Genomic DNA, 144,179 nt, shown 5'->3' on the forward strand with positions numbered 1-144,179 from the left:
TAGGACATTATCCCTCTCCAAAACACATGATGACTAACAGCACAGTGTGCCCTGCTAATGCCCCTTACGCTTTATCTCTGGAGTATTCTGATCTCACAATAGGAGAAGAGATCAGAAAATGGCAGTGTGTGAACATAGAATAAATCAGACCTTTCAAACTCTCATCCCATGGCACTTTAAAAAAGCCAATTGCAGGGCTTGTTGAAGGTGCTGGACTCATTGCGTTGTAGAATTAACCATTCTTTTCACAGAATAATCAGTCTAGCCTTACTTTTTCCTCCTTCAGTACTGAAGAGTATGGTAGTTTATGTGAAATATGACATTCATTTGAGCAGCCCAGGGCACTGGGCTGGTCTGCATTCAGTTTTTGTATCGATACAAGTTTAAACACCAGGCCCGCCGATAGGGAGCGGGGACACCAAAGGGGACAATTACCCCCGGGGCTGGGCAATTCAAAGGGGGCTGGGGCTTCAGCCGCTGCTGCTGTAGTAGTAGTGGCAGTGCCCAGAGTCCCAGGTCCTTGAAATAACTTCTGGAGTGCTGCAGGGCATGCTCTGGGCAGTGCTAAGAACTGGGGGGGAGGGGAGGCATGTTATGCTCTCAGTACTGAGGGCTCAGCCCTGCCACTTCCATCCTTGCTCCCGTTTTTTCAGGAGCATGGAGCTGTCCACCTACACCTTACCCAGGGGCTTATGGAGGCTATTGGCTCCACTTTTAGACACTGATCTAGTTTAGCAGTGCAACTTCTACTGTGGAGTAAATATATTTATTATGGTAAGTATTTATATTTCTAAATAGATAGAGATTGGTACAAAAACTGCGCGAAGACCGGGCTGTTGTCTTAAGTTTAAAATTGCTCACGCTGCTATCACTGCTGCTACCAATTTTGTAGATATCTTTCTTTTTTTTTCTTCCAGCCAATCTGATGTATTAACAATATCAATTATCTATATAATTAAGATAATGTATTAATAAGATGAAAGCCAGAACAATCTACTCAGGTTAAAGCTAAGAAGATTGTGCAAGCTCCATCTTAATTAACATAAACAAATGTTATGAATACTACAGCTAATATAAATTAGCATAGTACTACAATCACAAGTGGTTTGTGTCAAATTTCTTAATCTAAAAGTATTTAATCAAGTACTGAAAACCAGATTACTTCTATCAAGGAAAATAATGATTTCCAAGGTTCTGGAAATAACTCCTTTTCACTGGCAAAACAGCTTGTGAAACTGTTCACGTTTTTGTTGTAGAGATATATATCATACATTTTCTTTGACATGCTGGTGGGATCCGAAATTCTGGTACAAAGGTTCATGGATAGATCACACATGTTGGCTTGAGGAACTGGAAGATACTTAAAGGATACATTTCAAAGAAACCTAGCATTACTGGAACTTCAAAGATCAGAAATCAAACACTCTAAAATTAGGAAATACCAGCAGTTAAGATAGTTTAGCAACTATTAACTTTACGATGCAGTTGCACAACCAATATATTCTATTATAGAGTTTATACTGACAAGAAAATACATTAAGCTTCACATTTCATGAGAAAAGGGGGGATAAATGCTACATGTCTTCAATGTGACTCTGTTAATGATATATACTCAAACTTAATTTTTTGAATTTCCCACACTCCAAGGCTATGTCTACACTAGTGTGATCTTGCACCAGAGCTATGCAAATGATGCTAAGTGTGGAATACCGCCGAGCCTCATTTGCATATCTAATGAGCTGCCATTTTTGCGGAAGGGGGTTTTGTGCAAGAAGGAGCTGTCTATACTGCCCCTTCTTGCACAAGAAAAACCCTCTTGCACAATGCCGTTATTCCTGAAAATAATCAGTGTAACAGCATTGTGCAAGGGGTTTTTCTTTCACAAGAAGGGGCAGTGTAGACAGCTCCTTCTTGCGCAAAACCCCCTTCCGCAAAAATGGTGGCTCATTAGATATGCAAATGAGGTTCAGTGATATTCCAAGCTTAGCCTCACTTGCATAGCTCTGGCACAAGATTGCTCCACTGTAGACATAGCCCAAATGTTTAGATTGCTAAAAGAAACAATGGAATCATAGTTTCATAGAATCCTAAGGCTGGAAGAGACATCAGAAGGTCATTGAGTCCAGGCCCCCGCTCAAAGCAGACCAACCCTAATAAATCAGCCCAGCCAGGACTTTAAAACCTCTAGGGATGGAGATTCCACCACCTACCTAGGTAACCCATTCCAGTGCTTCACCACCCTCCTAATGAAATAGTTTTTCCTAATATCCAACCTAGACCTCCCCCACTGTAACTTTAGACCAATGCTCCTTGTTTTGCCATCCGTCACTACTGAGAAAAGCTTCTCTCCATCCTCTTTGGAACCTCCCTTCAGGAAGTTGAAGGCTGCTATCAAATCCCCCCTCACTCTTCTCTTCTGCAGACTAAATAAGCCCAAATCCCTCAGCCTCTCCTCATAAGTCATGTGCTCCAGCCCCCTAATCATTTTGGTTGCCCTCTGCTGAACCCTTTCCAATGCATCCACATCCTTTCTGTACGTAGTGGGGGCCCCAACCTGGACACAGTATTCCAGATGTAGCCTCACCACTGGTAAATAGAGGAGAATAATCACTTCCCTCAATCTGCTAGCAATGCTCCTACTAAAGCAGCCTAATGTGCCAGCCTTCTTGGCTACAAGGGGCACACTGTTAACTCCTATCTAGCTTCTCATCCACTGTAACCCTCAGGTCCTTTTGTGCAGAACTGCTGCGTAGTCAGTTGGTCACCAGCCTGTAACAGTGCTTGGGATTCTTCCATCCTAAGTGCAGGACTCTGCACTTGTGTTGAACCTACCATAAAATCGCAAGTATAATGGGCACTTTTCCCCCCGTTTTTTTAGGGTCATAGCTGGGGTGCGCATTATACATATGCGGTTATTTTTTCAAGTTTTAAACTCACCCTCACCAGGCACGAGCTGGGCAGAGAGGGGAGTCCCCCAGCAGGCGTAAGCTTGGCACGTGGATAGTTGGGCAGGGGAGGCCATGCGGCAGGTGCGAGCTCGGCGTGCGGACAGCTGGGCTGGGGGAAGGTTTCCTTCCCATTCCTTCCCTCCCGTCCTCCTGTATAATGGGTGCGCATTATACATAGGAGTTCGGTTTTTTCATGATTTTAAGAGTCTAAAGTCAGGGTGCGCGCTATACATAGGTGCGCATTATACTCGCGATTTTACAGTGCTTAGATTTCTTTTGGCCCAATCCGCCAATTTGTCTAGGTTACTCTGAATCCTATCCCTGCCCTCCAATGTATCTACTTCTCCCCCTAGCTTAGTGTCATCCGCAAGCTTGCTGAGGGTGCAATCCATCCCCTCATCCAGATCATTAATAAAGATATTGAATAAAACCAGCCCTAGAACCGATCCTTGGGGCACTCCACTTGAATCCGACTGCCAGCCAGACATCGAGCTGTTAAGTCCAACGATCTAGCCAGCTTTACAGCCACCTTACAGTCCATTTATCCAATCCATACTTCCTTAACTTGCTGGCAAGAATATTGTGGGAGATAGTATCAAAAGCTTTGTTAAAGTCAAGGGTATATCACATTCACCAACTTCCCCATATCCACAGAGCCAGTTACCTCAACATAGAAGCTAATCAGATTGGTCAGGCATGACTTGCCCTTGGTGAATCCATGTTGACGGTTTCTGATCACTTTCCCCTCTTCCAAGTGCTTCAAAATGGATTCTTTGAGGATTCCCTTCATGATTTTTCCAGGGAATGAGGTCTGTCTGAATGGTTTATAGTTCCCTGCATTGCCCTTCTTCCATTTTGCCTTTTTCCAATCATCTGGGACCTCTCCTGATTTCCATGATATTTCAAAGATAATGGTCAAAGACCCTGCAATGACATTTGCCAATACCCCCAGTACCTTTGGATGCATTAAATCCAGACCCATGGATTTGTGTGTGTCTAGCTTTTCTAAATAGTTCTTAACCTGGCTGCCCATCTTCTTCACATACTGTGTTGCCTAGTGGAGTAGTCTGGGAGCTGACCTTGTCTGTGAAGACAGAGGCAAAAAAAAAAAAAAAAAAAGCAGCAGCTTAGAAAGAGGAATATATACACCGCAAAAATCTCTCTGTTCTTTTAATTTACTGTATATTTACTTGCGCAAAAACGTGATTGAGGTGTGGTCGCTCCACAGCGTTTTACACAAAAATGGCTGTTTTGCGCAAAAACTCTGTTGTATAGATGTAGCCAGCTAGAAAAAAGAATCTTGCTAAGCAGGGGCTGGGCTCTCAGAGCTCTCTGAGAGTATGAGGGGTGGACTGGTGAGGAGGGGTCCCCAAACTGATTTAATTTGTTCCTCCCCAATGTTTAAAGAAAGACCTAAATAAGCTTCATTAGGAGCCACTGTTATTTTAAATGTTTACTCAGAGCTGAAATTACTTGAGATGGGGCAGTGTTTTTTGTCCTGCCTTCAAAGAGCTGAAAATTACTGACATTGATGTGTAGAGGTCACAGTGGAGAGGCAGGTGGCAACAGAAGGTGATTGACAGTTAATTGGCAAGTGAGTGACTGGTGAGGGAGTGAACAGAACAAGCCATTGGCATGGCAATGAGGAGCAGCAACTGGTTGGGGCAGCTGGGCAAAGCAAATGCAAGGTGTCTTCTTCCCCGGGTGGGAGGTGAACTCACACAAAATACTCCTCTGAAACCTAGTGTCCTTTCTGACTCAGCTCAATGGATCTCAAAGTCACTGTGTTGTTTCAGGACAATCCCACAAGCCAAATACACAAGGAAGCATTGGAATTTAATTTCATTTACAGGTTTGGGACCCATCACATTGGTATTAATAAAGACATTACCTGGTTAGCACACTACCTTCCACATCCTAATGACTTAAACAAACAATGGGTACTTAAAGAGCAATTTGCACAGTCTCTATCAGCTTCATATAACATGAACACTTTAATTCACTATTTCCCCACCTTCCTTCTCCCTCCCATCCCCTATTTATTTTGGAACGGGACTTTTAAAATTCCATTCATCTGAAGAAGTAAGTTGTACCCAAGAAAGCTCATGATACCATCTACGGCTGTGTCTAGACTGCATCCCTTTTCCGTAAAAGGGATGTAAATTAGACATATTGCAATTGCAAATGAAGTGGGGATTTAAATCTCCCCTGCTTCATTAGCATAAAAATGGCTGCCACTTTTTTCCGGCTCGGAGCTTTGCCGGAAAAAAGCGCCAGTCTAGACCCGGCAGCCATTTTTATGCTAATGAAGCGAGGGAGATTTAAATCGCCGCTTCATTTGCAATTGAGATAAGTCTAATTTGTATCTCTTTTACAAAAAAGGGATGCAGTCTAGACACAGCCTACATGTTTTGTTAGTTTTTAAGGTGCTTCTAGACTATTAGTTGTTTAAGTTTTTCCAGTTACAGACTAACTTGGCTACCCCACTGAAACTGTGAGTGGAGTACGGCAAAAGATCAGAGATGGGCATAGAAACGGGATTTTTGGTTGAAGAACTCAAGAACATGAGGCAGACACTTCCCCACACACTCTGGAGTGGGTGGCCTGCTCACAGTTTTATTACAGCCTCTTCCCGACTTACAAACCGGTTACGGACCAAGCAATTGGTTGTAACTCGGTTTGTTCATAAGTCGGACCCCATAGAGTTACACGCGACCGTGCTGTTCGTAAGTGCGGATCGTGTTTGTAACTCAGGGTCTGCCCTTTACGACAGCTTCGGTCGTACATGTGAACAGTCATAAGTTGACTGTTCGCAACTCGGGGACCGGCTGTATTATAAATCCTGCTTGTGGAATTTTCCCTAATTAATGTTGGGTGACTTCCCTCCTATCATTTAAATTTTCTTTTCTACACTCAGACTTTGTGCTTGTGAGTGGAGAAGCATTGACTCTTAGAGGCGCTCAAGGATAATGTGTAATTTTTCCAGGCTAGCTTGTGGGAGCTTGAGCAGATTCTATGTTGTATCAATGGAAAGGAACCCCTAGATCAGGGGTCGGCAATGTTTTCAAACCAAAGAGCCAAACTACTTCAAAATTCAAAACACGTGGTCAGCAAAGAGCCAATATAAAAGTGCCTGTTTGCATGACTGAAAATATACAACTTAATATTATCGATAGTTGACATGATGATTAATAATAGCATAAATGAAACATTGTAATCACAGACTTTAATATGCAAAAAGATTCAGCAGCAGAAGTCTCATTAAATACTTTGAAGTTTACATCATAAATTGTCAAATCCAGCTTCATGCATGCATTCAGGCTGTCTTCTGTCAGTCTTATGGCAGGGGATGTGCGGGTGCAGGAGTCTGGGTTGAGATGTATGAGGGGCTCAGGGCACAGGGTTGGTGTGTGGGAGATGCAGAAGTGTTATGGCAGGGGGCTCGGGATGTGGGGACACAGGAGTCAGGGTTGCAGTGTATAAGGGGCTCAGTGCAGGAGGCAGGGCAGGGCACTAGGGGTGGAAAATAAGAGTATGTGGGGAGACCCTGGGGCCAGATTACCTTATCTGGCTGGGGGCTGATCTGCTGCACCCAAACAGCAGTGGCTGGACAATGGGCTGGACCAGGATTGCTGAGCTGGATTGTGGCCTCCCCTCCAACCCATGCTGTGACAGGGGTGAGCCCGCCAGCTGTTCGTGCATCCAGATGGGTGCTGGACTATGGAGCCCGCCCCTGGATCAAGGTCAGGGATAGGATGCTGTGGCTAGATTGGGGTTGGGCCCCATCGGGGCCTTGTTGTCCACACTGCTGCAGTCAGACCCCAAGCCAGGCCACCACAGCAGGCTATTGTAGCAGTTACGGGGCCACTGGAGTTGGGCTGTCAGCTTTACCCCAGGAGCACAGGAGCTGGGGACAAACTGTGCCAATCAGATGGGGACTGGAGCCGAGCCACTGTGGCCAGATGGAGGCATCTGCTGCCACTAGCCGCTCTCACTGTGCGCTGGTCCCCTAGAGTGTGCCCTCATCCAGCCCATTATAGGAGCAGAATGCCACAGCCAACTCTTGCCACACTGCAGCTGGTTCTTCACTGGGGTACCCCTTACTTTCACCTCTGGTTAAAGGCGAAAGAGACAAAACAAGACCAACCTGACGAGTAATTACACCTCTAACATTTTGAATACATTTCTCATTTTCATTAAAGTTTCATGTATTTTGGGAAGGACAAGGGAGCCATATTTGGTTCCCTACTAAGCCATATGTGGCTCTCGAGCTATAGGTTGCTGACCCCTGGTGTCCAGAGCTCCAGGCTGCGGGGGAAGCCGGAAGGGCTCGGGGGGGGAGGAGGGAGAGCTTCTCTTGCCGCAAAGAAACCCTGCCTGGCTCTCCCGAGTAACAGCCTCCAGCCACCCTCCGCCTTCTCCCCGCGTCTCTTTGGAGCCTCCTTATCTCACCCCTGCAGGCGCGGCGGGGGAGTCTGTGCAGAGGAGAGCAGGAAAGGGGGCAGCGTCCAGAGACGCGGGGAGAAGCGCTGTCGGCTCACAACACGCCCCCAGGCAGAGGAGCCGCCCTGGCGTCTCCCCGGGCCCAGGCAGCAGCAGGAGCTGGCTCCCGGCCTGGAGAAGGGAGGAAGGGAGGGAGGGAGGGAGGGAGGCGGGGCCGGAGCGGCTCTGTCGCCCTATTAATAGCGGCGGCCGGGCCCCAACGCAGCGGGAACGATGGAGGGAGATGGAAACCTGCTCGGGAAGCGCAGCCACGGCGTGGAGCAGCAGGCGGCTGTGCCCATGATCCCAGCCATGGAGCTGGCCCAGGAGCCGGAGAAAGCAGCGCCCAGAGGCGGCGGCAAGGATACCAACACCTACAAAGTGCTCTCCCTGGTAAGAGGCGAGCGAGGGCAGCAGCGGGTCCCCCTCAGGGACAGGCGCCTCCGGCTCCAGCTGCCCCGCAGAGCGGCCATGCAGAGCCACAGGCGGGACATCGGTTCCCGGCTCACCTGCAGCTTCCCCGGGGGCGCCTTCCTGTGCTCCCCTGCGCGTGGAGCAGCACAGCCAGGTGTAGCGGTTACACGTGCACTGCTGGGGAGAGCTGCTATGCTGCCGGGGAATAAACAGGACTGTTGCTGAGCAGCTTCTGCTCCTCGGGCTTCGGCTCCGCGCTGGTATCTCCTCGAGAGGGCGTGTGGGGAGCTAGACTCGCACGATAACATTATATTAACAAACATAGGGAGGTGGCGCCTTAATGTGCATGGCTGAGATAGCAAGGGCGGAGCAGGTAGATTGACCCAGGCCTCAAAGGTAATTGAACTCGGGATTAGTCCTTGGCACGAAAGCGGCCAGGTGCTGTAACGCCATGGAAAACCACACCCTCTGTCCGCCCGTGAGAGCCTGCTAGGTGGAAAGCAGCAGCGGGAGCCCTGAACTGGAGTTCTGACCCTTCTCCTTGCCTGGCTTCTTCCTTGCCTCTGTAACCACGCAGGAAATTGGCCTTTAGACAGTGGCTGTCTGAGGGTCTTCCTGTTCTGTAAACAGAGCTGCCAGCTCTTCAAGAACACTCTGAATGGTGGTGCTGAAAACAGTGGCATCGTGTCTCAGCAGCTCAGTGTCACACAGTTGTGTCTGAAAATATTTTATCTTCTGGTTTTTTTATAAGTAATATGCTATTTGAAAGAGACGGGGGGGGGAGAGAAGGAATTATTTTTCCTCTATATAATTTATTTTGTGCATTGATTAGCACTCATTTTCACTGTTTCTGCTGTTGGTTTTTCCTGTTGTGGGTAAGTGGCACTGGAACAGGGAAGAGGAAAATAGATGACCATGTGATTGGAAAATTTGTAGTGGTTCAGAAAGACAGGTGAAGTACCAGAAACTACTTTCTATTAATCTTGAGGTTATGGTAATTAGAAATGTATGGTCTTCTTTGAAACCATTTTCAGCCCTGATTCAGGGAGGACCTATTGCTGCTGACTGTAATTGTTGGTCTGATTAGTTTCCTAGTATAGCTGTGCTCTCATGTTCTCTTTTTTGCCAGCTGTGCAATAAAAATAATAACTTTCACATCTCACAAGGAAGATATGAGGTTAAAATAATTCGTGTATAAAAAAGCTGTGTTATCTCTGGAGGAGGACACTATAGAAATACAAAATACTACTTTTTCTTGTATTTCCTAAGCAGTAATTTTAAGGATGCATTGTAATGCCTATGGCTTTGAGGTACCTTTTCAAACATGTATATAGACTTGCATCCTGTTTGATAATTAGTACTGATATACAAACACTACTTACCTTTTTAACTGTGTATCACCTCCCAATTGCCTTTAAATATCTTTAGCTGTTAGTTTTACATTGATCATATTTACACCTGTCTGGCATATGAACTAGGGATGTAAAATTTCATTTAATTGGTTAACTGGTTAAATATGATGTTTAACTGGTTAACCAATTAAAGGAGGGATGTGTGGGGTGGGCAGGCTGGAGCAGTTCCCCATCTCCCTTGCAGGCAGGGGCTGTGGATAGTGGCTGTTTTGCAGTGAGCTGCTCCTGCCTCTATCAGTTAACTGGAATGATAAGCATAACTCATTAAGGGTGATGCTTACCTGTTAACCTTTCACATCCTTAGTGTGAACTGAGCATAATCACTTGAGTCTAACTATATTACGTGCTAAATTCACCCAAATCTGTGGCAGTTTTTTCAGGTGCAGAACTTACTGGCAGCCACACTATGAAAAGTCTTCAGTGTGGCTGTGAGACGAGGTAGGAGGGAGAGAAGGTGTGGTGTTGGAAGGTGGTCAAAGCCATACTGTGGGGTTGGCTATGGAAGGTCAGTACAGCCCCCAAATTGTTTGGTTCTTGCTGGAAGGGCTGGTGGTGAAAACTTGGCTACATTTTAAGGCATGTGATTCAAAGCAGGTGCTACATCCCACATGCATATCCTAACCACCAGCCTGTCACGCATCTTTGGGTATCTGGGTGTCTTCTCATTTCAGATGATGTCTCAGTCAGTGGCTAGCTGAGCTTGGTGCATGGATGAGCAGTGACTAGCTGAGGCTCAATCCTGAGAAGAGGAAGTGGTAATGGTGCTTTGAGGGAAACAGACAGAAGCGAAGGCAGAGATAACATCCTCTTTGATGGCGGAAATTCATCTACCATTAGTGAGCAGGGCTGGAAACTTAGTGGTGATTCTAGACCACTAGCTGTTGTTCAACAATCATACTGCTGCAATAACTCAGCTTTTTTGCCACCTATGCCTTGAAAGGCAGCTGCAGCCTTTCTTTTAGGATGCAGACCTTGCCATTGTTACCTCAAAATTAAATCCTTGCTCTATGCTCTGCATGAACCAATACCTTAAAACCATTTGATGATTGACACTAATACAGACAGACTGCAGTGGCATGCTTACTAAGGGTGTCTTCCTAGGAGCATGACATCAGCTCTCCAAAAGCTTTTCTCCAGTACAGCTGAGATTGATACTGCTGTGATTGATGTACCAGAATGAGATGAGTAAGGAGAGCTAATGGAAGAGTTTGTCCCATTGGCCAGTGCAGTGTGGATCCCCATCATAAATAGATTGTTATATCGATTTGTGAGGTTAATAACGCAACTCAAAGTGTGTCGCTTAGATTGACTTCAACCCATAGTATAGACCTACCCCAAGATATTTTCTAGTTTCCTGTTGGTTTCTGGATTTACGGGGTTGGTTATGAACTATAAAACTCTGAGGGGGTCTAAAACCAGCCACTAGGATTCCCTCTCTTCCTGTAGCAGTACAGTACAGGAAAGCATAGATCTAAAGAAAGGTCCTTTGCCTTCCACAGAGCACCTGAGATTGGGTAGAACTTTGGTTTGATTCTCTTCTAGTTCTGTGAGGAAGCAACACTGACTTTGCTGTTGTGTGAGCATTCTTTCTGGAGTTGCAAAGTCCAAACTCATGGATTTTCCAATATTGCACCTAAAACTGACCCACACAATGTGTCTTGGTTCTTAATAGTTTTGATATAAGAAAAAACATTATTGTGAGTAGTTACAAGTTTGAGTCAAAAGCCCACTGAAATCATTGAGAATACTGCCATTGATTTCAGTGGGCTTTACATGATGCCCATGTGTTATAATTGTCAGTTGTGCTGAAGTGGTTCTGATTAAGATTCAACAAAAGCAACCCAAAGTCTGGGTGATACAATGTCTGCCAATGGCCTCCTGCATGATCTGAGCAATGGAAAACCTACTTTATGTGAAGAGATACAGAACTTGGTTGGTTAGCCTAACCAAAAGAAGGCTGAGGGGAGATAAGACAGACCTATATAAATTCATCAGACTGATAAATGCGAGGTAGGGAGAGGAATTATTGAAGTTAAATACCAATATGGACATAAGAACAAATGGCTATAAACTGATCATCAACAAGTTTAGGCACAATTAGATGAAGGTTTCTAACCAACAGAGGAGTGAAGTGCTGGAAAAGCCTTCCAAGGGGTGCAGTGTGGGGGGCAAAAAGCCAAACTGGCTTCAACACTGAGCTTGGTAAGTTTATAGAGCTGATGGTATGATGGAACTGATGATGATAGGTGGTCCACCAGTAACTGCTAGTAGAAAAACCTCCAACTTCTGAATTTTGGATACTAGATGGGGAGAACTCAGAGTTACCATAGAGAATTCTTTCCCAGATGTCTGGCTTGTGGGTCTTGTCCACATGTTCATGGTCTAGCAGCTCATCACTATATTTGGATTCAGGAAGGAATCTTTCCCCTGTGGCTTTGTCACTTTCCTCTACAGCAGCAGTTCCCAGCCTTTTCCAGATGGGGACCCATTTTGACAATTCAGGAAGACTTGACCCAAGACATTTCAAAAATGGGGGGGAGGGAGGGGAACAGCCACCTGGGGAGACACTTGGTGACCCTTTTGAAACGTAATGGTGACCCATAGGTTGGGAAACCCTGTTCTACAGCATGAATCATAAACTAGTGTTAGTGGTGAATTCTCTGTAACTTGAAGATTTTAAACCATAATTTGAGGACTTTATTAACTCATCCAGAGGTTAGGGGTCTGTTACAGCAGTGAGTGAGGATCTGTGGCCTGAAATTTGTAGGATGTTGAACTAGATCATCATAACTATCCCTTCTGGCTTTAAAGTCTGAGCGAATCCTGTGAATCTTCACTTCCCCTCTGAGAAGCTGTTTCCATTCCTGTTTTTTAACTACGTTTTTTAGGACAGACACTTATACTGTGTGTCTGTACAGTGTCAGGGACAATGGGTCCTTGGTTTCTGGTGGGACCTCCCGGCGCTAGTTCAATACAATGCATAATAATAATAATAGTAATGCAGTTGATCTCCACAAAATTTCTAAAGGATGCCCTGAAAAGTAATAAGTAGGCAAACCAGAGGATTAAAATAGCGAATGTCGGGGTACCAAGGGATATTTAAAGTTGCTATTTCAGACTATTCATTAAACCCCCATGATACGCTGAATTTTGAACTACTATGTTCTCTTATTGCTGAGGGGGTGTATCTTAGTTTAAAATATTACTGATCTTCCTGAAATCATCTTTTATTTTGCAAGTGAGTTGAATAGCAGTATGTGGGAACAAGGACATGTAATACTTTTTTGCCTTTTGTTTTTGCAACTTACAACTTTTCTGCTTCAACAATGATTTCACATTTGAGTTTTAAAGATGTTAATTTTTAATGTAAAAAAAAAAAAAGGACTAGTTTGAAACTGAGTGGGTCCTCAAATTCTTTTTTTTTTTTTTTTTAACTATATTCCCCCAACATATCTACATACAATGTTACCCACTCTTTTAAAGCAAGGAAATCTTAACTTTTAGGAGTTTAAGAACACAGTCATTTTTTACTTGGTTTTTCTGGTAATCTCACTTTCCAATTGTGGCTTTGAATGTAACACAGCCTATAACATTTGTTTTAGCTTCTCTTTATCTCTACTTATAAAAATCACACGTGTGTACAATTTTTGTACTCTTTGATTAGATGTATGAGGTGGGACTGGAGTTGGTGTTGGAGAACAAGTTTTAAAAAAGGAATAATCTTTTCTCCTTCAGAGCAGGGAAAATCTAAAAAAGCTAATTGTTCCTCTGAGTTATGATCCTGTTTCTGCTGCATATTTATTTATTAAGTCTTTACTTGCTCAAATAAAATCGTCCCACATACAGATTATAGACCAAATGATGATAGAGTTGAAAAGTTATTTAAAGTAACACTGATCAGAGCTAACACTTGGTTTATATTCAGTAAGTTGATTGGTTCATTGGATGGGCATTAGTCTGGGTTCAGTTTCCTAGTCTGTCACAGCCTTCATATATGAATGAGAACAAGTTAGTCACTCAGGGCACGTCTACACTATGAAATTAGATCAAATTTATTGATGTTGACATTTAACATCCAATTTTATACAGTTGAAGGTGCATGCCCTCGTGCACTTTTGTAGGTGGAGTACATCCCTGCTACTATGGCTACCATACACAGCAGTGCCCTGAGGGCAGCCATCCCACAGTTCCTGCTGCACATTTGAATTCTGGGTTAGGTGGCTAATGCCTGATCGCACAGAAACATTGTTATAGGTCGTGACTTCTGGAAAATATGCAGGACATAGCAGATGGCTTTGCCGCAGTGGGGTTCCCTAACTGTGGTGGGGCAATAGATGGAACACATGTCCCTATCTTGACACAAGACCACTTTGCCAAAGAGTACATAAACCACAAGGGCTTCTTCTCAGTTGTGCTGCAACCACTGGTGGATCACAAAGGCCATTTCATGGACATCAGTGTAGGATGGTTGGGAAAGGTGCACAATGTGCACAAATTTAGGAACTATGGTCTCTTCAGAAAGCTGAAGGAGGGAACTTTGTTCCTAGGCTGGAAAATTACCATTTTTGACACAAATGCCAAAAGCTGTCTTGGAAGATCCAGTTTACTTCTTGCTCCCATGACTCATGAAGACATACACCGGCAGGTTGGACAATAGTAAGGAGCAGTTCAATGACAGGATGAGCAAGTGCAGAATGGTGATAGAAAGTGCTTTGGGACATTTAAAGGGGATCTACTGCAGATTACTGATTGTTAGGCCTCAAGAAAGCTGTATTCCCATTGTTGTTCCTGCTTGCTATGTGCTGAATAATATCTGTGAAATTACAGAGGAAAAGTTTCTGGCGGGGTGGTGGACTGATGAAGGTCACTTAGTGGCCAGTCATGAGCAGCCAGATGCCAGAGCAATAAGAAGAGCACATTGTAGCATACTGTGCATCAGAGCGCTTTGAAATCCAGTTTCATGAATGACCAGAAACTTGCGTGACAGTTGTGTGTTACTCATTACTATACTTGTTCCCTGCTGCATCTGTATTGCCCTGTAAACCATCCCTCCCCTAGCACAATGAATAAAGATCTTATTGTTCTGATATCACACACATCACTGAATAGAAAAGGAAACCTAGATATAGTAAGGATCTGATGACACACTGGGTGGGGGGAGCCTAAAGCCACATGGTGTATTACAGTTGCTTTGTGTAGCAATGAAAGCTGTGGGAATGACAGCCTCTGCTCCATAAGCCATGTCCTGGAGTCGAATGAAAGGCTTCTCCTCCCCCACTCCTGTAGTCTAGGACATCTGAGTGAGGAGGATATGAAATTTGAGGTGGACAGGTGGTGTATCAGTGGGTGCAGGGTGCTCTGGGCTGCTTTCCCTGCACCTCTTACCAGATGCCACATAAGGTCTGTTTGCTCACCCATGAGCCTTAACATCTCATCCTGCATCTTAAGCTCATGTACGCTGCATGCTTTCCTGTCCTGCTAACTGTATATGACCTCTAACAGGGTGCACCCTCATGAACTGAGTTGTGTGCAGATTTGGGCAGATTGCATCAGGTCTTTAAACACGTCAGTGCATGTACTTTTTTGCCTTCTAATCTGTGAAAGCCTTATTGCTGGAGCAGGGGTAGATACCACAGACAAGTCTCCAGCTGCACTGGGAAAAAATAACAAGGGCAGACTTCACAGAAAATAGATCGTTTAAAACAGATGGTTAACTCTTTTTACAGTGAATGAAATAATTTATAGCACAAAGCACATGTATTTTGTGCTATAATGTTGAATTTTGCATTTAAAATTGAGCACTTACAAGTAAGGTATAACTCGCAGCAGAACTCTGTTGGCAGGCATGGTAAGCTACACGTGAGGAGTGGGTCTCTTGCTTCTGCTTTGAGAATATGTGGGAAAGAGGATTTACCAGCTACTTCTCTCCCTTCCCATGTCAAACCTGCCCACCCCCCTCCCAGGTTGAGGTAGGGTGCCTGGATGTGCACAAGTAGCATGGGCGCACTCCTCTCACATGGCATGGCTCTTCTCTGGGATAATCCCATCAAGCCAGAGCAAACAGGGCAGCAAACCTGGGATCATAATTTATGGGGATCAGCAAGCAGAGGCAGATTGCGTCAGTGCTATCAATTACAAAACTTCCCTCAGGTCAACATGCGTGATATCTGTCTTCTCTGAATCAGAGAAAAGCATCAATGCCAGTGTAGACTCTCTCTTGCTCAAGAAAGCTCCGATGGCCATTTTAGCCATCGGGCTTTCTTGCACAAGAAATTAACTTGGCTGTCTACACTGGCTCTCTTGCGCAAGAATACTTGTGCGAGAGGGCTTATCCCTGAGCAGGAGCGTTGGAGTATTTGTGCAAGAACCACTGATTTTTACAGTACAAAGTCAGGGTCAGTGTTCTTGCAACTGCTTTTGCAAGGGTTTTTTGTGCAAAAAGGAAATGTCCACACTGTTTGTTTTTGCACAAAAACCCCATGGCAAAAATGGATCCACAGAAAATATGCAAATGAGGCTGACCAAACAGGAAATTTCAGAAGTTCCCAGGGCATCCCCTGTGTTATGTTTGTGGGAGAAGCTTTCTTGCTGTCATAGTGCTGCACACACTACCACATAGGTGAGCAAAGTATATGTGCCTCACATGAGTGGATTTTTTTCATACCCCTGAGTGACCCAAGTTTTGCTGACACAAATGATGGTATTGTAGATATGGCCTTACTCAGAGAATTTAAATAGTATTTTCATGTCTGTTTACAACACATCACACCCTTAATTGCTCACTTCACACCTTTTGCATATAGGGTTGTTTCTTCTAACCCCCAATTGCCCACTTCATTTCAAATGATCTCCTCCAATTTGTGTTTTCCCCTTCTGCTCAACTTGTTAGCTCAGACACTCAGATTCTTTCCCTAGACCTGAATAAGAGCTCTGTATCTCAAAAGCTTATACTTTCCATCAATAGAAGCTGGTCCAAGAAAGATATTACCTTACCTATTTTTGCTTCTCTCAAAGAATTTATATGGTTAGCCAATAACTCAAGTGGTACAACAGTGCTCTATGGTAAAACAGTCTTCTCTACATTAGCCATTTTTTCCTCTAAAATTTCCCACTATTTCTAATACCAGTGGAGCTCCACCGACAGTAATAATGATAGAGGTTTTAGGGTGGACAAAACATGGGAGGCTTTATCACTGTCATTTAGGCAACTGGTGTATGAAAACACATTTCTACAGCTAATCACTGCTACAGTTATTTCAAATATTTGCTACACATAGTGAGTTTACTTTTCATGCTGTGTGACGGGTCATCTAATGCTATTGCCTCTGTTTCCTAAATGAGTTATTCAAATAAAACAGCAGTTTCTAAGATTGCTACATGAGTTTCCAGCGGAAAAAGATAAATATATACAGTATTTACATTAGTATTTGTGAAATTTTGTCTGGCAGCTCATCTGAATGTTCAGAGTGAATAAAAGGGATTGGAAATCCCATTGAATTTTTCATGCTTTATTTGAAGTAATGTTCACAAATATTATGTGCCTAGACACTCACTGATGGATCTAAAAGTGATGATACTATTGCAGAGCAATTTGAAAAACCAACTGGAGAGAGAAACTGCAGAAAACTTGGTTTCACTGACAACTTTGACACCTGTAATCAAGGTTTGAACAAAGCTGACCTGGGTGGGCTGCTACATTCCACTTCCTGTTGACAAGAAAAGCTAAGCACTAGGTACTTATAGCCCACTCTCTATTAGCCTCATTTAGCACAGACACTCTAATTGACAATATTTTTTTCCTTCTCTTTCCCTTTCCTTTCCCATCAGTTCTTTTTCTATTTATTTGTGACCTGGATCCCTTACTCGATTCATCTGAAAAGGGTTGTGTGCACAAAAGCTCATAATACCATCTGCATTTTGTGTTCAACACTAAGGTGCTGCAGAACTATTCATTATTTGTTTTTGTTTTTTTCAGTTGCAGACTAACATGGTTACCCCTCTGAAGCTTTCAAAATATTACTTTGTAATGTTCACCCAATCGATTTGTAATCACAAAAATAATGCTTACATGCTCAGAATATTAACTACACTAACTTGGAACTGAGCTGGTAACTTACTTCACAATACATAGTTAGGAAAGCCTCTTTAAAGATATGGAGAAAAATCCTAGCCCCATCAGAGTTAATTCCACAACCCCTATTTACCTCAATAGGTAGTTTCTAGGGGCAAGTCACAGTAAGAAGGTTTGAAAAACCTGGAAAAAACTTTGAGCTTGCTCCCACAACTAGATTGTCATTCTCTAAATAGTAAAGCTTGTTTATAATGGCTGACAATGACTTCAGCTACTTGTAAGGATTCTTGCCTCCCAAATGACTATGGGTAGAAATAGCGTGTAATAAGTCTTGGAATGGTTAGTTTAGATTTGCGGTGTAAAATCCTATTTAATTGGTTAACCAATGGAACACACTGTTTAACTGGCTAACTAATTAAAGGGGATGGGGGTTGCTCCAGCTCAGCTGGAGCAGCCCCTGCCTGCGGCTCACCTGCCGCAGCCAGGGACTGCACTGGCCGGGACATCAGAACAGCCCCTGCCTGTGGTGGGCCAGGGCACCCAGGCTCACCATAGACAGAGGCAGCACTGGAGCACCCCTATCCAGGGGAGCTGCTCTAGCCTCACCAGTTTAATCTTAACTGGTTAAACCTTCACATCAATAGTTTAGATGCCAATACTAGTCTTGGAAATATTCAGTTTAGATTTTAAGACTAGTCCTTCTCCATGTTGCTTTGTGACGCTGAACTAATAGCTAGTTATCTGTTCAAATAAACCCCCTCTTTCAGCTCAAAGGAGGTTGTGGACATGTAAGCTTCTGGCTGTACTAGATGTTTTTGCACATTGCCATCAGGGTAACCCAGCCACCTCAAATGCATTGCTTTAGGGTAATTAGCATCACCAAAAGCACAGCTCTCACACCTCAGATTGGAAGAGCTCTCTTGTGGTCAGAAAGAAACAGTGTGTTGACTTTAACACCTGACCTCTGACCTCACGTTCTCTCCATCCCCAAGATGATATAAGTACACAATTAATATGGGCCAACAGTGTGAAAAACACTTAGAAACCTGAAATACATATAAAATATTGCATTTACATCATTTTGATACATTCTTCTAAAGAAGAGATAGGTAATAAGCAGCCAGTGAGCCAGACACAGTTTGTCAGGGGCTAACCCTGTCTGGCCCATAGGCCAATTATTGCTCACCCTGATCTAAAGACTGAGGCTATGTCTAGACTCCCAGAGGTATCCCAGAAAAACTCCGCCACATCCAGGAAACACATCTGCTTTTCTGTGTGGTGTATGTAGTGTGTGGTTTGGTTGTTTTTTTGGTGGGAGGAGGAAGACAGGGCTTCCAATAAAGCCCCGTAGTTTAGACATAGCCTTAGTGTCTAGTGAACTACCAAACTCCGACACGTAATGGGACTGCCCCTACCTATACATCTCTGTGACTTGGGTGGCTTTTTTTAACCTAACTTCAGTACACTTGGTGGGTATGCTGAAGATGTTGCCAAAGGAGAATACAGAACTATCAAGTATGCCCAGAGAGGCATAAGGATCTTGTGCAAAAGGTTTATTTTGCGCAAAACGGAAGCGGCTGGGCGGCTTCTTTTTGCGCAAAAAGCATCAGCAGAAAATATGCTCATGACATTGTGACTCATGCTAACCATTAGCATACACTCTGCCACAAAAAGCTTGTAGTGTAGACATAGCCTGAATGAATAGGGAAACAAGGGAAGGAATTGTGGCAGGAAGCAAGCAATGGTGAGAAACTTCACTGGAGTTCACCCGGTAGGACGTTGTCTGGAATCAGGACTTGCCGCTGAAACTACAGCCAGCCAGCTGACCTAAATTGACCACTATGATCTATCAGACTCTCTCAAAGGCACCACCAGTTCTGTTCTTAAGTCCAGCAGTAGCCCAGGTTAGTGGGTATTCAACATTTACACCTATACCTGCAATCACTTCTTTGCCTTGTTCCTAGCCATGCTTCTGCCTCACCCCAGTACTCTCCAGCTCTTCTTGTTTTCCAACTTTGGCTCCAACATTCAGCTCTGACTGCTGGTTTCTGACTCCAGCTTTCACCATTAGGCATGACCACCCACAACTTGGCCCATGATAATGGTACTCTGGTTTAGTATGGCTAGGCTCCTGGGAATTCCAGGGTATCAGATCTGCAATATTCACGTTATTCCTATCTTAGTCCTCATTTCTGTTGCTTTTAGGTCAGTTCAGCATGATCAGGTCCATAGGGAGTGACCTAAGAAACTGATGACTAGCCAGGGTGTGGTTATCCTTATTTTGAATTTGATAGATAGTATATTTCCAAATGTCTTCAGGATTACAGCTTTTGCAACTATCCACCCATCCGTTGACAACATCCATCATTGTTTATAGGCCAAGGCTTTTTCCTATGTCCTCCCACATAAAGGAAGCAGTGAGGAGACAGAGATTCATCCTTAGAGGAGGACGTAGTTTTGTTCCAAGACAAACACGCTCAAAGACCTCTTTAAAAACATCCTACTTTTCTTGCTGCCTCTGTTTTGTTTTTGTTTTGACAACTTTCCTTAAATACTGTTTATCCTAGAAATGCAGTCTGACTTTTTGGCTAAATGATATCTGAAAGTTACAGGGAATGACAAGGTCAAGGGACATTTCTGTAGATGTTAAGTTTTTTTTTGTTTGGGGGTTTGTTTTTTAACTTCTACTTCTGGACAAGATTCATATGATGAAATAAAAACTTTATATTTTTGGCATGTTGAGCGCTCATGAGAGGTGCTAATCTGTGAGCTCTGTTCACTGTTTATCCAGAGATCAGGCATAGGGCAGCAGTAGTGTCCTGGCAGTGAGCCTTAATGCTTATCTGGAGGTAGCATCTTGATGAATAAAAGCATTGTTCAGGCCTTGCCTGTTCAGTCCTTGGCGCCTCTGCTCAGATCTCCCTAATGATGGCAGTTTTGTGGATATCATGAGACCTTTTCCTTAGGCCATGCAGTGGGGACTAAAACTCAGCGATATGAGGTGCACAGAATAGCAATTGTAAATGTTGTAGAAATGGGGGCCTGCTCCAAACCCCACTGAAGTCAATGGAAAGGCTCCTATTGACGATAGTGGGTGCTAGGTACCCTTAATTCAGAGCCACATAAGTTGCTAAATATTAGGAGGTAACAATTTTCTTTTGCTGTGTTGGAGTTAACTGTCATTTTGTGGGTGAATTGTCCCATTATGAAGCTACTGAGACATCCAGGCCTCTTCAGCGAGCCTTACTTTTAAGCTAAGGAAAGCAAATGCAATAGTCTTAAGATTCTATAATAGAATTGATTGTTATACAACATCACAGGCCTGAAAAAAGTACTTTTTATGGTAGTGTGACTTAAAAAGATGTCTAATTTAAAAATTTCAGTAAATAAATATCCAAGGAGAATACAAATTTGCAGGTGCTTGGTTAAAAATCAGCGTAGCTCACCAGCTAAGGATCTGGCCTGTTTTTTTCCATGCTGTGTATTAACAGTGATTTTCTGGCTTGTCTTAAACAGTAATGTTTTAGTAATGTGTTTTGTGGTTTGTGGGTGCTGTGAAGCTGCCTAAATGTGGCATGCATGAGGACCTCAGAACATGAATCAGTGCAATTCAACAGTAACATTACTATTTGAGTTAGACTTCCTGACCACAAGGAAGGATTCATTTACTCTGATGACCAGAATCCTATTCTGGGTCATGCATGTTAAGATGAGTTGTGTATATATATTTATTTGGAGTAGAAGACAAGGCAGTTAGCTGCCAAAATCACTGGTGATGTGGTATTTGTGCCTAGTCTAGGTTTTATTTAAACTTCTTCAGATTGTTTTTTGAAAAATGTAATATTACCACTTTAGAGCTGGTAGTACTGTATTTACATTTGATTTTTTTGGTATGGCTTGGGTATCACAGTCATTGATTCTTTCTAAATGTTTCTTTTAAATTAATATGAGCTGGTATTGTCTAAGTGTCAATAGTCAGTGGCTGTGTAAACCTGATGTACTGTACAGCATCCATGTATTTTTTTACATATAATTTCTTAATAGATTGGATATTGAAATTCAGAGGTTTTTTTTTTCAATTTCTGAATTTTTGTAAAGAGAAATCATGCCTCCCCAATCTACTAGAATTCTTTGAGGGGTCAACAAGCATGTGGACAAGGATATAGTGTACACAGATTTTCAGAAAGCCTCTGATAACGTTCCTCACCAAAGGCTCTTACGCAAGCTAAGCTATCATGGGATAAGAGGGAAGGTCCTTTCATGAATCAGAAATTGGTTGAAGGAGAGGAAACAAAGGGTAAGAATTAAGGATCAGTTTTCAGAATGGAGAGGAGGTAAATATTGGTGTCCTCCAAGGGTCATATTGGGCCCAGGACTGTTCAGCATATCTACTATATATTTTACAGAGTGTGTGTGTGTGTGTCCGTCCATCTGCAAGTCCGTTTGTTCAAGAACTCCTCCTACATGGTAAGAGCTAGGACCATCAAATTTGGTATGCAACTTCCTCTTCTCATAACTTAAAGCAAGGTCAGTGTTTGGTTGTGCCAGCACAATAGGATGTGCCTGGAATGTGATTGGCTTTGCATCAAATGTAAAGAGAGGAGTTTGAGAGCAGGGACTGAAGATCAAAGATGAGAAGCACAGCCAAAAATTCATAATATTACCTGTAATGTATTCAGCTTATCTATTCCTATTATAAAGAAATGTAGGCACTTCCTCTATGTATATCAAAAGCGGCGAGGAGTCCTGTGGCACCTTATAGACTAACTGAAGTGTTGGAGCATAAGCTTTCGTGGACAAAGACCCACTTCATCAGATGCAAGTAGTGGGAAATTTCCAGAGGCAGGTATAAATATGCAGGCCAGAATCAGGCTGGAGATGACAAGGTGGATCCAATCAGGGAGGATGAGGCCTACTTCTAGTAGCTGATCTGGAGGTGTGAATTCCAAGAGAGGAGAAGCTGCTTTTGTAGTTAGCTAGCCATTCACAGTCTTTGTTTAATCCAGAGTTGATTGTGTCAAACTTGAAGATTAACTGTAGCTCAGCAGTTTCTCTTTGAAGTCTGGTCCTGAAGTTTTTTTGCTGCAGGATGGCTACCTTTAGATCTGCAATTGTGTGTCCAGGGAGATTGAAGTGTTCCCCTACAGGTTTTTGTATGTTGCCATTCCTAATATCTGATTTGTGTCCATTGATTCTTTTACGTAGGGACTGTCCAGTTTGGCCGATTGTATATAGCAGTGGGGCATTGTTGGCACATGATGGCATATATTACGTTAGTAGATGTACATGAGAATGAACCTGTGGACAGACAACCCGCCAACCTGAAGCGTATTCTCACCAGCAGCTCTACACTGCACCATAATAACTCTAACTCAGGAACCAATCCATGCAACAAACCTCAGTGCCAACTCTGCCCACATATATACACCAGCAACAGCATCACAGGACCTAACTAGATCAGCCATACTGCCACTGGTTCATTCTCCTGCACTGTGTGCTCAAAAAAGAAGGAGCCCCAGTCACAGGTTGTGCTTAAACATGAGAGCCAATTTCATCCAGAAACCTGGATCTCATTTTGCATTTCTAATCTGTTGACTTTAAACAAGGAAATGTTAAAACCTGTGATTAAGGCATTCCAATACGTTATCTGGAATACCCTGGGAAACACATAAAAAGAATCAAATGGACTTTGCATATAAGCTGCCTTTGGATTCTGACCTGCTGCAATGTTTCCAGAAAGACTTATGTGTGGAAGCCAGCAAATTCACTATCTGACACAACTCAGGACTTGTCAATCTCTTGTACTGTATATGATTCTTTGATCTTTCAGTAACTCTTGTCTTTTCTTAATACAGTTTCAGTTAGTTATTAAGGATTTGTGATATTTGGGTAAATCTTAAAACATATTGACTGGGGTAAGTGTCTGATCCTTTTGGGATTGGTAGAACCTCTCATGTGGTGAACTGTGTTTTCAGTAATTCTCATTATAAAATACCAATATTTCCAGATGGGAACTAAGGGGTGGAATGCCTAAGGGGCACTGTATTTTAGCTTCTTGATAACTATGTTTTGTACTAGTATGATGAATTTTATAGAAATCTAATTATAGAATAAACCGCCAGTTTTTGGAGTGCATCTGCCCTATTTCTTGGAATCTGCCCTGGATGTGCCATTGTCACTGTGGTCCATTCTTAGCACCAGTCACAGAAACATTAAAAGCCAACCTTTTCATTTTGGGGAAGGAAAAACATTGTAAGGATTTGACATAGGACAGTGCTAATATTTTTATTAGGAAGATAAAAGAAGGAAGGGGCCAGTCCTCTCATCTTGACTCATGTGAATGGTCTCATTGAAATCAGCAGAATTACTTGCACAAGTAAAGACTATTTGTGTGAGTAATGGCTATGCAATTGGTCCTCTAATTTTCACATTTATTAGCTTCTGCAGGCTAACATGCTTTCATATAGAAGGGGCAACTACATTTTCATTACCTAAAAGAGAGGTTTCAAAACTATCCTACAGTTACACTTAACTCTGTTTTTTATTTTCTTTACTATATTACAGGTACTTTCTGCCTGTGTGCTAACCATAATCCTAGGGTGTATATTTGGACTGAAGCCTAGCTGTTCAAGAGATGGTAATTAATGTGATTTCTTTTTTTAAAATTGATCACGAATTTTTTTATGACTTGCCTTACCTGAAGTAGTTTCAAATGCCAGCCTGTGAGTCAGAGGACTTTCCTGTGGGGATTTTCTATGGAATTCTCCTAATGTATTGGTGTTTTCCCTTCTCCTTCCTCCATTATAAGGTTTGGCTTTGATAGGGACTGGTAGGAGGTAATCTAGGCGCTGAAACAGATGAAACAACTTCACGAATGAAATGAATAAATGCTCCATGAAAGAAATCCAACAGGGAGTGAGTTGTAAAAAGTTGTGTCCAGACTCAGAACACAGAAATACCTTTGAATATAAGGCCTTTGCAGGCTCAGCCAATAATCCCATAATAGTATTTACCCTGATAATACAATTACTGTTAAATCCCCCCCCCCGGAATCTGTTTGGTATTGTTCCACCATTTTCCTTTGGCTTTGCAGAGATGACAGAATTTGTTCCTAACTGATTTAAACTGTGAGAGAGAGTTGAGGTGGACACTTGATTCAGTAGCTGACTTCCATTCTTTTCCTGTTTTCCTTTTTCTTAATAACTGTGAAATACTTATGTCAGACCTTTGTAGATACGAACATAAGAATGGCCATACTGGGTCAGACTAGTGGTCCATTCAGCCCAGTACCCTGTCTGCTGACAGTGGCCAATACCAGATGCCCCAGTGGGAGGGAATACAACAGGTAATCCTGACATGATCCCTCCCCTATCACCCACCTCCAGAGAAACAGAGGCTAGGGACACCATTCCTACCCATGCTGGCTAATAGCCATTGATGGACCTAACCTCCAAGAATCTATCTAGCTCTTTTTTGAACCCTGTTAAAGTCCTAGCCTTCACCACATTCTCTGGCAAGAAGTTCCAGAGATTGACTGAGCACTGAGTGAAGAAAAACTTCCTCTTGTTTGTTTTAAACCTGCTGCCTATTAATTTCATTTGGTGACCCCTAATTCTTATATTGCAGGAATAAGTAAATAACTTTTCTTATTCACTTTTTCCATACCAGTCAGAATTTTATGGATTTCTATTATATCTCCCCTTAGTCTCTTAGACTTTTCAGCTTAGAAAAAAAAAGTCTTTTTAATCTCTCTTCCTAGGGACCCGTTCTAAACTCCTAATCATTTTGTTGCCCTCTTCTGAACCTTTTCCAATGCCAATATATCTTTTCTTAAAAAAAAAAAAAAAAAAAAAAAAAGAGGTGACCACATCTATATGCAGTATTCAAGATGTAGGAGTACCATGGTTTTATATAGAGACAATAAGATATTTTCTGTTTTATTCTCTATCCCCTTTTTTATGATTCCTAACATTCTGTTTGCTTTTTTGATTGCTGCTACACACCGATCTCTCTTGAGAAGTTATAGCTAAATGAGTCCCCATCATATTGTATGTATCGTTGGGATTATTTTTTCCCATGTGCATTACTTTACATTTATCAACATTAAATTTCATTTGTGGGGAAAGAGGGCTTAGTATATGTGATTTTAATTATCAGGAAATAAATCAGCTACACACACCACCACATAACATATAACACATTTAGTAAACCAGTCCCTGTGATACCTAATTTGAGGTAATCCCAATTTACTAGAAAACTAGAATAATACATGTAGCTAAAAGGTGGTATAATATAGCTGTGCCACTCCCGACAATGATCTTCTATGGCACATTCACCAATTTAGTGCAGTATTAATGTTTAGCCATCAACATCTAAATTTCCACCTCCAATTCCCAACCAGCATCCCAAAAGCAACACACTGCTTGTTTGAAAGAAAGAATAGAAAAGACATGAAGGAATGCTAAATGTAATACTTAATCATACCCCTAACTGAAATAGTCATAATTAATACAAAATTTGTATCTTGCACAGGGTCTAGTTTTCTATCCTTAGCAAATATTTACATGTTGTTCCATTGTTTGCGTTCTGCCCTACTTTTTGCTACTAGCTGCCAAGTGCCTAATACTGCGATTACTGAAAGCAATGACTCTGTCCAATATTTCAGTCAAAACCTGCAAAGGCCGTTGCTTCGAGAGGACATTTGGAAGCTGCCGCTGTGATAGAAATTGTGTTGAACTTGGAAACTGCTGCTTAGATTTCCAGGAAGCATGCATACAGCCAGGTAAGGAGGGAAACAGCTCATGTATTTCTAATATCTAATGAGTTAGCATCCCCAGTGAGGCTATATCTATGCTTGCTCCCTAGTTAGAACTAGGGATGCAAATGTAGCCAACCGAAATTGCTAATGAAGAGGGGATTTAAATATCCTGCACTTCATTAGCATAATCTCGCCCACACACTATTCTGCTCGCCAGCTGATTTGAACCAGGAAGTGCTCTCTGGGATGCGTTAGTTCGAATCAAACCCCTTGGTTTGAACCAACGTTACTTCTCAAAAAATGGCAGTTTAAACACCATGTTGCTTAGACTTGCTATGAGAACAAGGCTGAATTAAGCCTGCTTGCTTAACAAATGATATAAATTGCCATACTTCGGAAAATCGGTAAAAGGCTGCCTTTTATTGTCCTCCTAGCTCTTTGGCAGTATAACTAAATGTGATGTTATTAGAAATATCTGTTACTGCTTTCTTGAAAGGTCAGATTCTGCTGTTATGCATGTGTGAACTCCTCAAAACATATCTTTTCATGTGGATCAGGAGGCAGAATTTAATGCTTAATTTTTATGTTACTTATGCATGTAAACAAGAACTAAAAGTGGAAGCTTTTACATTTGATTTCTGATTGTAGCTCATATATGGACCTGCAATAAGTTCCGGTGTGGAGAGAAGAGGCAGAAGGACTATCATTGTTCCTGCTCAGATGATTGTGTGGAAAACAAAGATTGTTGTGTCAATTATTATATAATGTGCCAAGGTAAATTTCCACCTTATCTTCCCAACCACACCCTCCTTGTTTGAAAGGAACAGTAGGAAAAGTTAGGAGACAATGTTAATTGTAACATTTTTAGTCCTTAGTCTTACTCTTAACAGGAATAACAACAGTATAAAGCTTGTGTAGAGCATGCTCTAGTTGTTTCTTCTTTTCACATCTTGTTATCCTTGTTTGATTTCTGGCCAACTTTTTGCTAATGGTCACAAAGTTTTTAGTATTCAGGTGACTAGAAGTAATGATGATGCCACCTAAGAAATGGCCTGGCTTTCTAATGGTGTGAAAACTGAAAGAAAAGATTTTTGCTATTCACCTCCCCTTTCTCCCCCCCCTCCCCTGAAATGTCGAAATGTTGATGATCACTTCACAGATCAGTTTTATTGAATATGAGAACTGTACACTATTTCTTAATGTGATTATACCTATTTTAGGAGAGAAAAGTTGGGTCGAAGAACAATGTGAGGACATTAGTGAGCCCCAGTGTCCAGCAGGGTAAGGATAGTTTATTTTTACCTGGAAGTTTACATTTTTAACAATATTTTTAAGGATAATGATCTCAGTTTACAAACAAGCCAACCAATTCTCCCTTCAGCAGTGTCTGAATAGTAATGACAGGCTGTTATTATCTATAGTGTCTCAGTAATAGTAGGTCTTGTTATCTTGATATAGAGTTCAATGTACAAGAAACATTTTATAAGAATCTCCCATAAATTTCCAGTCCTGCATGTTGTTAGGTGCTCACTGTTGCCACATCAGAATAATGCAGCATTGGGCCTTCTAAGGTAACTAATTTTTTGTTATGGAAGGTATTCCAGGCTTATGAACTAAAAATAACTGTACTCCATTCAACCAGCTAGAGAGGCATAGGAAAGTCAATCCAAGTATTAGTCAGAGCTATCAAATGTCATTAATTTTGCATGCCCTCTCATCCCTGCCTGAATCTTACTCTAGCTGACCTAGGGATGTAAGCAGCTAGTTAACTATCCAATAAGCAAAAGCTTATTGGTTAGTCAATTAGTTCCTTGGTTAGTCGCTTCCCCCCCACTTGCTGCCTCTTTTAGAGGCAGCAAGGGGGAGCAGGAGCCAGTGCTGGAGGTACTGCCCTCTGCTGCACTTCAGCCTTTTAAATGTATTAAGAGCCTGTTGGCTCTTAATACATTTAAAAGGCAGAGCTGCAGAGGGGTTAGCTCCCAGGGCTGGGAGCTAACCCTGCTACAGCTCCCCTGCTTATCGACTAATTGACTGGTTGATGGAAAATCCATCAATTATATGATTAGTTGATTAAACTAGATTTAATGTCCCTAGGCTTACCTGTGAACTGCAGCAGCAGCAGCTAGTTCTTTTGGTTGCTATGAATCATGGAGACAGGCAGTCAGGTGGTTCACATTACTCTCCTGTGGCCGTTTTCACTGTGGGAGCTGAGCAGGGAAGGGGTAAGCAGCAGTGAGAGGAAATTAAGGGGTGGCAGCAGCATCTAACATTTCTACTAGCAGGGCCAGAATGTAAAGGGGTATAGTACTGATATCAACCAGACATAGCTGTCCTCCAAGATAACACAATGCCAGCACTCATTGAACTCCTACTGCTTACCTATGTCAGTGCCTCCTAAGCAGCGCTTAGGCAACTACTCAATTTCCTTACAAACTCCAGCACCCAGCAACCCATGCACCCTAGAATCTACCCACCTAATTTAGCAATTCCAGATGATATCCCAATAGGTGCTAGATTTGGGACAGTTTTATGTCATACACACCACCACTGCTCGGTGGAAGGTGTATGAACCATAAATGGAATTTTACAATCCTATGCGAAATATCCACAATATGCAAATTTCTTCATTAAATATGCATAGAATGTCCTCTATAGAGCTGCCTGTGCATAGGGTTGCCAAATCTCCCTGGCTTTTGTCTATGTAGTGTTTTCCTTTTTCCACTAAGATAGGAGGAGAGCTAGATATGCTGAAGAGTAGGGCTAGGGTCCAGAATGACCTAGACAAATTGGAGGATTGGACCAAAATAAATCGGATGCGATTCAGGTACACAGGCCTGCACTTGGGATGGAAGAATCCCAAGCATTGCTACAGGCTGTGGACCAACTGGTGAAGCAGCAGTTCAGCAGAAAAGGACCTGGAGATTATACTGGATAAGAAGCTGGATATGAGTGAACGGTGTACCCTTGTAGCCAAGAAGGCTAATGGCGTATTGGTTTGCATTAGTAGGAGCATTGCCTGCAGATCTAGGGAAGTGATTATTCCCCTTTGACACTGGTGAGGCCACATCTGGACTATTGTATCCAATTCTGGGGCCCCCATTATGAAGGCATGAGGATGCATTGGAGAAAGTCCAGCAGAGGGCAATTATTAGGGGGGTGGAGCACATGACTTATGAGAGACTGAGGGATTTGGGCTTATTTAGTCTACAGAAGAGAAGAGTGAGGGGGGTGGGGATTTGATAGCAGCCTTCAACTACCTAAAGGGGGGTTCAAAATAGGATGGAGAAAAGCTGTTCTCAGTTGTGACAGATGAAGAACAAGGAACAATGGTCTAAAGTTGCAGTGGGGGAGGAGGGTCTAGGTTGGATATTAGGAAAAGCTGTTTCATTAGGAGTGTGGTGAAGCCCTGGAATGGGTAACCTAAGAAGGTAATGGAATCTCTATCCCCAGCGGTTTTTAAGTCCCAGCTTGACAAAGCCTTGGCTGAGATGATTTAGTCAGGGTTAGTCCTGCTTTTAGCAGGGGGTTGGATTCGATGACCTCCTGAGGTCTTTTCCAACCCTTTGATTCTATAATACTGGTATTACAAAGGTGAAACACACTTAAAGGGCGGGCACATGAAATGTGGTGGGTGCTGATTGCACACAACATTGCGAGAGCTGTTTGCTCCCTCTGCATCTAATCAAAATGCTGCTACTGTTCAGTCAATGCTTCCCCCTCACAAATGCTAACACATAAAAATTGCATGTTTTTTCCATTCCTGGGAATAAACAAGAGTGTAAGTGGATCTTTCCCAGTGCTCACATTGAGCTAATAGAATCATTTTGTGGTCTCTATAGCAACTGTACTTTTAGCATTTTGAGGCTATGTCTACATGTTTCCTAATATAGACATACTTAAACAATAATTTATGTTTCCTTATCATACTTGTGTATATTATAAATCACTCTGAATTCTTTGTTTTGTGTTGCATTGGGTGAGTTCCAGTGATCCAGAGTAGAATAATGCTCTGATCCTATAAATACTCAAGCATGTGCCAAACTTTACTCATCTGAGTAATCCCACAGACTTCTTCAACAGGACAGGTCGAATGCTTAGACTTAAGCATGCACTTAAGTCTTTCTAGTTTCTGGACAACTGAAAATGCATCTTTCAGCAAATAAGCTTTGAAATTTTTTGGCAATTGTGATAATTAATGAACAACTGTATAGCTGTTTTTCACCTAAAAAAACCCCTCCATGCACATATTAAATCTGATGTTTTTCCTTTAATATTCTTATCTCTGTTTGCTCAGGTTTACAAAACCCCCAGTGTTGTTGTTTTCTTTGGATGGCTTCAGAGCAGAGTATTTGCATACATGGGGTGGACTTCTTCCTGTTATTAGCAAATTACGTGAGTAGATTCTCTGTCAAGACTTGTAATTAGGAAAACTTAAGCTGTCCATTTTCTTAGAACTATTTTCAACCCTTTGCCAACCTCTTATAACTTTACAAATTATCACCTATAAGATGGTGATAATTGTAAAGCAAATGGGATATGGGGGCAGGGCTAGTATCCTTTGGGCTCTTTGTGAGAGATTGAAATGGGCTTAATAGCCCTTTCTTTAGTTGAGAAGTAGTAATTTTGCAGTGAGTTTACAGTTTAAATTTTCACTGTTGTGAAAAATAATGGTCATGATGTTTAATTCCATATCATTCAATTATGTTTCAGTCTGCGGAGTGACTTGTATTTAGGTTGGGAAGTGACAAATTAATGCAGCAATAGAAAACCTTTCAATTTTGAAAATGGGGCAGATAAAATGAGAAGTGATTTAATAAAACACAAGCACTGGTGAATAGAATAGGAAAATGATAAAATTTGAGAGAGGAGTTTCACTGTGCTAAGTGTTGAAGCAAAAAAAAACCGCTCCTCTCTGTTTAGGCAGCTAACAAACAGCTTTATTAATTAATAAAGCACAGCATGAGCCAAACGTGGTCCCAGCAGAGCCGGGCCCAGTAAGGCTGGCTAATGCAATCAATCCTAGTATCTTTATACCCTTAGCCAAACAGTCTGACGTCAGGGCATCCAATTACAGAAATCCTCAATTAAACTTGGAAAAACAAAGCCTTATCAACAAGATGGCGGACAGGTACAAGGGAGTGCAACTCCTGTCCTAACCAGCCTAATTAACACATACCAATAGCCCATCCTGTAGGCCTCTTCTCACGGGGTGACGGAAAGTTCACTCTGGTCTATGTGCTTGAGAGAAAAGCTGAAATGGTTTTTGTTATACAAGATGGCTTCTAGCTAAATATGAAATGGTTTCTACAGCTTCTACATAAGTGAACGAGTGACAAGAACAGGCCATAGTCTTACTGCATTTTCCCTCTGGTTTTGTGATGTATTACAGAATATAAACTTCTAGTAGTTTACTTTAAAAAAAAATCTTGTTTTTATCCCTTTATAATTATAGAAAGATAATAAAACAAGGCATCTAACCAAACTTTTGACCACTTATAACAATTCCCTGGTACTTTAATCTTTCTTGAGTAGTAATGTCAGTTTTGCTTTGCTGTCCAAATTACAATCTGGAATGACTACAGTCTATTTACCTAGAAAACAACAGTGAAAACATTGACTATCAAATCCATCACAATTAGGGCTGACTAGAGGGTAACAATTCCATTTCACAGCAACTTTCAAGGTTTTTAAATTTTCTTCATTTTGGACTGGAACTAAATCAAATATTTCAAACATTTTAATTGACTTTTTATCTTTAAAAAGTCCATTTTTGATTAAAAACTGAGCTTTAAGTTCAAAGTAACTCCTGTTGATTAAAAACAAATGTTCACATTCTCTAGTCTGGTAACATGGGTACTGGCCTGAGATGTAGATTAGCCTGCCTGAGTCAGAACAGTCCTTTTCATCCAGATCACTCTGGACCCGATCACTCTGAACCAGACAGAACAGGTTTGAAGGTAGGTCTCCCACATCCCAGGCCAATGGCCATGCTAGAGAATACAAGATTTTTAGTTTTTCTTTGGTAACTTTGGACGAGAGAGTCCTGGATCTAAAAATCTGTACCAATGAAAACTTAGCTGATGACATTTTGGCTTTGAAATTTCATTTAGTTGGAAATGCTGTGACCAGATGAAGTTACATCTTATTATGTAAAATAGTGAGGGAACAGCTACACTGTGGGCAAAAGTCAAATTAAGCTACGCAACTTCAGTTCTATTAATTGAATAGCTGAAGTTGAAATAGCTTAATTTGGCTTTTGGCGCTGTCTGTATAGCAGGAAGTTGAAGAAAAAACACTGTCCATTTGATTTCCCTTACTCCTTGTGAAATGAGGGTTACAGAAGTCAGAGTAAGAAGTCCGTTATTTCAAAATTATTTCAAAATAACGGGCTTGCTGTATAAACACGTACTTTGTTATTTCAAAATAAAGCTGCAGTGCAGACATAGCCTGATTGACCTCTTTTACCTTATTGGTGTCAGCATTTCATTTGTAAGTTAAATGATATATGGTATGTACATGCTGGCATGTGAAGTATAACCCAGTTTTGGCAGTCAATACATGGGGCACAAGAAGGATAGAATATGCCATGAGGAGTCTTAGCCTCTCTTTCATACCCTGTACAAGGCACAGCCACGGTATAGATAAGGAGTGTAAGCCCTGTGCTAGCTTGGAGCCAGCAGTAGCACTATCTTATACAAAGAGGGATGAATTTGGGGTACACTGGTGTCACCTCTGCACCGAGCAGCAGACCTGGGTCAGCATTAGAGAGGAAATGCATGATGGACCGTTTCGAAGTTTGAAGCTCCTACACAAACCTGCTGCACAAACCTGAGCCCTTGGAAGAATTCTGGAAGAGTGTCTTAAGCTACTGCTGTTACAGCAGAATGATTCATCACCTTCCCTATGATTTGGTCAAAGGCTTGAAGCTTGGTGAAAGCCATTGATGTCAATGGAAAGAATCCCATTGATTTAAGTGGCCTTTGATTTTTGGGCTAGGGTTTGTAATGAAACATTCTGGAATGATAGGTGCTGTATTGTCATTTAATATGGTAAATCAACATATTTCCATAGCACACTGAGTAAAATAATAGCACCACATAGCATCTAACTTGGCAAATAGTTACACACTGGTCAGTGATACTGTTGGAACTATTCATGCATCTGTATTTGTAGGATTAGGGCCCATGGATATAAATATTCCTATTCATTCCATTTGAGAATTTAGATTTAACTATTCAAATTAGGATGATTAGAGTCCCCTCTTCTCTCTCTCTTCCCCCCTCCCCCCCCGAACAATGTTTGTTTTCTGTAGCATGTGGACATGGAAAAACCCATATGTTTTGTTTCTAATTTTTTGTAACTAAAATTGTATCAATGTGTAATCACAAGCATATGAACCAACTATCAGTCTTACACTGGGACATAAATAGGATTTCATCATCATCTGGGATCCTGAGAATACTTATGTATCTGCCTAACAAATTTCATAGGATTACTCCTGTCATAAAGTTAAGCATGTGGATAAATATTTGCAAGATGAGGACCTAAATTCCCTGTTGGACAATCAGTAACTTATGATCTACTAGAAGGCTTATGCAGCATTGCTTGGGTCATTCAGGGCAGGAGGCTGGAGCCGTGGAGGGTTTCAGGAGTCAGGGCAGTGACTTCGGGATGTGGGGGGCTCAGGGCAGGAAGCTTGGAGTGTTGACGGATGCGGGAGTCAGGGTTGGTGTGAGGAGGGGTTCAGGGCAGGAGGTGGGGGTGCAGAAGTCGGGTCAGGGGATTGGGAAATGTGGGACTCCCAGGACAGAGGGTGGGGCCTCAAGAGGAGGGCTGGGAGCAGTCATCAGCTTCTCCAGGGGCTGGCCTGGGGCAGTGGGGGCCATGCTGCTGGACAGAGGCTCATCCCTGTGCTGGGATGGTTGCTGCCCTCCTGTGGTCATTCATGAGTATAATTGACCCAGCTATTACACTTCTCCTTTTCTGTTTAATGAGAAACAATCACATTCCACACACATCCCAAGCTCCAACCTTGCTTTAAGTTATGATAAGAGAAAGCGGTATACCAGATTTGGTGGTTTTAGCTGTTACCGTTTAGGAGGAGTTCTTGTATAAATAGACTCACAGATGGATGAACACACAGACTTACAAATTCCCTCCAATATATAGTAGTTTATAGGGAGAAACGATGAAAGATATCGGTTTCTATTTCTGTATCAGAATACTAAACAATGAATAAATTTCTTGACAATTGATGGGAAATGGTCAGACACTTCATTTGCAGGACACATTTACTTATAATGACATGGCCTTGCATGATCTTTTATCAATAAATAGGCAAATACAACTTAGATGGGGCTATTAGAGGGTGGGTGCATAATGGGGTGGATAACCATTCTCAGAGAGTAGTTACTAATGTTTGACAATCATGTTGGAAGGGCATAACAAGTGGGGTTTCACAGAAGTCTGTTTTGGGACCAGTTCTGTTCAATATATTCATCAACGATTTAGATGATGGCACAGAGTACGCTTATTAAATTTGCAGGTGATACTAAGCTGGGAGGGGTTGCAACTGCTTTGGAAGATAAGGTCATAATTCAAAATGATTGGGACAAATTGGAGAAACGGTCTGAGGTAAACAGGATGAAGCTTCTAAGGACAAATGCAAAGTACTCTACTTAGGAAGGAACAATCAGTTTCACACAGAGAATGGGAAGTGACTGTCTAGGAAATAGTACTGCGGAAAGGGATTTAGGGGTCACAGTGAGCCACAAGCTAAATGAGTCAACAGTGTGACACTTGACATAATGATTCTGGGATGCATTAAGAGAAGTATTGCAAGCAGGGCCGGATTAAGGCGGGGGCTAGCCGGGCAGCTGCCTGGGGTGCCAACCTACGAGGGGTGCCTGATGGCAGCTGTAAGGGGCGCTGTACGCCCGGCCACACAGTGCCTCTTAGAGCTGCCATCAGGCGCCATGCACCCAAGATCGGGAGCTGGCTGGGGGCTGCGCGGTGCCCCTTAGAGCTGCAATCAGGCACCTGTGCACCCGATTCCAGCGTGCTGCTCACCTTACAGCTGCAGTGCGGGGCCACGCATGTGCCGTGTGCCCGGGGGCAGCGCTGCACATGCGTCGTGTGCCCCCTGCCTGGGGCGCAGGAATGGCTCAAGCCGACCCTGATTGCAAGCAAGACAGGAGAAGTCATTCTTCTGCTTTACCTTGTGCTGATTAGGCCTCAATTGGAGTATTGTGTTCAGTTCTGGGCATCACATTTCAAGAAAGATGTGGAGAAACGAAGAGAAGAGCAACAGAAATGATTAACTATCTAGAGAACATGAGCTATGAGGGAAGGCTGAAGAAACTGAGCTTGTTTAGTTTGGAAAAGAGAAGACCGAGAGGCGACATGATAGTGGTTTTCAGGTATCTGGAAGAGTGACACAGGGAAGGGGCGGGGGGGGGGGGAATTGTTCTCTTTGGCCGCTGAGGATAGGAGAAGAAGCAATGGGCTTAAGCTGCAGCAAGGCCAAGATGGTGCTTGGTCCTGCCGTTAGGGCAGAGGACTGGGCCTGATTTCTTGAGGTCCCTTCCAGTTCTAGTGATTCTATAATACTGATTAAATGAATGATGGGGGAAAAATCAAAATCCATCAACATTCATCAAACAAATTATCTAAGAAAACCATGTATCAGAGAGGTAGCCGTGTTAGTCTGAATCTAAGAAAACCAATAAATAGAGATTTTTTTTTTTCCCCCCACCATAATCTATACCTCCTGGTGGAGACCTGGGCAGCAAGTTGGGGTGCTGGCTCTGGTCCTGAATTAAGGGATTTGGAGTGCCAGAGGGGCTCTGAGCTGAGCTTGAGGCAGGCAGTTGAGGTGTAAGAGGGGGTTCTAGTTGTAGATTCTGGGAAGGTGTTTGGATGCACGGGTCTCGGGCTATAGCCAGGACTTTGGGTGCAGGAAGGGTTCATGACTAAGGTAGGGTTTCAGGTTGTGGGCTCCAACTGGGCACTGTTTACCGCACGTAGCTCCTGGGTGGTGATGCAGTGTGGTTAAGGCAGGCTCACTCCTGCCCTGGCACTGCTTCACTCCCAAAAGCACCCAGCAAACTCCTTTCATCCCAAGTCCTGTTGTGCCCCCTCTCTGTTCTGTGGACATAGGATACAATGTAGGAGAGGCTGCCCCCTCTCTCCACATCTATAGGGTATGTCTACGCAACAAAGTTATTTCGAAATAACAGCCCTTATTTAGAAATAACTTTCTTAGTGTCTACACAGCCAAATTGCTATTTCAAAATTAAATCGAAATGGTGGAGCACTTATTTCGAATTTGGTAAACCTCATTCTATGAGGAATAACACCAAATTTGAATTAGCTAATTCGAAATAAGTGCTGTGTAGATGCTTATTATTGCTACTCTGGGCACAACCAGGAAAACTACTTCTCCTCTCCCCCAGCTGCGGTGCCCTTAAAGGGGTAGAGTCTGGCCACAGTGCCTGTGCCAACTCCAGGCCTGCCAGCACAGAGCCAGCAGTCGCTGCCCCTGATCCAGTGGCCCCACCATGAGCCAGGCAGCCAGTGCCAGCCAGCCCTCCACTGCTCTCCGGGCCCAGTCCTCCAGCTACCAGGAGCTTGCCGGGGCTGGCGAAGGTGGGCGACTTCCTGGACCTGATCATGGACCTGATTGAGGTTTGGGGGGAGGCCTCCAATGTCCATGATCGCCGCACTAGATGGAGGAACGCGGCCGTCTACAGACGGATGGCTGCCAGCCTGGCCACCAAAGGCCACATGCGCACCCAGGAGCAGGTGCGCATGAAAATTAAGGAGCTGCGGCAGGCCTATGCCAGGGCCACAGGGGGCAGCTCCTAAAGAGGGGCAGACATCTGCCCCTGTTTTGATGCCCTCGACCACATCCTGTTTGGTGGGGCGGTCTGTGCCACCCCAGGAGTCATCAATCCTGGAGCAGAGGGCCCTGACCAGGGCATGGAGGAGGAGCGCCAGGAGCTGCAGGAGCCCAGAGGGAGCATGCCACACAGCCAGGACCCCTGAGCCATCCCAGCAGACCATCACCAGTGTCATCCAGGGAGACAACAACATGTGAGTGCCTTCACTGTCCCTGTATTGGGGGACAGGGAGGGAGACCAGAGACTGCGCTCATGGACCTTGCCACGGATCACGCAGCAGCCTGTTCACATGCGAGCATGTGCCATGCCACCCCTGGGCACGTGGCCCTGGCTGGCTGCCACACCGGGGCTTTAGCCTATTAGCCACATGCATGTGTGAAGAGACATGACATGCTCCTGACCCCGGGGTGGGACACAGCAGGATGCCCTCCCTCTTCTACGTAGAGGCAGAGGACATTTTCCGCCCCCCCCACCACCTCACCCACAATATACACAGCACAGGGGAATGGATGTGGTCTCGGGGCAGCTCCCACTCCCGGGGATAGCAGGACATTCCAAACATGGCCTGTGTGCAAGCACATCGGCTCTGATGGTGCAGGGAACGGTCATCTTCACCTTGCAGAGGGAAGCTGGGCTTCACCCCCTGTGTCCCCAGAGATAACAAGACCACTTCTCTTGTTTCTCCACAGCTGCGTGTTCAGGGCACGCCATCCCGCCTGGGACATGCTTCCGCACCTGAGGACCACCTGTGCAGTGCAGGGGTAGCAACAGCAGTACCTGGGGGCACTGCAAACCTTGCACCACATCCTCCAGAATTGGATGCAAGAAGGCCTGGAGCTCCGGCGGGAGCAGATTGCCCAGGGCCGGGCCATCTGCCAGCACCTGCAGATCCTGGTGCAGGGTGTGCTGTCTCCCCAGCTACTGCTCCTCCTCCCACTCCTCCCCCCCACATCTCTCCAGGAGTGCTAGGGCCCCCCACATCTGCGGCGCTAGGAGACAGTTGGCCCGATGAGACCCTCCCCACCCCTGAATCCTGAGCTTCCCCTTCCTCTTGCTTCCCCCTTCCAGCTCCCTCCTTCCAGGTTTCCCCCTCCCCTCTCCCACCATCTGTCCTCCTCTCTCCCGCCTCCTTTCCCCAGTCTCACCAGATTTTCATTCTCCCCCTCCCCAGTTTTGTTAAATAAAGACAGTTTGTGTTTATGAAAAAGCGTGTATTTTATTTGACATCAGGAAGGCGGGCTGCAGGGGGTGAATGGAAGGACATGAGGGAGGAATGAGGCACAAGCCCCCAGTGGGGCAGACCAGGGAGACTGTTAGTGCTCCTCAGGGTGGAAGCTCTCCCACAGGACATCGGGGGGGGGCTGTCAGTAGCCAGAAGGGACCTCCTGGATGGCAGCCTGCAGCAAGTACAGCCAGGCTTGCAGCAACATGTCCAAGAGAAGCCCCACAGTGCAGCTCTGGCTCCATGTTGCAGAGTGCTGTGATATCCCGAATGAGGGCAACCAGAGCACACAGAGACAAAATGCTTTGCTGTCCCTCATCGAGGTAGACCACCAAGGAGAGAAACCTGAGAACTGGCTTTCTTTGGGGGGGCGGGGCGGCTTTAAAGTACAGACCTCAGTTACCTTGTGTGGCTGCTGCCTGAGGCTAAGTCCTGACCTGATGCCCTGCTGGAACTGGTTCTTGCCAGTCTTAAATGTGATTCGCAGTCTGCTCAGTGTGGACGCATTATTTCGAAATAGCAAAACGCTATTTCAAAATGCATTTTGTGTGTAGGTGCGTTATTTCGAAATAACTATGTTGAAATAAGATAGTTTGAAATAACGCTGTAGTGTAGACATACCCTAATATATTGAATGTGTATGAGAGAATCATCTGAAGTGTATGCATAGATTATGGAACAGCAAATCAATCTGATGAATCATTAACTTAGGCTTAGTTATCTCTCTCTTTTTCTGCTGTGCAACAACATCATCAGGCTCTCTGGCCACAAAAGCGGCCAGCCAGAGGGGGATTGGTGAGCATAGCAAGCAGGGTACAGCCCCCCTAATACCCTTTATACAAGCTTTTGGTCTTTGTGTGGTATTTTTATATTTTAGTGAGTGTTAAATTTTTCCAAAGAAAAGAAGGTGCTTGAGTATAGATTTAAGCACCTTGTTTTAGGAATCTATTCATTTGGACCCAAAATGTCAAATTAGATTTTTCATTTTAATATATATTGTCAGTGATATTTTTTTTAAGAGCTGTATTTCTGTGTCAAGAACATGAGGTTATGCCTAGAGAGCATGATAAACATTCCTTTTTATGGAACATTATATATAAACTGAAAGCAAAGTAAATAGCAGTTTGTCAGATGATTGTTTAGAGAGTTGACACAAGAAATCATTTATAGCTCTCAGTGAAAAGCTACTTTGCTTTGGGAACTCTCAGACTGAAATCATTACTAGTCCTTCTGGCATATAGCACTCTCACCAGCAGCTAGGTCTATGTTCCAATTGGAACAGCACAACTTCTTTAGTCATTCCTATACATGTCTGCACCAGCTACTGTTTTAAAAGCCTGATTCTGTGATCACTGACTTTAACGGTGAAGGTTAGTGCTGTAAGGAGTATCTAGATGCATTTCCACTACTAGCTAGTAAGTGAAATGCGAACACTCCAGAGTGCAAAATCTCTAGCAGAGTCATTTTTAAACCTGAATGTGTACATAGTTGAGTCTTCTGAATTTTTTCCCCTTTATAACTTTGTTTTTCTTCCTGCAGAAGAATGTGGAACATACACTGCCAACATGAGACCAGTGTATCCAACAAAAACGTTCCCCAATCATTACAGCATTGTCACAGTAAGAACTTATGTGTCTTTCTCTCTAGAAGAGGCATTGTTCAGAATTTAACCAGTTTCAGGGGAAATGGGATTTGTTGAAGATTAAACCCAACAAGAACAATAGTTAAGATTTCCCACAGAAGTATGAAAATGTTTTTCACATTTTTATTCTTTCTCATCATACATTAAGACAGATTTTAAGCATGAAAACTATTATGTAAAGACTACTAATGCTTGGTCAGATTATCTTGATCCAGATCATTAATAAAAACTATACTGGTTGCAAGCATTTCTGTGGCATTATAAATTGGCATGCTTCTTCACTTTGTGCATTGGTATTAATCTGGCATAATCTGCTGAATCAATTTTGGCCAGACTAGAATCAAACTAGTTTTTTTCATTCCTTGTCTTTGAGGAGATATGTGCCTCTTCTTTAGAACGTAAAATGTGGCATTAAGTAGGCCTAGATGTGATCTGAAATCGAACCCGAAATCTGAAAATCTCATGAGCTTTGAAGACAGTTGGCTGGCTGGGATCCACATCTGGTTCAGAGGCAGTCCAAGGACAGAAGTGTCACTTACTTCTGATATTTTAAGGTTCTCCCATCTTAAATATATACAAAAGAAAGTAAACAAATTTTTTAAAAAAGCTTCCAAAACTGGCTTGTATCTTACTGCCTTCTGTGGTATATCAGCATACTCCCTTGTGCTTTATGGTGCAAAGGGTTTAGAAACTCAAATTAAGACCCTATATCACAGCCTTCTGCTCCAACTCATTAGTGCTGTTGTCTTTTGCATGGTGTGGTGGTGGGTGCAGTTATGTGAACAGTCTCTGAATCTCAACCTAGGTTTTAAAAAGTTCTTTGCTCCTTCCCCCCTCCCCCATCACACTCTTATGAAACCTGGGGGGGGGAGGGGGGGGGGAGAGAAGAGAGAGAAAATAAAGCTTCTCCATTGTCACTATTCCCTTTTCAGAAGCATGTATTTATTCAATCACAAACACAGTTCAACATCAATCAAAATAGGTAAGCCAGGCACACAGCAGGTATCTCCAGCCTGACTTCTCACATAGCTGCCATGCTAATCACCCTCCAGCTCCTGGCCTTGTCACAAGATCACCCTAGGCTCCTCCCTACTCCTGGCATCTCTCTACTCCCCATCGATGAGCTACTTGATATTATCTTATGGAGGCAGTCACAGGTGTGTTCCCACTTAAATGCTTTACGAAGGCCATCCCATAAAGTGACAAACCAGCTGTGCTACCCTTAAGATGTCAAAGAGGCTAAGGTTATGACAAATGCCTCTAAAAGGGTATATAAGGCTATGTCTACACTGCAGAGTTTTTGTGCAAAAACACCCTTTTTTGCACAAAAACTCATGGAGCGTCCACACCTCAAGCATGTTTTTGCGCAAGAAAATTGCGCAAGTTCTGTGAATCGACAGAACAGAGGAGTTTTTGCAGTATAGGCATTCCTCTTTCTATAAGAGCTCTTGCGCAAAAAGGTGTGTGTGGATGGGAAACAGGCTGTTTTTGCACAAAAAAACCTATCGAAAGAAGCACAGGTTCCCTGGTGGCCATTCTGTTAATGGCAATCAAAGCTGTCTTGAGGAAGAGCTTCCATGCAGTCTGGATGTTTTCTTGCGCAAAAGTGCATCATTTTTCTGATGCGCTTTTGCAGTATGGATGCACTCTTGCACAAGACGTTTTTGCGGAAGATCTCTTCCACAAAAAGCTTCTTGCACAAGAAGCCTGCAGTGTAGACGTAGCCTAAGAAGGTCAATTCAGCTTGAAGAGGTTCAGCCAAAGTCAATGGAGTTATATCCACTTACACAAAGTCTGAAAAACACTGTTACCTTTGAAATGTATCAAACTGTATTTCATTTTTGTAGCAGTGAAATGACACGGTTAGATAATTCTACGACTTGTAGCATTTACAGTGATTTGTACATACAATCTTTTTAATATAAATCTTTCTTTTTTTATAAAATGGCACAATCTTAATTGTAGGGACTGTATCCAGAATCCCATGGCATAATTGATAACAAGATCTATGACCCCCATAGAAATGCTTCCTTCACGCTTAGAAATGCAGAGAAGTTTAATCCACAGTGGTACCAAGGACAGCCTGTAAGTATTAAGAACTAATATATTGTTATGAGACACAAGAGAGTAATTATGGTTATTTCTAAGGCAGCCAAGAAGCATCATTCAGATTAACTACGTGATTACATAGTTGCAACTGTAAAATGGATTTTGAAATAGTTTAAACATAATCTGCCATTAAGGAAAAAAATAGCTGGCAGAGTTTTGCTAATCATCTTGTTTATGATTTTTATGTCCATTTTCCCTGTTTAGAACATTTTTGTTGTTCACTATCAGTCTCCCGCTCCCCCCCACACAGGTGACTTCCCCAAACAAAGTATAATTCTGTAGAATGAGTTCCAGTCCAAGGTCCTTGAAGATTCACTTGGTATACAGGCAGTCCCCGAGTTACGCGGATCCGACTTACGTCGGATCCGCAGTTACGAACGGGGCACTTCCTCTCCCTGGTCTCGAGCAGACCAGGGAGAGGAAGCAAAGCGGCGGCGGAACGCGCGGCCAGCTGACAGCCCAGATGTGTCTGGGCTGTCAGCTGGCCGCGCGCTCCGCTCTGCTCCCCCCCCCCCCCCTGCAGACCAGGGGGAGGGGGAGCAGAGCGGAGCAGAGCAGAGCGGCGGAACGCGCAGACAGCTGACAGCCCAGACGCGTCTGGGCTGTCAGCTGGCCGCGCGTTCTGCCGCTCTGCTCTGCTCTGCTCCGCTCCGCTCTGCTCTGCTCCCCCTCCCCCTGGTCTGCAGACCAGGGGGAGGGGGAGCAGAGCGGAGCATGCGGCCAGCTGACAGCCCAGACGCGTCTGGGCTGTCAGCTGGCCGCGCGTTCCGCCGCTCTGCTGTGCTCCGCTCTGCTCCCCCTCCCCCTGATCTGCAGGGGGGGGGAGCAGAGCGGAGCACGCGGCCAGCTGACAGCCCAGATGCGTCTGGGCTGTCAGCTGGCCGCGCGTTCTGCCGCTCTGCTCTGCTCCGCTCTGCTCCCCCTCCCCCTGGTCTGCAAACCATGGGGGGGGGGGGGGAAGCAGAGCGGAGCCCGCGGGCAGCTGGACAGCCACGGCACGTCTGGGCTGTCAGCTGCCCGCGCGTTCCGCCGCTTTGCTCCCCCTCCCCCTGGTCTGCAGACCTGGGGGATGGGGAGCAAAGCAGAGCAAAGCCACGGAGCCCGAGGGCAGCAGGATAGCCACGGCGCGTCTGGGCTGTCCCGCTGCCCCCGTGCTCCGCGGCTTTGCTCCGGACGCCTATGGTACAGCAGCTGGGGCGCTGCCGGTTGGTCCCGTAGCGCCGCTCTGGGTGCCACTGGACCAACCCAGCAGCACCCCAGCTGCTCTGCCCCAGGTGTCCCCTAGTCAGCAGCTGCTGAAAATGACCAGTGGCTGACTACAGGAAGCCCCTGCCCCGGGCTTCCTGGAATCAGCCGCTGATCAGTTTCAGCAGCAGCTGACTTGGGGATGCCTGGGGTTCTTAAGTTGAATCTGTATGTAAGTCAGAACTGGCGTCCAGATTCAGCCACTGTTGAAACTGATCAGTTTCAGCAGCGGCTGAATCTGGATGCCAGTTCCGACTTACATACAGATTCAACTTAAGAACAAACCTACAGTCCCTATCTTGTACGTAACCCGGGGACTGCCTGTAGTCCCAACTCCATGGACCCCCAGAGCTTAAAAAGTCGTCTAGCTCTCTATACTCTCCATCTGAAATTACCCAGAGATTCCCACCCTTTCTTCTTCTTTTTTTTGTCTGAGAAACCATGCATTAGAAAGAAATAAAACTAGATGCCTGTGTGTGTTCTTGCCTTTTCTTTTCTCCATTTCTCTAGCTCATATGTTTCTCTCACTCTTCTTTCTCCATCTTCCATTTCTTGCCATTTCTTCCTCTTCTCCAGCCTGTATCACTCACCTTCCTGTCTTCCCTTCACTAGGTCTAGATGTATCATCCACTCCCAAATTAGTTTTAGCTTCCTCTTTTCCCCTAACTTGCCATATTTTGCCAACTAAACATTCAAATATCATGATCTTGGCTTGAAAATTGTGAGGTGTGTTTTTGAAAGTGTGTTTTCAGTTCGTGTTACTTGCCTTGGGGTGGAGGGGTTGAACTTTAAAATTATGCTCAATTTATCCTTTCAACTTTTTTCTGCTACTGTGAATGCTAGAATTGTTTTTTAAAATGAAAAGATGGACATTTCCCTAAAACAGGATTCCAGGATCTGAGAATTTACAACAAACGTTAAATAATGATGCTTATTGTAATCCCACAGATCTGGCTGACAGCTGTGTATCAAGGTCTAAAAACTGGTACATTCTTCTGGCCTGGATCAGATGTAAGAATTAATGGAACTTTTCCAGACTTCTATAAGGCATATAATGAGTATGTAAAACATATATTTTACTCGTGTGTATGTGTTTGTTTGGTAGAGTAATAAATTGTGGCAGAGGTAATCTATTTTTGTCAATGTTCAAATGTCATGATCAAGGCTTAGTGAGGATCCAGACTCCAGAGAAAATAATACCAAAAAATAACCATAAAGATAAGTAAATAAAAAGATTTTGCAGCTGGTTCAAAAATGTTTGGCAGTCTGGACTAGGAACCAGATGGATTGATGGGCTCTGGCAATCTGGTTTGGAGGGGGAGAGGGGGAGGGGGAGAGGGGGAGGGGGAGAGGGGGAGGGGGAGGGGGAGAGGGAGAGGGAGAGAAAAAAAAAAACACGAACGTTATCTTGGCTTTGCTCTGCATTCTTTCCTAGTTTGGATCAGCTTTCACAAAACGATAATTGGCAGACAGAACGTAAACATATTCCTGCTTATTAATATAGTATTGCATATTGTGAAAAAACAAAATTCCACTAGCCACAGCCTGCATTTTTCATTATGCATGTTGTTACTGTCTGAGAAACCTATTATGCTATCACATGTGATAGAAAAGTATGTTTATAACAGAGGTATGCAAAAGATTTCCCATCCAAATCTGGGAATGTTTTGGTGTCTTCTCTTTACACTTGGTGCATATATTTCACAAATACTTAGATTCTAAGGTTAATCATTCAATCTGAGCTCTTCTCTTACATGAAATAGGAAAATCCTTACATGATATTGTCTATGTACTTGAAAAATTCTGTGCAATTAGATAGCTATGAGAAATTATCAAACTGACCTTATTGTGAATTCTCAGGGTATTTCACAGCAAGGCAGTAGCTTTCATGGTCAGCTTCTATTCTTAACTATGAATAAGCATTTCTCTGTAGTGGAAAAATTATGTGCATTTGAGGATCCTCATTAATAATATCAAAATCTTTCTTGAGGTCCTCAATCTTCTCTGATCCTATTTTTTTCTTGTCACATAGATTCTGACTGTTGCTTGCCTATGTGATGGTCTATACTATTCTCCAGCTACAAGGAGTCCTGTGGCACCTTATAAACTAACCAAAGTGTTGGAGCATAAGCTTTTGTGGGCAAAGACCCACTTCGTCAGATGCACGTAGTGGAAATTTCCAGAGGCAGGTATAAATATGCAGGCCAGAATCAGGCTGGAGATGACGAGGTGGATCCAATCAGGGAGGATGAGGCCCACTTCTAGTAGCTGATCTGGAGGTGTGAATACCAAGAGAAAAGAAGCTGCTTTTGTAGACTCTGAATGGCTAGCTAACCACAAAAGCAGCTTCTCCTCTGTTGGTATTCACACCTCCAGATCAGCTACTAGAAGTAGGCCTCATCCTCCCTGATTGGATCCACCTCGTCATCTCCAGCCTGATTCTGGCCTGCATATTTATACCTGCCTCTGGAAATTTCCACTACGTGCATCTGATGAAGTGGGTCTTTGCCCATGAAAGCTTATGCTCCAACACTTTGCTTAGTCTATAAGGGGCCATAGGACTCCTCGCCGTTTTTGCATATTCAGACTAACACGGCTACCCCTCTGATACTATTCTCCAGCTAGTTGTGCAGGATCAGTTGGAATTCCATTGTGTTGTTCAGGCTGTAGCTATCATCACCGATACCACCTTAGGGTATATCTACACAGCAGGCTGGTTTTAAAAATACAGTATATGAGACACATCCTCCTCACTTTACATGCTTGTTGAAATCAGTAGGACTGCTTTGAGGAAGGCAAGCAAGATTTAGGCTATGTCTACACAGCAGTGTTATTTCAGAATAACTGTCGTTACTCTGAAATAACATAGTCCGAATCTACACAGCAGGTAGTTATTTCAACATTATGTTGAAATAATGTCAAGCTGGAGGACTTCTTACACCACTCCTGAAACCCCCATTTTATGAGGAGTAAGGGAAGTCGGAGGAAGAGTGCTCTAACTTGGACTTCCTGCTGTGTAGATGGTGCCAAATGCAGAAATAAGCTATTTTGACTTGACTTGAGCTACGTCAATTGTGTAGCTTATTTGGCTTTAGTCCTGCTGTGCAGAAGTGCCTTTAGGGCCTTATCCAAAGCCCATGGAAATTAGAGGCTCCTATTGACTTCAGTGTGCTGTTGAGCAGACCGTTAGCCTTGTAGCTGTAAAAATTGCCATCATTGTAGAACTCCAAAAATTGATCTAGAGCAATAGTCTCCAACTTTTTTACACCCAAGATCACTTTGTAAATGTCAGGGCAAGCCTAGATCTACCCCATCCTTTTCCTGAGACCCCACCCCTTCTTTGAGGGCCCACCCTCTCCATTTCCCTCCTCTCCATCATTTGCTGTCCCCAACCCTCATTGGATTGAGACAGGCGGTGAGAGCTCTGGGGTGGGAATGAGGGATTTGGGTGTGGGAGGGTGTGACAGGTACAAGCTATGGGAGGGAATTTGGATGCAGGAGGAGGTGGAGAAGGGGATGTTGCCTCCAGGAGGGGGCTCCAGGCTGGAGAGTGTTGGGGTCAGGTAGAGGGTTGGGGTGAAGAGCAAGCCACAGACTTTTGGATATTGGGATATAGGAGTTTGGGTTAGGCTGTATGAGGGGCTCAGGGTAAGGAGGATGGGTGTATGTAGGGAGGGTTCAGGCATGTTATGATGTTGCGGCTAGATGGGGACTTGGCCCCAATTGGGGGCTTGTTGGTCAGGCTTCATTTTTAAATAAAATATTATGTCCAACACAAAAGGTTTCAACATTGCCTTTATTTATGGGAGGGGCCACTGACCCGCAGAAAAATCAGTTGAGGACTGCACAAATTAGATGCAAAGAACAAATCCCTCCAAAACCCCCAGCCCTCCCTGATGTAATCCCAGCTGAGACACCTCACTCCTCTGGCACTCCAGCCCCATCGGAGGGAGGGGGGGGGGGGGGGTATGTAGGACAGAGGGTCAAGGCCTCAGGCCAGATTAACTCTTTCAGGGTTAGTGGATTTTGTGGGCCCACCTAGGCTCTGGGGTGGGGCCAAAAATGAGTGGTTCAGTGTGCAGGACAGAGCTGCCAGTAAGTGAGTTAGGAATGGGGGTGCAAAATCTGGCTGGGAGGTGGGGGCAGGAGCAAGCTGGTGCTAAGTGTTTGGCCAGGAGGGAGGGGGCAGGAGCAGGGTGCTTGTGGAGGGTCTCTAATCGGGGAGAGGGAGCAGGAGCAGCTCAGCTGGTACCTGGTCGGGGGGAGGGGTGTCTCCAGGGATGAGTATCTCTTGGGCAGAATATGCAGGCAGCACTGGAAGAAGCACATGGGCAGCTCCTTTAAGAAATCCAGCCACTCCTTGTATGATCCTCCAACTGCCATCTTAACCCCCTCCTTCTCCCCCTCCCTCCCCCACACCTTCCCAGAGCATGGGGAAAGGAAGGGAAGATAAGAAAGTGCGCGTGTTGCTGTGGGGAGGGGAGGAGCAGTGCATATGCACTTCCTGAGAAGCCAGCTCTGGCGTGGAGCCTTGGTACTCGCCCCTACCCCTGTCCCTCTGCAGGAAGCCAGTGTTGGCTCTAATTTTGCGAGGGGCAGGAGGCTGTAGTGCCAACATGGGATGCTCAGTGCAGGTGGAGGGATTGAGGGGGGGCTGGGGACACTGCCTTGAGATCGACTGGCTGTGCTGATTACGATTGATTGGTTGGTTACCACGGATCTAGATATATTTAAAGGATGGCCAACTTTAATGTTGCCAAGTGCTTTGCTGAAATGAAGAGAGGTTTCATAACTCACCTGAACATAATTTTCAGTTCTTTGAAATACAATTGCTATTGTTTTTTTTTCCTTTTTTTTTTCTGATGCAGTGCAGTCCCATTTGAGGAAAGGGTGATAACTATTCTTCACTGGCTGCAGTTACCTGAATATGAAAGGTAGGTACATAAGAACATAGGTGTTAAATTTCAAATGTAAAGCTCCTGTTTACAGTGTTAGAATGTAATGTATTCATTAATCATTATTTTCTTAATGTGCAAGTTAGTTATATTTAATATAATACTGTGTGCATTATTTCAGTTACCTCAAAAAAAACCTAAGAGAGGGCATACTGGGTCAGACCAATGGTGAGTCTGTCTCAGTATCCTGCCTTGATAGTGGCAATGCCAGATGCTTCTGAGAGAATGAACAGAACAGCACAATTATCAAGTGATCCACCCCCCTGTCACCCAGTCCCAGAATTGGGCAATCCAAGGTTTGAGCTATCCATACATGAGTGCATCCCTGGCTATCTTGGTTAATAGCCATGATGGACTGATCTAATTCTAATTATCTAATTCTTTTCTGAACCCAGTTACACTTTTTGCCTTCATAGCATCCCCTAGCGATGATTTCCCCAGGTTGACTGTGCATTGTGTGAAGAAATAGTTCTTCTTTGTTTGCTTTAAACCTGCTACCTATTAATTTCATTGGGGTATTCTGGTTCTTGTGTTATGCAAAGAGGTAATTAACTCTTTCTTATTCATATTCTCCACACCATTCATGATTTGATAGACCTCTGCCATTATTCCCTACAAGTCCTCTTTTTCCAGGATGAATTGCCCCTGTCATTTTAATCTCTATTCATATGGAAGCTGTTACATACTTCTAATATTATTTGTTGCCCTTCTTGGAACTTTTTCCATTTCTACTATATCCTGTGACCAGAACTGAACACAATATTCAAGATGTAGTCATACCATGAATTTATGCAGTGGCATTGTGATATTTTCTGATTTATTATTTATCCCTTGCCTAACTTTTTAGACTGCCACTGAACACACATTTTCAGAGATCAGTCTATGATGTCTCCGAGATCTTTCTTACATGGTAACAACTAATTTAGACTCACATCATTTTATATGGGTAGCTGGGATTTTTTAGTTTTCCTACATGTATTACTTTGTATTTAGTAACATTACATTACATTTCATCCATTTTGTTGCCCCTCATCCAGTTTTATAAGTTCCCTTTGAAACTTTCCTCAGTCTGCTTTGGATTTAACTATCCTGAGTAATTTTGTATTGTTTGCAAATTTTACCACTCTGCTGTTTTCCCCCTTTCTTCAGATCATTAATGATCAACAAATTACTTGTTTCAAGCCTGTTTCTAAGCAAATTGTCTATTTCTTTCCCTTGTTTTAAAATGTTCCCTTACTAAATGATGCATAGTTATTTCTAATCCTTGATATCCACTGTTGAATTATAATTTTCCAGACTATTTTTCAATATATGTAAAATATTACATTTTTTGGTGCTGTTTGATATAGACCACACTTTTACACTCTGTATTTAGAAGAACCAGATACCTCAGGCCATAAGTTTGGACCAGTCAGCAGTCAAGTAAGTGGGTGGTTTTGTTTTTGTTTTTATTTTAAAGCTCTTTCCTGAGTTAGTGATGAGGCTTTGTAAAGCATATTAAATTTACAACCATAAACTGGAGCACTCGTCTGCTTTATAATTATTAGAAGGACTTTGTGGGAGGGTGAACATGACATAACATACATAGTAAAAGGGCTTATAATAAACGTGTGTTTTTTAATGCTAACAAATTAAGTACTGTTTTTTATGTATAATTAAAAATTGCAAATGTGGATGAGGTTATAAATGGTGTATCTTTTGCCCTTCTCTCCACCGATTTCCACGTCACTGAGTGCCAGTTCTCCCTTTTGACAAAAAATATTAGAAAATGTTGGGAAAAAACAGTTTTTTAGGAACATTATCAGATTAGGGGAAAAACACACTTGGTTTAAAAAAATGAGTTGAGAAAGATGACGTGACTAAAACATTTCAATCAGCTCTAATCCTAGTCCATTTTTGGCATATGGCTGTTCACGTTGTAAGTGGCAGTTGCTGTCTCAGAATCTCATTTAGGTGGATAGGAGTCCTATTTCCCTCCATTGCAGATTTTGCCCACTTTGGCATAGAAGAAGCAGGTGTTACTACTTCCTGTGTTGTACCCATTCTGTAAATAAAAAGAAGCCTTCAGTTTCCAGGATGGGTCAGTGTTACATCCTTCAGTACATGCATCTACCAAAAAAAAAAAAAAAAAAAAAAGGAAGGGAAAATAACTATTCAGTAATTTGGAAAAACTAGAGAGTGCTGCTATTTTGAACCCAGGAAAAGTTTTGGAATCTTTACCTGATTCCTCCAGATTTTACAGGAGGTATCATCAAGAGGCTTTCAGTTTCTCTTGTGCGGTGTGGGGAGGCTTTTACAAACAAAACACAGGTTCTATGATAATATTGAAAGGTCAATGCAGTTCTTTTGTTGACTTAACTGTCAACGAGAGCTCAACAGTTGTCTTTGTCTTTCTCCTCTCCCTATGTAATATAAAATTAAGTTATTAGCATAAAAAATATTTTAAAGATTAAAAACCAGTGAAAGCGTGATTCTGCAACTCTTACTTATGCAAGTAGTTCCATCCAGTAATGCAACAAGCTTATTATAAATGTTAATTGCTTGTATTGACTACTTATGCATCTAAATTATTCTTGCAAGTAGAGCTATGTCACCTAAGTCCTAAACATAAAAAGGAGTGAAGAACTGAGCCATAGGATGGCATTTCTTATGGTTTAAAATTAAATTTTCAATCTGTGATTAAGACCCGCAAGTCACCGATTCATCCCTCTATTTCCAGTTAAAGTGACCCAAATGAGAAACCATATAATTTACATGAAGATGAAACTGATTGGACTATTTTTATAAGAAATTCTCATTTTAAACAAATAGTTTATACTTAATCTGAAATGAAAACTTGGGTCTGACCAGGCAATCCTTATTCATATGAATAGTTCCACTAAAACCTATGGGTGCGTCTACACTGCATCCTTAACTCGAAATAAGAAATGTAATTTGAGCTATGCAATTTGCGTAGCTCATTTCGAGTTAATTTCACCGCTATTTTAAAATGTCCCTTAATCCTTGTGGAACAAGGTTTTCAGGGACGTCGGAATAGCAAGCCCATTATATTTTGAAATAATGGGCTTATTTCAAAGACATGTAATAGCTATTTTGGGATACCAGAAGTATCCTGTAATAACACCACATTGTAGACGTACCCTATGGGAATACTTATGGGAAGAGTCTGCAGAAAGAAGTATTTTATTTGTGTATGGGTCACGTTGTGTCTTACATTTTACATTCACCAATTTCAGATATATGAATTAGTTTCTAAATGCTTAACATCTGTTTTACATCGACACATTTCTATTGTGCAGGTCATTCTTGCACTACAGAGAGTGGACAACATTGTTGGGATGCTGATGGATGGCCTGAAACAACTGAACTTGCACAGATGCCTAAACATCATTCTTCTATCTGATCATGGTAAATTGATGCATCTACCGTGGCAAAATGAGAACAGATGCATAAATGGAACTAAGTGGCATGCTGCAATTTTTATTAACAGTTATTAATAATATAGTAAAATATTAATCTTTAGCACAGGAAGGGCACAACACACTCATCTCTCACTTCTACACCAGCTGTTTTATTGGTTCCAATGTGGAGGTTACTGGGCTCATTACTAATATAACCCTTAACTTGAGACAGGCAGGAGCAGCCCGAGGCCGGCTGTGGCAGCTGGTGCCTTCTGGCGCCTTAGGCAAGTGGCGCAATTGGCGCCCCTCGCCTGCACGGCCATCAATGGCCGTGGCATCATCATTGGGCGCCCAGGCCAGCGGCGCTCTAGGCAACTGCCTAGTTTGCCTAGGCTCATGGGCCGCCCCTGGAGACAGGGTCTCCTCAGTCTGCTCGCTAGGACTTAGTCCTAGCACTATCCCTCCTGCCAGGGGACAGAAGATGCAGAAAGATGGGGATCTCAACCCATGGAGGCCAGAAAGTCTGACATTGGCCCACAAAGTCTCACTTTGTCCCGTGATGCCCGAGGCCCATCACCAAAATCCCAGGTCTTTTATCTCTGGGAACTGTTCATTTTATCCTCTTAACTGCACTGGAAACTTATCACAAATTGTGATAAATTAATAACTCAGCCCAGCCTCACATTTTATGCTAATCAAATTCCTACTATGTACTGCTGTGGTTTGAAGGTGCCTCTAGATGAGAAAAAACTCCCCGATCTTCTGCCAATTAGTCCATGGGGGAAAAGTGTCCTTATTCCTGACACCTGAATCAGCTGGACTCACAGCCTGACAGATTCTGAGTTCCCATTCCTAGTGTAAGGAGAGTAGTCTAGGCTGATGGAAAGGTACAGAAAGAGGGTCCAAGTTAAATCTGGGAGCTGGGGAATGCTAGCCAGTCAGCACCCCCATCCTCTCAGCTGTCCAATGTCTGCAAGAAACCTGGTGTCCCTCAGCAAGTGTTTCTTTCTCACTGCTGGGATGATCCATTTTCACCCTGGCTCCATCAAGTTCCCTCACCCATGAAGGCAGGTGGTGACATTTTGTTTTCATAATAGAAATGCATAAAGTCAGATGTCTTCCCTTGTATAGAAAAATATTCTGGACCTGATTCTTTTTTTTACACCCCAGCCCCTTTACAGCTCTGGCGGTGTAAATGGACTTTAATGTAAATTACATTTTACAGTGCCAGAGCAATGTAAAGAGTCCACACTATATCTGAGAATCAGGACTTTTATTGTCAATTTTTGGAATTGGTCGGGGAGAATGATATAGTTCACTTTCATTTCACATGCTGCACCCAATTCTTTCTTCCCCCGTTTATCAGTTTAAGTGACTAAAAGCAAGAGATTCCATTTTAAGAATACATCTAGTTTTTATTTTTTATAACATTCTGGTTTCCTCTTTATTAAATAATTACACTATGGTGTACATATGCACATTGCACAAATGGTACCAAAAACCACAGCCATGTCCTGTTGTTTCCACTAGCTACCTCTGACCTCCCTTTTATTGCATGTCCCAGAAGTGAAAGGTTATATCCCCTCTACCACTCCAGCTCCTCCCAGTATCCTTTATTTTTCTCCTTCAGTGAGGAAATCTATTGCAGTTTTATTGTGAGGACTGATGTGAGAGTGTATTACTGGACTGCTGAAAGGGCAGATGTACATTATAAATTCACATTTCCTTCCTGCTGTTCAGTTCTCTTGTGCTTAGTGATAATTTAACCAGGAAAGCTACATTTTCCCTTTTGTACCAAAGAGCTACATATTCTGTTACCAAGAGTACCGCAGATTTGTACTAACGTTTCTAAAAACAACATTTTTTCCCCTCTGTAGGTATGGAAAAAGCTAGCTGCAGTAAAACAGTGTCCCTGAGCACATACATGGAGGATGTTCAAGATATCACAGTAATTCCTGGCCCAGCAGCTCGTTTACGTCCCCAAAATGTTCCAGATGAGTATTTCTCTTGTATGTAGCTGCTAAGCTAATTTGTGTTACATGATTATGTGTTTCTATATTTTTAAAAATAAAGTGAGAATTAATTTGTACAGAATACACTGATAGGGTGTGTCTAAACTACATTGCTCCATTGATGGAGCCATGTAGATTAGGCTGATGGCAGAGGGAAATGAAGCCGCGATTTAAATAATCGCGGCTTCATTTAAATTTAAATGGCTGCCGCCCTCTGCCGACCAGCTGATGATCAGCTGTTTGTTGGCAGATCGGGGCAGTCTGGACTTGCCGCTGTTGACAAGGAAGCCTTTGTCGACTGGCGCAGGTATGCCTCGTTTCATGCATACCTGCGCTGGTCGACAAAGGCTTCCTTGTCGACAGTGGCACGTCCAGATTGCCCCGATCTGCCAACAAACAGCTGATCATCAGCTGGTCGGCAGAGCGCGGCAGCCATTTAAATTTAAATGAAGCCGCGATTATTTAAATCACGGCTTCATTTCCCTCTGCCAATCAGCCTAATCTACATGGCTCCATCGACGGAGCCATGTAGTTTACACACCCATATTCTTCAGATTCAGTATTAGCTTATGGAGAAATTGAACCACAAGAATTGGGGAAACTGTTATGCTCTAGAAGCATAAATCTGCTCTTTAAAGGCATTTAAAGACATAGCTCGCTTACATGTAGAGCTGGGGCTCTCTTAGGCTATGTCTAGACTACATCACTCTTTTGAAAGAGGGATGTAAATTAGACATATCGAAATAGCAAATGAAGCTGGGATTTGAATTTCCCGTGCTTCATTTGCATAATTGCGTCATGGCTTCATCTGCAATTTCAATATGTCTAATTTACATCTCTCTTTCGAAAGAGGGATGTAGTCTAGATGCACCCTTAATCTCTCTTTGTGGTTTAGAATAACACAAATTATTAGATTCGATACTGGAGTCATTAGGCGATATTTAATGGCCTGTGATATATAATACATCAAATTAGATGACCTAATAATCCTTTGTGGCCTCAAGCTCTTTGAATCTTTCCTAGCCTCGACCCTATCCTTTTCTAAGAAAAATTGCTGGATTAAGTTTGCTTTGTTTCTTTTGGTGTTTTTTTTCCTTTGGAAGCTTATTAGAAACCTGTTTATAAACACGGTGCCAAGATTAAGTTATATCAAGAAAACTCCATGTTATTTGACTAAGACAATAGTTAGTGCTTTGTTTTGTGCACTTATGACAAAATCTTGAATGTCAAATTCCAGTTGGCAGCCTTTTTTTTCCTGTCAACCTTATTTAAACCATAAGTATTTGAACATTATAAGTCAGAGGTGGGGAACCTCCAGCAAGCTGTTTGTCAGGGTTATCCTTTGGCTGTGCCAAGAGATGGTTTGTTTATCCTGAGTACCTCCAGCCAATGAAGCCACAGAAAACAATGGCTTAGCCCCCACCACTTCCTACTACCCACATTCACTGGGAATGGCAAACCATGGCCACAGGGAGTTGTGAGGGCCCTTGCCTGTGAATGCTCAGATAAACAAACTGTCGGTTGGCCTGCCAGTTAAAAATCAATAGCTAAAGTGACTGGAGAGAAAAGAATATGAAGGAAACTTCTCCAGAAAAGACAGCTAGTTTTAAAAAGTATAGTTTGAAGATTTTCTTACTGATTTTGTTTTTACTGTTGATTCGTTTTCATACCGGAAAAGCAAGTTGCTTAATGATTTTTAATCTAGATGACTGTTATGTGGTATTGAATCAGCATTTCCTGATTGGAGATCTTTTATTTTGCATTTTTTTTGTTTAAACGTAGGTGACTAATTTTTACATCTGACTCTTCCAGTTGATTACCAGAATGTTACCAGTCAGCTTACAGTAAGTATTTTTAGTATCTGCTCATGCTTCTTGATTCATATTGACATGCATTATTATTTTACAGCATCAATATACTAGGCTCCTTACAGAACATATGAAAGGAGAGGGTCCCTGTCCAGATAGGTTACTCCCTAATTCTAGATATGCCGCAATGAAAGGAAGATAAATGGTAGGGAGAAAAGTGGACCAGGGTTACAGTAATAAGAGTTATAAGGAATACCCAGCATGGATTTGTCAAGAACAAATCATGCCATAACTACCTAATTTCCTCTTTTGACAGGATTACTGGTCTAGTGGGGGGGAAACATTAGCCATGATGCACCTTGGTCTCAGTAATGCTCTTGTCGTAGTCCTATCTGACATTATCATAAGAAAAGGAGGGAAGAGTGGTCTAGATTAAATTATAACAAGGTATGTACAGAACTGGTTAAAAGACTGTATGTCAGGGTGGCCAACAAATTTTGCTGGGTCCTGGACAAGATCTTGAGTGGAAGGGGTGGGACTGGGAGCAAGCAGCCCCCCCAGAGGTGCTTCGACCTCTGCCACTGCCACTGTGGCTTCAGTGGTCAGAAGCCCTGTGCCTTTTAAAACACTGGGCCCTGGGGCAGGTGCCCCCTTTCCTCCCTACTCCTCCTTGGTGGGCCTGCTGTCCTCAGAGAAGTTATCAGTGTTTCGCTTTGAAAGTGGGAGGGCATTATCTTGTGGAATTCCACAGAGATCAGTCTTAGGTTTGTTACTCCTCAATATTCAATATTTTCCCTAATGACTGGGAAAATGGAGTGGGAGAGTATGCTTATAATAATAATGGATGACCCCAAGATGGAGGTTAGGCATAGACTTCAGAATGACCGTAATAAATTAAATACTTATTCTGAAATGAACAAGATTAAATTCATTAAAGAAGGGTACAAAGTACTACCCTTAAAAAGGACAAATCAAATGCACAGCTGCAAAATGGGGAATAATTTGTTAGATGGTAGTGCTGCTGAAAAGGATTTGGGGATTATGCTAGCCAGCAACGTTGTGCAATTGAAGAAGAAGGCTAATATGATTGTGATATGGCTTAATGATAGTAGTGTATGTAAGACATGGGAGGTAGAGCTCCAGCAATGGTGAGACTTCAGCTGGCATGCTGTGTCTAATTCTTGGTGCCTCACTTTAGGAAAGATGTGGACTAACTGGAGAAATTCCAGAGGACAGCAGTGAAAATGATACAAGTTTTAGACAACCTGGCCTATGAGGGAGGTTAAAAAAATGGGGCATGTTTAGCCCTGAGAAAAGAAAACTGAAGGGGGACCTGTAATAGTCTTCAGATAAATGTTAAGGGCCATTCTAAAGAGAATGACTTTCCATGTCCTTTGAAGGTAGGACAGGAACTTAATTCTGCAACAAGGGTGATTTGGGGCAGCGTGTCTCAAACTTTTTGGGCTTTGGAGCCCTTTTCATGTGTAAAAATTTATGCGGAGCCCCAGCAGTTCACTGATTGTATGTGTTGTACTTATTGATGTTTCCAGTTTGTCAACCTCGCGGAGCCCCTGGAGATGTCTCGCAGAACCCTGGGGCTCCGCGGAGCACAGTTTGAGAAACACTGATTTAGGGTGGTATTATTAGGAAAAACTTTAGGATATTAGGAAAAGCTTTCTAAATACAAGAATAGTTAAGGACTGGAATGAGCTTCTGAGGGAAGCACCCTAAGTGCTGAAACCCGAGAGGCTTTGAAGAGCAGGTTGGACAAACATCTGTCAGGGTATGTCTACGCTACCCCCCTAGTTCGAACTAGGGGGGGTAATGTAGTCATACGGAGTTGCAAATGAAGCCCGGGATTTGAATTTCCCGGGCTTCATTTGCATAAAGCTGGACGGCGCCATTTTTAAATGCCGGCTAGTTCGGACCCCGTGCCGCGCGGCTACACGCGGCAAGGACTAACTAGTTCGGATTAGGCCTCATGGAACGAGGTGTACAGCTAGCTCGAACTAAGGGGGTAGCGTAGACATACCCTCAGTGATTATCTCTGTCTGTTTGTTTCTGTTTCAATGGAGGGGGCTGACATTGATAACACCTTTGAGATCCCTTCCAGTTCTACATTTCTATGATTCCTGTGACTAACTTTTGGCTTAAGTTTTGTTTGTCCATTCATTAGACTTTTCTGGTTTTTACTCCTCTCAGCTGACATTGCATCATACTCACTGTCCCAATCACCCCAGGCAGAAATCTCCTTACTGGCCTCATCAGGATTTTCTAGTTTCCTCTGTCCCCACCCCTGACTGCAAGCATGGTGGGAAATGGTTTCAGAAGGCTCTGGTAGCTACTCTTGTTGTAGATCGAAGGTTAGCACCCCTCCAAGTGGCTCAATCTAGTATTCCAGGAGCTGGCAAACTCCATGTAGGGATTACATAAAGGAAAAGAGAATGTTGCGGGTGGGAGAGAATATTTAACATCCATGGATGACCAATATATTAAAACCTTTGTATGTGTATGATTTTTCTGTAATATTGCATTACAGCATTCGCAAACTGGAAAATTTAACACCCTTAGACTTTGACATCTGGTTCATATGACACTTCTTATATAAAGAGAGACCTCAATCAATACATGTCTTAATACCAGTCAGTGTTATCAGATCCAATGTGGTTAGAACTTCATCAGAAAAAGGAGCAAAAAGGAGTTAGTTAAAAAAAATTAGTTGACAGCATCCCTTAAATCTAACTGTTTAATTACATATTGAATGAATGTAAGGAATTGATTATTATGAACCATCCAATAGGTCTTTGAGCATGAAACGCCTTTGAGAGAGACTCCCACTGATTTTTACAGAAGTTGGACCAGAGCCTTTGTCATTAATGTGCTGCTACAGTTTCTGATGTTCATAAGAATTGATACATGATGGTCACTACTAGTTTTTTCATACCCTATTAAATTTAAATCTTAATTTAAAATTTTCAGTGCATAGACCCGAATCAGCATTTCAAAGCATTTTTGAAAGAGTTCTTACCCAAGCGTTTTCACTACATCAACAATGACCGGATTGAACGTGTACATTTTTACTTAGACCCTCAGTGGCAACTTGCTAGGTAAGTTACCATTCATCAGTACCTGATGAAAGTAAAGAGTTTCTTGTCTTTGTCTTTTGCTCTTGGAGTTCAAAAATAAAACAAATTAATGATTTTAGATTGACAGTTATTGGACACTGAGATCTCCATTTTATGCACAGAACAAGTGTTATAGTGGAAAGTACACTTTTTCCTACATTGCCCTTGTGCCTGAATTGGAGGGATTCCCTTAGTCTATGTGAATTTCTCCTTGCTGAATATGCGTAAGTTGTGGGTGGGTTTTGTGATGTGTATGCTTGTCAGTTCAGAAGACTTCATTTCTGCAAAGCATTTAAGTACCTGCTTAATTCCCAAAGCATAAACTTAAATGTAAGCATGCATATAAGTACTTTGCTGAATCCGTGTCTGTCTGTGAGCTGCCATGAATCTCCTCACTTCTCATAAGCCATTGAACAACACGTTGTACTTTTAGCTGCTAGCTATACAGGCTGAAACTTTGCTGGGGCCCTATAGATGACATTTCCTGAGCCATCCCCTATTATGTCTTGTTCTCTTATTTCACTGTCAGAAATGCATTGGGTCTTCTGACCTGTACATTTACCTTTGCCAGAAGAATAGTGTATATTGTGTAGTGGTAATGAAGGTGTAATTTAGGAATGGATCAGTTGTCCACATATATATATATATATATAACATGCTGAAATTTGATGAGAGAATCTATAAGGTGCATGTCTTATGACCTTTAGAATAAACATGCAAATGTAAAGCTAATTAATTTACTAAAATCCCTAAAACGCTAAAGACCAAAATAATTGAACTGAGGTTACAATGGAGATCAGAAGAATTAATCAAGGAAACTAACAGTAGTATACATTGGAGTCAGTAGTATAACATAGATTATTATACAATAATAATATAGATTGAGATCAACAACTGATAAAGTTATTGCATGAACACCATCTATAATCAAATCATGAAACCAGTTAAACACTAACCCTGGAAACCAAAAGCTGAGTAGCTTCTTTCTGAGCCCCAGCAAAATACTATATTCCCTCAGACCACCAGTAATTAATGAACTTAAGTTTTCTCCCACTCCCTACCTAATCTATTTTAAATACAGTTTAATCATCAGCTAACAGTTTCCCTTTTGGGAAGGTGGAGGGTCCAGGGCAGACTGACCATTCCAGCCCAGGCTCCAGGGTCCGGCCTGCTACCTGGCCAACTCTTGTGGGCTGCAAGTAGTCAAAGGCTGGCAGGGAGAAGCCTCAGCCCTGGGATCTTGAGTAGTAGCTGCAGCAGGAAGAGACGGGCAGTGCTGTGGCTATCTTCATCATAGCACCGGCCAGTGCCACAGCCATCCCGGGCTGTCCAGGTTTTACTTATGGCTTCTAGCGTGGGTAGGGGTTAGGGCTGCCGAGGGAGGAGGTGGGGCTGGCACTTAACTGAGGAGAAGCAGGAGGCAAAGGCATGTGGTGAGGAGGGAGAGACTCACTACTTTCTGTCTAGTCCACTTCAGCCCATTCACCAGGAGGATACAGCCACTGTGAATGACTTACAGAGGTTATTACAGCTGCAGATGGCAGCCTCTATTTCAGAATTTAAAAGTTTACTCTTGCAGAGTTTACAGACTGGGATATAAGGGGCATGGGATATAGACTTCACTTTAACTAGTGTCTTGTTTTATGCTGCAAACAAGGCTGCTGACTATATATTTACATAGATCCATTTTGTAAAGTGCTATTGGTTACACTCTTTTAAATAGAAAACCATCTGAGATCAAGCATTGCCATGGCGGGTTCCATGGCTCAGACAATCTCTTCGTGAATATGCAGGTAAGATTCAGAAGATGGTAATGATTATGTTTGCTCTTATTTTTAATTTACTTTGTTCCCAGGTTGCAAAGGATGATTTTTGTGTATATGTTTAATTCAGCACATGGCCTGTGATGGGGTGTATCTGGCTTGCTTAGAGAATGCCTCAATAGAACAAACATCTTGGAAGCTAGAGAGACCTCCTCATCCAAGGGCTAGAAAGGCTAGCCGCAGCCAATCCGAGCTTAGCAGACCTAGATAAAAGGAGCTGCAGGAGTTTAGCTGGGGCCAGTGAAGTGAAGGAAGGGGCTAGAGAAGAGCCTGTGGACTCATGCCCTGAGATAGGCTTGAAAAAAAAAAAGGGCCTGGTATGTGGCTGTGGTTTATAGGGTCCCTGGGTTAGAACACAGAATTCCCGTACCAGCCATAGGTAAAATGGGGTAAATCCCAAGAAGGGAATGGGCTTTTTTTGGAAGTCTGATCAAAGGGCTGAATTTAAAGAACCCAGAGACAGGACTGAATACAGTAGAATCTCAAAGGTGTGAACACCTGAGATATGGACTTACTGGCCAATTGGATACCATATGGAACTAGAAGTCCTCAATCATACAATAGCTTAGACAAAAAAAGAAAGAAAAAAAAAAAAAGGAAATACTGTACCATCTTGGAGCTTCAGCCACAAGCCTGCAGCTTACAATGGCTTCAGTTTATGTAATAGTATGTACACTTTTTTCACTGTAACATTCCTTACAGACAAAAGTAAATTGGAATTTTGTTTAAATTGTAGGCTCTCTTCATTGGCTTTGGACCTGGATTCAAGTTCAAGACTCAAGTTGACCCTTTTGAAAATATTGAAGTCTACAATTTAATGTGTGGTAAGACTAAGTGATTGTCCTTTTACCTCATAAACCCCAGAAAACCCCTTTGGACATAAAAATAAAAACCTTAATAAAGATGTGTATAAATCTGATGAAGCGTCTCCCTTATGACCTAATTTCATAAAGTTGAAGCCATCTGTGTTCCTGAGAGAGACCAGACCTCTAAAGTAAAAAAGATTAATGTGAACTCTCTGACTGGAAAAAAATGTCTTTTGGCATAAGAATTAAAACAATCCTTTCTGATGCAGCTACATTGTAGCTTTTCTAGACTACATGATTGATTTGTTTCCTGCACTTCCTTGTGTGCCTGTGTGCTTACTTGACAATACAATCCTCGTACCATAAACAGGACACTTGTCACTTTGTTTCCTATACCATTACCACGTATTGCACTAGCAATATCAACCTAAGATCCCTTTCTGTAAACTGAATGGTTAGTTGGCTTCTTTGCTCTCCCTTTGTATTATGTTGTCTTTTACTTTACTTTTCTCTACTCCTGGTTTCTTTAGCTAAACATTGTCTTCCATTGTCTGTCAATGATCCTACACATCTCTCTCTTTGCCTGCTAGTTTCCTCTGTGCCCCATCTGTCTTTCCAGGGGAGGCTTCAGAGGTGACACTTCTTCCTTCTTTTTCACTGACGTTTACCTTTGTACTAGCTCCTCCTTCTTCAAAGGAGATACTGTTATGAAAGGCTTTGAGCAAGAAAAACTGGTAAGCGTGTGAATAGGCCCACTGAAGTCAGTGGAAAAGTTCCGGTGCCTAAATATTTTAGTGGGTCAGGGCCATTGGCAGCAAGTCATGTCACTTTTTCTCTTTCTTGCGGGTATATTGTTGTATTCCCCTTAATATTCAGTTTGAATTGTTTGTAGATTTGCTTGGTTTAACACCAGCCTACAACAATGGAACTCATGGAAGCCTAAATCACCTTCTAAAGAATCCTGTTTACATTCCAAGCCATCCAGAAGAGGAAAGTCATCCTTCTGAATATCCACTCATGAAAACCACACCATTGGACATTGGTTGCTCATGTAATTTGTCAGTAAGTGTTCCGATGGATAAAGCTGCTGAGTCAAAATAATTTGTTTGTCATTGTGTCTGAAACTCTGTATTTCCCAGTGTGATAGCTACATTCATCCCACAATGTTGTCATCTGTAGGCCTGATAGAGTGCCCATTGACATCAATGGAAAGATTCTCTTGATTTTAATGGGCATTAAATAAAGAGACCCTGAGGTATCATTTCACATAGGACCAAATTCTGCCATTGGAAGGCAAAGTTTGATGGAGAAGCATTGGATCTCCTGAATTTTCTTCCTATGGAGGACAGTTGTATATAAAATTGAAGGTATTTTTTTAATGTAAACCTTGATCGTGCATGCCCTCCAATTGACTTCACTGGTGTGACGTCTATACTACAATCCTCTTCCGCAAGAGGAAATGCAAATGGAGTGCTCATTTGCATAGGTCGCACTCTCATTTGCATTTCCTCCTCAGATCCCTTTTGTCCAAGAGGTTTTTGCGCAAAAAAGCACTTGTAGACAGCTCCTTTTTGAACAAAGCCCCCCTTTTGTGCAAAAAGGAGCCGTCTACACAGTGCTTTTTTTTTTTTTTTTTTTCACAAAAGCCTCTTATGCAAAAGGATCTGAGGAGGAAATGCAAATGAGAGTGTGACGTATGCAAATGAGCACTCCATTTGCATTTCCTCTTGTGGAAGAGGATCATAGTATAGACGCAGCCTGGGAGTTTCATGTGTGGAAGGCTTGTGGAACAGAGGGTTTCAGTTTAAAAAGGGTTTTGTATATTTATTGTAAAGTACTGTTGGCAGGGAACTGTGCTGTTATAGTAGCATTCCCTGTGTTTGTTTTATAGGGCTTGCTGATAAGGGAATTTCAGCAACAGTTAAATCACACTACATCAGAAGGTAAGCATTTTATTTTATAGGCGAAAATGTTGGTTTTTTTTCTAAGAAGTAAAAAACATGTTATTTATTTTATTAAATTTGATCTATGTCTAGATTTATCTTGGGTCCTTCTCAAGTACATGGCTAAACAAAGCATCTCATCTTTTATCTATGTTCACCTGAACTATTTGTACCCTGTCGTGTAAACTGCTGTTCTTTAAAACTCTGTTACTATGCTTTTATAAAGAGGTAGTATATATTTGGGCCAGTAGTACATGGTTGCTCTGTTAGGGTACATCTAGACTAAAGGCTTCTGTCGACAGAAGTTTTGTCGACAAAGAGCGTCTACACTACATTCAGTTCTGTTGACAAAGCAAGCTGCTTTGTTGACATGGTAGTGTAGATGCAAAGGACAGTTTACATGCAATAACACCTTCTGTCGACAGAAACTCTGTCGACAGACGGCGTTATGCCTCGTAAATGAGGTTTACCAGCGTCAACAAAACTGCTGAGTTCTGTCGACGTTAGGTCGACAGAACTCAGCGGTAGTGTAGACGCGGGTATAGTTTTGTCGACGAAAGTCCACTTTTGTCGACAAAACTCTGTAGTCTAGACACACCCTAAAATATAGAACTGGTCTGATATATATATGGTAACTTATTTCTTGATTATCTGGAAATACTTTATATTTTACAATATGGTATACATAAGAATTTCATCAGAAATTTAAACCCCCACAAATATTAATGTCTCAATGCTAGCATATATGATAAAACATAGAAGATCTTTACTTTAGATGGTCTAGAATATTAATCATAAGAGTAAAATAAATTTATATGGTCAACAGCATATCTGCATTACTCTGATTTGCACTAGAATATATTCTTTTATGATCATATGGAAGCTGTTTTTCCCTCTTAATGAACCTTTGGCCAATAGTCAGTGTCTGAGTCATGATCACTAAAACTTATTTAATAGTCACATGGAATGCATCTGCTGGCATTAATAATACTGAAAATGGATTCTGATTGATTAGAATGTTAGAAAGATCAATAAGCTGCTTATGAGCCTTATTCTGTATTTGTGTTCCATACAGGGGTTACATCACTATCTTGCATAAAAAGAAATTCAGTACCCATGAGTAACCGCCTTTAATAGCTATAAGAGTTATATCCCCACTGAAGGCAGGATTCATCATTTTTTGTCTACTCCTGCATAACATAGTGTGTGTAGTACTGTGGCGTAAGTGGTGAAATAGAGTTTTTCATTAGTCTACACAACAATAACAGCAGATACTTTAAACACATACTCCATAATCTCTTAAAATTCTTGCTTTCAGTACTTCGTAGCACTCATGTAGATGGTCAACAAAATGAGAGCTGCTTAGTAACTTTTTATGCCTGATCCAGGGAATCAAGGTCCCAAGGTATTCAGTGGGTAGTCCCATTGAAGTTAGTGGGTCTACTGACTTGCTTAAAATTAAGCACATCCTTAATTACCATGCTGAAACAGGGCCTGATTAATAGATGCAGGATCAGGCCCATAATTCCATCTGATTCACTTTTGTAAAAATGTACCTCTGAGGGCCTGATCCTACATCCATTGAAGTTAATGGGAGCTTTGTCATTATCTTCAATGGAAGCAAGACCATTCTGCATGTTTAATAGTTTATATAACAATATTCTGGTCATTTAGATCGTGATGTTAAAAGTTTAGTGACTTCACTTAACAAACATAGTGGAATCTCAGAGTTACGAACACCAGAGTTACAACCTAACCGGTCAACCACACATCTTATTTGGAACCAGAAGTACACAATCAGTCAGTAGCAGGTGGGGGGGGGGGGGGAAACAAATGTAGTACAATATTTTTAGTTGTTTATATTTAACACAGTAAAGGGAAAGTTTTAAATATAAGATTTTTTACAAGGTAAGGAAACTGCTTTTTGTGCTTGTTTCATTTAAATTAAGACGGTTAAAAGCAACATTTTTTTTCTGCATAGTAAATCTTCAAAGCTATATTAAATTAATATTCTTCTGCAAACTTTTGAAAAAACACCATAACATTTTGTATTGAGTTATGAACGTTTCAGAGTTAGAAATAACCTCCATTTCCGAGGTGTTCATAACTCTTGGATTCTACAGTACAAGAGAAAGGAATCACTAATAAAAAACACAGTGACCATCCTATAATACTATGGGGAGGTAGCGAGGATCTTGTGCAGAAAGCAAACAGATAAATCCCTTCTAGATTCTAAAGAAAAGGACGCTACATAGCCATACAGGGAAAAGAGCCACACAGAATGTTCACCGTGCTTAATTATTCTGCATTCTATGGAAAAATTTAATACTGATCTGTAATTACCCTGTACTGTGGTTGTGTTGCAATTACAGTGAAAGCTTTATCATCTGGCACTCTGTTGACCAGAAAACTGGCATATGCCTGACTCCTGCCTGTCCAGCCAACTGTTGCAGGGCTTCTGACAGATGGCGCTGACGTCATCAGTCATTGATTGATTTCAGTGTAATTCTTTGAAGTCCGTTAATTAAAATTAATTATATGACTTACTATTTAGATGCATAGCTTCAGTAAATCTGAAGTCTGTCCCTATCCTTTCAATGTATATCCAAACCTATCAACCGGTCATTGTCTCTCTTAAGAACTAGGAATAGTGGATTCGAGGAGAAAAACTTGAACTGAAATATCCACCCAGTTTTTGGGGAAATCTAGGACTAAGGATGTTAAAGAGTGGTTATCTGGCTAATTGCGTAGTCGATACAAATTGTATCGACTACACGATTAGTCGATAAGGAGGCCACTCTGCGGAGCCACACTGGGTGTAGCTCCCAGAGCCATTGTGAGCTAGGCCTGAGCAGTCCCAGTGCACGTGGCTCCGGGACCGCTGCACCTCTGCATTTTAAATGTAGTAAGAACTGGGTGGCTCTTACTACATTTAAAATGAAGAGGCGCAGTGGTCCCAGAACAGCACGGCCTGGGATTGTTCAGTCCCAGCTCGCACTGGATCCCAGCAGTCCTTGTTCACGGCAGCCAGGGCTGGCCGCAGACAGGGGCTGCTGCTAAAGTGGCCCCTGCCCGCATCCAGCCAGGGCCGTTGCGGATGGGGGCTGCTTGGTGGCAGCAAACCTTGTCCGTCAGGGGGCCCAGCTCCTCATTGGGACCCCCGCAGACAGGAGTTGCTGCAGGAGCAGCCTCTCCTATCCTCCCTCTTTTACCTCTGACAGGGTATGTCTACGTAGCAGTGCTAAACTTGAAATAACCTATGCAACTTGAGCTACGCTAATTGCGTAGCTTACGTAGAAATAGAGTATTTTGAATGTGGATACATCTACACAGCACTTATTTCAAAATAGAGAACTCTTCCTTTAACATCCCTTACTTTTCATACAATGAGGTTTACAGAAGTCGGAGTAAGAAGCCCATTATTTCGAATGTATTTAGAAATACCGAGCTTGCTGTATAGACACGCAATACATTATTTTGGAATTATGTCAATTTTTTCAAAATAATTCTTCTGTATACACAGACGTACCCATAAAAGCAGTGGGGGGGGGGGGGCTTTTAAGTAGGCTCCCCCAGCACTGGCTCTTGTCTTCTCCTTCCCCTCTCCCTCCCGCCACCGCTACCTCTCATACAGAAGGAGCAAGGGACAGGGGGAGCAAATAGTCAAATATTCCACTCAACTGCCCAATAACCTTATGCTTATCAGATACTCGAGTAGTTGACTACTCCTTACATCCCTATTTAGGATCAACTGTAATTTTTAAATGGTTGCTTTGTACTGGCAAAATGCATTACTTCCCTTTTGGGTTTAATACTACTCTAAATCTAAATCTCTGATATTGGTTATTTACTGATCTGTTGCATGATCACAAAAGTGGTCTGCAAGTTAGTACCTTTCTCTTACTCTTGTTTTAATCAGGTTTTTTTGTGTGTGGTAGTTGGAAATTGTGGCAAGCTCTTGCCATCACAAGAAATATGAAGGTGCTTTCCAGAAAATCTCAACAAATATGCAAAGTACATAGAACTTGTAATTAAACCCATTTTTCTTCTTAGTAAAGAAGATAGAAAAATACAGTTTGCCTTATGGGAGACCCAGGGTTCTACAGAAGAACAGCACATACTCCCTCCTTTATCATCAGCAGTATGTGAGTGGATACAGCCAGGATCTCAATATGCCTTTGTGGAGTGCCTACACTGTTAACAAATATGTAAGTGTTTGCTGGCTTCTGTAATACTATGCTCTTCCTACTGTTACTTTTTATATTTTTGATCAGAGGTTATTTTTTTGTTGTTTTTATGTAAGCTAGAAGCACCTCTGCTTTTGAATATTGGTTGCCCCAAAATTCACACAATAGCTGCCCATAGCATCTGTCCCATGGAAACACTCAGAGAAGAGAGACTTTGGGGAGGAAAACTTACAATGAATAGACTGTGGCTCCTCAACCTTCCCTGAAGAGAGCTGCAGTTCTGCCTCCAGGAGACAGTAGCTGATAACCAATAGAGAGAGGCCCTGTGAATCTATTTTGGCCTTCGCCTCTGGATGTGCCAACTCTGGCAGAGTGGCTCCAGAGTCTCCAAGCTTTTAAAGCTGCCTCTGGCACCTCAACATTAAGCATGGGGCCTTTTCTAAAGCACATCATATGTAGTTTCTGTGTGGCTAGTGTATGATAAGAGACCATGCAGGTCCTCAACATGTTTTTTTCCTTTTCCCAAAGCAGGGAGGCCATTTATGGAGTCTGAGGAAGGGAGAAATGGCAGTAAAATTAATGCTATTCATTCATACCCATCTTTTACATAAAGAATAGGGGAGTTCTGCTTGGAAATCTTATGGGCACAACTAACCCAAGCATTTTAGAACTGTAATTTCTGTTCCTGAGACTATTTAAAAAATAAAAAATAGCCACCTTCTTTCCTGTATGCCACTTGGTTAACAGATAGATAGATTAATATTTATAGTCTGTAAGGCTAGAAGGAATAGCTAGATCACTTAGTCTAACTTCCACTATAAAACAAGTAATTACATTTCACCAAGGGCATGTCTACACAGCAGGGCTAAAGCCAAAATAAGCTATGCAACTTGAGCTAGGTGAATTGCACAGCTTAAGTCAAAATGGCTTACTTTGGCTTTTGGCGCAGGCAGTCTGAGAGAGAGCACTCTTCCTTCAACTTCCCTTACTCCTCATAAAATGAGGAGTGAACTAAGAAGTCCTCCAGCTCAACATTATTTTGACATTGTCAAAATAACTGCTTGAAGTGTAGATGTGAACTGTTATTTCGGAATAACAAAATACTGACATTATTCCAAAAATAACACTGCTGTGTAGACGTAACCCTACTTACCTCTGCATTGAGCCCAGTAACTTATGTTTGGCTTGGGATACTGACTGTAACTAATGACAAGAACCTAAATCCAATTCTTAAATATTTAATGATTCAACTCATCGCCAAATACACAGATCCCTGATGTCCTCTTCTACACAGTCACCTTTGAAATTACAATAAATATTCACACGAATCCATGGGAAGTGTGAAATTACAATAAATATTCACATGAATCCATGGGAAGTGTATCTTTATAGTAATATAACCTGAAACACACCTGATGGTATAGAACCATGGTGTCCAACCAGTTCTGAAGCAGTAGCCACTATGCTATAGTGGCTGCTGCTATAACAAACAAACCATACTCAACTGGCCAAATAGCCACATGTGGCTATTAGTGTGTTGAACACCATGGAAATAGAAGATTACATTATTTCCTAGAAATTTTTCTTAAAGTGGTTTTTAGATTTAGGATCAGCCAGGAATATTATTCAACATGATTACTTGGGGAAATTGTAGAGTTTTCAATAAATGTTTATTATTTTAAACAATAATAATTCAAAACTATGCATAAGAATAAGCTACAGGCAAACACATACTTCACAAAAATAAAACCCCACTAAATCACTTAATTGCTATAACACCGCCCAAGGAATCTCAAGCACTTCTAACATGCACATCTGAATTTTTGCCTAATCAAAATAAGGATATAGGAGTATTTACTCCATTTGTAATTCAATCTCCTCACACAACTTTTGGATAGAAAGCTGGCTAGAATGTCGGGCCTAATGGGTAGTGATCAACAGCTCGATGTCAGGTTGGCGGTCAGTTTCTAGTGACCTAGACAGATCAGAGGATTGGGTCAAAAGAAATCTGATGAGGTTCAACAAGGACAAGTGTAGAGTCCTGCACTTGGGATGGAAGAAACCCAAGCATTGTTACTTACAGGTTGGATACCTACTGGCTAAGTAACAGTTCTGCAGAAAAGGACCTGGGGATTACAGTGGATGAGAAGCTGGATATGAGTCAACAATGTGCCTTGCACATTAGGTTGCATTAGGAGGAGCATTTATTAGAAGTGATTATTGCCCTTTATTCAGCTCTGGTGAGGCCACATCTGGCATATTGTGTCCAGTTCTGGGCCCCACACTATAAAAAGGATGTGGACACATTGGAGAGGGTCCAGCGGAGGGCAACCAAAATGATTAGGGAGCTGGAGCACGTGACGTATGAGGAGAGGCTGAGGGATTTGGATTTGTTTCGTCTACAGATGAGAAGAGTGAGGGGGGATTTGATAGCAGCCTTCAACTTCCTGAAGAGAGGTTCCAAAGAAGATGGAGAAAGGCTGTTCGCAGTAGTGACAGATGACATACAAGGAGCAGTGGTCTCAAGATACAGTGGGGGAGGTCTAGGTTGGATATTAGGAAAAACTATTTCACTAGGAGGGTGGTGAAGCACTGGAATGGGTTACCTAGGGAGGTGGTGGAATCTCCAGCCCTAGAGGTTTTTAAGTCTTGGCTTGACAAAGCCCTGGCTAGATTGATTTAGTTGGGATTGGTCCTGCCTTGGGCAGGGGGCTGGACTTGATGTCCTCCTAAGGTCTCTTCCAGCTCTATGATTCTAACTTGGAGCAATTGCAGACAATTATTTATGGTTTTGCAAACCCAAGTATTGAAGTGAACCATGATGGTGACTCTTGTACAGCAAATTATTATTCTGTTTCTGTTCAATAGGATAACCGGACTGCTTCTGTGCGAAATGTGCCCAGCTGTTTACATGTGGACATTCGTATCCCTTCTCGTTCTAGTCATACTTGTTCATTTTACAAAAGTCGCCATCAACTGAACTATGGATTTCTTTTCCCTCCAAGTAAATTAACAATCATCTTCACATGACTTGGCTGAGTTCTGTCATTTCTGTGTTTGCTCATGCAATAGTGGAAAGGGATACCCTTTGTAATAAAATGATCCAGTGAATTAATTGAAGGCATCAGGTTGCTACTATTAAGCCATTTGCAGTGTAGTCCATTTCAATTTTCGGAGTAGGACTCTCTGAACTTTGGCAGGTGGCGGGTTGCTCAAGATGTTCTTTCTTTCTCTGTCATCAAAGACAATTCAGGGTGTCTTGAATGAAGGAAAAGAGGAGAATCTCTTACAAAACAAACTTTGGCAGAACCAACAATTAGACCAACTCTGGGTGAAATCCTGGCTCCGCTGAAGTCAATGGGTTTTTGCCAGGATTTCATAAGCTGACAGGGTATGTCTTCACTTGTCCCCTAAATCAGACTAGGGAGGCAAATGAAGCATACCGAACTTGCTAATGAAGCGCGGGATTTAAATATCCTGGACTTGCTTAGCATATTCGCGTCCGGTTGCCATTTTAAAATGCCGGTAGCCCAAATTAATTTGCCGCATGTAGACATGGTAGTTCGATCCAAAACTCTTCCCTGAGGAGTAACAGTTCCATGAGGAGTAACAGTTAATTTGAGGGAAGGGCGACCGGCTGTGAATATGCTAATCAAGCTTGGGATATTTAAATCCCGTGCTTCATTAGCAACTTCGGTATGCTTCATTTGCCTCCCTAGCCCGAACTAGGGGGCAAGTGTAGACATACCCTTAGTTATAATGTATTGGTTCACTCGATGAAAACATTGGTCAGAGTATTTTTCATCCTTTTAAACAATAGCATGGAATTATTTCCACCATCTCTCTAGAGGTTTGAGAGAGTGTCAGATTTCCAACATGACACCTTAGATAGGAAAGGGAAAGAAGTTTATGAACTCTGAATCAAGTCTTATGAACTGGGAAAACAAAAGTAGTTCAAGTTTCAAACTTTCTTCTTCCTATGTGGTTACCATTTGAAAAAACCCACGTTTCCTGTACCAGAATGCTTATGTCAAATATTGGAGTGTGGTTTTCAGTGGGAAACTTCTTTTAATCAACTCAAATTGATTTTATTTTATATGTGAAATATTGTATTGTCTCACACCAGGTTTTCAGTAAAATAATTCATTGTTTACACTCAAATGGTCCTGATTCTCTCTCAACTTATGTAGCTATTTATAACTGTGCAGGCCCACTGACAGCAATTCTGGGCCCTGGGGTAGAAATCAATGGGTCCCCTGCTCCCTTCCCTCGGCTGGGACCACAAGCCTCTGCCACCTAAAGAAGCCCCAAGCACACAACACACCGTACCACAAAATCTCTGGGCTGATCTGCCCTATCTCTCTCCTGATTGGAGGAGTCTCAAGGCAACCACACCATGCCTTTCCTCCCTTCTACAGACCCAACTGGGGAAAAACTGAAGTAGTGTCTCTTGATTCAAAGATGCTTTTTCTATGTCCCATGCAGGTTCCAGAGCCCAGTAATCCGACCTTGGAACCTGAATGGGGCATATCAAGAGATGTTTTCACCTTCCCCAGAGCAGGCAGGGCTACCACAGCAGTGGCTGGGAGCTCCAGGCCCTTTTTAAGTTGCCCGGCTCCCTGGTCAATTGCCCCCATTACCTCCCCCTCCCTGTCGACGAGTTGTACCTGTGCAAAGTGAATGTGGAACACATTTATTCTGATCCAGTTGCATTTCACTCCTACTTTGCACAGATGTAAATGGCTACAAAAGGTGCTGGACAGTGGAAAGTCAGGTATTATTGGCAGTATTTGGTACTTTCTTTTAAAAAAAATTGCTAGCTTAAATAGAGCTGGGCCCTTCTGTTTTTCTTATCTATTCTGTGGATAGAATGAGTTTGTACAGTACCTACCAATGACATTTAAAAGTATGTACTGACTTTTTTTAAAACATTTTCAGGACTGTGTCCACTTTATATTTGACAATTGCACTTACTGTGGCTGCTAACTAGATTACTTTATTCTCTATGTACCAGATCTATCACCCATTTAAAAGACTGAACAGACTCCCATTGACCTAATGAGTGCAGAATCAGGCCCCAAATATATTTACCTTTTTTAAAAAGATCAGACCCTTGGTAACATTTTTAAGTTGTTCTATTTAACCTCCTTGTTGCTGGCATTTCATGACTTTCTAAGTAATCTTGCAAGGTAATAAATACATTTTAATAATTCATTATTTATAGATCTAAGAAAAAACACAAAGAAGAGTTCCTATGAAGCGCTACTTAACAGCAACATTGTGCCAATGTATGACGAGTTTAAAGGTAATTATGTAATTAATTTGCATGAAAAACATTGCTGACTTGTTTCAAAATCACTGCAAAAAGATCCCTGGCTCAGCAGCCTTTGTAAATTAAGTCTCAGCTAAGAGAATTGATCCAGATTATGAACTCCTTGTTTACATGGGTAAGAAGTTATTGATGTGAGTAATTTTACTAAAGCCCACATGAACTCACCACGAGTTTAGGGTTCCCAGCCTCTGTCCCTGTGTAAACAAAGGCTTAGAACTCATTTCTTAATTTACCATTTGACAGTATTTTATTGCTTATTTTTCCTCTTCTCAATTTCACCGGGTATGTTGGGCAGAGGGTCTTTATTGGACACTGATGCAGTTAAATAATCAACATTTTCCAGTTTAGGAATGTTTTCTAGACTCAAAGATGGCCTTGTGCCTGAGTTTCTTATCTGAAATCTGGTCTGCTATAGTAATAAGGGCAATACATCTAGCAGAGAAAGGATGTGCAAGCTAGACATGCATAAGCGAGATTGAGCATGGGGTGCGTGTAGGGCACAGGAAGATTGAGTTGGTATCTGGAAAACCAGATATAGAACTACTCCTCCTATTAAGCAGGTCTGTATCAGCCTGGTACAGTTATATTTTACATTGGGGACATCAGGTGGCTCACTGTTAACTGGAACATCAGTTAAGACTAACCATAAAGATCTCTCCTCTTCTATCTAGCTGTTTATATTCTGATAAATATACAGTGCAATTATATTTAATACTTTCTCCCTCCTCCCCCATATAATATTTTCCCCTACCCTATTGTATTTCCAGTATTATGGAACTATTTCTGTGATGTCCTGCTGCCAAAATATGCTCTGGCAAGGAATGGTGTCAATGTAGTCAGTGGCCCTGTGTTCGATTATGACTCTGATGGGCTGTATGATACTTCAGAAAAAGTGAAAAGGTGGGAAATGTCTCCTTTTTAATGCTGATTTTTTTTTTCTTCCATTTTTAATCATTTCATAATAATTATACTAGTTGCCAAAAAACCCCACTCCCAAGACTGAGAAGGATACATCAGTTAATGTGTAGCCAGTCACATAGCTCCAAAACACATCACTTTAAAGTTAATGGACAAGCAAAAGAGAAAGGGGGGGAAAAAAGCCACCCCAGAAAAATGGACATTATGCATTAAGTGCACCTGTGAGCTGAGGCAGCTGTAAGAATAGAGTTTAACCTAGAACTCCATGAGGCTGCCTCCAGTAGTGGAGGAAACAGGAGCAATGGAAAGAGCCCATCATTCTAATGGGCTGAGTCTTTTCTGAGCCAGTTACTCTGAATAAGCTTTATGGATAGATTTCTCTTTACAGTTTTGTTGTTTTCTTATACAGGATAAGTTTTGTTATCCAACATTCATAAGGAATGGGGGTTATTGGTTAATCAAATGTGCTAGTTACTCAACCTTTACACCAATGGCTTATGATTTTTTCACTGTATGCTATCCATAGTTGCAGAATGAATTAGGTAATATCTGATAATGATATATGCACAAGCACAACACAAACTTTACTGCTTTACTACAAACTTTACTAGCTTTTCATGTATAAAAATGATGCCAGAGGGCTATTAGAATTTTTCTGGTTAACTGAAGGAGGAATTGTATTACCATCCATGACAGATGTTGGTTAACAGTTTTTTTCTGGATATTAAAGTGCCAGATAACAAAACATATACTGTAGTTAGCAAGATTAGTTCAAAATAACTGATTAGCTGTGTGTTCCTTAAACTCAGCCAGAGCTCTGAATTCTGTCAGTAATCTATTTTAGATTCTCATGCTTTTATGAAAAAACAAGGTTTTTCCTTTTTGATACCTTCATTAGACCTCCTCTTTACACCACCAAGCCAGCCAAACTTGGTTTGTGTGATAGCAATCTAGAATGTCCCACAAGGCTCAAAGTATTCTAATGGCACATTTTGATGCTGAGCTTCTTCCCTTGGGCCAAATAAGTTCTTAAACTGTTTTCCAAAGTATACCAGGTGTCATTATGCCAAATGTCCTTTGTACTGCTTTAATTTGATAGGTTTAGAGATAGTAGATCTAAAACACCACCTCTCTGCATTTCAGGTTAAACCGTGACACAGAAGTGCTGGTTCCAACTCATTACTTCATTGTGCTAACAAGTTGTAAAAATATTTCCCAGACCCCTTTGCAGTGTGAAGGGACTCTAGATACTTTATCTTTCATTGTACCTCACAGGCCAGACAACAGTGAAAGCTGTCCAGTAAGTAATCTTTGTTCAGCTCTAATATACATCTGAAGCCAGGCCTGGCTTATACTGCAGACAGAGCAGTGGTGAATTAATTAATGGCTTTAAATCCTTAAGTATTTTAACATGATGTCCTAGAATGTGATAAACAATTTATTTTACAAAATGTGGGGGGGGGGCTTTTTTGTTTTTTTTCTTGTTTTTTTTTTTTTGTGGAGAGGGTGTTACATAAGTGTGGTATAGCCATTTAAGTATGAGAATAGCTATGTTGTGTGCTTTGCCTTCTTGTACTGTAAAGAATGGCTGGGTTCAAACTGATTAATTTGAAGCACAATAGAGTGATAGAGTCTTATGGCATTTTAACAGAGCTTTATAATGTCAACACCAAATAACAAGACCTGGCAAATCAATTTCTGTTGATCTGATTTCCTCCCCTACCATCAGATTCTTCATTTTTTTAGACCTCAGTAGGTATCAGTTGCATTTTAATTTACAGGATTACTTTGCCAAATTAATATTGCCTTTTTATACAACACTGTCCATTTTGTTTTTTAATTTTAATATTTGATAATGGGATCTTTGATCTAGCAAAGAAAGGTATAACATGATCCAATGGCTACAAGTTGAACCTAGAAAAATTCAAATAAAATTTAACTGAGTATAAATAACCATTGGAATTGCATACCAAGGATTTTGGTGAATTCTTTATTACTGAATACTTTTTTTTAAATCAAGATGGGTTACCTTTTCTAAAAGATCTGTTCTAGGAAATATTATGTTATGTAGGATATCAGATTAGATGATCAAAATGGTCCCTTCTGGCCATGGAATCTATGAACCTGTTAAAACAAGATCAGGTACTATGTTTAGCTATATCTATAAATACTTAATATCTACTGATCTCTTCAAGTTCTTGGTTAGGCTTTATAACAATTTGTAGCTTTTACTCTATAAAACAGCCTTCCACTAGTATAGAGTATGTCTAATCCTCATAACAGCATTGTGTAAAATATCCCTAATTTTTCTCATTTCCCTGCCCCAACAGAGTCACAAACATGGCTTTTTATGGATTGAAGAGAGAATGAGGTTTCATACAGCCCGTGTCAGAGATGTAGAACTCCTCACTGGACTCAGCTTCTACCAAGACAGAAAACAGCCAGTGTCTGATATTTTACAGTTAAAAACATATTTATCAACTTTTCCCTTGGAGTGAAATTTGTCTATTTCACAACTAATTTTGTAAATACACTATTTTATCTTCAGGAAAAAAGTCTTTACATAATCTGGGACGCTTACTGGGAGCTGTGGACCATACTGGGAATTGGAAAGAATCTGTGCCACATTCATATCTCAGGAATATTTGATGGACTAAGTATAACATAGGAAGATTGCTCCTGTTGGTTTTATGCCCACTTGTGCTAGAATTGCGTTGCTATTAAAGCTGATCTGATGGATTTATATAGCTTGTATACAGAGACAATGAGGAGAAAATTAGTGGCCCCTCCTAAATATTTAATTACATTGTACTGGGAGAAGTTTATAAGGGAGGAATAATGACAATATTTTGATTAAAAAAATAAAGACAATTGGCAATATGTTAAAATCTAGAAAGCCATTAAAATCATGATTAACGTAACATTACACAAATGGTTCCTTTTCAATCTGTCTTATAAGGGAGGAAGCAGAACATTTAGTGAATTAGACTTTGAGCAATGTGCTATATTCCATGTAAAGCTATATTGCATGTGTAATGGGATCCACTTCCAAATGGGTCTTCAGTAAGGATATGTCTACACTACCCCGCTAGTTCGAACTCATTCCATGAGGAGTACAGCTAGTTCGGATTAGAAGCCTAATCCGAACTAGCTACTCCGTGCCGGGATTTAAAAATGGCGGCGCCCGGCTTATGCAAATGAAGCCTGGGAAATTCAAATCCCGGGCTTCATTTGCAAGTGCGGTATGTCTACATTACCCTCCTAGTTCGAATTAGGACGGTAGTGTAGACATACCCTAAGGGAAGAGTGCAAGACTTCTAGTACAAAAGCATATAGTTGGTAACTGGTAGTAGTAGTAGGTTGTTGTTCTGCAGTGGACTAGAAACTAAAGAGAAATGTGTTATGTATGCATTCTGTGACTGCAGGGATGTGGTGCTTCAGAGTACATATGTGATAAGGAATGAGCCAAATAGAATCTTAGGATAATTTTGGAGAATTATCTCACTCCGGGTGAACCCAGACTTGATTAATACATTTTGCTTTCTTAAGGATTCAAGGTCATTTTTAGATCTGGCATAATAAATTTGTCATTTTAAGGAAAACTGACTTTTGAGGAGAAAAAAATGCCATTTTCCAGAGGAGTATTGCTTTCATTTGTATTGAATAGTCCCCTTGCAAACATTCAAAGCTGATTTTTTTCCTGAATTCCTTTTCAACGTAGTTTGTCCCTAGAGAGGCATCAACTGACTAGATCCCATCTACATTTCCAGTGGCGCCCTTTTATCCCCAATGTACATAAATTGCTGTTCACTTACTTTGCATGCAAATACTGCCAGATGCAAAGCCATCACAGACAAAACAGACAGCTGTCTTGGAAGTTGTAGTGCTTTCCAACTAGGTACTGGTAAGGCAATATGCCATCACTTCCATAATCCCACTTTGTCTCCTTTCATCTATAAAGGACTGGGCTCTGTATATAGGGATTTTTTTATAATCAATTATACATATCTATTTTTTTAACCCACAAGCTACATTAAAAGAATGTAGAGTCTGTGGCAGAGCATCACAGAGAGGGTATGTCTACACTACCCCGCTAGTTCGAACTAGCGGGGTAATGTAGGCATACCGCACTTGCAAATGAAGCCCGGGATTTGAATTTCCTGGGCTTCATTTGCATAAGCGGGGAGCCGCCATTTTTAAAACCCCGCTGGTTCGAACCCCGTGCAGCGCGGCTACACGGGGCACGAACTAGGTAGTTCGAACTAGGCTTCCTAATTCGAACTACCGTTACGCCTCGTGAAATGAGGCGTAACGGTAGTTCGAACTAGAAAGTCTAGTTCGAACTACCTAGTTCGTGCCCCGTGTAGCCACGCTGCACGGGGTTCAAACCAGCGGGGTTTTAAAAATGGCGGCTCCCCGCTTATGCAAATGAAGCACGGAAAATTCAAATCCCGGGCTTCATTTGCAAGTGCGGTATGCCTACATTACCCTCCTAGTTCGAACTAGGAGGGTAGTGTAGACATACCCAGATATATTTATGCTTTTGTTTAGCCTAGAAATGTAGATGCTTGATCCACAGCCCATTGAAGTCAATGGAAACTTTTCCAGTGACTTTGGTAGAATTGGATCGTGCCCTTGGGCTATTTTCTTCCTTTCAGTGTGTTTACTTTCTTCATCTCTTCTGTCACAAACATAACATTCGCCTCAAGTAGTTTCACTGTGTGAAGTGCAAGTGTGTTGCAGCAACACTGCATCACAACTGTGATATTATTATTTAATGTAATGGTTTTGTAACATCAACTTTGATAAATAAAAAGCAGAGGTGGTTTCATTTTGTCTCCTTTCTTGTGCCAGACATCTTGGTCAGTCAAATACAGACTCCAATATATGGATTTCCTTCTTAACAGGCTTAGATTACAGCAGAGTCTTAGTCCATTAAAAAAAGATTTCTAGCCTGTATGGGGCTTACTGACACTAGGATAAAATTAAATGTGTAATATACCTTTTTAATCTAGTATAGACACTTTTATTATTATGGAAAAATCCTTGAACACACAACCAGAGTATAAGCAAAACTGTCTCTTCAATTTTTACCTGTAGTTTACAAACTTCTGTCCTTCCCTCTTTACTAGAACATAGCAAATGCCTATTAATAGATCTTCCCTAAGGGACATATCTGGATGATGGGCTCCTCCACACCTGTCAGCTTTCCTGGAATGTGGCGAAGGAGGCTAGGCTGGGAATCTGAAGAGAGAGACAAGGCTGGAACTAGATGGACAAGGAGACTGTGAACCAGAGTAAAGGAGTCAGTGTGAGAAATGGAATGGGGGCGGGACCAGTTGTGTGGCGAGGAACACTGAATTCAGACAAGGAATAAGGAGCTTGTGTGGGCTGGAAGAGACTTGAGACTAGGTGTGGAAGGGGAAACAAATGGGAATGAGTAGTGAACTGGGACTTAGCAAGCCTCTTGGGGAAGTCTAGGACTGACTGGGGAAAGAGACGGGGACTAGGATGAGAAGCCTAAGGAATACAGACTGGGACTAGGGCAAGGAGCTAGGTTGGGAAAGGAATAGGAATGGTACAGGCTGAAGTGGCAAAAGAGGGTCAAATGTGTGTGAGAGAAAAGGACAGAAGAATCGGTGTCCCCTGGAGCAAGGGTTCTCAACCTTTTTCTTTCTAAGGTCCCTCCAACATTCAATAAAAACTCCACAACCAGGGTCTCTGACAGGGAGTGCAAAGGGGACAGATGATGTAGGGCCTGGCACTTTAAAAAGTTTCAGAGCTCCTGGCTGCAGCCACTACCATGGCAATTGTTACCCAGAAGGCTGAGGTAAACATTTGCTGTGGGCAATTAATTAAAGTCTAATGCGCCTCTCTCTCTCTCTCTCTCTCTAAATAAAAACTTGTCTTGCAGGATGACAGAGTGCATTATGATGCTGCAGCCCTGGCCTGGTCGGCCCTCCCAATTCTGTCCCCAGCGCCCAGAGGAGAGCCCTAGCTGCTGTGGCTGGCTCAGCCACGGCCCTCCTCCAGCGGCTAGAGGGGGGGCCAAGAGACTGTGGCCTACATGGCCTGCACCACCCCAGCCCTTCTCCGGTGGCCATAGGGGAGCCAAGAGACCACAGACTGCAGCAGGGGAGAGGTGAAAGGCACAAGAGGCCTGAGCAGGCTGCGGCTGGGGTGGGGAGGTGAGAGGCCAGGGGTGTGTGGGGGGAGAGGGGGGTCAAGAGCAGACTTTGGCCCCGGCTCTCCCATCCCTGGCAGCTGGGAAAGGGGGTGAGAGGCCAGGGCTTGGGTGACCCCAGTCACCATGATGAGAGCCAGGCCTGCCTGGGTGTTGGTGAGCAGGGGGCAAAGCTTATATATATAAAAAAAAGTATATTTAAAAAAAAAAAAAAGCTTTGCAGAGAATGAACTGAATACTGTTGAGAATTTGGAACAAATGTTATCTCTCAGAGCCTCTTCCAAATGACAGAAGTTTTATCAATAGACATTGTTGAAGTTGCTCGTTTGGGGTATGTCTAGACTACATGCCTCTGTCGCCAGAGGCATGTAAATTAGACTACCCGACATAGTCAATGAAGCCAGGATTTAAATAATAATGACGGGATTCAGATAGACATGACAGCTACACCATAGTAACCCAGTCCAAGGGTATGTCTAGACTACATGCCTCTGTCACCAGAGGCATTTAAAATAGGCTACCCGACATAGTCAATGAAGCGGCTCAGCTGTTCGTCGGCCCAGCACGCGAGTCAAGACGCGGATCGGTTGACTATCTGAATCCAGTCACTAATAAATGTGTAACTGATTGCTTCTAAATTGCTTTGTGACTTTTCATAAACTGTCTCCAATTTTGTCTTCAACTGCATGAAACAAAAGCTACCTAAAAGTAAAACAAAAAAACTTCCATTTGTGTTCTGCTTGCAAAAACCCCTCCACAATGGCTGCATCTGAAATGTTTCTACTGGCTTGTATCAGTTTGATGGAATTTCCTATACCTCTAAGGGAAATACTGTTAGAATGTATTAAGCTGTATCTTAGTAAGCAATAATTACTGATATAGAAACAAATATTATGTGATAACTCTTTTCCCCAGCTTTATCTGCCTTTGTTACTACAAATTATTTATCTGGGAAACATAAGGTTATTGCCCTAAAAGGCTTACAGTCAAAGAGTTTGTCTACATAGACTGTGTTGCCACTTGAATTATACTGGTTTAGTTAAAGCAGTGAGCCTCCCCTGGTGTGGGTTAGATATACTGGTATAAATGTGCTTATACTGGTACAGCTTATTCCAGGCCGTGACTGTTACAGAGCCTAGGCCAGTAAAATTGTGCCAGCAGAGCCCCCTTATGTAGCTGCAGTAGCAGTGCAGCAAAAGGAGTTCTGCTAGCAGACATGCACCATCTTCCTAATGACACTAGCTCAGCTCAGTTCAGCTTCTGTTGGCATAGTTGTGTACAGCAGCGTTTTTGCTGGAATAGCTATTTTGGGCAGTGGTGTGAGTCCCCTCCCACTCCTAGGTGACATACATGGGCAAGCAAAATTTCATAGTGTAGACTGGGTCTCAGCTCAGGAAGTGAAAGCTATATGTGCAGTAAGGTACCTTCGTGCCATTATAACTGTGTCATGTGTCCATACTAGGATTTATACTAGCATACAGTTCTGCTGGCAGAGATGGGGGGGGGAGGAGCAAAGGGGAAGCAATTCAAAAGGGTTTAGGGCTCTCAGATGCTGATGCTGCTACTGCAGCAGAGATGGAGCCCTGGGCCTTTTAAATTGACAGCAGATCCCTGGGCAGCATGCTCCGGATGGCACTTGGAGGGGATGGCGCACTCCGGACATTGCCTCAGCCCCACCCCTTTTGGGAGTGCGGAGCCACCCCTCCTTCCCCACCTTGCCGAGGGGCCTGGTGAGGCTGTTGGTTCACCTGCCAGCATAACTGCTGGATTTAAAAAAAATATTTCATACTTCTAGCAGACAGTTATATGAGTATCTCTTTAGTATAGACTGCTCTAAGAATGTACTCCTGCATCCCTTAGTCATATGAACAACACATTGTTTCTACCCTTAACTTGACTTCTAAAACTTTATAATATTTAACCAATGAAACATCTGCATTTTCTCTTCATGCCACACTTCAGTGTCTTCCTTTCCACCCTATAGTTGTCCCTAATTTGAGCCCTGGTCCTGAAGTTGCCCCTAATTTGAGCCCTGGTCCTGAAGTCCCATTGAGACAATGAAGGAGTGATAAGCCCGGTGCCTGATCTACACTAGCAGTTTGACTAATGCAAGAGTGGGTGCATTTCCACCACTGCTAGCCTCTAGTAAGAGAGTCACTGATCATCTTCAGTGGAGGTGAAGCCATAAAGAATTTAGCAGCTGCTTGAGAGTCTAGGATATTCTGCTTAACGATGGCACTGAAGGAGTGAAATGAAAGGTTTTTTTTTTTTTTTTTTTTTTGGCTCATCGGCTGCATCATAGTATGGGAATGCAATAGGCAGAGGAGGAAAGATTTCCATTCTTTGGCACCATGCTGAAAAGGTAGTAAACATCACTGCTAAAACCATGTAAGCTTTGTCTACAGTGCAGCTTACGCCATTTCTACCAGGTAGCAAATAGCCATTACAAATGTGTTAGGCTACACGAAGCCCAAGATGAAGCGGATGGGAAAAATTCAGTGCAATTAATTCAATCACAAAGATAAGACAAACTAGCTTGTGTCATTAACTTTTGAAGAGACGGGATAAGTGAGGTAATCTCTCTTACTGGGCCAAATGAGATTGGTGAGAGAGACTAGCTGTTGAGCAACACAGAGCTCTTCAGGTCAGTTTAAACTTGAAAGCTTGTTTTTCACCAATTAAAGTTGGTCCAGCAAAATATATTGCCTCTCCACCTTGTCTCCCTAATATCCTATGACCAGCAGCTACTACTGCACTGCCTCCATTAACTCTTGGCATAGATAAAGTGAATCCAATAGGTGCGGATTTCACCTTGGCACAACTCTAGCCTTAGAAAAATGTGTGCAAATGAAGAAAAGGCAGATGCTATTTTTCCCACTGTAAACAGCTCATGCTACCAGTGCCCTGTGACTTCTCATGAATATGGTGCCCGGGAGAATATATGTTTGAGAGAGAAGTCAAAACAATGCTACTTTTCCACTGAAAACAAGGAATTCAATTATGTAATTGAATTCGAGAAAAATTTGGGGAAAATTTGAGAGAGCAGGATTTTTGATGAGATGAAAATAAAGCAACAAAAACCTTGATTGTGCTGTATATGTGAGGAGCAATCTTAAGGGACATGTAGAACTGCCTTGTGCTAGAGCGGTGGTCTCCAACCATTTTACACCCAAGATCACTTTTTAAATCTCAGAACAGGTGAAGATCTACTGCCCTGCCCCTTCATTGAAGCCTCCCCCCTGCTTGAAGCCCCGCCCTCTCTATTCTCCTCCTGTCCATCACTTACTATCCCCAGCCCTTACTTACTCTGATAAGCAGTTTATTTTTAAATTATGCGATATATAAAATTAAAATCGTGTTTATAGTTATGAAATAAATGGTCTGTTTTTATTCATGCTATTTACATCTAAAATGAAGCATTTATAATTATACATTTTGTGGAGACAGAGTTCTGCGGCTGGGGGCAGGGGAGAGGGAACAGGTGCTGGGAGGGCAGAGGACAGGGTTCTGCAGCAGGGGACAGAGTGCCAGTGGGGACAGGTTTCTGCAGCTGGGGACAGGGTGCCAGTGGGGATAGAGTTCGCGGAGTGGAGACGGGAATGGGGACAGAGTTCTGTAGCTGGGGACAGGGGAGTGGGGAGAGTTCTGTGGCTGGGGACAAGGGAGTGGGGACAGAAATCGGGGAGCGGGGGCAGGAATGAGGACAGAGGTCTGTAGCTGGAGACGGGAGTGGGGACAGTTCAGGAAGTGGGGACGGAAGTGGGGACAGAGTTCTGTGGCTGGGGACAGGGGAGTGGGGTCTGAGGAGTGGGGAGTGGAGTCTGGGGAGTGGGAAGTGGGGTCAGGGGGCAGGGTGCCAGTAGAGGCAGAGGTAAGCCGGAATGTGCCTCCTCCGGGCCCGACTCCCACTCCCCCCCCCCCCTCCGGCAGTGCAGGGAAACCCCGCGTGTGCCTGCCCGAAAGTCTACTCCCCGGCGGCACAGGAAACTCTGTGAGTGCCTGTCCCGGGCTGACTCACACTTCCATCAACGGTGCAGGGAAATCGCCGAGCTCTTCCTCCGGGGCCAATGGCCCCTCCTGCAGCGCACCCGGCAGAGCAGCCAACGCACTTCCGGAATCCCCGGAAGTGGCATTAAGCTGCAGGACTTCTGTCCACCCGCAGGAAGCTGACACTATCTCCATTTTCACTGGAGGTCGGTAGTGGGGCTTCTCGGGGGTGGGGACGCCTCGTGATCGACTGGTTGAGACCTCGTGATTGACTAGTCAATCATGATCGACCTGTTGGTGACCATGATGCTAGAGGGAGCACTAGGGGGCAAAATACCCCCTGGAACTTCTGGATATGCCTTAGCTGTACTCTATTCTGGGGTACAGCTCCTACGGCCATACCATGAGGATGACTGTCAGAGCGATAGACCTATGGGCCTGCCTCCTCCCTGTCCTTTCGTACCCTCATTGAGCTACTGTGGAAATTTAGGAGAGTAGAGGCAGAACACAAGTTGTTCTCTGTTTCCTCAAGAACATAAGAACTGCCGTCCTGGGTCAAACCAAAGGTCCATCTAGCCCAGTATCCTGTCTGCTGACAGTGGCCAGCACCAGGTGGCCCAGAGAGTGTGGACCGAAGAAAATGATCAAGCAATTTGTCTCCTGCCATCCTTCTCCAGCCTCTGACAAACAGAGGCCAGGGACACCATTTCTATCCCCTGGCTAATAGCCTTTTATGGACCTAACCTCCATGAAATTATCTAGCTTCTCTTTAAACTCTACTATAGTCCTAGCCTTCACAGCCTCCTCTGGCAAGGAGTTCCACAGGTTGACTACACGCTGTGTGAAGAAGAACTTTCTTTTATTAGTTTTAAACCTGCTACCCATTAATTTCATTTGGTGTCCTCTAGTTCTTCTATTTAGGGAACTAATACATAACTTTTCTTTATCAGCCCTCTCCACACCACTCATGATTTTATAGACCTCTATCATATCCCCTCTCAGTTTCCTCTTTTCTAAACTGAAAAGTCCCAGTCTCTTTAACCTCTCCTCATATGGGACCCATTCCAAACACCCTAATCATTTTAGTTGCCCTTTTCTGAACCTTTTCCAAGGCCAAAATATCTTTTTTGAGGTGAGGAGACCACATCTGTACACAGTATTCAAGATGTGGGCATACCATAGTTTTATACAGGGGCAGTAAGATATTCTGGGTCTTATTTTCTATCCCTTTCTTAATAATTCCTAGCATCCTATTTGCCTTTTTGATCGCCGCTGCACTCTGTGTGGAAGTTTTCAGAGATCTGTCCATGATAACTCCAAGATCTCTTTCCTGATTTGTCGTAGCCAAATTAGCCCCCATCATACTGTAGGTATAGTTGGGGTTATTTTTCCCGATGTGCATTACTTTATACTTATCCACATTAAATTTCATTTGCCATTTTGTTGCTCAATCACTCAGTTTGGTGAGATCTTCTTGGAGTCCCTCACAGTCTGCTTCTGTCTTGACTATACATGGCAAGTTGGGATGGGCTTTTCATGATCTTCTTGTTTGCCCTCCTTCCTTTCTTCCTCTGCACTGCATTTTAGGTCATGAATTGGTCCCACAGTTTTCAGGGTGTTTATTGCTGGCGACAAATACTGTGGCTCTTCAGTGAATGAACTAAGAGAACAATCTCCACTCCACTCATAAGTACCTGGTAACACATTTGGAAGAAAGGTCAAGATATAAATGGTTATGGAGACTGAACTACCCTCTCCCTCTTAGCTTCTATAGCTCAGCAAGGCATCCTGGTTGAGTAGAGTGAGGAAGCTTGCTCCATGTGAAGCTGTGTGTCACATTATTGGATTTTAAAGATCACCACTGCACCCTTAGGGTGGGAGGTGTTTGCCCCAAAGTCTGTACAAAGGGGGCCATGTGAGGTGTCAAATGAAAGCTTATGTTCTACTGATTCTGTGTATGCTATTCGTGTACTTGTATAGTATCTGTATAAATATGTATTCTGTGCTTATGCTGGAAGGTTCTCTATCTGAGACAGAGCAATGAGCAAAGAATGTTCAGCCAGTGACTGTGCTAATTAGCAAAGCTCCAGGGACAATGGATCTCTAGGTGCCGAATACATACTTGCGGAATGCGTCCGGAAATCTGGATACCTGCAAACCAGCCAGGGCATAATGGCTGCCAGCATGTGAAAGAGATAGGTGTCACAACCATTTGACCTGCTCTGGCCAGGAAGATGCCAGGAGAGATATATAAGTGCCATGTGGCAATCTCCATCTGGTCTGCAATTCTGCCCCTGATCCCAGATGCAACCTTGTTCACCCATCCTGACACAGGATGTACTCCAGAGACTTTTAAGATAGCAGTTTATAACATCTCTGCTAAGAGCCTGAATCGAGAACTGGGTGATTCGATGCATGTAATGCATCCTTACTCTCTCCTTAACAACCTTACTCGCATGCTTTTCTTTCTTTTAGTATTAAACCTTTAGATTTTAGATTTTAAAGGATTAGCTCAGTGTGATCTTGTGGGTAAGATCCAAAATGTAAATTGACTGGGAACTGTTGCTGGTTTCTTGGGATGGGAAGCACCTGTTCCGGGTAGCTGGGATTGGATTCTATAAATCTGTGTGTTAGGCCCGGGGCTGATTGTGGCACAGGAGGAGGTGGGCTGTCTGCGGGGTTTTGCTCTGTGTGACAGGATTGTGGCTTATTTGGGGAAGGTCTGGGGCTGTAAGGAGCCCTGAGTTTGAGCAATTCGCCCTGAACCGACGCTCTCAGCTGTGCCCAGACCTAGCCTGGTCCATCACACTATGGTCTACCTATTCTCTGTTGATAAACAAAAGTCTTCCATCTCTGTGGTAGTTAGTCTGGGACCTTTCACCAGCACTAAACTAATAAATCACTAAGCATAGTCTATCTGGGTTCAAAAAGGACTGGCCATTTATATAAATATCAGGAACAGCCAGAGTTGTCAGACAAAGGATTTAAAACTTTCAACCCCTCAAACAAACCCAAAGAGTTCTGAAAAGCATCTGAAATTCTTGTGCTTCAAGGCATGAACCAAGGTGATAACTTATTCCATAACTAAGGCTCAGCTAGAACTGACCACTGTCAGAGATAGGATTTTGGACTAGATAGACCACTGGGCTGGTCTAGACTGGCAATCCTATGTTCCTAAATGAAAAGTAAATATAGGGTTTGGGTTGGGGAGAGCAAAGGACGTTATCCTAGTTCATCTGCTGGTACATTGTATTGGGCCAAATTCTGAAGTCCTTACTCAGTTAAAACTTAAGTCATTGGGTGTCTTGTGTAATTAAGGCGTGAGTAAATATGTCAGGTATTTTTACTTTGAAATTTGTCAAATGGGGTACTGTAACATATTACAGTATCATTCTTTAATAATATGCCTAACATCGGATGTTTCATATCTCTAGAGTTAAAGCTTGAGGAGCATATTAACATTTCACAGCCTTATTTTCTGAATTCTATACAATTACCTTTTGCTTATCAGGCACAACTAGTTTATACTCAGTCGCATACTAGTTTATAATTTTAGCCATCCACAATGTGTTTTCTTATGTAACTCAGATAAATTTCCAGATTCATGTGTTCAAGATTCTATAGCTTTTTACCTTTCTTGTCCACTAGATGCCAGTCTCTTCCCTTTCTTGATATGAAAATATAGCATTAGATAGTGCGGAGAAGAATACCTGTGTTATAGTCCAGTGGTGCGCTACCTTTTTTGATCTGTGACCCTCACACTGTGGGGGCCGCCAACAGCTGGGCCCAGCCCCTCTGCCGACTAGATCTAGGCACCGTGCCATGGAGGCCACCAACTGCCGGGCTCAGCTCCTGGCCGGCTGAATCTAAGCGCCGCAACCCCCTGGGAAGACATCTTGGGGGTTGTGACCCATGGGTTGCGCACCACTGTTATAGTCAAATAAAAACAAGACCTTTGGACTGCTGATGTGAACTAATGAAGCTCAAATGAATTAATTGGACCTATGGTCGTCTGACCAAGCAGAGGTAGTCTGACCAAGCTGTAGAAATCAGTCACCACTCTTTTTTCTGAAAAGGAAAAAGTTAATGGCAGCTGCTGAAATCTACAGGTTGAATCTCTTTTGTCTGGCACTCTCTGGTCTAGCAACATCCATGGTCCAGCATGATTTAGTTAACCAGATGTCCAGATGTCATGGGTGTGGGCAAGTTTCCGGTGGTCCCATAAAGTTTGTTTACAGTCACTAGTCTTGACTCTCATTGATCTGTGCTGTTATTTAGCTCAAATTTACCCCTAAATGTCTTCTAAGAGCCCAGTAAGCAGTGGAGTATTGGTAATGCTGCTAAACAATATTGCCCACAAATTCTCTGTTTCCGCATCAGTCAGGTCCCAAGGGTGCCAGACTAGAGATGTTCAACCTATAGTAAAAATCTGTCGACATCATTCATAGGATTAAATTAAACTGACCAGTAAATGTTTGGAGTGCATTTCTCCCCCTGACCCAGTCAGTTTTGCCTGAGTGATAAATGCAGGCGGACTGAATCTAAAATCTTGTCTACTCCAGAGAAATGCACAGTGTTATGAATCTTTTGGGCTTTCTAGCATGATTGTAAAAATGCCTTGCATCCCTATGTACAAGTTTCCAGTGGCATATATACCATATCAGACTGAGGCAAATCTAAATACTGTTTCAGTACTAGTACAGAAAGCTTGCTGATTTAATAATGCAAACAGTTAAATATTCCTCCTCTTTCTGTCTTCCTATGCACCTGAAGCTTTTCAAAATCTTTCAGAATTCACTGCTTCTGACTTTATTCTGAGAACTATGAGGGAAGTACCCAGAGTGCATAGTGACTGAAATGGTTTAGAACAGGGGTGGGCAAAAGGGCCTCTGTGGACTGGATCCAGTCCACCAAGTCAGTTGATCCAGCCTGTGGAGGCCCTACTGCTCCGTCCGCCCCCAGGCCAATTGAACCTGGGGGTAGGGGGAAGCATGCAAAATCTCCTCCCGCCCTGTCCCCACCCTCCAAGGAGGGTGCAGCGCTTAGAAGCACCGTGCGCTCCTGTCAGGGTGGAAAGAGGCTTTGTGTGCTCCCTCTGCCCCCGAGCCCTGATTTGGCCTGGGGCCATGGGTGGGGGGAGCGTGTGAAGTCTCCTCCCACTCTGCCAGGAGCATGTAGCGCTTAGAAGTGCCTCATACTCCTTGTAGGGCGTGTTCAGGGTTGGAGGAGACTCTGTGCTCTTCCCCTGCCCCCAGACCAATCAGGGCTTCGGGGTGGGGAGTTTGCATGAAGTCTCCTCCCAACCTTCAAGGGGCTCAGCACTGCTCAGCTGGTGGTTGACTCTAAGCGCGGTGCTCCCTTGCAGGGAGGGAGGAGGGAGCGAGAGACTTTACGTGCTCCCCCTCCCCAGGCCCTGATTGACCTGGGGAAAGCGGGGGGGGGGGGGGGGACATGCGAAGTCTCCTCCCACCACTAGGAGCACGGGTACCTTAGAGGGAACTGCCAGCTGTTCAGAATGGGGTGAGGGGCAAAGACTTTGCATGCTCCCTCACCCTCAGGCCAATCAGGGAATGTGGGTGGGGAAGCATGGAAGTGTGTTGGCCCTGCCCCTTCCACCTGAGGCCTGCCCCCTTCAGAGCAGCCTGGGGCCACTGCAAAAATTTCTGAAGTTTCCCCGGGTCAAAAATAATTGCCCACCCCTGGCTTAGAACAATACCAGAGTTGATGAGGGACAAAACTGCAATAATGCAGGATGCAGATGAGCATGATGAGGGTAAGCATCTTCCATCTATTTCAGTTAGGACTAGTTCAATTAGCTGGTGAAGGGCCAGATCCTATAATCTCTCTCCTAAATTCCTACAATTTGCCTCTGCTCACCTGATGAGCAATTCACACTACAATTACAACTTCTAACATGGAAACAATACATTTTCATTCTTCATGCAGATGTGACCTTACTCATGTTCTTGAATTCTGTAAAAGCTTTGAAAGTGTCAAGAGCTTTAGTACACTTTGGGAACAGGTTCCCTGAAGAAATTTCTGGTATTTCCTGGTTCCAGTCAGACTGAAAATACTGTAAGAATGTAGTTTTTGGTACTTCCATTTATGGGCACACATGAATTAAAGGAAATAGAGGGAGGGGTGAAAGTAGAAAACGGAACCGAAGAAGTTAACTGAACTACTTTTCTCAGAAACTCCTTAGTTTTGGAGTGAAGCTTTGCACTGATATTTCATCCTAAATGGTTGGACTCTTTTTTTTTTGTGCGGGGCGGGGGGGATTCAGGGGTAGGGTACACAGTCAGTAAAGTGGGATTAAGTTACATGTTGAGATGGAATATTCCTGTTGTTTGACTTGTTTTGTGATCTTAATTTTTAGCATATCAGCTAACAGTACTTTCTTACAAGCACATTGTTTGGTATAGAACGTTACACTACAAGAAGGAATGCAAATGATCTAACTGCTGTTTGCTATTTCTAGTTGTGTGTCCAAAAGACAATTTTCTCAATTGACTCCCTTTCTTTGTGATTCAAACAACTGGAATATGTTAAAAAAAACGTATTTGTTCCTATGTGGTTACAGATCATTAAAAGTGGCTCATTCTTGAAGAGTTTCTTAATGGATGTCTTTTGGATGTTTGTTAGTTATGAGGAATCTGACAAAAATCCATCTGGAGAACAATGCTTGCCTCTTATGATGGGGATGTAATCCATGTCTGTAGTTCACATCTGTATTGTGTTAGAATGTAGAGCTGCAAATCATATAAATGAATTATGGTTGCCCATGATACAAAATACTGAAATGGGGAAAGTAGCTCATGCTTTTTGACAAGTCATTTGACACTCTGCTCCGCAGCCATGTAGATTGCTTCTTCTAATGGCTACCTGAGTGATGTTCATTAAATCAGTGTCAAATATGTGGTGGCATTCTAAATCCTATAGTATTTGTGTAAGCTGAACATTAAGTTGAATGAAGATATGTAAATAAAATAAAACAAAAGCTTTTTTTAAAATGCTGTCATATATGCATGTGGTAAAGCTTTCTGAAGAAGCCAACTAGATGGAAACAGCTTTTTAAAAAATTCTGTTATTTCCTTTTTACTGCCACATTCCTAGAACACGATTCCTGTTATGGTTACTTATTGCTTTTACTGATCTCTAAATCATAAGCATAAGGACAGACAGCAGGGAAATATTAAGGTTGAGAGGCCTAAATTTGTATCCATTTTTACACTTAGGATTACATATTATTTAAATACTCACTTCTTGATTCCAGAAACTGTATGTATCTTCAGAAGAAAGTGCTACAATAGTATGATGCCTAATTACATTCCCATGTTGAGGCCCTGCAACAATGTATTCAGAATATTGATTTTCTCTATTAATGTGACTACACCCAGCTACATTACAAAATGGCAGTAATTGACTGGTCTTGAAGTGAGAACTGCAGGTTTTAGTATATTACAATTACACATGAAATTACTTTTTACATAATACTTCAGAGGAGAGAAAACTTGTCAAATAACTAATAAGCACTCCTTTTGGCAGTTCTGATCTATTGCAACAATAGTGTTAATTAGCAATGTAATAACATAGGGAAGTTTCATGCATTTACAATATTTTACATCAAATTTCCCTAAATTTGAACCTTTTTGACATTGTTAGTGTTCTCAATGAAAACTACCATCACCCCACCTAGTGAGATATTATCTTTTCAACTATTTAATTCAGCTAACTGTGGCTGAAGTCCAGGTGTGCTTTTGCTTGTCAGGTAGAAAGAACAGTTCTGCTGGGGGATGGGAGGGACTGAGGTAATGGTTGCCAAAACAGTCTTTCTGGTTATGTGAATGTAGAGTGTTTCTAGAGTGACCAGAAGGCTGCTACACCATATTTATAACCTGCAAGGAAAATACTGGTGAGTCTGAGGCACTATTTGAGGCAGAATTCAAATGGGCCTAGAAAACCACTTCCTCATTCCAGAGGAATTCCTCACATTTTTGAGAGGAAAGGGAAATGCTTCTGGGGCCCTAACCAGTGTCAACTGATCTCAATTAAAAGAGTCCCATTGACTTCTGCAGGCTTTAGATTAGATTCCAATTAGTCTGTCATGAATGCAGACTTGCTCTAGTGTCAAGCTGACCCAAGCTCCAACTGAAATCTATGGGCAGTTGAGGGTGCTGCTCAGTATGATGTGGGCCTGCCCCCCCCCCCCCACCCTTCCAGGTGGCACTAATTATCCCCTTCCCCGTCCTCCAAGAGATGCTGGCTAGACTTGGTTTCTGAAAGTAATTCTTGGAGAGTACCTGGATATATAAAGGGAGTATACAAATGTCTATTATGTTGATGAAGGAATTAATAGAGGGCTGAAGTTCCTAGCTAGTATTTGGGATACAGATGGCTCAACTCTTCACTTTGTTTGCTTACCTAAGATGAGTTTTAAGATCCCATCCTGCATTTTAATAATATTTAGGGACCTTCATCAGTTGATCTCAGAGTGTGTTACCAAGGAGGTCAGTATTACCATTTTACCTATTGGGAAGATGGAGGCACAGTGAAGTGACATGCCCAAGGCCAACCTGTAGACCAAAGATAGAACTAGGAATAGAATCAAGGTCTCCTGAGTCCCATTGAACCATATTATAGTTCTCATATAAGCCAGAAATCCCACTGGTTCTTCAATGGGAGTTTTACCAAAATGAAGACTTCGATTTGACACCCAAAATGAAAAGCTGTTTCAATTTAATAACATTTTTAAAATATTCCCCATAATTAGCTCAGAAGAAACCTAGGTGCTTTGCTATTAAAAAAGAATCCAATAGGTTCTGAGCTACCATGATGTCAAGCATGACATAATCTAGATAGCTGTCATCTAAAGCTTAGTGTTTTTACATGCCCTGGTGATTGATGACACTGCTGTGCCTTAAAAGTGTTAAGTTTGGCACTCTAGGATTCCTCTTTAAAGTCTGAAAAGAGAAAGTGGCCCTCTATTTTCATTGACCTACCAGTGATTATGAGCTAGCAAGTTTGTGTTTGAATATAGATGAAGTTTAATTTTCAGTGTATTTATCCCTGGGCAAAAGATTTCATTGATTTGTATACATCACAAAATAAACTCTTGTTTTGATGAATATGTAGGAAGGAAGTGGGGAGGGAGGGAGATGTCGGGCAAATGAAATTCAAAGTCATTTATATAAAAAATATAATACTTTATTTTCAACTAAAAAGGTGCAAACATGTAACTTTTGGTCACACTTCTCAACAAATAACAAACTGTTCAACGAACAGCCATGGTCAAAGAAAGAAACAAATGCTCCCAGGTGGAAAAACTGATCAGCTACAAAAGAGCCATTCATTTTACTTAAAAGCCTTTTGTTCACTAAAGCAGAGGCAATCGTGTTTTTACCATACAAATGGATGCTTTCCAAAGATGGCGGCACCTCATCTTTAGCAACAAACTCTGTCTTGATTTTGATTCACTGGTCACCCTAACTGAACAATTTCCATTAGAGGATCTATTTCATGCTTTGAATGCATTGTCAGACAAGCTTTACATCCTATCTATTTCTTTCAACACAAACAAAAAAAGCTAAACATTAAAGTATCAAGCATTAACAAAGGCACAAAACTTTAAATTAATTTAGATAACTGTACATATATATACAGTATTTACAATATTAATAAAAATCTAGCTTGTTACAGGCATATTAACTGTCACAAGCTGTCCAGTCAAATAGACATGATTCTGATTCTTCTTGAACAAGTCATTGGAATCAGTGTCAAAGCTGAAACGTTACAGTCCTGACCAATAGAACACATTTTACTTAGCACCTTGCTGGGTTAACGATTTACATTCCAGCCATTACTGTCACTCAGTGTCAGCAAACATGCTAAGGGTCTCTTTTTCAATTGCACTACTAGGTGGAACACACATTACCCTACAAAGGGAACACTGATTTTTCTGCACATGTCCCCTAATAACCCCTAAACACCACTCCATGAACAGCATCCTCTGAAGCTGCGCTTTGCTGTGGTCCCATGAGCCATTTTACTTTCTTCAAACCAATGTTTAGGGTCAGAAGACAATTTGTCTTAGTCACATGGAGCATTCTGAACTTTTTGGAAACAGATTTAAATACCTTGTGCTATCGAATCATGTTTACACAATGAGATGCAAACAGGTCAAGTTGAGAGCCTAGTGTTTCCTGCTTTATGCCATGTCGCCATACATCTTTCTGTAGTACAGAGACTCAAAGATGTCATTGTCTCCAGGGCAGTTGTAGTGGCATGCACAGGTCTTGATGAACATCATTCTTCTCTTCATGACCTCTCCATCAGGACATTTGAACTCCACAGGAAGAGTAGCTGTTCTGTGAGGGGTGCAGCAACGTCCATCAGTGCAGACCCCACAGAATTTAGCTCGATAGGTTTTCACACTGGTACAGCCAGAGAGCTCAAACTTGATGGGCTTGGAGATTTTGGGGGTGCGAATGCACTTTTTGCCTTTCTGTGGGGCAACAAATAGAAGAAAAGTTTAGAAGCCATTTTTTAAAAAAAATTGCAGTTCCTATTCATATTTCATCCTCATTATATGCAAGGAGGTTAATATTCTGCTCCTCATGAAGGATTCATATGCAAACAAGATAGTTTAAGTAGTGTGCATATTTTATTATACTTATCTAATGGCTAAAGGAAGTGCTTTTATTTATAGCTTTATTCTAAAATATTCACTGCTGGGATGAGACCTTATAATATTTATTTGGTTCTGAAACTGGATAAGTTAGAGCTATACATCTTCTGCAAAATTGGTTGGAGGCTGAAACATCCTTAGAAGTGTATATATTAGAGGTGATATTTACCTTGATGTTTTCCTCCAAGTCTGCTTCACAAGGTCTGACCATGCAAAGTCTGCTTTGCTTTTCCAGTCTGCAGAAGGCATTGTCATTGGTGACTCTGGTGGAGATGCCCATTCCACAGGTCTTTGAGCAAGCACTCCATTCTGTGGTCTGGACAAGGCAGTTGGCACGCATCATTGCCTGGTCAGGTCCATAAGTGTCTTCTGGTCTGTAAGCTGGGGAGCACAGATCAACAGGATAAGACTGTGGCACAGAGCAACAGGGCAGATGTGCAGCATGAATACACAAGAGTAGCACAAACATAGGGTGTCATATTTATGTGATTCCACTGAAGGCACTGGAGTCACACATTTGGGCTGAATCGTGGTCCATTGGGATAATCAGCACTCCATTGGGTATTTCAATCTAGCGCACTGGCACGCCAACAAAATTCATTAAGATATCAACTCACCAGCAAGAGCCGGTCCTACAGCTGTCTGTTCTCGGTGCTCATCGCACACCCACTCCTCGCAGCACTTCCCGGGGAGCTTAACTCTTCGTGGGAAAGGGCAGTCGGGGCTGGGCAGCCGCACGTCCATGCTGCAGAGAGGCACGCACCCCACTGCCCCGTCCAGGCAAGTGCACTGGTACTTGCAGCTGCTCTGGAAGGTCTCCCCGCTCCTGTACACCATCCCTCCGAACACACATGGAGCGCCATCCCGAGCTGCAGGCAGGGAGAGAGGGACATAAGCACTCCAGCCAGGGCAGCAGCCCAGCCAGCCCCAGCAGCGCCACTGGGGGGAGGGCATGCGGCAGGAGCCTCAATGGCTACTGCTGGGGGAGGGAAGGGGATATGGATGACAAGCTCCGCTCCCCCCCCTCCCCCCGTGCAATGTAGCTGAGCCCCGGGGAGAGGGCCCACTCTGCTAGGAAGGGAGCGCGGGCTGGGATCGCGTTTGAAGGCAACACGACATGGGTCCTAGCGGGAGCTGTAGCGCCCAGCTCTGGACTTACCGGTGCACACGCCGATCTTGCGGTTGGCCGGCGAGCCGAAGTCGCAGAAGAGCCCCTTGTGGTGGTCGCAGGGGTCCCGCTCGGTGCACAGCTCGCCCAGCTGCTTGGCGCACACCCGGCAGCAGCCGCAGCCGTCTTGCACCAGGCTCACCCCGGCCGGGCACGTGGGGGGTGGCCCGCACTGGCACTGCCCGCTGCAGTCCTGGCCGGACACCTCCTGCCGGGAGAGCGAGAGGGTCAAGGGAGGCTGGCCCAGGAGCCGGCCCCCCGCGTCCCCAGCGAGCCTCTCCCCTGCCTGCCCGGAGGAGGCGGGCGCAGGGCACTTACCCAGCTGAGGAGAGCGAGGAGCAGCGCCGCGGCGAAGCTGCTGGGTCTCAGGGGTGCAGACATGCTCGGCGGTAGTCGGCGGAAGGGCCCCTCGGCGTGTCTGTCCTGCGGGCGGAGAGAGGCTGGAGGCGGGTTCCCTCGCGGCTCAAGGCGGCGTGCTGTTTTCCGAGCGCCTTGTCTCTGCGCCTCGCCAAGTCCCTGACTCTCTGGCTGGAGAGTTGCTCAATGGGTCTGAAGCCGGGAGCCGGGCTGCTTTTATACACTGCAGGCGGCCCAGCCTCGCCAATCGGCTGAATGGAGTCCTACACAAACAGGGACATTCCTGGCATTCCTCCCCACCTTCCTGCCTCATCAACTCGCACCGGATTGATCCTGACCCCTTGACACTCACATTCCTCCTGTCTGCAAAAGCTGGCACACTCCAGCACACAAAAAAGGCGCTGTATTTCCATCATCGAATGGGATTTTTCCCTGTCTTCCAGCCGCCTACTCCTGATTTTATATGATGTAAAATACTTTATTATAATTATGTTCATATGACAAACCTCTATTTCAAACGGCTTCTGCCTTGCCCTCCCTATCTCCAAATTACATAAATCATAGAATAGCCACTTCACTACAAGACACAATCCCATGGGAATTCTGAACCAGCTGAGACATCATAGGAGAGGAGAGGATACATTTGAACCACCACCAGCAACCCTGGAAACAAGAAAGGAGCTGTTTTAAACCCCACAGAAGTTCAAAACCTACCAACCAACCAACCAAACTGCATGTCAAATCTGTTATGAACTCAGCATTTTTCATTACACTGCTGCTGATTTTAATACTATATGAGAAGGTGTAATTTAGAGGGAAAGTGGTTAATGGATATCTTTAATCAAGATAATTATCTTTCTAATAGTTGAGACAAATTTTCTATAACTAAAATTGACATTTTATTTTGAGGGGTGGTTCCATTATTCTATCTTTCTTTAATATTAAAAAATACTGATCAATAGTAGGTAAAATGTTTTTTTATTCAACACAAGACATTTATGCTAAGATAGGCAGCTAGTTCAAGTGGGGGGAGCAGGGAGAAAGGTTGTGGGGGTGGTTGCTAGGCACAACCATGGGAATTCTTTTTTTCCCCCTTGACTAAAAAATACAAGAGACTACTAATTTTAAAAGGTGGATTGCTCTCTACCGACTTATTTAGAGAGTGGGTGACTAGCCTTCCCTAGATACACACTTTTTCCCTTTGGCAATGAATTTTGGAGCACTGACATGCTGGGCATTTTGTTACTACCAAAAAAAGTCATAATTATATAATGGGGAATGGTTATAAATTGAGCCTGTGTGCTACTGAATCATACTGGATATTTGAAATGTGTCCCCTTCCTAATAGATGCTCTCTATGAATAGAGAGAGTGCCTATTTACCCTGAAATACTTGGCACAATGAAGTGAGGCTAAAGCATGGAAGAAGTTGCTCTTATTCCCCACTGCTTGCTTGCAGCTGTCATTTATGAGTAACACATTCCTAGGGCATCTCTGCTTCCTAATCTTGCTGATGATGTCTTCTAAAATTAAAAGTCAGTCTGACTTGTCACCAAAACCTATAGCTCCTTAGTATCTTAGTCCTTGTTAAATAATCATGACAGCATCTGTTCTTATTTATTTCAGCAGGAAGGATAGCTTCCCAATCCTGCATCATTTGTCTGCGCAGTGATGTCATGTTGATTGACCCCAGCTTCAACACAATAAATGCCAGCATGTTGACTTTTGACCTGTTTAAGTATGCTCATGTTTAATGAGACAGAGTTAATGCACTTTCTTAGGCAAATTGAAGTCTAGAAGATGGATATTTTTAAAAAGATGTTTGTATATAGCCACTCTGTCCTCCCACACGTTCACACTGTGATACAGCAAAATGGAGTTACAGTTTTACAGCCTATCTAAATTAACTAAATTCAGAAAGTGATCTCATCTCTCTTACAGAATTTTAACAAACTGAATCAGTCCAGTTCCATTATAAATAACCATAGATGACTCATGGTAGCCCTTGGGAGATGCACTGTTCCCCTGGGTCCCTGCCAAAATTTTAATTTCTAAATGGGGTACCTCCAAATGCTCCTGCCCCTTGGGTGTCCCTCCCTGTACCAGTCCGCAGGTACAGGTCACCCCTGTAAATAACATCATTTGCATGGTTATGTTATCAACAGTTCATACTCTGGGCCTAATTTTTAAATATAGAGGCCTTAAGGAAAAATCTAAGTCCCATTTTTGGATGCTCAGATTGGTACTTGGGCTAAATTATGTCCTCAGGTACATACATCAACAGACTTGTTGCTTTTCTGAGGTCAACATTTGACCATTAAGCATTTGTAGCCATTTTATAGGCCCTATCCAGCTTTGATGGAAACCAATGGGAAATCTTTTGTTCAATTTTAATGGGTGTTAGACTAGACTGTAGTACTAACATGATGATCTGAATGCCTAACTGCAAGATTTGATTGTCCTGTTTAGACACTTGTATATGAAATTAGGTCAGCTGTATGGTAGCTGATATGTGAAGAGTTCTGAAACGATAAATATAATCTCTCCTCATGAAAGTGTGTGTGACTTTCGTTAATGTCACTTAGGAGACTGAGTGTTTGTGAAGGGAAGAATGTACCTCAAAGTCTCTTTCAGTTTAAAAGCCAATATTATATATTGTACTGCAAAAGTGTTTGTGCCTTTTTGTGCCTTTTTGTCTTTGCTTTCTGGTTAAGGTTATGTCATTGCTTCTGCTCAAAACCCCTTTTTTCATTAAAAAAATGGCATCTTTGATGTTTAAAAAATTCAGAGGAACGGGTATGGTAAATATATTTCCAAATTATGAATCTTCCCAAAATCCATATTTACCTAAAGACTTTGATGACCTTAGTACTAGGTAAATAATATACACACCTAAATATGTATAAAATGCATACCAAATGCAAACGTAACCAGGTAAACAGTCTGCCTTTAAAAAATATGCCTAAAAATGGTCAGAGATCATCAAAGAGAGGCTTCAGACATGTTTCATAAATTTCTTGTGTAAAAATTATTTTCAAGGAAATGGTTTTTTTCATTAAACAAAAACCTAAGAAGTTCACTGACAGAAAAAAAATGTGTAAAAGTAACAAACCACCAGAAAGCCAGGAAACCCAAAGTGAAGGGCCAAGTCAGTCTTTAACTTGAATTGCACAATGGGCTAAATACAGCAGTCCTCGTCACCTGTTGTTCACTGTCTTCAGTACGAATTTGGCTGCAGGACTAATTCTGGGCTTGTTTACTCGGGTGTAAACTGGAACTAATCTCACTTGAATTTAAGGTGTTTAACCAGCATAAATATGCACTGAATCCTACCCTGCAGAATTTATTTCTTGCACTGTTTATAAATGACTTTGCAAATAGGGACTTTTTCAAACATTACACTTCTCTAGCCTGTCTGTATTGATTAACAGAATCATTGTTTGAAGAATTACATACTGAAGTTGATTCACAGAAGGTTAAAATGCACTAATATCAAGTTATATACAGGTGTTTATACAGCAAATGCTTTTTAGACCATATATTTTTTTTGGTGAAATTAAGAATTCACTATGTTGGCAACATATCCCTATTGATACAGTTATACACGGTATGTGTGTGCCTGCACCAACTTTGGTTGGTACAGTTCCTTTGGTTAAGTCTTATAAAATGTACAGGTGTGGACATTCTACATTCCTTCCCTTATGTTTTTCCTTCCTTTTTTTCCCCTTACCCCAAAAAAGTCACTTGATCAAGTATCAGACATACTGAAAACCTGGCAGGACTACAGGAAAGTGGCTAGACTTGGAGTGTTTGTGTACTTAAAGAAGGAATCTTGCACATTTTCAACTTTCAGTCTCAGATATTTTCTTATAAGAGCAATTGGAGGTCTGAGCCAGCCCTCAGAGCGGAAATCAAAAGCTCCCAGAGAAACATACCCAAGGAATGTGAATCTGATCCAGGAACCATACGCAATGCACATACAGTGCTGTCTTCCTTATAGGAAGTCTGTCCGTATATGGACATCTGTACCCTGAGCTATTTGTCATCATGATGGCCTTGCAGATATTTCTAGATTGCCTCAGGTTTAACATTAATTTCCCTATCAAAAAGCTCTTCAAAGTATTTCTTAAATTGTAATAAACATTGTCCTAAAATCTAAGGAATCCAGTTCAACTTACATCAACATGTATTTGCTTAAAATAAAGTCTCAAAGCAAGATTTGCTGTGCTAGTGCAGAAGTAGAAATGAAATAAAAATAAAAAGCTGTACTCTGCCTTGAATTTGCTGCTCTTATGTTTGTCTTTCTTAGAATTCATATGATGACTCATTCAGTATATCTATAGGTATAGAATGTACTCAGGTACAGTAACTGCTACAGATTCACAAATTTTTGAGAGTTGTGGGTTAATGAACTAGTGAATTTGAAAAGCCATAGAAAAATTGAGAGAGAAAACTTCTTTTTCCTAAGAATGGTCAAGCAGTTTTTCCATTTTTTGCATCTTGTTTATTCCATCTGTACAATTGTAATATTGTGGTCTAGATCCTCAACTGGAGTGCATTTTCTTAAATGAAACCTCACCAATTTACACCAGCTAATCCTGCCAGTGAGATTTTACTTGTTAATGGAATTAACTCTTCTAAAAAGTGCAGAGTCAACGAGAGACTGGATGGCATGGGGCATGGCTTATGGCCTACAAAGCTGCATACTACTAGATTGCGGGTTTAAATCCAATCCAAGATAATGAAAACACAAAGCTAGATCCTGTGTTGATGGAGCTTCTTTGAAATAAAAACACCAGCAGAGAATTGGGCTTCAAACTGTTGTCCCTGAGACCAGTTGGGGATTTAAGTACTGTTCAGCAGCACGAGCAACGCTATGCCATAATGTGTAACTCCCCGTTCATAGGCCTGAGTTCATTCTTATTTCTTAATGATAGATATTGTCACTTGAAGTTGTTATTCGTTATCCAATATGTGATATTTAATTACTTGAAGTGTCACTAAAAGGGTTCTTTTAAACTTCTGGCTTAATTCTCTGAAAGTCACTTCTGTTTTTCATGGACATGTGTGGTCTTAAAGTGGCAAAGAGTTTACTAGAAATAAAATAACCTTTATTCTGAGAGTATTCCATATATCTTTATATATATAAAACAGTCTATATTAAGTTAAGATTACATTTAAAGTGAACTGAAAGGCATTTTCTCTGTCATGTTGCAGGCCCAGGGCATCAGGGTTTCCCCTGAAACTTCCGATGACACCATTAATATTTCAACAATGCAGGGAGCTGCATTCATTGCACAGATATAGATGTCAGCAATGTCAGCAGTATTTGCAGGGAAAAACAGAGCCCCTAGCACAGGTCATGACATGTGAGTGAGGAGGACCTTGATTCTCAATTATCAGGCTCCATTTACTCCCAGGTTTTGCTAGAGTGTAGAGAATTTCCCGCAAGCGTAAGCCCAACTAATGTGAGGATTGCAATGGTTTCAAAACAACCACTCCACACGCTGCTTTGATGATGGCTGGAAGAGTCCAAAAAAGTGAGTGGAGCTGGCTGGAAGTGGGATATGACCTGGGTTTGGATTCAGTTCATTCCCCTGGGCAACCTATGATGCCCTCTCCTGGAGGAACCTCTTGGAAGAGAGGTGATGGAAACATGCCTTCCCTCTCCTGAAGGCTAAAGCCTTTGGTGGCACAGGAGGAGGCTGCCCTTACTTCCTGATCCCCTATATTAGCATATCGTTCCTATTTTGTTGTAAAATGCATTTGTTCATATTTCTAAAGTTTGCACATCAATTCTATCTGGTCCAAATCAAGGGTAATTTGCTGAGTTATGAGTGTAGAATGGGCCCCTTATTGATGTGAGATCTTAGAAGCTCTTATTTCATGTACAATATTATTTTTAGTTCATTTTTAAACTTTAATGTAGTCTTACATTTGCCATATAAGGGGATGTTATGGTATGCATTAATTTCTCCCCATGCTTCTTGGTTCTGAGTCACTCATTCTGGTCTTGCTGGAAGTCTAGCATGTTTGGGTGTGTGTTTGAAATCTATTGTGATATTTTTACTGTTCTTCATGCCAAAGCCATTATGAATTTCCCTCTCATACACTGGCTGCAGGAGTGCAATTGGGACAATCCCATTCATACTTGAGCAGTATGCTCATCTGACAAAATATGAAAAGTAAAGGCCAAAATACTCAAATGTGTGTCTACACATAGGCACCTCAATCCCTATTCACCCATTTAGGGAAAAGTGGCTAAACTTCCAGACAATTTTGCCCTATCAATAAACTTTTGTGGGTGCATCATTTGAAGCAAGCCACAGAATGACAGAAAAGCAATTTGAGTCACCCAGCATGTCTCTCTCATTGAAAAACAACAAGAATAAGAAGAAAAGGTGTTGCAAGAACTGATGGTTTGACACTTCGATGCATGATGACAGTTCTGTTGCATCATTCAGACAGGAATCTCTGCTTTCGGGAGTGCTATCTGTGGGTATCAGGTTACCATACAGCAAGAACTTTTGTAGTAACCATAGAATTGATTCAGTTAGCTGTGCATATGTATGACAAAGTCTTATATGGACAATATGTTTATTTCTAATGTCTGAACAATTTTGTTGATTGAAAATGATTGTTCTCCTCCCCATCACTGGATCCTTTTGTTCCCTTTCCCTGTCTTTATGATCAAGACAAAATAAAAGTAGATAGTGTCCCTTTAGGTCAAGTGATAGAGGCGTGTACTTCTGGAGGAAGAGCACTTGAACTCCTTTCACAGCGTCAGAGATTTCTAAGCCAAAAGGTACCATTGTGATCTCTTTTCGTATCTTGCATAACTAGACTTGGAAGGATTAGGAGATTTTTATTGGTCAATATCAGTAAACATCAGTTTCACCATAAACTCACAAACCCATGAAAACATATTTCCATCACTAATAGAAGTTTACAAATAGGCAAAGTAAGAAAAATGCTCCTTGAGAACTTATTAGAATTTGATTAAAGATATTTACTTTGTATAGTTTGATATGTGATGTGGACAGTTTATATTAGTAGATCCTTATAGACTGCTGCAATTTCAATCCTGGTTATAAAGATTTAACTTTTTAAAACAAAGTCTGCTGTTATTAAAAAATATTTTTGCCGTGTTATTGTAGCTGGGCTGGTCCCAGGGTATTAGAGAGATAATGTCGGTGAAGTGATATCATTTATTGGACCAAATGGTGAAAGAGACAAGCTTTTGAGCATACACAGAAGAACAACTCTGTTTAACCTTGAAAGCTTGTCTCTTTTTACGTAGAGAAGCTGGTCCAATAAAAGATACTACCTCACCATCTTTGTCTCTCTTGTTAAATGATTTGTTGGCTCAGCATGGTATCTAATCTATCCTTCCCCATATTTTCCTCTAGCCATGAAATTTGAATTGGCAAAATTGAAGATAATGCTTAACAATAAATATCTGTATTTTCTACCAAAACTATATACAAAAAAGGAAATAGAATTCTGCCAAGCCTGTTTATAACACAGACTATAGAACTCCCTCAGAATAATTTCTTTTGGAACCAGAGCATGTCTTTTAGAAAAAATATCCAGTCTTGACTTAAACAATTGTCAGTTGAAGAACCTGTCATGACCTTCAGTAAGCTGTCCCAATAGCTAATTACCCTCACTGTTACAAAAGTATGCCTTATATTCAGTCTAAATGTATCTAGCTTCATCTGCCATGCCTACTTGGTCTATGCAGTTCAGAATGGTCTGCAGAGTAATAAGCAATAAATCCTGGAGTCCACAGATTACTTACTCTGTCTCCCTTAGCTATTACTAGCATAGGCTCTAACTTGAAAAAAAAGGGGTGGGTGTGAAGCACCCCGCAGCTGCCTGCTGATTAGTTGTTCAGTTGGTATTTCTAATCAGTTCTTCTGCAGCAGGTAGGAGGCACAAGAAGGAGGGAACAGAGTGAGTGAGAAGAGTCAGAGTGAGCACAAGGCACATGGCAGGGTAGAACAGGGGAGGTAAGATGTAGGGCAAGGGTGGGGTATGGAGGGAATAGGGTTAAGTGGGTAAGAAGAGACAGAGTGAAGGTAGGTTCTTGGGGCCTCCAAGCAGATTGAGGGTGGAGAAAAATGAAAGTAAAAGTTTGTGATTAGTAGTTTAGGGTTTATAATTCAGAGCTAAATAGTTCTGATTTCATCTAGTAGAGGGCAGTATAGTATCCGCACAATTTCCAGATCGTGTAATCTTGCAGCCAAGGCTAAAACTACAGCAATGTGCTCTGCTTGGGACTGTTTATGAGACCCTGTCCAGGAGGCATCAGCTAGTGAAAAGCACAGTAGTTTGCCACTTGGAAATAAGCAGTTTTGCTCAGATGCTGTGTGTTGGTGCACTGTTTGCTTCCAAGTGCAGTTCAAAGCATTGCTACCTGTTAAGAACTGATGTTGTGCTGTGGGGCTGTGTAAGACACAACACTTTCTTTCCTGAAGATCTTAAAGAAAATGCACATTGCCTGAGATTGCATTCAGACAGTCCTAAAATGTGCTAGTATCAGGTAATCAGATGCAATACCTTTTTCTGTTCCTGACTCTTCCTAGTAACTGCAGTCTAAATCCCTCTTGCTGTTTGATCACTTAAATGGAGCTCTGGGAAACTGGCTTGGTTTCTTCACTGGAGGGCTTACAGTTTTGCCGTATGTGTCCTCTGGTGACCACACAGACCAAGTTTGAGAGCCTTAAGGTATACCTGGGGCCTGGACAGAATATCTTTTAATTAACAAATGGGATTTAAACTGGAGCAGCCTATGAGGATATTAATTTGTATTGTTATGAGGAGAGGAGATGCCAAGGAAAACGGCAACATATAGGAGCTGTGTGTAATATATGTACCTCCGTGGTCCAGCACTCTTGGGACCTGACTGGTCCTGAACAAGGGAATTTTCTGGACCAGGGGAAGTCCCCTCCACTGACCTCCCAGCTGTGCCCGGCTTCGCTTCAATCCCCCTCTCCCCTGCCTTCAGTCAGCTTTGCTGCTGCTGGACTTCTCAGCACCCGGGCTCACATCATGCAGCTTGACCCCTCTGCCCTGGCACTCCTGGCTGTGCTGTTGGACTCCTTTGCCACAGGGCTCTCTGTACCACCTAAACCCCCTGCTGCAGGGCTCCTGACTGTGCTGCAGGTCTCCCCGCATCACCTGAGCCCATTGCTCCTGGGGTCCCAACCTGCTGCTGGCCTCACTATCCCTGGGCTCTCTGGTCCTGAACCATGGATGTTGCCAGACCAGAGAGTCCCATTTTAGGGAGGATCAACCAGCATTACATGCGTCTGAGTATATCTGCTTAAAAAAATCTTGTTCATCTGGTTTTAAACAAACAACTACTTATGGTGATCCTTGTGAATGACAGCTCTATTAGTACTCATATTAGTGGCATTCAAATTGGTTGTCCATCATCACTTAGAACCTTATGAAAATCATTGACACTACATTATTTTCAGTGCCCTTGTAGCATGCCTCAGCTACATTGTTCTCACAAATCTTTCATAACTAGGAATGTCTTGGTTGGGAAAACCCTCTATGTTCTGGGTCCTTGTTTTCTTTGAGATTAGCTCTCTCCTTGAGCACTTCAGAAATGGTTAAGGTGATTGCACTGACATTTCCCTGATTCAAATATTGGGTCAGGATGTCTTCAGTGATGGGTCCTTGTCTCAGGAATTAAATTCCCTCCTTGGTCTGACACAGGGTACGTGAATTGCTCTGGGCATAACATGAGAATGCTGTTGTGTTTACTCAGGACTCCATGTGGTGATGGTGGAGTTGAATTATCATATGGGTCTTTAAATTCTATTTGCACGTAGAAACATTGTTAGGAAACCCATATAAATTGACAAAAGAACATAGTGACCGCAACACACTAGCTTTTCATTGAGATTGTTGAATTTTCAGGAGAATGATTCCAGATGACTTGGCTGCCAGCATGGTTGGCTAATCTTGCAGCTGGTGATCTGTGGTATGCACACTATGTAAACAGATCTCTGCAAGTGATGTAGACGGGGAACCTAGGATATAGCCTAGAACATACAAGGTTATATTGATGGAGCTGGCTTTTTGACCTGTGGAAGTATAGGAAATTTAACAACTAAAAAGGATCAGGTCTCAAAACCATCTACTGTCACCTGTGTAAGTGGGGAATTCATTCTCAGATAGTTTGTCACATACACACGAGGAAAGTAGAGCGAGGAAGAAATATTCAGGGGGAAGAGGGAAAACATGAAGTACATTTCTAAGAGATGTTGATTTCCTACTTTAACTCAACCAGAAAAAAAGACCTGTATAGGAAATAGATTCAGCTGATCAGTGCAAGTTTGCTTGGGCTTTTGTTTGAGGTCCATTTCTAGTGAAAAAGTGCCCTTTGATGAAAAAGCATGTTGAATACAGTACTGAAAAATATGTTAATTCAGCAGGGCAGTTAATCTTTTTGATTACTTTGGATTAAATTGTGGTGCTTTTGGCATGTTAATTTATTGCCTTCTATTGTTTTATGACCTTGCACTTGCATAGTACTTAAAATCTTCAGATCAAGACAGACACGAATTCTCACGCTATTCCTCTGAACTAGGTGCATAATGGTACAAACCACTTTTACAAATTTCAGGTGAATTTTGCAAACCTCTGTAAACTAACTGCCTCTGTATGAAATCATTCTTAAGAAATAGGTGTCAAGTAGGAGCGGAATTCTCGGAAACAAGCTGTTTGCTCATTTCTTTGGCCCACACTTGCTGAGACTTTACAGGCTTTTGTCTAATTCTTTCTTTATAAATAGGTAAATAGTGATGGTGTTGTACATGACTCATTTAAGTGTGCCTTAGATAGATCCATAGATAGATATTGCCATCAAGCTGCCACAGGGGGGAGTATAGGTTTGGAAAGGGCCATGTTAGTCTGTTCCAATCGGGTATCTCAGCACCTGTAATGTATTTCACTTCAATATCATGGAACAGAGAATGGGTTATGTTAAAGAAATTAGATATAACAGAAGAAACACTATACACTAGAAATGAAAGAGGTCATAGAAAGATAGAGTTGGAAGAAGTGTGCATCTGGGACAAGCTATATGCCACGCTGCATCACAGACAGAATGCCAGAGCCTATTTGTGATTCATTCCCATCAGCTTTTCTGACCCAGTGCAAGAAGTATGAGGGCAGTTCAGCTCTGGTATTTGCTGCAGAGAAAGTGCTGTGTTTGAAAGTGGTGTACTACTAGCCTAACAAAATACCTATCAGTCTGATGGAAGCCTTTTCCCACACTGGATATATTTGCTAATGATGAACAAATGTTTAGTAGCTTAAAAAGGCAAAGAACACAGTGTTGAAAGCATGCTGACTTGATAGGAAAAGCTTGTACTTGCAGTGCTATTAGAGTGAAATCCATTCCACGTTCATAATGTATGAGTATCCAAACTCTCCATGGATGGAATGCAGAGAAGTTGGGGAGATGATGGAGTGGCTAATATGGGACTCAGTTTATATATATATAAATTTCCTGTGGGATGACAGAGTGATTTCATCACATCATCTGTGTCCTCATGCCACCACCTGCCTCTGCCCTCACCTGCTTGCTGTGGCCAGCTTCGGTGTAGTCCCTTCCGGCCATGGGCTGCTTCAGCTCTAGCTCGTACTTCACATCTCAGGAGGCTGCGCTGTTGAGAAGGACCTGCTGGGGCTGGGTCCCCTCCCGACATCCAAGCCTGACCTGCCATCCTTTCCAGGCTGTGCCAGGTCCCTTCCGCCATCCAAGCCCCCTCATTCCTCTGCCAAGACCCGTACCCCCAGCACACTCCTGCCGCTCCCCCCAGCCAGACATCCTGTCCCCAGCCTGCTCTTACCTCATTACCTGCCAGGCAGACATCTACCCCCAGAGAGAAGGGGGTTGGCAAGTGAAGCAAGCAGGAGGTGCAGTCTCTTAGTGTGTGTGTGCCCGCATTAGAGATTTTTGCTTCTGTGTGTGAGTCTGTTTCATCGTCTGTCTGCAAGTCCACTTGTTCAAAAACTTCTCCTAAACAGCAGGAGCTGGGATCACCAAATTTGGTATGCAACTTGCTCTTATTTTAACTTAAAGCAAAAGCAGGGTTTGGTTGTGCCAGGAAATGGGTTGTGCCTGGAATTTGATTGTTTTCCATCACATGGAAAAGGTGGGGGCTGATTGGAGGGACAGCTATACTGCAGAGTGACCATGGGGCGGGGAGGCAGCCACACAAGGAAGACAATAACCATCTGGGTTCACTATCTTGCTGGCCACCGGACCAGGTAAATGGACTTCCTGCCACAAACTCCTCCCCCAGGCCCTCATCTGCAGCTCCGGACTAGGGGACGAGAGAAGGAAGCAAAGCTTCACCTTCTAGGAGCCACAGCCCGCCTGCCCAGAACCACTAGGCTGCCCAGTGTGCCTGCCCCCTGGGATGCCTGCACAGCCTTCCACCTTTTCTGCCACTCCAGCTGGGCCCAGGGAGCGCTGCCAGGGCTGGTCTGAATGTACCCCCTTCTCCCTGGCCATGAGTGACCTGCAACCCTCCCAAGGGCCTCTGACCAGGTGCTACAAAAAGCAAGTAAGTTGGAGACAATGCTGCTGTATACAAGAGACAAAGTGGGTGAGATAACATTTGTGAATCCTCAAGTTCTTTTGAGATCCACAGACAAGCTTTCAAGCCCCACAGAACTCTTCTTCAGCTCTGTAGAACTTGAAAGCTTGTCTCTTTCACCAAATCGTGGCCCAATAAAACATAATACCTCACCACCTTGTCTTTCTCTTATCCTGGGACCAACACGGCTACAACCCCAGATGTAAAGGTATTATATTAAAGAGTGATGGGTCTAAATAGTTAGAAGCCTAGAAACCTGATGTTTGTGTTGTTGCGTCTTACAAAATTGCAAGTTTTTCCCCCCAATATGGACAATGTATGCCTTCTGAATGCTTGAGGAATAAATATACTTGCAAAGTAAATAAATTCTGTGTTTTGGGTTTCATTTCATAAACTTTTCATGAGTTTTTGGTTCCATCACTTTTATTTTTTCAGAAAATAAAGTGTTGGCTGTTGGTTGGTCGGTTGATTGTTTAATTGGAGAAAAATCACAGTAACCCTATTTCTGGGTTTTGCTTATGAGAAAGTATTGCATAGCAGTTAGAACACAAGAATGGGAAACAGGATTTCTGGTTCTGTTGCTGAGTTACTGCTTAACCTTGAGCAAATCATTTAGCCTGTCTATATCTCAATTTTCTCCATCTGTAAAATGGGAATAAATAAGACCTACATAACATGCTGACTAAGGGTATGTCTACACTACAGAGTTATTTTGAAATATCTTATTTTGAAATAGTTAATTTGAAATAAGTTATTTCGAAATAACGTGTCTACACACAACATGCATTTTGAAATAGCATTTTGCTATTTGGAAATAGCGCAGCCACACTGAGTGGACGCTGAATTGCATTTAAGGCTGGCTGGAACCAGGTCCGACAGGCCATCAGGTCAGGAGTGTCTTTGTGTGGCTGCTGCCTGAGGCTATCTGAGGCTTGTGCTTAAAGGGAACCTTCCCCCTCTCCCCCCCCCCGGGGGGCAGCCAGTTCTCAGATTTCCTTGCTTGCTTGCCTACCTTGATGAGGGACAGCAAAGCATTTTGTTTCTATGTGCTCTGCTTGCCCTCACTTGGGACACCACAGAACTCTGCAACATGGAGCCGGAACTGCTCCAGGGCACTCTGGTGCTTCTCTTGGATGTGTTGCTGCGATCCTGGCTTTGCTTTATACAGGCTGCCATCCGGGAGGTCCATCGGGGGGTCTGTCAGTATCCAGCAGGCCCTGCGGGAGAGCTTCCACCCTAAGGAGCACTAATAGCCTCCCTGGTCTGCCCCACTGGGGGCTTGTGCCTCATTCCTCTCTCACATCCTTCCACTACCCTTCCTTAACCCCCCCTTCCTGATGTAAATTAAAATACAAGCTTTTTTCATAAACACAAACTGTCTTTATTTAAGAAAACTGGGCGGGGGAGGAATGAAACTCTGGTGAGACTGGGGAAAGGAAGTGGGAGAGGGGAAGAGAGAGGCTAGGAGAGGGGAGGGGGAAACCTGGAAGGAGGGAGCTGGAAGGGGGAAGCAAGGGGAAAAAGGAGGAGGGGAAGCTCAGGGCTCAGGGTTGAGGGTCTCGTCGGACCAACTGTGTCCCAGCACCGCAGATGCGGGGATCTCGGCATCCCCGGGGGGATAGGGAGGGGATGGAGGGTGAGGCGGCTGTGGAAGGAGAAGCGGGAGGGGGAGAAGGAGTGGGAGGAGGAGCGGTAGCTGGGGAGACAGCAGGCGCTGGAGTAGCAGGAGGCAGCACGCTCTGCACCAGGGTCTGCAGGTGTTGGCAGATGGCATGGCCCTGGGCAAGCTGCTCCCACCGGAGCTCCAGGTCTTCTTGCACCCAGTGCTGGAGGGTGTGGTGCAAGGCTTGCAGTGTCCAGAGGTGCTGCTGTCGGTATCCCTCCACTGCATGGGTGATCCTGCGGAGCCCTCGGGTGTGGGAGCATGTCCCAGGCAGGGTGGTGCACACGCAGCTGGTGCGGCTGTGGAGAAACAAGAGAAGTGGTCAGCTGTCTCTGGGGACACAGTGGGTGAAGCCCAGCCCCGCTGTTCAAGTCTAGGATGACCGTTCTCTGCACCATCAGAGCCGATGTGCTTGCACACAGGCCATGTTCAGAATGTTCTGCTATCCCCAGGAGTGGGAGCTGCCCCTGTGCTGTGTATATTGTGGGTGAGGTGGGGGGGGGGAGGTGTCCCATGCCTCTGTGTTGAATGGCCTTGTGGAGGGAGGGCGTTCTGCTGTGTCCCACCCTGGGGTCAGGAGCATGTCACGTCTCTTCACATGCGCGTATGGCTAACAGGCCAAGGCCCCTGTGTGGCAGCCAGCTGTGTCCAAGTGCCCAGGGATGGCATGGCACATGCTCACACGTGCACAGGTTGCTGCGTGATCTGTGGTAAGCAAGGCCCACGCGCGAGGTCCCTGGTCTCTCTCCCTGCCCTCCAATAAGGGGACAGTGATGGCACTCACATGTTGTTGCCTCCCAAGATGACACTGGTGATGGGTCTGCTGGGATGACTCAGGGGTCCTGGCTGTGTGGCATGCTCCCTCTGGGCTCCTGCAGCTCCTGGTTTTCCTCCTCCATGCCCTGGTCAGGGCCCTCTGCTCCAGGATCGATGACCCCCGAGGTGGCACAGACCGCCCCACCCCCCAGGATGCGGTCCATCGCGTCAAAATAGGGTCAGGTGTCTGCCCCTCTTTAGGAGCTGCCCCCTGTGGGCCTGGCATAGGCCTGCCGCAGCTCCTTTATTTTCATGCGCACCTGCTCCTGGGTGCGCATGTGGCCTTTGGTGGCCAGGCTGGCAGCCATCTGTCTGTAGACGGCCACGTTCCTCCATCTAGTGCAGAGTTCATGGTCATTGGAGGCCTCCCCCCAAACGTCAATGAGGTCCATGATCTCTGCACTGGACCGGGAAGGCTCCCGCCTTCTCTGGCCCCTAGCAGGCTCCTGGGAGCTGGAGGACTAGGCCCAGGGAGCAGTGGAGAGCTGGCTGGCACTGGCCACTGGGTCAGGGGCAGTGACTGCTGGCTCTGGGCTGGCAGGCCTGGAGCTGGCACAGGCACTGTGGCCAGAGTCTACCCCTTTAAGGGCTCCGGGGCTGGGGGAGAAGAGAGGAAGTTTTCCTGGTTGTGCCCAGAGTGGCCACCAGCGCACCCTGGGAAGGGCTGGAGGCCCCCTATTTCGAAATAAGCATTTACACAGCACTTATTTGAAATTAGGTATTTCCAATTTGGCGTTATTCCTCGTAGAATGAGGTTTACCAAATTCAAAATAAGCGCTCCGCTATTTCGATTTAATTTCAAAATAGTGGTTTGGCTGTGTAGACACTAGGGGTACGTCTAAACTACATGCCTCCGTCGACGGAGGCATGTAGATTAGCCAGATCGGCAGAGGGAAATGAAGCCGTGATTAAAATAATCGCGGCTTCATTTAAATTTAAATGGCTGCCCCGCTCTGCCGATCAGCTGTTTGTCGGCAGATCGGGGCAGTCTGGCCGCGCCGCGCCGACAAAGAAGCCTTTCTTGATCGGCACAGGTATGCCTCGTGAAACCAGGTTTACCTGTGCCGATCAAGAAAGGCTTCTTTGTCGGCGCGGCGCGTCCAGACTGCCCCGATCTGCCAACAAACAGCTGATCGGCAGAGCGGGACAGCCATTTAAATTTAAATGAAGCCGCGATTATTTTAATCACGGCTTCATTTCCCTCTGCCGATCTGGCTAATCTACATGCCTCCGTCGATGGAGGCATGTAGTTTAGACACACCCTAGGGAAGTTATTTCGAAATAAGAGCTGTTATTTTGAAATAACTTTGCTGTGTAGACATACCCTCAATGTGTTTATACTTACACTGGTGCTAGTCTACACAGAAGGTAAGAGTCTACTTCTGCCACAATGTAATAGTTACTCTTTTAACTTAAGTTTTAGAGACAGGCGCTTCTGCTTCTGAAAGTCACAGGCTTGATTTTTTCAGAGTCTATTGTACACCACTTTCATGGAGGTAAATCATAATTATGGTAACATATTAAGATGCGTTATTCATTTAATTATGATAATTTCCTGTATTAAAAATACATGCACTGTATTTGGAGTCTGAATTAGTTGATCAATGGGTGAGGGTTCTGATTTTGGTCCTAGAAGGCCTGATGATACAAATCCTATCAAAGTTGTGTTTTTTGTTCAGAATTCATTTGGGAACCCCACTTGTCTCTAGGATCAACATATGGCACTAAAGTCTCACTATTTAACTATTAAAATATTTTAATATACACAAATAAAAGCCTGTATTAACAAAAAGGCCTATCATATATAGGCAGGGTATTGCCAAAAGCCTCAGTTACAACAAGACCTTTTCCATTTGACTTACATGAAAGCTGGGCCTTTCACAATGAAGCATTCAAATAATGATTTATCCTCCTTGTGACAAATATTTTTAATAAGAAAAGCCAAGGAGTACATAGTTGAATCAATTTTGTGTTAAAATTGTTCTGTATATGGTTCTGTCACTTAAGTTGGCTTTTTTTTAAAGCTCGCTATTGGCCAGATTAAAAAAAATGGTGTAGCATTTTGTGGTTCTGTACTGTAACCAAAGGTCCTAAACGGGGAAAATCACAAAACATCTCTAAAAAGGATAATCAACTTTTCTGTTGATATTTGAAAATGGCAACTTTAAACAGGCATAACTTCTAAGCCATTGAACCAGTATTCTTCCATCTTGTCTTATTTTTAAATCTTAGCATAGTTTACTAAACAAGCCATGATCAAAGTTTATAGCTTATAGCTATTTTTGAGTTGTGAGTATAAACTTTTCAGTAAAAACATTTGGTAATGTGTGGGTTTTTTTCATCACCTTTGCATAGCTTCAGAAATATCTGAATATTTTTTCCTCACAGATTCTAAACAAATTCAATTTTTAGCTGAGACTAAGCACAAAGATACGTCAGCCCTAAAGACATTTCTTTAAGTGAGGAGCAGCTGAAGAAAGTGGGTGTAGGCATTTATATACTACTAAACACACAAATTAAATCCACATATAACTGACCAACAAGACTAAACCCAAAGAACAAACTATAGGACAAAAAATGTCTCTCTAACTAATTCATAAATACTCAGCCCAGCTTCTTTCCAGAAACTTTAAAAAATAGATGCACCCTATAATATGCATTTCAATAATACAAATGCCTTCAATATCCACCAGAACAGGAGCAGGAATTTGTTCCATGACTGTAAATCCCTCCCAGAAAAACACCCTGCCACCAAGAAGTCATTAACTTGAGCACCATTTCTCACCCCTGTTGTGAGGACATAGCTACAGACTGAGAGACAGTCTCTGAGTCAGTGATGTGCTGCCAAAATTTCAGTTCATCAGTGATCCATGTAACATTTTTGGACAGAATATTCTTCCTCACACCCCTGACAAAACATTCCGTTCATTCCGTATGATTTCTATCCCACCTCCAGCAATTTTACAAAGTCTTCTCTCCTCTGACTTTACATTTTTCTACCCCTCTCACCACAACCAACCTCGTGGGACATTACCTCTTCGCACACTCTGCTTTCCCCTCCCCAGTATCTTCCTGAGGCTCTTCTAAGTTGCTGCCCTACCTGGTAGGAGCTCCGCCTAGCTATGGCAGAAGAGATGAATCTTCATTGACAGAAAGAAAGAAAGAAAGAAAGAAAGAAAGAAAGAAAGAAAGAAAGAAAGAAAGAAAGAAAGAAAGAAAGAAAGAAAGAAAGAAAGAAAGAAAGAAAGAAAGAAAATAGTTGCACATTTCTCACCAAGTAAAAAGGTAAAAATAACAGATGTTCCCCAAGGTTCAGTCACTCTGGCTTCTGATGAACCTCCTTCTTTGTCTCCAGAGTAGCATCCCTTTCCTTTTAGGCATTGAAGCTAACAAGATGCTGCCCGAGCTTGATTCACCACCTACAAAATATCTGTAAAGACAACCTAAGTGGCCCTGTGGCATTTACCCATGATAGAAAGTATCCCAGTAGTTCGAGCTAGCTCTATGTCATGCCTTCTCAGGAGCCCCAAGTACAAGGGGACATAGCAGTGCTATTTCCACGGAAGTGGGATTGTGGCTAAGGCTATGTCTAGACTGCAAGCTTCTTTCGGAAGAACTTTTTTTTCAGAAGAGATGTTCTGAAAAACTTCTTCCGAAAGAGAGCGTCCACACACAAAAACACATGAGAAAAGTGAGCTGCTTTTTTGAAAGATAGCATCTGCCCTGAATGGACGCTATCTCACATTTGAGCTGTCATTACCAGGGCTCGCCAAGCTGCGGCGAGCCTTGCTCGCCAGCCACGCAGTTCTGCGCTCTGCACATGCACAGATCATTCTGCGCATGCGCAGTTCGCGCCGCGTCAGCTCTTCCAGGGTGTAAACTACTCGCCATGGGTGAGTAGATTACATTATTTGTCGAGCCCTGGTCATTACTATGGATGGAGTGACCAGCAGGGCACTTGTGCTTTTTCCTCTTTCCTCTTCTTTCAAAAAAAACTTCCCTGTCCATACACACTGTTTTCCAAAAGAGCTCTTCCGGAAAAAGGCTTCTTCCTCGTAGAAAGAGAATTACCAATGCTGGAAAAAAACCCTATTCTTTTGATTTACCTTTGGAAGAACGCGATACCAGTGTGGATGTAACTCAGGTTTTGACGGAAAAATAGCCATTTTTCTGACAAAACTCTGTAGTGTAGACATTGCTATGGGGTAGGGATGAGGGGTTGTGAAGCATGGACATGGCAAGAGTCCAGACCAGCTGCTGTTTCAGAATCACCATGACAGATTCTCACTCAGAAGAGTTGGAGTGGGAGCAACCCATGGCACCTGATCTCCCTAAAACTTTTCTAGTGGTTCATAAATTACTGAGCCCTCTCCCCATCGCTGCCTCATCCATTTATGTTGTTAAATGAAGGTTTGGCTATTTCCCATCTTTGTCAGAAAGGACCTTATCTGTAAGCCACAGGAAATATATAGGGTCCTGGTTTGGATTTAGTGTTCTTTTTAAGTGAACCAATAAAAAAAATCATGGGAATATGTTTGAGTTCTCAATTTTTTATACCTTTTTTAATCCTACTTTTCATTTTCAAAACCAGTTGGATCTGAAAAGACATTTTTTTCTTTCTGCGTTTGATCTGATTGTTGGAACGCTGTCTTCTCACCCTATTTGGATGTTAAGAATCTCTCTCGTTTTCCATTTCTGGAACAGCTAAACAGGGATCTGTCTTTCTTGCTCAAACTTTTGTGATTTAGGGTATGTTTATTGGTCTCTCACCAATTGGTTGTTTTTTGTTTTGTTTCAAAGACGTTTTCCAGACACTAATATGTGGCTGTTGTTCGCTGGCAAATTCTGTGTGGGTAAATGGAGAAGTTAGTGACAATGCTAAATCTTTCCAATCTCTCTAAATAGCCACACAAATAAAATAAGGCATTTCATGCCATTTATTGAGCTAGGAAAAATTGTGATCCTAGGAGTGTGTTACATTAGAATAGAGCCCAGAAGCTCTAATCAGGACAGGATTGTGGCCCACTTGTATAAATTACTGCAAAAAAGTGCATCGTAAGATAATTTCTTTGTAATGAAGAGCTCATTGTCAAAGTCTTGATCCTGCAAGTTCTTCACAGAGGAACGAACCTAACACAGAGATTGGCAGGAGAAGGGAGGACAGGGGGAAGAAAATAGTATGGTTACTACTTGTATAATCTCATCAGGTAAACATGAGCTTCCTCATTATTCACTTCTAAATCTTTCTTCATTACTCTCTTTGCCATGATTTCTACAAAACCTTGCCAACAATTGGGCTGCTGATGTGCTGTGACCTCTGCCTATCATCAATGTTGTCTCATGGTTTCCATAAACTCTCGTGTTTGTCTGTATCTAGCTGTTGTTTCTTGTCATATTCTTACACTGTAAACTGTTTGGGATAGGCACAGACTTTTTGTTCCATATCTGTACAGCTCGGAGCATGGTGTGGTCTTGGTTTGTGTCTAGGGTGTCCAGGGCTTATGGTAGTTCAATAATAATTTTATCATAGGTCAGTTATTTTGAATTTAGGGTTGAGACTGAGGTTGAAATGGAGGAAGAGGATGGGTGTGTGGATGGAGTGGAAGACTGCAAGAGGAAGAGAATGCTAAATGGAAGAGAAGGAGGGAAATATTGGAGGGGTGGCTGCAAGGAAGAAAAGGAGAACATGGGCGAAGAAGACCCTTTTCCAAAAATATTGAAATGAACAAGGGTCCAAGAAATGGTGGCATCTGAAAAAAGAGACACTGGTCCCGGGGAATTAGAGGTTGGATGAGAAAAAGCAAGGACACTATTCTTTTCAATGTCTTTTAGCGTAAAGTGGGATTTGAGTCCCCTCTCTCCAAGCCAATCAGGATGAGCTGTCTGAGGTTGTGTCTAGACTACACAGTTCTTTCAGGAAAAGATACGCAAATTGTCAACCACAATTGTGTTATTTTTTCCGATTCTTTTTTTGGAAGATGCTTTTCTGACATTTGTCCTGTCTACACTGGACCAAATGTTGGAAAAAACCCTCTTTTTAAGAACATCCCTTCTTCCTCATAAAACGAGGTTTACAGGGATGCCGAAAAAAGGATTCTGATTTTTTTTCCGGAAAAGCAGACGCCTTCCTTGGATGTGGCAGAGCTTTCCAGAATACCTGTAGTATCCCAGAAAAACTCTGCAGTCTAGACGTAGCCTGAAGGAGAGCAGTATATATACTGCCTTCTACTTCAGAACAGAGGAGATACTGACAGGAGAAAGAAGCCTGAGCCAGAAAGATGAGCTCCAGAGGAAAGTGCTGGGAATGGTGACCCCATAAAGAGCAGACTAGGGCAGAAGAAAAGCTTCATGTCTGGCAGAAATATTAACCTTTGTGGTTTGATAATGGATTTTATTTATGGGACTCTGGAGAATTATTTTGAACTTTTTCACGGTTTCCAGCTGAATTTTGCAGGCTTGATTGCTTTGGATATTTCAAGTGAGCACACAAAATTTGGATGCTTATCTGAATTGATTTCAGACCTCTTGAGATTGCTCATCACTGATGACTACTGAAAAACAACAACAAAATGACTAAAAAGAAGACACATTCTACTATTGTGCAGACTACTATTTTGCAAATGGCTAAATTAGCTTTCACTTCTAAATTGAGATCTTGTATTTCATATTTCAGTCCCCATTTAATATGTCTAGACAAAAGATATTCTTCTGAAAAATTGATTTATAATAAAAATGCTGACAAACCTGGACTCTTCTAGTGCTTGTGGGAACCCAATAGCCATCATGATGGTTTTCTTTAATACTCTTCCATCAGCTGTTCCAAGAAGTAGTTGTTCCTTTGGTGCAAACATCAAAAACATGGACAATTTTACTTTTTTCAGCTTAAACAACATCTGTGTTTCCGTAATTTCTGTGGGAATGCAACCTGCCTTTTCCCAGTTTTATTAAAAACCACCTTTTTGGCTGCTGTGCAGGCCATTACTAGCATTTTCATTATATCCCATACATCTAGTTTAGGGAACCAGGAGTCCACATATTTCATTCTGCAAGGATTATGTTACTGTAAGTGAGGAGCATAGTTCAATACTTTATATTAGCTTTGATAATGCTTTCAAGTTGCTTCCCTTTTCAACCTAGAAATCCTACATATTTCCAGATAATTAATTTATTGTCCAATGATAATGTTTTACTGGTATATACACAGTTTACTATCCCAAAACAAAGACTTAGATTTAGAGTTGCATCAGTTGGCCTTGAAAGCCATCATGACATCTGGAAAAGATTATGTTGACTGCTGGCTGCAGTTAAGTCCTTTACCTATTGGCACATGCATTCTGAATTTGTACTGAGGTGGGAATTCCCCAAATAAACTTTGCTCTTTATTTGGAATATGTGTGGGCAGAAAATGAGGATGTATTAAAAACGTCATTGTTTCCATTGTTAGCATCATCTATAAAATATAAGTTGGAGCTAAGGGACCAATATAGTATCAATGTAAAAGCCCAAGAAGGCTTGGCTGTGGAAGGTAACTTACATTTTAAAACGTATTTCCATAGTCTATTGCAAAGTAATCTGTGCAGAAAGCAATCCCCCTTAGAGGAACACTGAGGAAAGACTTGGATTGACTCATGGAATCTACTATACAACTAGAATCTAAGGATTTAGTTTTCCAAAACAAGGAATTAATTTTTCCCTGAGTAAAAGGGGTGTAAATGCTATTTATATCCCTCTTAGTTCTGCTTAATAGTTTTTAAAAAGGCCAGACCAATGTACTTAAGATCCTTTCTTCACAAAGGAGAGCAGGCAGGCCCTCAAAGGGAGAGGCCCTATTTACGTGGAAACTCTTGTTTTACGCAATGGTAGGAAGGTGTGGTATTTTTATTTGCAGCTAGTTCTTTCCTTAGTATTAAGAGGATGTTTGGAAGGTCTGGCCTCACTTGCATGGTGCTTAGACTGGCAATAGCCAGCTGACTCCAATGCTTGTCTGCAACTGCATTTTTTTTTTACTCCTGCTAACAGTAGAAGAAATAAATCCAAATTTATGAAATGTGTTACTCTGGATGTTGCCTTGCTCCATTTTTTATGTGTCATTCCTGCTGATATACACATGAAAAGAGACAGACAGCTTCCTTGTATTTGTGTGTGGGGAGGAGGTTTTTTATGTGCATGTCTACTGCCAAAGCAAACAGAGTGTTTTGTGTGCTACTCCGCCTGAGAGGCTAGAGCTGTTTCTAGGGCAATACATGTATTTTTTAGGTCCAGATTTTTTTAAGTGAATTTACAGACTGTGAAAGGTGCTATATTGACAGCTCTGGCTGAAGGCTTTATTCATTGGTTTCTGCACCTTGTAGAGATACTCACACCAATGCAAAGTGGGTGTAAAATATTACCTTTCTCTGTAGCAACATTTCTAGATTCAGTATTTGAACTAGTGTAAGTGATTCCATAAGATGCAAAGCAATGGTGAACTAAGCCAAGAACAGGTATAATGCAGGCTGCCCTACTCCATCAACCTTCCCTGCATTATATCATATTCTTGATTTTACAGGCCACTTCTAAGAGTTAGGGAGTAATTCAATTTCCAGGTCTTGTCCATCACTGCTCTTTCTGCCAGCCCTGCAAATTACACACCATGGTGGTGATGGCTCAGGGATGTGGACATTTCTTGATTAGAAGCTGGATTAAAGGTACCACACGTAGGTCACCAAAAGTGGGATCAAAGAGTAAAAGCCTCAGTCACTACTGAGGATGAATTTGAAGCAGCAATCTTACATCATGTCTAGACAGTCATTGACACCCACAGCTGGCTTGTGCGGGCTGATTTAGACTCATAGGGCACAGACTAAGGAGTTGTTTAATTGCTGTGTAGACATTCAGGTTTGGGCTGGAGCCCCATGCTCTAGGACTCTCTCTCCCTTGCAGAGTCCTAGAGACAGGGCTCCACCCAGAGCCTGAACATCCACAACAAATTAAGCATCCCCTTAGCCCAAGGCCTGCAAGCCCAGATCAGCTGGCATGGGCCCGCCGCAGGTGTCTAACTGCAGTGCGGATATATTCTTAGAAAGTCTTATGAAAGGAACCTGTACAATCTCTTGTCAATTGCACAGTGTTAGCTCTTTGTTTTAAACAGAGGATGGAAATACCCTGGTCTTTAAAGCAGGAAGGGTTGCTACCACTTTGGAAGACAATTGGCCTGAAAACAACAAGATGAAATTCAATAAAGAAAAATGCAAAGTATTATTAAATGTATAAATATAAAATGGGGAATAATTCTGCTGAGGTGATAATTCTGCTGAGAAGGATCTAAGGGTTCTACTGAATCACAAATTTAATATGAATCAAGAATGTGCTGCAGCTATGAAGAAGGCTTATCTCATTCTGATGTATATTATCATCAGTGTCATATGTAAGGCACTAGAGGTAATTGTCGTATCCTACTCTATTCAGTACCGGTGAGACCTCAGCCTGGTTAGTGTTCAATTATGGGTACCACACTTTAAGAAAGATGAGAACAAATTGGAGAAAGAATCTAGATGCGAGCAACAAAACAGATAAAAGGTTTAGAAAATCTGAACACAACACAATCAAAAGGATTTTATTTGAAAAAGGTGGGATAACAGAAGGTTGAAATGGAAACTACATGTAAGGCTTAAGAATATTAAACAGCTTTGGTCTGGGACCTGAAGGAAAGAGAATGTTGATTAAGTCTGAGTTTAAAAATTTGTTCCACATAAATATTATTAAGTTTTTTCACTGGAGATTTATTTTTCTACAGAACATTTAAAGAGGAAGATTAATTTCCCCATGGGACTATTAAGCTTTGAGTATGGCAGCTGAAGTGGATTGTTCTGAAGTGCACAGAAAATCTATAGGAGAAGTAAAAAAACTTGACATGCTCCCTGAGGAGGAACATTGACAAGCGGACAATTAACCAAATCCCTATGATCATTAGCTTAGAGATCCACATAATGGCTTAATTGCTTTGAGTTGCTGAGAGTGTAGCACTACAGCCAGATTCTTGCTGTGAAGTGTGTGATTCCCAGAGACATCCTTCAGACTTAAATGAAGTGACTTTCCATGCTAATTGACTTAGATGGGCTTGATTTTTAGGTCACTATCTCCACTTCATTCAATCGCCAGTGTGGAGGAGGGAATATGGAAAAGGACTGTTCATCCCCAATCCTATTTTAAAAGGGAAGCTTTTCCTAAAACATTATTTTGTAGTGCTGTGTGAACAGCTCGGCTTGACCTGCAACATCATTTATTCCGTCCTGGTTCACTCTTTATCATCCATCTATCCATCCGTCTGTACCCCTCTCATTCTTACTGTTAGTAAAACATTCTATCTTCTCTGGTGCTCCACACTTTGTCCAGCCAATTACAGAACAGGACAGATGACTGTTTCTATCTGACCAATCACAACAAAGGAACACCACTCAAAGTCCAAATGTTTAACTCTATAGAGCATGTGTGACATACTTTTCCCAGGTGCAACCTGGAACTGGGATACTGTGCTGACCCGTGTGCCTCACCAGCCTGGGCTCCCTCTAATACTATGATGCTGTGACAAGTTGCAGAGCCAGGCCTGTGCCATCTTGCCCTGGTGAGAAGCTTGATCAGTATAAATTTATTACCCAGTTCACCACTCCCTTAGGGCACAGTTAGACTGTGGATTTTTTTGGGTATACTGGTGGCATCCCGAAAAAACTCCACCGCGTCCAGGGAATGTGTTAGCTCCTCCGCTTTTTTTTTCAGAAGAGAAAATGAGCTCTTTTGGAAGCCCCTGTATTGCTTGTTCTATGAGGAAGAAGGGGGCTTCCAAAAGATAGGTTTTTTTCTGACATTTGGCCCAGTCTAGATAGGCCAAATGTCGGAAAAGCCTCTTTCAACAAAAGAATCTGAAAAAAGTACGACAAAAACTTGTAGTCTAGCCATATCCAAAGTATGGAGAGGACAATACATCAGCCCCTGTTTCTTAGCAGATTTCCCTTTGAACTTCAAACAAACACCATTTTAGGTAATAAAAATATAAAATAGGTATATGAACTACAGAAGGATTTTTAAATGAGTATAAATAACTAGTATATTTACCTGGCATTGCTTGGGTCCTTAACTCAATTAAGGGCTTGGGTGGTTTTTTTTTTGGAAATTAAAGGAAAATGCACATGCTTTATTTAGCTGGCAGCCTGAGGGTTCTGTCCATTACCAGCCCTCAAGCCCTGCATCTTCCCACCACTACCCTGTTCTCTCCCCCCATGGCACCCTGTCCCACCCAAGCACAAGGCTTTGGGGCTAACTGGGGTGGAGAGAAGTCTGGCACCGTGTGGCAACAGCGGTCATGTTCCCCTGCATTCTCCATGGTGCAGGAGCCATGGGGAAGTGGAGCACAGCTGAGCAAGTGCACCAAGTGAGCTCTGCTTCCCTGCATCTCCTGCTGCCATGGAGAGTGCAGGATGTGTGTGCGACAACAGCCGCTGTGTGACGCCAAGCCCCACCCAATGATCCCCAAAGTCGCGTGGTCGGGGGTCAAGTACCATGGGAGGGAGGGCAGGACGATGGTGGGAAGGGGCAAGGTTTGGAGGCCAGTAAGGGTACATCTACAAAGCAACATTATTTCAAAATAAATAGAGTTATTTCAAAGTAAGTTAGTCCGAGTCTACACAGCAGGCATTTATTTCAAAATAATGTTGAAATACTGTCAAGTTGGAGGACTTCTTACTCTGACTCCTGTAACCCTCATTGTACGAGGAGTAAGGGAAGTTGGAGGACGAGTGCTCTGTTTTGAAATAAGTGCTGTGTAGCCGCTCCCAATTTTAAAATAAGCTATTTCAAAATAAGCTACATAATTGGCGTATTAAATTCACATCACTTATTTCGAGTTAAGCCCTGCTGTGTAGAAGCACCCTAACAGACAAATCCCCTGGGCCTGCCGGGAGTCCCAGGCTGGATTGCGCAATCGCTCCAATGGGTACTGGCCCACAAGCTGGGAGTTTGAGACCTCTGGCCTACTGTATTTTTTAATGGGCCATCACCTGGCATGGTTCATTCACAATGTGTTGGCTCGACAGAATATAAAGTACCTTGTGGGCATCAGCCCAGGAGCAAACACATTTGAAATACTAGCACATAGTTAATATTCATAACTAGATACAATGACAGAGCATACAATCCAACAGGATATTACTGTTCAACAGAACTTTTAGAATGATACCTTGCAAGATATCATATGTGGGAGGCAGGATGTTTCTTTGGGGTACAGAGTGTCACAGCATCACAGAGAAAAGAATGTAATAAATTTGAACAAGTAATAAATTAAAGGGAAGAATAATATATAGCAACTGGATAGCCACAAATTGGTGAATTAATTTCCCATTACTGCTTTAACTACACATTACGTATGTGTACAATTGTAATATTTCATCTTTTTACCATTGACATCAATAAATTCATTGTCAAATTATGTCTCTTTGTTTTTCAAATACAGGGGATCAAATTCTGCTACATTTCTGCAACTGCACTGGAGTTTTCTTTTGTTATGACTTGTTTTCCCTGCTGTGTGGAGAATCCCAAATCATACCATAAAGAGCACTTTATAGTTCCAGGGGGGAAAAAAGGAAGAAAAGCCTCTTTATGTATTCAGTAAAGTCACAGTGAAATAAATTTTGGTCTCATTGAAGAAAAAATGGACTTAATACGGATTTACACAGTTATCTCCGGGAATAGAATTTACAATGTTTCCAGTTAGCTGTATCGCATAGTGGTTACTCAGAAAATGTCAGGGTGCTCTGCTGATCATGATCACTGACTTCATTAAAGATTGTATGCCTTATATGGTCAGGTTTCATTGCTTTATATAAGGGATTCCTTCCAAATTGCTGATTCACGCTGCTGAAATATGTCTGGTGATTTCTCTGAACTGGAATGACTGTTGAGATCCGTGGAGATCAAACTGTGCAGCCACACATGGACTCAGCAATTTGGCAGCCACAGACTAAAGCTTTGGCAATATCACATTCCAGATGTTGGATGGTTTGATCACAGCATGCAGCACATTACAGTAGAGATGAAAACTGGCAAAACGTTGTAATTTACTCATCTTAATTTAGATACTGAAGTCTTTGGTGATTTTACCTATACATTAACAATCCATTTATTTTCTTTAAGTATAACCTGGTACTCTTTTTGAGGAGGAAAGCTGAGAGGTGCAATCTCTCCTGAATAGCCCACATGACGTACCACCTTTAGTATACATGCTCCTTTTACCCTTCCACTCCCGCCATCACATAAGTACGTAAGGTCCTCTCCAAATTTGACCCTAAATTAATATTCTGAATGGGAATTACATGTAACAAATGTGTATTGCATTAACAGAAGTGACATCAGGGATCCTCTTGCTGCTTGCCGCCATTGAGCATCATGACTGTGTGGAGCCCTTGTAAATTAAAGATGGAAGTGGTGCCTGGTCTTAAATGTAATAAGTTCACTCCTTATATTAAGTGTCCTGTTTATAAAAGTTAATACATTCTTAATAGATGTGTTTAATAAATAGCTAATCTGTGAATATTAAAGCCCTATTTAACTTGCAATATAGTGGAAATTGTGGATTCTGCAATATTAGGCTTCCCCTGCAGTTTTGATGGTGGGAGCCCTGCCATTTATGGGGCTGAATGCAGGAGCCTCTAGAGTCAGTGTCAGGGGGCTGCTGTCAGTCCTAAGACACTTTCAGCTCCAAGCAGCTGACAAAGGTAGTACCCCTGCTATCAGTGCTGGGGCCGCGGGTCTGAGTTGGGCTGCCAACAGAGGGAGCCTTCACTCTCAGCCCTGGCTGGATGACAGCAGAAAACTGGAAAGGTATTGGACTTTAATGATAAGGTCCATTATTACTTTTCTGCAATTTTCTATGGCTTGTTCACCACTTAGTTACATTTTTTTAGAATCAACCCACAATTCAGTGGGGCCTTACTTATGGATTGTTCTAGAATCCTGTAGCTTAACAGATTGCTTAGAGAAATGGCTTATGCCTATTTATAATACCTGGTATGAATGCGCTGATAAACATCTGTAGCGCACATTTCTCATGTCTGTAACATACATATTGCCTCTATTAATTCTTTATTAACCATTTATAAATGGAAATATCTCAGTTCTTTTCTTTTTCCCCCCTCCTTCTCAAAGACCAGGTTGTTAGGTGCCTGATCATGTTTACTGATGTATCATATTAACTCATCTAGGGCCAAATTTTCTTCTCAGTTACTCAGTGAAGCTCAGTAAAGTTGCTGGGGTTAGTATCCTCTACATGGTCAGATTTTCTGGAATTGTCCCACCACTGTATTAGCATAGCTTCACCTGTTCTAGCAAAGATGGGAGCAGTAGTGTAAACAAGCCCCTAGCACTTTTGCCACCATGTTGTCTAAATCTGCTCGAAGTCAAAGAGCAAAATACTAAGACACACATGCTGGTACTAGCACAACAAAGAGTTAGATCTCAAAAACTGCAAGCGTAAGTAGTCTTTGAGATACCAAAGATGCCACAGTGATTTATACCTCAGAAATACCTGCAACAGACAGTGAGAACTTCAGTCGTATCTAGAGTCTCATCTTCTTTAACATGCTTCAGAATAACCATGTTCTCAAGTCTCATCAGTTATGTATCTGCTACATCCATAGTAGTCTGCATCCACAACAAATTAAAAGACATCCCTTTGGTTTTGTATTCAGAAAATCTTTTGCCCAAATAGTATAACTTCGTACATGTGCTACAGAATAACAGGTAATACTCTTGAGAGTTCAATTCACTTATTAATATTTCTTCATGGTTATATTACTTAATTTGTCTTCGCAAAAAGGACTCTTTTCTAGAAGGATTTAAAAAAAAACCAGGAATTATTTCATGGTGAGTATTAAGCTTAGAAATGAATAAACTATTAAGTACCTAAACCAGATTATTTGCTTACGTCTACAGAAAATACGATGACAAAACTGTTTTTGTTTGGCAAATGATAGGGAGCAACACAGTAATAAACTAATAACTGAATTTATCTAATTTATTTAATTTAATTTCCAAGCTGGAAACCTGGACAGAAAAAAAAGCAGAGTGCGCACACACACACACACACACACACACACACACACACACACACATATATTAAAAAACCCCACATTTGTCTAGTGCCAAGGAGTTCATTCTGAGAATTTGAACATTGTAGGTTCAACATTTCTGAGAGAACTGCTTATTTTCCTGTTCACATTATGGTTAAGGATTATCCCTTTAAACCTATCTGAAGGAAAAGAATTTATGGGATAGTTTCCTTCCTCTGCCAACCAATCAAACTGAGCAGTTGTTTGGGAGAAAGGAGGAAGGGAAGAGGCAAAGTTGAGCAGAAATTACATTGGGAACTTTTATGTGACAAGTTCATTATCAGGTAGCAAGAGAGGAGCCTGGAAGGAGAATGGGGCTCAGCTAACAAAGAAAAAGGGTACTGCAGAAGAAGAAGTTACCTTCTAAAAGTCCCAGCCTAGAAAGAGAAAAATTCTGTAGCACTGGAGCAGCCAGAGTGGTTTTGGAGGCAGGAAGAGTGTAGCAAAAGAAGCCTGAAAAAAACAAAAGGAGACAGATTCTCTATGTCTGTCTACAACATTATGCTGAAGTCTACCCTATGCTGAAGATTGATGCTATCCGGGTCGTTCTTCCTGCTACATTGAGCTCAGAGGGCACCCCATTGGCACCAATATTCCTGCTTCTCACAAGGAGTAAGGGAAGCTGAAGGGAGCGTTTGCTTCCAGCAGCCTCCTGCTGTGTGGACTGCACAAAAATGTGATATAAGATACATCGATTCCAACTACACAATTTATGTAGTTGAAGTTGAGTATCTTACTTTGACCTTCCATTGTAGTATAGATCAGGCAAGATTGTCAAATCATTGAGTTCTTAGTAGGGACAGACTACACTAACCAGACAGACCAAGCTATGGAAAAGAACAAGATGACTGGCTATGGAAAAGAATAAGATGGGAAAAGAGCCACAGATGAAGAACTTCACAAAGGAACTCAATTCTAGCAAATTGAATTGGCCAAGGATTCTATACATATAACTATCTGTTGTTTTTTTCCAAGTTCCAGGTGTGTAGAATGAAATGTTTTATGTCATTCAAGATAATTTATTTTTTTCTCTTGAAAAACACATCAGGGCACTGAATAGAGCTTTCATGACTGTTTCTAAAATATTAGATGTTAGAGGCATATAGACTAGCTCTACAGCTAGTGTAAATGGGTGTGAGCTCCATCGACTTCAGTGGAACTGTGCCAATTTGCATAGGCTGAGGATCACAAACTGGTAGAGCTTCTTGGATCCATAGTTCTAATATGGAGTGTTGATATCAAGCACATCAAATAGAAGAGTTACCTCTTATGTGCCAGTCATATGAATCTCATCAATTATTAATATTACTTTATTTCTGTTACAATAGTGCCCTGTGGCCCAACCAAGAATAGGCCTCCATTTTGCTAGAGGGCTGCTCTGATGGCAGCTTCTGCTCTGAAGAGCTTCTAATCTACATAGACAAGACAGAATTATCTTGTTTTTTAATATTTTACACATAGGGAATTGAGGCATAGTGATTGTCTGGTGATATACTTTATGTAGAATCTAATACTATCAAATGTTAATCGACAGTGGATTTTTTTGCATAATACGGGAGTGGCATGTGTGCAAACCTGTATTAATCCAAGACATTTGACCCAGAGTCTACACATTTTTAGTTAAAAAAGAAAATAATATTACACTTTCCATTTTAAAAAATGCACAGTCTCAGGAATGCCGACAAATGTTGTTACGTTTACATTTAACCTGACCATTACTGCTCGACTGCTGCTGACCTTCTGACCTAGGAATGTGTGAGCAGATAGACTAGCTGTGTTATTGGGAGAACAGGCTGGACCTCGCTGGTCTGGCACCCTCGGGACCTGACAGGTCCTGAATGAGGAGATTTGCTGGACCAGGGAAGGTCCCTCCCCTCATGGCTGTGCTGCCACCGGGCTAAGGCTCCAGCCTGCCCCCGCTGCTGTTCCAACCCCTCGGGGCTCTCCTCAGCCCCACTGCTGTTGGGGCCATAGCACCACATCCAAAGCTGTGCAGCCAGGGCAGAGCTCCACAGCCACCTGACTCTGTGGCCAGGGCAGAAGAATGGGGCCATAGCTCCCTGGCTGCCACTGGGGCTGGAGTTCCCAGGCCACAGGAGCCAGAACAGGGCTGGAGCTCTGTGGCCGTGGATGGGGCCAGAGCTCCCTGGAAGCCTCTGGAATCAGAGCTCCTTGGCTGGGGCCGGAGGTCCATGGCTGCAGGAGGCTAGAGCTTTCCAACCGCTGGAGCCAGGGAGCTCCACTGGTGCCAGAACTCTCCACCATGCCATCCATCATCCCCTTCCCCCCCACACAACTCCCCACCGACTATGCTCCTGGCTGAGTCGCTGGTGTCCCTTACAAGTGCTCCTGCCCTGCTGCCAGACCTCCCTCTTCCTGGTCTCTGTGGTCCAGGAACATCCATGGTCCAATGCAGACCATGGATGTTGTCAGACCAGGGAGTCCCGGTTACGGGAGGTACAAGCTGTAGTTGGTATGGGTGGGATTTTCAAAATTGACTAAATGACTTAGGAGCACAAGTCCCGCTGACTTTCTAAGAGTCTCATGTCTCAAAAGAATTTCAATCCTGATCTTTAAAGGTATTTAGGCACCTAAGTACTTTGGAGGATCTGGACCTTAGGCACTTTTGAAAATGCAACCTTGTTACTTTCAATAGACTGTTGTTGCATTATAGTAACACACCAGAGATGGTCAAGAAAGCTTACTTCAACAATCCTTCATGGAGGGTGGATGTTTTGGAGGATTGCTAGAGCACTACGGGATCTTTCATCTCCAGGTTGCTATTGCAAATCCTGTCTACATCAATAGTGAATGAAAACTTTTAGCATCTAGTGCATAGGTTCCCAAACTGGGGGACATGAAGAAATTCCTGGGCGGGCATGAGGCTACCCAGCCCTCCTCCCCAAGAAAGAGCCTAGTCTGTCTGGTAAAAAGAATTCAGAAAATACCATGTGTAATGTCCGGTATTTTCTGTTTTTCTTGGGTCAGACATCTGCCAGAACATGTGGAGCATCCCAGGCAAACTTTAAAATGGCCACCTTAAAAAGGCAATGCTTACTCTGCTCTTAAAAGGGCAATTATTTCTTTTTTTTTTTGGTCAACAACTTTTCCCCTGGAGTACCAGCACCTTTTTTTTTTATACTGGTCCCAGGAATTAAAGGGTTCCTTTTTTTTGTTGTTTTGGCTCAACAAGTTTTGCTGCTATTTTTGGGGGGAGGGGCCTAAGGGTTTCTCAAAAATCAAAAAGGGGGTGTGATGCCAAAAAATTTGGGAACAACTAGTGGTTGTTAGGAAACTGGGGGTAACTATTTACTAAGGAATTGATGTTTAACATCTCAAGCCTCCTCACACTCAAATTGACACAATCTCAAACCTATTGGTCATCTCAGCTGAGAAACAATGCAAAAGCTGAGCACTTCAAAATATATTTTAAAAAATAACATTTGTTTATTATTATTATTTATATGATAGTAATGCTCAGTCTTCCATTTAGAGCTGTGACCTCGTTGTTCCGGATACTGTACAAACAGTGAGAGACAATCCTCTGTCCTGGGACTGACAATCTAAATTAAGACATTATCTTGGGCTCTCAGAAATTATTTTTCAAATAACTGTTTATAGTCCACTTTTAAGTCTTAGGTCATTAAGAGCTGCTTTACATGCATGTGAATTCTGGTGCATTCTTGCCATACAGAGGGCATATATTGCACGTTGTACTAGGTTGTACAAAAGGACTGTAGTTTACCTAGCTCTGGTCAACACTAGGGTGTTATTTTGAAATAACTACCCTTAGGTGGAATTTACAAGTGGAACATCCACATTACCAAACCCATTATTTCAAAATAATGGGCCGCTTATTGTTGAAATCTGTACGGCTTTTCTTGGGGAATAACGCTAATTTCAAAATAGTTATTTTGAAATAGTGTTAGTGTAGATGCTCTGGTGCCATTATTTTGAAATAACTACTCCAAGAGTAATTTGAACTAATTACTTCTCAGTGCTTCCTCGGGCTCTAAGTTGAGGTAGTGTGTCCACATTAAGGGAGACTGCCTCAGACTAATTTTGAGGCTTCCCCATAGTGGGACACCCTATTTCGGTTTTGTAATATAGGGTGTTATTAAGTCGAATTTAGTTATTTTGAAATAATTTCCTAGTGTAGACAGGTCCCTTAGTGTTATTTGGGGTGAGTTTTAAGGTGTTGGTACAAAAGGGAAATAGCATCAAAACTGCCTTTATATCCATAGGCCATCAATGAGGTACCTGTCATGTCATGGTAACCAGATCAGAAGAGGCCAAGCCTGAATTGCAATGATTCGTTATTTTGTCTGAACACACTATTCTCACTGTTGCTCAAATAAAAAAACAGGTATTTTCCTTGTCACAGTCCATAATCTGTTCAAGAGTCAGACAGTCACAGCATGAGAATGGTGCTGCAGTGCACCAAACATTTATACCAACTTCTGTTTGAAGACATGGGGCTGACAGAAAATCCAGCTCCGAGACACCATAGTTAGCAGTTTAATCTTTGTTAGTGAAATTGATCCAGTGTAAGAGCATGCTGTTGCAAGGCCATGAGTGAGCCTACCTACTATAATATATGAATGGATTTCTGTACAATTTCATTGCCAGCAAAAACGTTTTTCAGGCAGCTGGAAAGACAGGCACTGCAAGAGACTTTTTCCAGCTGAGAGACTTGTAAGCAGGGATGTTTAATAGACCATGGAGAAATTAATAGGAAGGATTAGGGGTCAACTGCACTTTAATAGTCACAAGTGGATAAGTTAGTTCTGTAATTAAAATACTCGTTTACTCAGTCTCCTGGGCTCAGCCTGGCAGAACTCCATGGGATTCTGCAGTAGGACAAGTCATAAGAAAGTTTTAAAAATGACTGCTGCTGAATAGTTGCACAGGAATCCAACCAATGGTAACTGGTGGTAAGAAGATGGACGGAAGAGTTATAAATGTTCTTACAGGAAGATATTTGGGTTAAAAAGGAGGGTGGTTCCCAACTCCATGATGGGAACATTTTGGAGTTGACTGTTCTCACCTGACCCACTCTCATGGCTTTTTTTCCATAGCAGAGCAAGCTCTAGTCCATTAATTTAAGTGCCATCTTTTTCAAGAGTGAAAGTGCAAGAAGGAAGAATGCACATGGCCATTCAAAAACATCAGCTAGAAAGCAGGAGATGCAAAAACACCCTGTGACTGACAGTAAAAGGAGCCTTCTAAGTTTTATTGTGTTGTGCATTTCTGAGTGGCCCAAAACAGCACTTTTATTTCCCTCTTTTGGTATTTATGAATCGAGCTGGAAGCTCACCCTCCAGGCAACTAAAAGAGTCATTTTACATTAAAAAAGCTACTTGCTTTGCTACCTCACAAATTTATCCTGGCTCTGCACAAACTACAACCTCATGGACTGCAATCAGATTGCTTGTTCTGCAGGACTAGATGAAAAAACTGGCTTGGAAAATGAGCCTTTGGGCCATGTAAACTGCTGTAGCTCCAACTTACAGTGTAGTTGTGCCCATTTATAGCACCTGAGACTCTGTGGGCCTCATTCACAATGGAGCAGAGAGTTATCTATTAAACCATCAGAAACAAGTAATTAATCTAGTTCTTGTAAGTAATTTAATACATATTTTATGCCCATAACATAATCTAATGCTCTGGGTTGAAATAGCTAGACTCCTTTGCCTTAATTTCTAGTCAGGCGGATTCAGCTCTTTCTCCCTCAGCATATGTGGAGTTCCAGACTATTTTAAGTCTGAGGCTTACTCAGACAACACATAAAAAACCTAAGTACTGTCCCTGTATTGACATTAAACATTCAACCCTGTTTTTGAAAGACTAGGGACTTAGCCTAACTTTACCTTCCCCCCACTACTGTGCAGAGTGCTGTGCCTTGGTTGGTTGTCACACTCCACTCCAGAGGAGGCTGCGTTTCATTGGCACAATGTGTGACTAGGTTGGGGTTAAAAGGTGCCCTATGTAAAATAATATAAAACAATTAGTAATGGGCCATGTTTTCGCCTAGTTCTTTCAGGAGTCCACAAGGTGGTGGTGAAGGAGAAATCTAATTGGTTCTCCCTTCCCCCCACTTACGCTCTTTTATTTTCTGCTTGGCTGTGTCTACACTGACATGATTTTGCGCAAATACTTTGAACGGAAAAGTTTTTCCGTTAAAAGCATTTGCGGAAGAGAACGTCTATACTGGCATGTGCCTTCGCGCAAAAGATTTGCTTTTGCGCAAAAGCATCCGTGCCAGTGTAGACACTCTCTTGAGCAAGAAAGCTCCGATGGCCATTTTAGCCTCTGGCCTCTTGTGCAAGAACACTTGCGCACGAGGAATTATCCCTGAGCGGGAGCATCAGAGTATTTGTGCAAGAAGCACTGATTTCATCAGTGTTCTTGCGCAAATACTCACGGCCAGTGTAGACAGGCGGCAAGATTTTGCACAAAAGCAGCTGCTTTTGCGCAAAATCTTGCCAATGTAGACACAGCCCCAGTGTTTCACTAAGTCTGGACAATGAATTTGTTCAAAAGGTAGACAAACAGCATAGATAGGGAAGAGCAATTTGGATTTCTCATACTCTTCCATCTTAAAAATCTAAATTGTTACTAATAGCACACTTACCACATATGATTTTTATCTTTCTAGCATCCCATTTACCATTAACATAGTTCCTATGAGGATGACTAATGAGGATGCAAATCCATTCTGTGTGAGTGGGCCATGAGAAACTGAAATTACGTGGTATACAAAGATAGATCTCAAACTAGAGCATTTTTGTGAAGAATGATATGTACTTTATTTGGTGCCCTATGCGGTTTTTGTCTCAGCAGGTTTCTTGTTCATGCTTTGTAACATTTTGTTACTTTCAATATAACAAACATGTTTTGCACGTATATCTTCACTCATGACGTTATTTGACCAGAACTCCAGCCACGTTGATGTAAGTGGAAAAATATATATTACAAATAAAGGCATCTTGTGACTGCTGAAAGAATTGTCATAAGAGGGAAAAAAACTTGGGTCAGGGTTGTGGACACTGGAATCTGTCCATAATAAACTAGTGTCCCTGAGAGAAAGACTCCAAATTGTTTTTGGACCTTGAAAGCAAAAAATATTTTACTCACACACAGACTCTCTCTCTCTCTCTCTCTCTCTCTCTCTCTCTCTCTCTCTCTCTCTCTCTCTGTGCATCTCTGCATGAGAGAGCTTTTTATCTAGAGCTTGTTATGCTATAGGAAAATAAAACTTTTACAAGTCTAAGACCAATGCTCCAAAACCTGAGGAGTTGCCTTGTATGTTGCACCTCCCTGCAGAGCTGGCCAGAATCTCCACACACTTAGGTGGAGGTTTGTTGAGAGTTGGGCAACTACAGCAGCCAACGGAGATGGTCAGGTGTAGAGCTGGCTGTGTGCTAAACCCTCTCCACAGGTAATAAAGCTACTGCTCTCTCATTTGCACCTGGAGAGCTGAGTTTCAGCTTGGTACCTTGCAGTACACAGAGCAGAACCTTCTCCTTACAAGTTAGTCAGTAGGGCTATGTCTACACTACGAGTTTTCTCAGAAAAAAATATGCTAATGAGGGATGCATTTGCGTGAGTCACAATCTCATTTGCATATTTTTCTGATGGTCCATTTTTGCACTGGGGTTTCTGTGAAAAAACAAGCAGTGGGGATGTTTTCTTTTTGTACAAACCCCCCTTTTTCTGCAAGATCCGTAATGGGTATTTGTGCAAAAAGAAAACATCCTCACTGCTTGTTTTTGTGCAAAAACCCCAGCGCAAAAACGGATCAGCAGAAAATATTCAAATGAGATCACGACTCATGAAAATGAGTCCCTCATTAGCATATTTTTTGCCAAGAAAACTCATAGTATAGATGTAGCATAGGAATCCTCAATGCGTTGCATAAAGGTAAACATTGAAACAAAAGGTACAATGCCTGAACAGCTTGTAATTACCAATCAGGTTTTATGCTATGGTTGCTTCTAAGCCTGATGTACTTAATCACTAGTAACTACAAAGATCCTAAAATGGCATAAGAGGCCTCTTAAATACTAGGCTGCCCTGTGTGCTTGTGATCAAATTCAGACAACTTTGAGAAGCAGTTCAGATCCTCTGGGTATTTTTATTTTCTTACTTAGTATTTCTTTCCATAAGAAAGCAGGTCTATTTTTAGGAATTGGCTGGCTGAGTTGAACCCAGTGGTTTTATTTTCACGGTTGTTCTTTTTCCTCCCTTACATAAAAGCAGGGGTCCTGGATGATCCAACTGTATTAAATATTGGTTTGCTTAATGTTATATTCAGGTGTGTTGTGTGTGTGTGTGTGTAAAGCTTCTTTATATTTCTTGGAATAAAAAAGAGCTTCACTTGCAATAATCTCTGGGCAGGGCTTATAAATTACTCCATTAAGATTGAATTTAACTGGACATAGTTGAGGTTCATCTCCTTAGTTTGCCCCTATCTTAATTCTTGCTAATGGCTGCAGGTCATTCACTCAATAATTCTCCCCAGTCCTCACCTTCTCATTGGGGGCAAAAAAGAGCTGGCCAGAATGCCTTAATGAATCAGCTAACACCTTGCTTTCTATCTGCCAGATAGTTCCATTGAAGGAATGAAAATGCTGTCTCAGGCTATGTCAAAGGAACGCGTCCACTTTTCAAAAAAAAAAGTTAGAAAAGCAGATGTGTTTTTTAGGCATCCCTGTAAACCTCATTTTACGAGTAAGAAGGAGTGTTCCGAAAGAGGTTTTTTCCTGAAATTTGGCCCTGTGTAGACAGGCCAAATTTTGGAAAAGCCTCTTTCGGAAGTAAATCAGAAAAAGATATGCAATTTGCGTGCTGCAAATTGCATTTCTTTTTCTGATTTATCTTTGTAGTATAGACATTGTCTCAGAACTACTAGCCAACCCCCTCTGCTATGCTTTGTTCAGGTATTTTGCTTTCTAGGTAGGTGCATCATTGTTCATACATTTTTTTACTATGCTGAGTGTTCTGCTCAGGGGTGTTGGTTAATATATATATTACAGCAGGGCTCAGAGACCCCCTATAATGTTTGAGGCCCCATCATGTTATGTGACAAAGACCTGGAAATTTCAGGCCATGTTAGATAATTCCCTGGATTGGGCATGTTCTGTACCACAGTTCATCTAGAATAGAATAGGGATGTTAATTTTCATTTCACAACCAGAAGTCTTAAGGAGACGTAACCATTAAAGCACTAATAACAGAAATAGAGGATTTTTGAGAAACTAAATTTTCTAGAAGTGTTTATTATTTGTATTAGCGGCGAGGAGTCCTGTGGCACTTTATAGACTAACTGAAGTGTTGGAGCATAAGCTTTCGTGGGCAAAGACCCACTTCATCAAATATTATTTGTATTGTGGTAGAACCTAGACACCCCATGCCCATTATTATACTACAAATTAGGGATAGGTAAACAAATTCAGATTAAAATAAAACACTCAGACTCCGCCAAATGTTTGTTCAGAACTCAGACCAGACTTTTTGATATTTGCAAAAGTTGGTAAAAGTTGCTTCCAGTTTCTGCAAAAGACAAGATGCTCAAATGTGCAAAAACTCCCCCAGAGTTCCATGATAAAGGGCGCTCTTGCTTTATTTATTGTTTTAGTTCAATACTAAGGACTTAGATAATGATTTCATGTAGAAACACTCAAGAGATATATAAAAATGGGACAGGTATTAGAGGGGTAGCTTTTGTGAGCAAAAACCCATTTTGTCAGATGCATGGAGTGAAAACTTCCCTATCACCCCTTTCCCATTTATTTGGGGGTGTCCACAAAAGCTCATGCCCAAATAAATGTTAATTTTTAAGGTGCTACAAGAAACTATTTTGTTTTTATAGAAATAGAAGGGATCCAAAATCTCAAGATAAAACCTTTTTTCCCCCTAAATTTTCATATCAGTCTTTGGACATTTGAGTACTTCTTATTTCAATCATACTGAAACTCTGAATCATGTCTGGTTTTCTCCTTATGAATAGCAATATTGTGAGAGACTCCGGGCACATCTATGCTTGCGCGAAGATTGATGCTCTGGAGTTTGATTTAGCAGGTCTAATATAGACCCATAAATCAAACTCTGAGGGCCTCCACCACTGGCATTCAGTACTCTTCCTTCTGTGAGGAGCAAGGGAAGCCATTGGGAGCAAACAGACCAGGCCTCAGTGTCTTCAATTCCCATGACAGTCAAAGGGGGGTTTGCAATGCTTAATATGTTCAGAGCTGGTCTCACAAAGGTTAGACTACTCTAAAATGTAATGCTGAGAATCAGTGAAGTGAGGTGCAGGACATTGCCTATGATAATTCAGTGAAAATAGTTTTAATGCACTCTGTAAGAAAAGGTAAGGGAAACCTCACAATATTCAGTGGTTTGATTTTTTTTTTCAAATTTATCTAAACCATTGCTCTCAAAATCTGGGGATAATAGGCTCTGGTATTTCCTGGATCACAAATGCCTCAGTACTTTCTGATTTTGATCATGGATGAAACCAGCAAGTTCAGAGATGTGTGAACATGAAAACAAAACATCCCGTTCAACTGATTCTCTTATTGCTTTCCTCACAAACTGACTGTTAACCAAACTATTTCTGAATCTCAAAAACTCTGTGACTCACAACTGGTTGGGGCTGAGGCTGAAAAATATCCATGTCAGTTCTTACTTTGTTGACACTAATTTTCCTAACCTTAATTAAAACAATTAAAAACAGGCTTTTTTTTCTAGTAAAGAAAACTGGAGGCATATACTTGTGGTATTCATGAGTGTACTTTTCAAAGGAGAGGAGGTGTTACACACATTGTGAAAGCCAAATTCCAGTACAAGTCATTGCCTTCTGTCTGCCTACATTCCCATGACATTTCAATTGGAAATGGTATTCTTCTTCACTTTGGTGAAGAATGGTATTCTGCTCCAAACTTTTGTGTAGCATTGCTATCTACTGTTAAACATATGGGCTGTGTCTAAACTACATGGCTCCGTTGACGGAGCCATGTAGATTAGACGTACCCATGCTGTCCTCTCTCCTGCTAGTGGCTACCTTCTGGTGGTGATTAATACGGCCCCTTTATATGGGTTTTTATACCTCTTTGCTGTTTGAGAATGTCAGTATCTAATGACAATGAGAATGCAATATATCTAATGAGTAAAAAAGCTAAATAGTAACTAATAGTAAAATAATATTTATCACAATATTTCTTAATAAAAATATACATTAGATTGAAACTCACAAAATAAGAGCTGTTTCATTCTGTGCCCAGGTACTGCAATAATTGGCTGATATAAGTAGGTAACAGAAGAGATTAAACTGTTTTCTAATTACACCTATTTAAAGAGGAGATTGACACAGTAACAATTATCACTGTGATGCATTTGTAGTGGTATATTTAAAGTTTGATTGCCCTTTTATAACAAACATGGAAGCTCAAGCCCTATAGTGTTGGGTTAATTTGAAATGCGCTAGTGATATGTCATTAGATAAAATATTCAGAAGTTTCTAAACTTCCTGTCATGTATCTGTATGTGTTAGTCACATGCATTTGTTATCCTGCATGCAACTAATTTTTAAAAACAAGCTTCCCTTCAATTTTCAAAGGTAAATGAATAAAAATATTAACAATAAAGATTTTACCATATTTTGATGCTTTTTGGTTCTCCTGAAATTTAAAAAAAAGTTGTGCTTTTAGGGACAAAAAGTTTAGAAGAACATTTGGTCTTAATGTAGATTGACACCTAGCAAATAGTTAACTTGGAAAAGTGGTTTCTCTCCATAGATTCAGGAATGCATTTTTCATTGTTTCCTTGAAACCACAGGCTTTAGAAAGATATCTTAGTTTGTAGCATTATTTTACAAATGTGGCTTTACTTTGTTGCACAAGTTTTCCTTCCAGAGAATCATCAGCATCATCCAATATCTACACTTCTGTGTTCAATTAGCTATTAGGAACAAAACAAAATGATAAATACAAACAATAACAAACAAAAAACAAAAACAAAAAAAACCCCTTCTGCCTGTTACCTTCTATCTGGAAAGACAGAGAAAATTACTGTTTTTGATTGTCCTTTTGATAAGCACTAAATGGGTGAAATCCTGGCCCTTCTGAGGTCCATGGCAAAATTCCCACTAATTTCAAAGGGTGCCAGAGCTCATATACTGTGGGGGTGGATGCCAGTATAGGAACCTGGGGGCGGGGGGAGAGAGAGAGAGAGAAAGAGAGAGAGAGAGAGAGAGAGAGAGAGAGAGAGAGATGTATCCTCTCTGTTAAATGAATCTGCATAATGAGAGGGCCCAAGAATTGTCCTCTATGCAGCTTCCAGTACAAGACTTATGTCCCTATTCTCTCCATTGGCAGTTTCATAGCTGTGGAGCTTACAGCCGTGGCATTGCCAAAAGTCCTGAGGTTAAAGAGGCATGTGTGAAGTGTTGCAAAGCTTAGGCAAAAAGGCATGAATTATGGAGGGAATTAAGGGTACACACAGCAGGGCTAAAGTCGAATTAAGCTACACAACTTCAGCTACGTCAATTGCATAGCTTAAGTCGAAATAGTGTAACTTGGCTTTTGGTGCTGTCCATGTAGCAGGAAGTTGAAAAAAGAACACTCTTCCTTCAACCTCCCTTACTCCTCATGAAATGAGGGTTACCATAAGTCGGAGTAAGAAGTCCTCCAGCTCACCATTATTTCAAAATAAAGGCTTGTAGTGTAGACATGCACTATGTTATTTCAGAATAATGTCAGCTATTCCAAAACAATGCTGCAGTGTAGAAGTGCCGTAATAGCCTTAGTTCTGACTGACTTGGCTTTGGTTGGTTTGTCAGAACTTTGATTTTTCAGTTGGTGGCAGGATTTGGTGGGAGAGGGAGAAGTGGAATTTCTCATACCACTGAACCATAAGTTCCTTATATTCCCTCAGCTAGTCCAAACTTGTTATATATATAATGAAAGATCCCCATCCTTCATTCTGAGGCACCACCATTCACCCTTTTCCTATCTGATTGTCTCCAGATCTTCCTGCCAGGAGTAAGATCAAAGAGCTTCCCTGCTACCAAAACCCCTGCTCCAGGGGCCACCACCAGGCCCCGAGGCCTGTCCCGGCACATAGCTCTGAGCTGGGATGCTCGGCTCCACTGCTCTGGGCTGCCATTGCCGCTAGGCTTGGCTGTTCTGGGGATGTTGCCAGGCTCTGTAGCCTATGGGCTCCACCAGGCTCCCAGGTCCCTGGCCAGCTCTGGCCACCAGGCTCTATGCCACCAGCCTCCCAAGGCTCTCTGGTCTAGGGGCTCTCTGATCTGGCAACATCTATGGTCTTGTCAGACCACGGATGCTGCTGGATCAGAGAGTCCCAGATTAGAGAGGCTGAACCTGTATTAGTTTGCATAAATTGTACCTTTCTATGGGATCAAGCTCCCTGAGAATATTCTTTTTCCAGGTTGCTTTTTGCACTGCTAATAATGGGTTCATTGGAGATATTTTGGGACGAAAATGTGAAGCATGGTTTTAACCCTTAGAATGTTGGTGTTTACTGGATGGTAAATGCTTAAAAAAAAGAGCACTTATGAGCAGATGAGTAGGTAGATACACACACATACATACAGTATTCTCTAAAGGAAATTGAACCCTGACTCAGAAGCAGTAATGTATCCAACACTCTTATTTGAAGAGCTTATTCTCCACTGGTATTTTAAGCCCAGTGCTGCAGTTCTGCTATGGCAGTGTTATAGATACCTTAAAGGCAAACAGTGCAATATCAGAAGAGTTAGGATATTTAACATCCTAATGAGGCAAGTTTTTTGCTTTTCAAATACTTGTATGTCAGAAGCTTCATGTAGTATGGAGAAGATTATCTCATAAAAATGGGACAGAAATCACCTGGTCATCTTCAAACTTTGCTTTTGCTAGAGTGAATGATACTAGGTCCGCATTGTCCTCGCTGGCATGGATGAAACTTTCAATGAACCTTCCATGTACATGAGGGTGGAACTGGGTTTTAATAATCTGCCTCATTTGAATAGGACTCAGTGCTTGAATAAATATGGGGCCTGAGACTATTCCCATTGAAGTCAACAGGAGCTTGGCCACTTGAATTAGTAAAGAAAATCGTTAATATATAAAGCCCCCTCCCATACTCAGGTGTTTTTGAGAAATAGTACTTTCTTAAATGCACCTTTTCACTGCTGCTTGCCAAGATGTTTATATATATATAAAAGAGAAATGAATATAGCAATTGCAAGACTGGATCAGACTTGCAGACCCATCTAGACCAGTATCCTGTTTCAAACAGCGGCTAATGTTTCAGAGGAAAGTACAAGAAAACCCAAAGTGATTTATTTTACTTCACAATAAAGGAAAAGGTAACACAACCACTTGCACTGCTAGTGAATCAGACAGAGTGGTATGGTTTGGGTAACACTTTGAAACATTCCTAAGTCACTTGGGAACCAAAGCATGATACAAGGTGAAACTTGGGTGCCTACATCGCAAAAGCACTTTTGAAAATGTTACCCTGTCTGTAAAATGCATGAAACAAAGACTGCATATAGATTCTCCCAATGATGCAGTAAGAAAACACATTTCTTTGGAGAAATAATTTAGGAACAGTATAATAAGAATCAAGAATTGTATTTTGCTGGGATAACCACAGAAGTAAATTTGGCTGGTCCCAAAAATAGATGTGACATGGTAAACATATGAGTAATACAGTAGTAAAATAAACAACAACATAAAAGTATGATGTGAAGTGAATTTGTTAACAATCCAGGTTGCTAAGAGCCAGTGTGCGGTGGTGGTGTAGCTATGTCAGTCTTGTGAGCTGGTGTCTCTCATCAACAGAAGTTGGTCCAGGAAAAGATATTACCTCACCTACCTTGTCTCTGCCAACCCAGCATTCTCAAGTGGACTAAGATATCACAAACACAATTGTTGTGATACCAAAAAAAGTGTTCCCTCAGTGTTCCAAGAGAGAAGGGCATGCCCTTTTGTAGTCCAAAGATATAAAAATAGTTTGACAGTGAGTTGACCACTGAGGTGACAAAACTGCTGGAGTAGTGCTTGGCTTGCACAGAGCACTGAAAAGTCTCCACTTGTGTCACTCTAGGGATTAATGTCTATGTAAAGAGGTTGGAGGTAGGAAGGAAAAAAGGGAAAGATCCAGAGAACACTCAATCTTCCCAAAGTAAAAGGTTGCTTTGTTATTTGCTCTGCCTTTGCCAGTTTTTCTATTTTTGGGTGAAGTCAAACACAAATTTACCTACCTTATAAGCTAAGAATTCAAAACCACTTGTCTGGGATTCTGGATAGGGGAAAAGTATATTTAAAAGAGACATTTGTGTATGTTTTTTCTATCAGTGTAAGATTTCCCCTCATGTCAAATCTGTTAGATCCTGGAGCCAGCAAAAGGATGTTCATAGGTTCCCAATCAGGTTTTGGAGGCTCTTTCACTCCACATGTCCTCTCAGCTTAACCTCTGGTCTCTCCACAAACATCCAGGAGGCTCAGTGATTGATTGCTTTCTCAGCTCTTGCTCAGTGTGTGGCTGCTGCTTCTTATACCTGCTGAAGTGCTCTGTGTGTTTTGTTTGGCAGGGAAGGGTTTACATGCTTGGAGCCCCAACTTGTTCATGAGGCCTGTCACGGGCTTTAAAATCTGGAAACCAGAGCTAGATTGGTGAGCTTTGCTTTTTGGGCCAATTCCATGTTGTTTTCCAAGGGGTTGGATCACTGCTCAGCACCAACTTGCTTGACAAAATGGAACAGTCACTGGTTTGAGGCTGCCTGAAATTCTAATGCAGAATGAAGTGGCTGCACCTGAGATGTTTGAAAACAACATTTTAATCTAACAAATAAAAGGAGACGGGGAAGGGAGAACAAGGAATAAAATTCCACTCACGAAGCTGGGAGATATTTTTTCCTCCACTGGCTTTCAGCATAGATTCTTGCTGAGCTGCAAAAAATATGAAAGCTATGGTGGCTCTCTGAGATTTCCCATTTCCCTCACCATTGGCCCAAACACCATTGGCCCTTCAACTGTTTGAATGAGTCCAAGACACAGTGTCTCAGAGCAGTATTTGTATCACACAAATAACTTGACTGGTTTTGACACTTCCCTGGGTTTTAAAAAGATATGGAATATATTCTATGGAGTTTAGAGGGTAAATCATTGCACCTTTGGCCTCTCCCATATGAACACGTAAGAGGCTATTTACAGAGAGGCTGGTGTATCTGTATGTAGAGAGAGACAAGTGTGTTTTCATATGTGTGTGCTCAGATCCTAACCTCTAGCTGTGCTGTCTTCTCCAATGCTGAGGCCATTCCTGCATTGATCTGATTACTTCAGAATGTTCTAATATCATTTATCTGCCAACGGCTGCCAAGGGACCATTCTGGCAGTCAGCTGTTTAAATCTCCAGGACCTTTACATTGCCAGCCCCCGGGGCAACTCTCCTTCTCCCCATTTACTGTAATGGGGGCTAGGAGGAGGGATGGTATGGGAGCTACTATGGCGACTCTGTGCCATGGACGGATTTTCATTAGGGAATCTTTCACTGGTCTGTCCAGCTGATTCAGGGCAACTTTATACCAGGGGTATGTCTAGACTGCATCCCTCTGTCAGCAGATTAGGCAGGCCAACATTGCAAAAGAGGCAGGGATTTAAATATCCGGTGCCTAATTTGAATAAAAATGGCCACCACGTTTTGCTGACTCAGCACTTTGTCAGCAAAAAGCGGCAGTCTAGAGGGGGATCTGTCGAGAAAGAAAGCCTTTTTCGACAGATCCTATAAACCTCATTGGAGGAGGCATAAGGGATCTGTCAAAAAAGGCTTTCTTTCTCGACAGATCCCCCTCTAGACTGCCACTTTTTGCGGACAAAGTGCTGAGTCGGCTAAACACGGTGGCCATTTTTATGTAAATTAAGCACAGGATATTTAAATCCCTGCCTAATTTGCAATGTCGACCTGCCTAATCTGCATCCCTCTGCTGACAGAGGGATGCAGTCTAGACATACCCCAGCAGAGGAGTACAAATCTGGCACTGGCTCACTTGTATGAGAGGATCAGGACTACATTTCAGGGATGTGTGCTTTGCTTCACTCCATGCTTTACAATCCCTACGAAACACTGGTGGTCTTTGCCCCTTCCTTTCAACAAGATTTAATCTCATATATCATTGGGTACGTCTACACTGCATGGCTATTTCAGGATGCTGGAGCTATCCCGAAATAGCTCCCCTACGTCTACACAAGCCACCCGTAATTTTGAAATATTTTTTGAAATAATGGGCACATTATTTCACCATCCCGATAAATCTCGTTGGATGAGGGATAAGGGATGGCTCAAAATAGTGCATTATTTTGAAATTTGGTGTTGTGTAGATTAGCCAAATTTCAAAATAAGCTATTTTGAAATAGTTTCTAAATAAGATACACAATTTGTGTAGTGCAAATTGCGTATCTTATTTCGAGTTTAGGCTGATATGCAGATGCACCCACAGAAAGATCTCGTATTCTTAAGAGTTCTTTATCTTTACAAAATGCACTACATTACCAATTTAAATCTAAATCTGAGTTTTATCATGAATAGTTAAACCCACTATAACTGACAGAGTAAATGAGCTTCATGTATTTTGTGATGCACTCTGCCTGCCTTTGATCCTATGTGCTATATTCATATATTCACTAATTAGCAACATTCAATAATATATAGTGGATCCTCCTAGTCATTAGCTCGTTTAGCTAGATATTACCGTATATAATTATGGACTATGGAAGAGGTTTTGAAAGGCAAAAAAGGAGGGAGGTGGGTGGCCAAATCCCATTGACACTGATTGAGAGTTGAATACCTAGCTGCCTTTCGGGCTTTAAAATCTTCACTTGTGTTTATATCTGTATAGGTGTGCAATTCAATGTGGATTGACCAGTGTCTTGCAATTACAATTACTGGACTGAGGCACACATTGAATTGCACAAATGGTTAAAGTTAACACCAGGCGTAATAGAAAAGCCACAATGGAAATGTGTAAAAATTCA

General features: G+C 42.3%; 2 protein-coding genes across 2 annotated transcripts; one reads left to right on the forward strand and one right to left on the reverse strand.

Annotated features, from left to right (window-relative positions):
- Nucleotides 1–7,593: 7,593 nt before the first annotated feature.
- On the forward strand, nt 7,594–77,649 carry ENPP1 (ectonucleotide pyrophosphatase/phosphodiesterase 1). Its single transcript, XM_006127287.5, has 25 exons — nt 7,594–7,823; nt 23,892–23,964; nt 25,993–26,109; nt 26,734–26,859; nt 27,306–27,366; nt 30,380–30,477; nt 39,748–39,827; nt 41,816–41,935; nt 44,153–44,262; nt 48,073–48,138; nt 49,509–49,581; nt 51,459–51,567; nt 53,438–53,569; nt 55,385–55,416; nt 58,360–58,487; nt 60,229–60,298; nt 61,065–61,152; nt 62,027–62,196; nt 63,026–63,077; nt 67,131–67,285; nt 70,133–70,268; nt 72,489–72,569; nt 73,364–73,496; nt 74,658–74,814; nt 75,845–77,649. The coding sequence occupies exons 1-25, from the start codon at nt 7,665–7,667 to the stop codon at nt 76,010–76,012; spliced, it is 2,694 nt and encodes an 897-aa protein (XP_006127349.3). The 5' UTR covers nt 7,594–7,664; the 3' UTR covers nt 76,013–77,649.
- Nucleotides 77,650–92,867: 15,218 nt separating this feature from the next.
- CCN2 (cellular communication network factor 2) lies at nt 92,868–96,121 on the reverse strand. Its single transcript, XM_075924191.2, has 5 exons — nt 95,856–96,121; nt 95,529–95,745; nt 94,987–95,238; nt 94,539–94,750; nt 92,868–94,186 (listed from the first exon to the last, which is right to left on the reverse strand). The coding sequence occupies exons 1-5, from the start codon at nt 95,916–95,918 to the stop codon at nt 93,890–93,892; spliced, it is 1,041 nt and encodes a 346-aa protein (XP_075780306.1). The 5' UTR covers nt 95,919–96,121; the 3' UTR covers nt 92,868–93,889.
- Nucleotides 96,122–144,179: the final 48,058 nt, after the last annotated feature.

The sequence above is a fragment of the Pelodiscus sinensis genome, chromosome 3, assembly GCF_052426305.1.
Source record: "Pelodiscus sinensis isolate ZL-2025 chromosome 3, ASM5242630v1, whole genome shotgun sequence".
Lineage (NCBI taxonomy): Eukaryota > Metazoa > Chordata > Testudines > Trionychidae > Pelodiscus > Pelodiscus sinensis.

What these genes read in the sequence shown, in the direction of transcription:
- ENPP1 (XM_006127287.5), top strand. Translation starts at nt 7,665, where the DNA reads ATGGAGGGAGATGGAAACCTGCTCGGGAAGCGCAGCCACGGCGTGGAG. An exon ending in TTGGACCAGTCAGCAGTCAA is followed by an intron (nt 49,582 to 51,458) that starts GTAAGTGGGTGG and finishes TCTATTGTGCAG; the next exon opens with GTCATTCTTGCACTACAGAG. An exon ending in CCTACACTGTTAACAAATAT is followed by an intron (nt 67,286 to 70,132) that starts GTAAGTGTTTGC and finishes TCTGTTCAATAG; the next exon opens with GATAACCGGACTGCTTCTGT.
- CCN2 (XM_075924191.2), bottom strand. Translation starts at nt 95,918, where the DNA reads ATGTCTGCACCCCTGAGACCCAGCAGCTTCGCCGCGGCGCTGCTCCTC. An exon ending in TGTAGGACCGGCTCTTGCTG is followed by an intron (nt 94,751 to 94,986) that starts GTGAGTTGATAT and finishes TGTGCTCCCCAG; the next exon opens with CTTACAGACCAGAAGACACT. An exon ending in ACTTGGAGGAAAACATCAAG is followed by an intron (nt 94,187 to 94,538) that starts GTAAATATCACC and finishes GTTGCCCCACAG; the next exon opens with AAAGGCAAAAAGTGCATTCG.